At 26.8% G+C, this 125,710-nt stretch overlaps 5 protein-coding genes and 2 long non-coding RNA genes across 10 annotated transcripts; 5 read left to right on the top strand and 2 right to left on the bottom strand.

Moving 5' to 3' along the window:
• Positions 1 to 5,265: 5,265 nt before the first annotated feature.
• LOC126833733 (uncharacterized) lies at positions 5,266 to 8,114 on the top strand. Its single transcript, XM_050565237.1, has 5 exons — positions 5,266 to 5,427; positions 6,222 to 6,251; positions 6,589 to 6,642; positions 7,390 to 7,464; positions 7,886 to 8,114. The coding sequence occupies exons 1-5, from the start codon at positions 5,343 to 5,345 to the stop codon at positions 7,891 to 7,893; spliced, it is 252 nt and encodes an 83-aa protein (XP_050421194.1). The 5' UTR covers positions 5,266 to 5,342; the 3' UTR covers positions 7,894 to 8,114.
• Positions 8,115 to 15,967: 7,853 nt separating this feature from the next.
• Positions 15,968 to 72,990, top strand: LOC126833333 (uncharacterized). 4 transcript variants are annotated; one of them, XM_050564600.1, is made up of 9 exons: positions 15,968 to 16,109; positions 16,578 to 16,604; positions 17,127 to 17,156; positions 17,766 to 17,801; positions 42,446 to 42,472; positions 42,994 to 43,023; positions 43,453 to 43,488; positions 43,643 to 43,669; positions 72,962 to 72,990. In XM_050564600.1, exons 1-9 carry the CDS (start codon positions 16,028 to 16,030, stop codon positions 72,967 to 72,969), a joined length of 303 nt encoding a protein of 100 aa, XP_050420557.1. In that variant the 5' UTR covers positions 15,968 to 16,027; the 3' UTR covers positions 72,970 to 72,990. The 4 variants fall into 4 exon arrangements, 3 of the variants coding, with proteins under 3 accessions (XP_050420557.1, XP_050420556.1, XP_050420559.1); XM_050564599.1 differs by lacking the exon at positions 72,962 to 72,990 and adding an exon at positions 44,005 to 44,253; XM_050564602.1 differs by lacking the exons at positions 43,453 to 43,488; positions 43,643 to 43,669 and adding an exon at positions 72,405 to 72,440 and having other exon boundaries at positions 72,962 to 72,986.
• On the bottom strand, positions 22,031 to 24,916 carry LOC126833334 (uncharacterized). The gene is made up of 5 exons (XM_050564603.1): positions 24,766 to 24,916; positions 23,834 to 23,863; positions 23,393 to 23,446; positions 22,664 to 22,711; positions 22,031 to 22,244 (listed from the first exon to the last, which is right to left on the bottom strand). The coding sequence occupies exons 1-5, from the start codon at positions 24,848 to 24,850 to the stop codon at positions 22,237 to 22,239; spliced, it is 225 nt and encodes a 74-aa protein (XP_050420560.1). The 5' UTR covers positions 24,851 to 24,916; the 3' UTR covers positions 22,031 to 22,236.
• LOC126833335 (uncharacterized) lies at positions 29,311 to 31,182 on the top strand. The gene is made up of 5 exons (XR_007684935.1): positions 29,311 to 29,452; positions 29,783 to 29,800; positions 30,271 to 30,294; positions 30,623 to 30,787; positions 30,948 to 31,182. It is a non-coding gene; the product is annotated as an uncharacterized LOC126833335 (long non-coding RNA).
• On the bottom strand, positions 68,414 to 70,826 carry LOC126833336 (uncharacterized). The gene is made up of 6 exons (XR_007684936.1): positions 70,673 to 70,826; positions 70,170 to 70,196; positions 69,634 to 69,663; positions 69,151 to 69,186; positions 68,969 to 68,995; positions 68,414 to 68,633 (listed from the first exon to the last, which is right to left on the bottom strand). It is a non-coding gene; the product is annotated as an uncharacterized LOC126833336 (long non-coding RNA).
• Positions 72,991 to 88,742: 15,752 nt separating the features above from the next.
• On the top strand, positions 88,743 to 91,200 carry LOC126833741 (uncharacterized). The gene is made up of 6 exons (XM_050565249.1): positions 88,743 to 88,865; positions 89,008 to 89,058; positions 89,849 to 89,878; positions 89,936 to 89,965; positions 90,586 to 90,610; positions 90,967 to 91,200. The coding sequence occupies exons 1-6, from the start codon at positions 88,799 to 88,801 to the stop codon at positions 91,115 to 91,117; spliced, it is 354 nt and encodes a 117-aa protein (XP_050421206.1). The 5' UTR covers positions 88,743 to 88,798; the 3' UTR covers positions 91,118 to 91,200.
• A 4,627-nt stretch (positions 91,201 to 95,827) lies between these two features.
• LOC126833748 (uncharacterized) lies at positions 95,828 to 97,645 on the top strand. The gene is made up of 6 exons (XM_050565256.1): positions 95,828 to 95,953; positions 96,081 to 96,185; positions 96,546 to 96,575; positions 96,636 to 96,662; positions 96,925 to 96,949; positions 97,441 to 97,645. Exons 1-6 carry the CDS (start codon positions 95,890 to 95,892, stop codon positions 97,586 to 97,588), a joined length of 399 nt encoding a protein of 132 aa, XP_050421213.1. The 5' UTR covers positions 95,828 to 95,889; the 3' UTR covers positions 97,589 to 97,645.
• Positions 97,646 to 125,710: the final 28,065 nt, after the last annotated feature.

Genomic DNA, 125,710 nt, shown 5'->3' with positions numbered 1-125,710 from the left:
TTTACGTTTAGCCAACTATTTTCCATATTATTTTTTTTTCGTTTACTTATTTCCAGTACGATTTCTTAGCTGAGTGGCTATTGGTTTTATTAGGATGTGAGCTTTTTTTGTGTCGGTTCACTGTAGCTTTTTAAATACTGGACCAAGCACAAATTTTAAGTGATACTTTGGGAGAGGAAAAGTTTATTAAATAATTAGTTAATCTGTTTTATTCATTATGTTTATATAATTTACTCAATTATTTGCCATACTTTTTTTTTCAGAAGTAAAAATTTTAAGTTATTAAATTTTTTCTCGTCCTTTGGTATAGAACTATATTGCTAGGTTATGGTTGTCTATGTCGATATAAAAACAGATTATAAATCTCAATTTTGGATTTTTGTAAATCATTGAAATTATTAAATTCGACACATGTGTCAATGATAAAACAAAATATACTTTGAATATTATAAGATTTTTTGTATTCTATAAAAACAATTTTTATGGTTTTATTATTATTTTTTTTATCGAAAACTAGCTGTTTTTCTTAACATATTTTGTTTTGCAGTTGTTTTTGTATTTAAATGTTTGATCTATTTTATTTCTTGCACGGTAGCATTTTGATGTTTTAATAATTATAAATATATATATATTATTTTTAAAGATTTGAATATTAGAATAGTTGTATAATACTCACAGAATAAGTAAAGTTATATTTTATTATCTCATCTACTCAAACTATTTGCTTTTATTCCTTTATTTTGTTTTATTTCTTTATTATAAAATATCTATGGAGATGCGTTAAGTCGAATCAATTATTTCAATTTATTTGTTATAACAAATTTACAAATGTAAACTTATCATTCATTTTGATTATTACTCCATAGAAAATATTGCTATTGCGTCATTTCATGCCTAATCACCTAAAGTGTGTGCGAGTGGACTTTCTAAATTCATACATTGCATGTGGAGTTAAAATATGATTATTTGAAGTTCGTTGTATGCTGGTTTTATTTTATACACTAATATTTTAACAGTTCTTTCTATGCACTACACGGACTTCTACATTTTTTTTTGTCTGTTAGTTTAAACTTTGACATCGAGTTTGTAAACATTTTGTACTATTAATTATATTAAAACCCATTATAGATCACAGTAATTGGAACTATTTATTTATTTTAAAAGTCAGTTAGTGTGTCTGCTATGTCTAAACATTTTAGCCTATAATTTTCGATAGTAATATAATAAAGATATTATCTACAAAAAGTATAGTCATGTTTTTCTTGTAACGCTATTGCGGTTTATAATAATATAAAAGTTGACAATATTTACAATAACCCACGTATGTTAATGTAATTTTTATTATATATGTTTTTTTTAAAGTATTATCATCTACTCAGTTCAAGAACAAAATACGAAACAAAAACCATGATAAAACGCATATACTACCTACAAAAGCTATGCATGGTAGTTTCGAGAAAAAACATGTTTTAAAAATGTATATTACAATTGACCAAATTTAAAAGGAAAAACATATAGTTTTGAATTTGCCTGTTAAATTCATATTTACTAACTTTACCAATAATTATATTTTGTAAATTCAACATTAAGTCCTGTCTTCATTTCATAAAATAAATTGAGGAAATGAATAAGCTTTAAGAATATTGAGTAGAATAGAAAAATGTGTTTGCCAAATTTCAACCAATAACCTTTGATGCTGCAATTATTAATAGTAATTTAAAACTAATAGCTGTTGCGAGACGCGAAGCTGAATTGAAACTTCTTTCGGATTTGTTGGGATTTGATGGAATATAACGTTTTTCAGGAGGAATACAAATACACACGAATATATGTATATATATTTAAATAATACTTCCCATCTTGCATACGAATTAATTAAGTTTTATTCACCAATAACAATAAATATTGAAACATATGGGTTTTTTATCTTCCCTAAAACATTATCATAATATTACTCTACCTCAATAGATCAAGGATATAACATTGATGGTACAATAATTGTAGCAAACACCCACATAATATGTAAAACTTAACAGTGTTATCAATTATTAAAACAAAATGTTGTTTAAAAATTGTATACATCTATGATGTATTATATAAACAATACATAGTGTAATACATCAATTATAGCAGTAAATTATATAATATGTGTTGACCCTGTTTACGAATAAACTCTTCATAACAGACGATCATCCCTAACTGAATTCCCTAATACTAAAAGTACAAGTTTAAGTTGTTTAATTACGTCATCACCTTTACAATGTGCTTTTATCGATGTTTAATATTTTTACGATCTACTAATTGGCATTGATAGTCTTTTTTGTTATAGTGTTCTTATCACTTTCAGTATACATTTGTACTCCCATTTCATTTTATATTAGATATTAATAATATATTAGCTGATAGATAGATTTTATTTGTATTTTTTGTTTATTCAAGGTGCTTAGGAATCTGTATTAGTTGGGTATAATAACTAATAAGTATTGGATAATTTTTTATACATTAAATTTTTTTATCTATAATTGTTGTAAAATCAGGGTTCTACAACGCAAGAAAATAAATAGCTCTAACATTTTAAGTACACAAATAATAAACGCAATACTTTCAAAAACAACTTGTTTTCGAAAAAAACAATAGTAGCTTTTGTAATGTGGATCATTAAAACATAAAAATGTATGATATCTTCAGTTCTTGATCATTGATTTACATGGCAACAGTTGTTGTGAAAAACAACTTGATTTTGATAAGAAAAATATGAAACTATTCAAATATATGTAAAATACTGTATATTATAATGTAAGAAAATTAAATCTATAGCTTTTGTGTAAACATAAGATAGAAATCAAATTTAAAATGTAAGATGAATGCATAAAATATTAATGATTAAATAGATAAAGGCACTATAGGTATAAAACTAAATTTGTTATGTCGCATAAGTTTTATATAAATATGTCATGTGATTATATTATAGCTATATAAAAATCATTTTAATAAAAACTTGTTTTCGACCAAAACCAAAGTATACATTTATTTTTTTGTAAAATATGGCATTGTTCAATGTGGTAAATTTTAAAGATTTTTCATTTTTTTTACAGTGATTTTAGAAAAATAAACGCCTAAGTACACAAACGACGAAACAAAATATGAAAACAACTGGTTTTTTTCAAAGAGCAATAATAAAGTTGAATCTTTATGATACCAACAGACATTTGTCATTTGTTTACATTACAACAAACGTTGTGAAATATTCGGATACATACAGTTTTGTTTCACTCTAAGAAGCTCTTTATGTAGCAAAATCTATTAAGAGGGGAAACAAATTACATTGTAATAATATTTTAAAAATTTAAAAATAATTGTAAAAATATAAACTTAGTTAGAGGTTAAATGATACAAATGGTTTTAGAATTTTTCTTTTAACGTATTAGACTTGTTCTAAAAATTAATTTACAAAATAATGCTTGAATTTGTACTATATTTTTCTAATAATTTAGCGAATATAACTTTTGTATAAAAACCAATAACAATAGTTACAAAAATATTTTGTTACTTAAAACTTGTTTTTTGGGAAATACATTTTTTTTGTTGTGTTCAAATTGTAATAGTAAATTTGTCGTTAGCTTTTGTGTAAACAAAAGATTCAACTATCTATCTTTTAGAAGGATTTCTATGGCTATATACTGAATCTGGGGTGCACAAATTTCTGGCTACGTTACTTGATACGACTTACGTGTTATGGATAGTAACAATTGTTTATATTTTCCTATAAATCCTATAGTACATATGTATCGTCTGTACCATATATCGTAATTAACTAGTGAATGAATAAAACATTTTTCAAATATATGCGTTATACAGCTACAGTAAAGTACCTTATCTTTATAGATCCCACATCATCATGCCACGACTCCACAACAGTAGCCTTAAATGTTAATTATATTTATAACTCACCCTCTTCCCACCATCACGGGTGATGAATTTTTTTGTTTTATAGATGTTATTGTAAGACCTTATAGTTGTAAATATCGAGCGCGTGTTTTGTTAAAATAATAACACGTTTTCATATTAAACTTAAAAAAAATATGTGTTATACTCGTGTACAAATACATACATAGGTTTGAAAAAACAGATGTGTAACGTTCTGATGATTTAGGCTTAACTAATTTTAATATTACAAAAAAAAACTCAATTAAAAACATGTCAAAATTAAGTTATAACTATTTAAAATATCGAGCTGTTTATATAGCTCCAAAAGGCCTAAGTTAACTTCAACATGTTCTACTAAATTTGTTTCCACAAGCTCAAACTGGAAGCATTTAGTTTTGTCGTATATGTACATGAGTGTTTGAACTATTTATTTTCTTGTAACATAGAACTCTGATTTTACAATAATATAATTACAGTCATAGGAAATGAACAGATGGATGTAAATTTAAAATTCAAACGTTCATATACTTAAAAAAACGACGTCCATACTTGTATACATAAAACAAGATTGACTTATGAATGCATTAAAACTTTCGTGGATTGATATATCAACTGAGTGAGTTTCGGATATATCCTTGTCGAATGTTTGACGTGGATAAATCCGAAACTCACACAGTTGAATATTGACTTTTTTTTAAAATAGCAAAAATTTTTAAAATTCTACAAAAACTACTAATAAAAATATATTATTGTTTTTTTTTTGGAAAACCAGTTGTTTTTTTAAATATTGCATTTTATTATTTGTGTTCTTAATATGTTAGATCTATTTATTTTCTTGCATAGTAGAACCCTGATTTTACAATAATTATTGTTGAATTTTTAAATAGTTTTATCCAATACTTATTATACATAACGAACCCAACTAATACATTTTAGGTTAAAGTTTCAACTAAAAGACAAATAAAAATATTTAAATGTCCTTGTAATGGCATATCGTGTATTTGTACATGAGTATCCTACATTTTTTTTAGTTTGATATTAAACCATGTTATTATTTGAACAATACACGCGCACGATATTTTCAACTTTAAGGTCTTAAACTTACAAAAAAATGTCATCACCCGTGATGGGGAGAGGAGGGTGAAGAAAAAGTATTATTACTCATGTTATTCGATGCAAAACTTAAATAAATAAGAAGCTAAAACAAAAAAAAAACATAATTCTGCTAAACGTATTTAACAAACAATGAGCTCATAAACAATAACAATACATAAATAATTACAAATTGTTCACTCCCTTCGCCTACAAAATAAGACAAACATATATCTCTATATAATGTAAGCAGCAAACGTACCGTTGATCTAGTATAGTATTCAACATCCTTGGTGTTTAGTTATATTAACTACTTGAAAAAAATGAACTTAAAAAGCATAATTTGTATTTTAACCACCATATTTTTTATAATGATGTCGGGTGTATCAGCTTTGGACGATCCAGAAGGTATAAAACACTTTATTAGTAGTATATCATTTTTTATAATTTTTTTTTTATTGTATCTTTGACTAACAAAATTATATCAAATATTTCGAATTCTGTAATAGTTTTTACCCGTTTTTTCGACTTTTCTATGAACTTTTACTTCTATTTTACCTTTTTTATACCTTATTTCATTTTGTCTTTAAGCGTTTTTACGGACATCCCAATTTGAAAATATGCACACATTATATAATATTTCCTCAGCTTTCTGAATAAAATTAAAAGAATAATTCTCAATTTTCAGGCAATACGAAACCTAACCTAACCTACCTAACCTAACCTAACTTTTTAGCTAATAAACTCAATTTAAAGGACATTCTATTAAAAATAAATATTTTTTTTAGAAAACTGATATTATTTAAGGCCAAAATAATCCAAACAAATTGGAGAACAATTTTTTTTTAAAATTTAATAATTGACATTGTGTATATACCTACCATATTTTGGTCATACATTAGTTTCTAGAAAAATGTCAATTTTTGATTCATTTTAACTTTCTAATTTATTGCTTATGCAAATGTATAACAATTAGACCACGTTCGAAAACAAACAAAAATTAACAATTTTCTGTATTATTTTGTAGTTGAATTGACGAGTTTTTTGCAATATTTATTTTATTCATGTAGAAAAATATCTATCAAATAACCCATTTAAAACGAATACATATTAAAACAATTGTGTACGTATCCCTAGAATAATGAGCCATATAATGCATTGGGATAAATAAAATATTTTAGTAATTCTTTTTGAAATTTCAGCTGATCGTTTACGTGTACAACCTAATGGCCGTAAGTTTTTAAAACTGCTATAACTTATATAAATTACAAAAGTGTAATTGAATATACATTTTAATTATTCGTTATTCAAATAACTGTAAAAAGTTTGATGATAATACCAGTCTTTGTCCTTTGCAAAAATACTATTAATGCATTGTTGATGATAAAAATAAGTTTATCATGTCCATAAGCATTTATTATATACAATTGTGTGTCTAGCGAAGAAATTATAATTAGTGGCTAACACTAATTTAAACGCTTTAGATAAGCAACTAAAAACTATTACACCAGTATAGATTCTTGAAAATTAAAAATTAAGTTGGAATCGGTTATTGTGTCGGTGTTTCAGCACGACCAGGAGGTTTACCACCACAAATACCAGGACAAGATGATCTACCGGGTGGTAAGTTTTTGAGACTTATTTACTAAAACTTATATAGCTTAATTCAAATAAAATAATTAAAATTAAGGGCTTAAATTGTTTTAAAAAAATATATATAACCCTGGTGCATAATGATAACATAGGTTTGCATTGTTTACTGTGTGTACAGTGTTTACTGTGTTAAAAAAAACACTGCAATATCAGTAAATTGAATTATTTCGGACAATGAAAAGTCTTTGTTAGTAATTACTAGTGCTTTATAATAATTAATTAACTGTAGGTTTTGAGTTTAACTTTTTCAGCGTAACCACTAATGTAAAAAATATTACTCGTATAGATATATGTTATTCACTTTGATGCAAAACTTAAATAAATAAGTTGCTAAAACAACAAAATAAGTTTGTTTAAAAAATACAATTTGCGGCTAACATATTTAAACGCTTTAAATCAACAACTTAAAATTGTTATACCAATATAGGTACTTGCGAATTAAAAATTAAATTGGAAAAACGATATTTAAAATAGTTTTTCGGTGCAGCACATATCTCTCTAAATAACATAAGCAGCAAACGTACTGTTGCTCTAGTATAGTAGATATTCTACTTCCTCGGTGACTTTACTTAAACTTTAAATCCGATAATTCATATTTTATTTAGCGTTTTAAATTTTGTATTTTGAGTATACTATTAAATAATTTTTACTTTTAAAATTAATTTTAATACCATATATTAGATTTTAACCACATTGATTTACATTATTATATATTAGCGTTTGCAGTAGTACGACCACTACTACCACCACAACCACCACAACCAGCACCACCGCCACCACCACCACCGGCGAGTAAGTTTTTAAGACTTAAATAAAACGTATATAGGTTATAAAAAAGTAATTCATTATGCAATTTCATCTTTCTTTTTCAAAACCACTGTAAGTTGAAAGATTGTATAAGTTTTTGTGAGTTGCAAAGATACTAGCAGTTTTAAAACTATTTTCAATAAAACTGAAAATTGTTAAATTATTATAGTACCTTTTTTTTTAAAAACGAATTTTTTATACATGTCTTATATTTTAAATTAACATTTATTCCGAAATTCAAAGAATGGATACTAGTAAATCCTAAGATTTAACTTAAAATGAAACCACCTTGTACTTAATACATTTATAAAGAAGCCTATCTTAATTTGAATTAAAATCCAAGTGTTTGCTAATTATAGTTAAACGATTTTTTTACATAATATTTTAATATATTTATTTTTTTTAGATCCATGAAGTATCCATCATCTGTTTCACATTCCGAAAATATATATGCTTACTAATACGTGTATATTGTAAAACGTTCATCTTTGTTTATCATAATTTATTGTGTTTCAACCTTCCGATTTTTCCAATAACAATGTATTCCAAATTCCATATTTTGTTGCCAATCATATTAAATATCTATTACATATACCTGTCTACCAATAAAAATAATATTCACCCGTTTAAGTAAATTTGTATTTTATTAATAAAGAGAGTGATTATCACCTTTTTCCTCGTCCCAGAATGTATTGCATTTAAATAGTTGTTCCATTTTAAAACTCACATTTAAAAATGTATTTTTATTTAGTTAACATAACAGAATATGTTAATAAAAAGTAATTTGTTTTCGGGGAACAACAAATTATATCGGTACCAACTAAACTGTGATATCCATGATTCGAGCCTAATTCTGAAAATAAATATGATTACTTATTTGTGTATACTTGGATGTATATTGGAAAATGTTCATCTTTGCTTATCATAATTGGTTTTTAACCTTCAGATTATTCTAATAACAATCCATTCCAAATTACACATTTTGTAACCTATCAAATACGGGGTAATTTTTTTTATCATGGGCCAGGCAATATCCCATTATGTTTAATTAGGTAATAATTAAAATTTTTTTTTTCATAATGTTCTATTATAATATGATCTCAATTTCACCCAATTTTTGTTTGTTTTACACCCTTTACAAACTAGTTTTTTTGACAGCAACGTTACAAAAACTTGTTTAATGTAACCAAATAAAATCCACCTTGACCAGATGTCTATTTATTTTCTATTGACAACCACTGTCTTTTATTTTACCGTACTCTGAACGCGTAAAACTATAATAGCTTTGATAACTGGTATCCATTTTTCAATAATTATTTGATTTATTTTTCGTAGTACATTTATAATTGAAGTTTTAAATTTTTGTACGAGAAAATCTTTGTAAGAAAATTTGTTTTAAAAATATAAGTTTTTGAATTTGGTATTATAAAACCTTAAAATATAGTTGATAAGGTGGATATCGATAGAAAATGCACAGGCGTGGAGGCCTTTAGTCAAGGTGGATTTTGTTTGGTTACATTAAACAAGTTAAGTGTAGTAATTCTCGTAACATAAGAACTCAAAGTAAATTAAAAATAGACTTTAGAGAAACAAAATAAAAAAACAAGTGTCATCTTTATTCTTTCCCTTAAAGATAATATACTGCAACATGATAATATCTTGTGACCTTCCTCTTTACGAAGCTAAACTATCAGCAGACGTTTGTCTAAATTGTTTGTTTAGTTATTCGGATAGTTTTTTGTTGTTCCAAATAATTTGACTTTAATTATTATATTTTCTGGTCAGGTGGCACTACTGAGAGCCTTCCTATTCACACATTATGTCATTGCATAGTTGTCATCAGACTTGCTGATTATACATATTTTGTATAGATTGTAAATAAAGAAAATATATTTTTAATAAAAAAAAAAAATTATTACTATTGTTTTTTTGAAGAGCTTTTTATTTTTTTAAATTATTAGCATATAAACGGTTACAAAAATACATGGAGTTTTTGTTAGTTGTTAAAAATAATTGTAAAAATATAAACTAAGTTAGAGGTTAAATGGTAGAAATGGTTTTAGAATTTTTCTTTTAACGTATTAGACTTGTTCTATAAATTAATTTACAAAATAATGTTTGAATTTGTACTATATTTTTCTAAGAATATAGCGAATATAAATTTTGTATAAAAACCAATAACAATACTTACAAAAATATTTTGTTACGTATAACTTGTTTTTTGGGAAACACATTTTTTTTGTTGTGTTCAAATTGTAAACATAAATTTGTCGTTAGCTTTTGTGTAAACAAAAGATTTAACTATCTATCTTTTAGAAGGATTTCTATAGGTATATACTGAATCTGGTGTGCACAAATTTCTGGCTACGTTACTCGATACGACTTACTTGTTATGGATAGTAACAATTGTTTATATTTTCCTATAAATCCTATAGTACATAAAAAATATTTTTCAAACTATATGCGTTATAGCTATAGTAAACCTTATCTCTATAGATCCCACATCATCATGCCACGACTCCACAACAGTAGCCTTAAATGTTAATTATATTTATACCTCACCCTCTTCCCACCATCACGGGTGATGATATATTTTTTTTTATAGATGTAATTTTACCTTTTAGTTGAAAATATCGTGCGCGTGTATTGTTCAAATAATAACATGTTTTTATATTAAACTAAAAAAATATGTGTTATACTCATGTACAAATACATACATAGGTTTGAAAAAAAAAGATATGTGTAACGTTCTGATGATTTAGGCTTAACTAATTTTGATATTGCAAAATAAAACTCAATTAAAAAATCCACAAGCTCAAACTGGAAGCATTTAGTTTCGATATGTACTTGAGTGTTGGAACTATTTATTTTCTTGTAACATAGAACTCTGGTTTTACAATAATATAATTACAGTCATAAAATTCAAACGTTTATATACTTAAAAAAACTGGACGTCGTTTTTTGGACGTCCATACTTGTATACATAAAACAAGATTGACCTATGAATGCGTTAAAACTTTCGTGGATTGATATATCAACTGAGTGAGTTTCGGATGTATCCATGTCGAATGTTTGACGTGGATAAATCCGAAACTCACTCAGTTGAAGATTGACCATTTTTTTAAAATAGCAAAAAATGTTTTAAAATTCTACAAAAACTACTAATAAAAATATATTATTGTTTTTTTTTTTTGGAAAACCAGTTGTTTTTTTAAATATTGTATTTGATTATTTGTGTTCTTAATATGTTAGATCTATTTATTTTCTTGCATAGTAGAACCCTGATTTTACAATAATTATTGTTGAATTTTTAAATAGTATTATCCAATACTTATTATACGTCATACCGAACTCAACTAATACATTTAAGGTCAAAGTTTCAACTAACAGACAAATAAAAATATTTAAATGTCCTTGTAATGCATAGGAATTCCTCCTATCTAAAGATTAGTTAATTAAGCCAGCCTACAACGAAGTTCAAATAATCATATTTTAACGCCGCATACAATGTATGAATTTAGAAAATCCACTAGCACACACTTTAAGGATGATTAGGCATAAAATGACACGATAACATTATTTTCTAAGGACTATAATCTACAATCGACAGATGTCAAAAAAAATTTTAATATAAAAAAAAATGTCATTAATTAATTTCATATACAGCGGTGAAATGACAGTGTTGCCATAGCACTACATCTGTCTTAACTTTAGTTTTCAGTTTTCGTACATTAAGTTAAACTGTGCATAAAAAACGTAATGGGTAAAAAGGGTTAATGGTAATTTCTGGGTTCAAGACTGTGTACATCTGTATTAAGAACTGTTTTAATTATTTTTCACAACATTATTGCACGCTGTACTCAAAATTTGTACATTTTTTAATCTTAGGAACATCTTATCTATAGGGGTATAAAAAACTAAAAAAAAAAGAAAATGCGTGCTTAAATTGTTTTAAAAATGTATGAGAAATCCTAACTTTACATTTTAGTTTTCACACCACTAGTATGAAAAATATTACTCATATGTTATTTAATTATTGCTGCAAAACTTAAATAAGTAATAAGTTGAAAACGATCAGATATGAGTAACATTCTGATGATTTAGGCTTAACTAGTTTTAACATTGCAAAATAAAACAGTATGGTCACGGAATTTGAACAGTCGAGACCACTATTGCCCTGAAGATGGACTCTGCATAGAATCCAAAACGCTGGCACACAACATTCGACGTGGATATATCCGAAACTTACTCAGTTGAGTTAAAATAAAACTCAATTAAAAACATGTCAAAGTTAAGTTATGTCTATATAAAATAATATTGTTCCTAGACCGAGCTGTTTTTATAGTCCCAAAAGGCCTAACTTAACTTCAACATGTTCTTAATAAATTTGTTTTCACAAGCTCAAACTCAGTTAGGCCATCACAATATCACATATAATTTTTCGTTTTAATCAACAATTTTTGTAGTTATAAGAAATAATGTACATTTTAGCTTCGTAACGTTTTCAATACCTGACTAAAAATAAAAAAATAATGTTTTTTCAACCAAAATCCAAAATTACACTTATTTTGTGGTTGAATTATAGTTTTACCTTTAACATATTAGTAGTTTTTAAAAAAAATATTTGTATTTTTACTTCTTTTTTTCGTAACAAGTTCTATACAGGAATTAAGTTAATATTTTTACAATTATAATAGCTTAATATTATTACTTAATATTACTATAGTTCCCCCCTGAATAAATTCAGCTACATAAGGCTATTATTTAGAGCTTATTAGACTTAAATTAAAATATTATGCATTCCGCTATTTCACAACGGCTGTTGTAATGTAAATAATGATAAATGTCTGTTGGTATCTAAAAATTCAAATTTATATTGCTCTGTATCAAAAGCAAATTGTTTTCATATTTGGTTTTTTAGCACTAAACACAATGTAAACAAATAAAAATATTTTAAAACAACCTTTATTATACTTTTGCTGTTGCTCTTTATGAAATAATTCACTATAGTTTATAGCTATTCTTTATAGTATACACTATTATTTATGTAACAATTGAGTACTATCACACAAGCACATATTTTAGGCATTTTGGAAACACAAATAATATGTGCCAAAGCATACTTGAACATCAATTATGTAATAAAAAAACAATTACAATTGAATAGAAAAATATAACATGTGTTGCAATTTTAATAAACGCAAGAGAATAGTTTAAACATTGTTTGCTAAAATTTATGTAACAAGTTGTATTAATATACTATACTTCAAATAATAATAATTAAACTCAAGGACCTTATTATCCTTATCTTTTTATCGTAAGTGGTAAAATAAGTAATTCAAATTTTCTGTTATATCTTCTGTTTACACAATTGCTGACAATACATTTATTATTACAATATGAACACCTTAAAAAAAATGTGGTAACTAGAAAACATGATATACGTAGGTAACAAAACACTTTTTGAGGTATTATTATTGGTTTAAATACAACATTTGTATTCACTATATTTTTGGAAAAATATGGTATAAATTCAAACGTTCAGAAACAAAAATAATAAACAATGATTTCTTGTTAAATCGTTTACAAAATCACATTATTTTGTAAATTAAATTAATTTATAGAACACCTTTAATAAGTTAAAAGAGAAACCATGAACTATTACTACTATTTATCCTCAAACTAAGTTTATATTTTTACAATTTTTATAATATTATTACAAAGTAATTTTGTTTCCCCCCTTATAATTGTTTTATTGGAAAACCAGTTGTTTTTTTAATTATTGCGTTTGATCATATGTGTACTTATAATATTAGAACTATTTATTTTATTGCATAGTAAAACCCTGATTTTACAATAGTTATAGATGAATTTTTAAATGGTATTATCCAATACTTATTATACATATCTAACCCAACTAATACATTTTAGGTAAAAGTTTCAACTAACAGACAAATTAAAATATTTAAATGTCCTTGTAATGGATAGGAATTCCTCCTATCTAAAGATTAGTTAATTAAGCCAGCTTATAATAAGTTCAAATAATTATATTTTAACCCCGCATACAATGTATGAATTTAGAAAATCCACTAGCACACACTTTAGGGGTAATTAGGCATAAAACGACACGATAACATTATTTCCTATGGACTATAATCTACAGTCGACAGATGTCTAAAACAATGTAATATAAAAAAAAAAATGTAATTAATTAATATTATATAAGGCGGTGAAAGAACAGTGTTGCCATATCACTAGATCTATCTTAATTTTAGTTTTTAATTTTTATACATTAAGTTATATGCACAACTGTGCATAAAAAACGTAATGGGTAATAAGGGTTAATGGTCATTTCTGGGTTCAAGACTGTGTACATCTGTATTATTAGCAGTTTTATTTATTCTTCACAACATTATTGCACGCTGTATTCAAAATTTCTAAAATTTGTAATCTTAGAAAGTTATATAGGGGTATACCAAACTAAAAAAAAAGAAAATGCGAGCTTAAATTGTTTTAAAAATGTATATGAAATCCTAACCTTTATATTTTAGTTTTCCTACCACTAGTATGAAAAATATTACTCATATGTTATTCAATTATTGCTGCAAAACTTAAATAAATAAGTTGCTAATACAATAAAAGAAGTTTGGCTGTATTAAACTAGGTTCTAAAATCAAAAACAATAATTTTTGTGTGTTGTTTACACGTTTTATTCGTAACAATAGTACATGAAATGTACTTCATTCGGCCAAACATATTTAACAAACAATGAACACATACACAATAACAAACATAAACAATGAACAAATAAGAATTTAAAAACTTAAAAGTCCCATTTAAATTAAAGAAGTCAAAATTTTTATTTCCATTGAACAAAAAAATAATATAGGTACTTATTATTTTATTAACATAAATACTTATATATTTAATAGTTTCAACATGAGGCTGCATGTAATTTTGTTATATGTAAAGCATATCAGATCAGATATCTTAGCTGATTGGTACTTTATTTATTTTTTGTTTATTCAAGTTGTTTAGGAAAATGTATTGGTTGGGTATTATAACTAATAAGTATTGGATAATTAAATTAAAGATTTCATCATAATTATTGTAAAATCAGGGTTCTATATTGCAAGAAAATAAATAGTTCGAACATTTTAAGTACGCAAATAATAAACGGAATACTTTCAAAAACAACTTGTTTTTGAAAAAAACAATAGTAGTTTTTTTAATGTATATTGTTAAAACTTAAAAATGTATGATATCTCCAGTTCTTGGTCGTTAATTTACATGGCAACAGATGTTGTGAAAAACAACTTGTTTTCGATAAGAAAAATATAAAACTATTCAAATAGTTGTAAAATACTGTATATTATAATGTAAGAAAATAAATCTATAGCTTTTGTGTAAACATAAGGTAGAAATCAAATTTAAAATGCATAGTTGAATGCATAAAATATTAATGATTAAATATATAAAGGCACTATAGTTGTATGACTTAAGGTGTAAAGTAGCATAGGTACATTGTATTAGTATGTTTTTTTTGTTAATATTATATCTATATAAAAATAATTTTAATGAAAACTGGGTTTCGACCAAAATCAAAATTACATTTTTTTTGTAAAATATAATATTGTTTAACGTATTAAACTTTAAAGATTTTTCTTTTTCTTTACATTACTACAGTAATTTCAGAAAAATGGCTCAAACACTTAAATACACAAACGACAAAACCAAATATGAAAACAACTGATTTTTGCTAAAAAACAATTGCAAAAATGTATAGTCCGTCTTTAGGTGTGAAAAATCCAACGGCACAAAAAAAATATGTATTTGTATAGACCAAGTACAAGTGTTTGACGCAACCTTTAAATCAATATAAGATTCTAAAACAATAAGAAAATGTATAGTTTCGTTGTATTGAACTAGATTTTTGAACCAAAAACAATTGTGTGCTGTTTACACGTTTTATTCGTAATAATAGTACATGATTTGTACTTCATTCGACCAAACATATTTAAAAAACAATTAACTTATACACAATAACAAACATAAACAATGAACAATGTACACTCCCCTCAAACCTACCAAACGATACAAACATTTTAGAATTATTTGCAACACATATCGTGTATTTGTACATGAGTATCCTACATTTTTTTTAGTTTAATATTAAAACATGTTATTATTTGAACAATACACGCGCACGATATTTTCAACTATAAGGTCTTAAACTTACAAAAAAATGCCATCACCCGTGATGGGGAGGGTAGGGTGAGGAAAAAGTATTATTACTCATGTTATTCGATGCAAAACTTAAATAAATAAGATGCTAAAACAATAAAAAAACATAATTCTGCTAAACGTATTTAACAAACAATGAACTCATAAACAATAACAATACATAAATATTTACAAATTGTTCATTCCCTTCGCCTACAAAATAAGTCAAACATATCTCTATATATAATGTAAGCAATAAACGTACTGTTGCTCTAGTAAAGTATTCTACATTCTTGGTGTTTAGTAATATTAACTACTTGAAAAAATGAATTTGAAAAGTATAATTTTTATTGTAGCCACCATATTTTTTATAATGATGTCGGGTGTTACAGCTCCAGCTCCAATAGGTATAAAAACATTTTTAGTATATAATTTTAAAAATTTTTTTTTTAATAGTATCTTAAGCCAACAAAATTATTTCAAATTCTATGGTCGTTTTTACCAGTTTTTTCGACTTGTTTATGAAATTTTATCGCATAATTTACCTTTTTATACCTCATTTAAATTTTTTTCTAAGAATTTTTATGGAGATTCCAATTTGAAACTATGTACACACTATGTAAAATTTCGTCAGCTTTCTGTTTAAAATAGTAGAAACATTTTTAGATAATAAACTCAATTTTAATTGCTTTTGTGTTACGCGAAAAAAAAATTCATATTTTTTTCAGAAAGCTGATATAATTTTACGTAAATATCTAACTTGTAATAACTTAATTTTTATGTACGAAGATACTATAAATAATAATAATAAAAAAAAAATTTTTCCATTCATATAATGCATTGGGATAAATTAAAATTTTTTTTCGATATTTCAGCTCCTGACACGAAGGACCATGTTCCCCGTAAGTTTTTTAAACTGCTATAGCTTATATAAATTTCAAAAGTGAAATTGATTATCCATTTTTATTATTCGTTATTCAAATGACTGTAAATTGGATAATAATATCAGTTTTTGTGTGCTTTACAAAGATACTAGTAGTTTTACAATTTATTTTCGAAAAGCTGAAAATAAGTATAAATTGTTATTAAACATTGTTGATAAATTAATGACGATTATTATGTCCATAAACATATTATTATAAAAAACTGTATGTATAGTAGAAAAATTGTTTCAAAAATGCAGTTTGTGAAAATACAAGTTTTCAAATAAATAACTAAATTTTAATGACTTTTTGTCACGCAAAAAATTAATCAAAATTTTTTGCCAGATTAATATTTATTTTTTGAATGTAGAAAAATATCTACCTAAAAATCCTTTCAAAACGAATAAATATTAAAACAACTGTGTACTAGCCCTATAACAATGAGCCACATGATGCATTGGGATAAATCAAATGTTTAAGTAATTTTTTTCGATATTTCAGCTCTTATTGATGTTGGAAACACTCTACCCAGTAAGTTTTTGACACTGCTATAACTTATATAAATATCAAAAGGGATGTAAGTTTGTTGTATGTATGTTTATTATGTCCATAAACATATTATTTTATAAAACGGTATGTCTAATTGAAAAATTGTTTGAAAAATATAATTTGTAAAAACACAACTTTTTAGACAATAAACACAATTGTAATGACTTTCTGTTACGCGAAAAAAAATTAATATTTTTTCAGAAAGCTGATATTATTTTACATACAAATTGGATTTGTAAAATTTTTTTTTTTTGGTGTACGATGATACTATAATAATCCAAAAAAAAAATTATTTTCATCTTAACAGACATGCTTAAAATCATACTTTGTTTCTAAAAAAAATGTCAATTTCTGATTTATTATATAACCTTTGGATTTTTATGAAAATTTATATCAGTTAGATCCTGCACGAAAGCAAAAAAATATTTATTTTATGAATGTAGAAAAATACCTATGAAAACAATCCATTAAAAACGAATATATATATATGTATTGAAAGTTGAAACAACTGTGTACTTAGCCCTAGAACAATAAGCCGTATGATTCCTTGGAATAAATTAAATATTTAAGTAATTTTTTTCGATATTTCAGCTGTTCTAAATCCAGTTGCACCCCATGTCCCTGAAAGTAAGTCTTTTTTGACGCTGCTATAACTTATATAAATTTCAAAAGTAAAATTAAATACACTATAAATAATAATCCAAAAAAAAAAAAAATTATTTCCATTCATATAATGCATTGGGATAAATTAAAAATATTTAAGCAATTTTTTTCGATATTTCAGCTCCTGACACGAAGGACCATGTACCCCGTAAGTTTTTTAAACTGCTATAGCTTATATAAATTTCAAAAGTGAAAATGATTATCCATTTTTATTATTTGTTTTTCAAATGATTGTAAGTTGGAAGAAAATATCAGTTTTTGTGCTTTGCATAATACTAGGAGTTTTTTAATTATTTTCAAAAAGCTGCAAAAATTGTATAAAATTTAAAAAAAAAGTATCAGAAAAAAACTAAAGATACTTTAACGACCAAGACCAAAATAATGTACTTTATACATTTTTATAGAAGCCTAACTTAATTTGAATTCAAATCAATGTGTAAGCTATAAATAAACAATTTTTTTCCACAATATTTGTTTTTTTAGCTAAATAACGGTAGTTCAATTTACCAACAAAGTTGCAGTATCCAAGATCAGTTTCACATTTTGAAAATACATATGTTTATTAATACGTGTATTTTGTAAAATCATCATCTTTGTTTATCATAATTATTATGTTTCATCCTTCAGATTTTTCTAATAACAATGTATTCTAAAAAACATATTCTGTTACCTATCATATAAATTATATCATGTCTTATACCATTTACCAATAAAAACAATATTCACCGAATAAGTAAATTTGTATTTTATTACCTAGTCTAATTTAACTATATTTTTTTACTAAAATTAGTACATTTTTCGACAGTAATATAATACAAATATTATAATTTTATAACTTTTTAAGTTATAACAAATATAAATGTACAATACATTTTGATTATTTACTATCTATAATCTTTATGCTCTTGATTTAACCTTGAACCTTTTTAATACTTAAACAAGCATAATTTTCGATAGTAATAATTTTATTACTATCGATAATATTTATATTTACAAATATTATCTACAAAAAGTTTAGTCATGTTTTTCTTGTAGCGCTACTGCGGTGTATAATAATATAGAAGTAAACAACATTTATAATAACCTACGTATGGTATTTTTTAGTGTGTATGTTTTTTAAAAGTATTATTATCATCTACTCAGTTCAGGAACAAAAAATAACTACCTACAAAAGCTATGTATATTGTTGGCTACAAGAAAAAATATGTTTTAAAACCGTACTGAGATATTGACTGGCCCAAGATAAAAAAAATCATCCTGTATATAATATTACCATTTCATGCTTTTACTTCTGATTCATCCTTTTTATTTTATTTATTTTAAAATGTCTATTGGTATATTGTTATATATGAAACAACTATTTAAATTCATTTTATATAATAAATTTACAAGTATAAACATTTAGTGAATTTTGATTATTAACTATCTATACTCCATAGAAAATATTGTTATTGTGTCATTTCATGCCTAATCACTTAACGTGTGTGCGAGTAGATTTTCTAAATTCATACATTGTATGCGGATTGAAGGTATGATTATTTGAAGTTCGTTGTAAGCTGGCTTTATACAATAATCTTTTAACAGTCCCTCCTATGCATTACATGGAGATTTAAATATTTTAAAATCAACAATAAGAAATGTATACATGGCTTTGTGCATTTAAATTCTATTAAATGGTATAACTTGTTGGGGTGGCACAAATAGAACAGAAATTGCTTCAATACACACTGCCCAAAAATATTTTTAAAAAGGTAGCGTACTCCTTTCCGCTAACACATCCTTCAGCGGAATTATTTAATTGTACAAATACATTATCAGTTTATAAATTATATATTAGACAAGTTTTAATAAAATCTATACAGTGGCATAGATTAAACGATAAAGAACGTCTAGACAGGAGAACAGGAAAATTGACAAAAACACCATTTGCATCCCTTTCTAGCTCAATAAGCTCCTCCGAGTACATGTGTAAAATGATATTTAATAATTTAGATAATGATGTAAAGAGTCTAATGAAAATGTGCTAACTTTTTACTGGTTAAAATATTAAACATGCTACTCTGTGTTGTAGCCTCCGAACACAGTGCAATACTCGAAATAAAAACTTGAAATACAAAGCTAAAAAATCATACTCTTTAGTTATACTATACAAATCAGTATGATTCATATTTTGTACATTACTTGATATCTTATATTACAATATTCTAGTTAATACATTTATCGTCATTGTGTTTATTGTTACGGACCCACCCTTTTCAGGGCTAATAGATACATACATATATATATATATTACACTGTACAACTTATCAGGACTAACATATACATATATCTATATATTATATTATATAACTTCTCATTGTTAAATATTGCTAAATATGAATGCACCACACGTGCCGATTTCACATCAGACCCAAAAGGTCATTACAGCATCTTGCGAAAGCAGACAACTTGTAATTCTGTTCACAGTTGACCTCAACAACGAGGCCAACCACTAAAAGGAACTTAACGTTTTGGCAACTACCGTGCGAATCTCACCTCGAAGCTAGCCAATTTCGACCATGCGAAGGCTGCACTCTCATGCCTCTACCCTTCCTCCACCGTTGACATAAGCGGATGTCATGGACGAGCGAGGTCATCCACGCGCGGACTTTTGATAATTGCGAGGATTCCCACGGCCATTCAACGAGCGGACCAGCATAAAAGGGAGAACTTGAGTCATAGCAGAGCAGATGTGCTGGGACCACGACACACTACACTTGAAGTTTCTACCTATCATCTTCTTTTGAAGTCTTAAGCGGCTTATAATTGTTTTAAACATCATATTTATGAAGCATACTGAACTTATGCTATTAACTGTTTGTCGTTGTACTTGTTTTATAAGTATATTAAATTAAATGTTTGTGATTTACTCTGAAGTTATTCTATTAAATATCTAAAAACCTACTACCACGATTGTGACAAGGCTCAAACAGCCTGCAATACATACGTACACGGCTACAGGGTTGTTACAGTACTCTGAAATGCGTAAAACTTCAATAGCTTTGTTAACTGTTATCGACTTTTCAATAATTATTTGATTTATTTTTCACAATACATTTTACGGCTCTATTTCATTGCGATTTTTATTAATACCTAATAACAAACTTACGCACCTTTGTAATCTAAAAGCTAATTATTATTTGAATACAAAATGTATACATTAAAATTAGCTTTAAAAATACTGCAACGAGAAAATCTTTGTAAGAAAATTTGTTTTAAAAATAAATGTTTTTTGAATTTGGTATTATAGAACCTTAAAATATAAAACCTTATAGTTGATAAGCCGAATTTTGATAGAAAATGCACAGGCGTGGAGACCTCTAGTCAAGGTAGATTTTATTTGTTTACATTAAACAAGTTATGTGTAGTAATGTCTCATAACTTAAGAACTCAAAGTAAATTTGAAATGGACTTTAAAGAAACAAAATAAAAAAACCAGTGTCATCTTTATTCTTTTCCTTAAAGATAATATACTGCAACATGATAATATCTTGCGACCTTTCTCTTTTTGAAGCTTAACTATCAGGAGACGTTTGTCCAAATTGTTTGTTTAAATATTCGGATAGGTTTTTGTTGTTCTGTTTTTTTTTCTAATGTTGCTATCAAAAAAACTAGTTTGTAAAGGGGGTAAAAACAAAAAAAAATTAAGAGAAATTGAGATCACATTATATAACAACATTATGAAAAAAAAAATTCAGTTATTAATTAAACTTAGTGAGATATTGACTGGCCCATGATGAAAAAAATTACCCTTTATTTGATAGGTAACAAAAAATGTTATTTGGAATGGGTTGATATTAGAGTAATCTGAAGGTTGAAAAACTATTATGATGAGCAAAGATGAACATTTTACAATATACATCCAAATATACACAAATAAGTAATCATATTTATTTTCAGGATGAGGCTCGAATCATTGATATCGCAGTTTAGTTGGTACCGATATAATTTGTTGTTTACCGAAGACAAATAATTTTTTTTTAACATATTCTGTTATGTTAACAAAATAAAAAAAAAATACTTTTTTAAACGTGACTTGTAAAATGGAACTACTATTTAAATGCAATACATTCTGGGACATGGAAGAAGGATAATCACTCTCTTTAATAGAAAAATATCTTTGTTAATAAAATACAAATTTACTTAAACGGGTGAATATTGTTTTTATTGGTAGACAGGTATGTGTAATAGATATAATATTTATTATGACTGGCAACAAAACATGGTATTTAAAATACATTCTTATTAATAAAAATCGGAAGGTTGAACACAATTATGATAAATAAAGATGAACATTTTACATTATACACATATTAGTAAGTATACATATTTTCAGAATTTGAAACAAATGTTGAATACTTCATGGACCTAAAAAAATAAATATATATTTAAATATGATGTAAAACATCGTTTAATGATAAATAGCAAACACATGGATTTTAATTCAAATTAAGACAGGCTTCTTTATAAATGTATTAAGTATAGGTGGTTTCATTTTAAGTTAAATCTTAGGATTTACTAGTATCCGTTGTTTGAATTTCGGAATAAATGTTAATTTAAAATATCGGACTTGTAAAAAACATTCGTTTATACAAAAAATAAAATATAATAATTTTACAATTTTCAGCTTTATTGAAAATAATTTTAAAACTGCTAGTATCTTTGCAACTCACAAAAACTTATACAATCTTTCAACTTACAGTGATTTGGAAAACGAACGATAAAATTGCATAATGAATTACATTTTTATAACCTATATAATTTTTATTTAAGTCTCAAAATCTTACTCGGTGGTGGTGATGGTTGTGCTACTGGTGGTGCTGGTGGTACATAAACTGATATATAATAATGCAAATCAAAGTGGTTAAAATCAATTATATGGTATTAAAATTAATTTTCAAAGTTTAACTTAGTAAATAGTATATTAAAAATATAAAATTTAAAACGCTAAATTAAATATAAATTATCGGATTTACAGTTTAAGTAAAGTTACCGAGGAAGCAGAACGCCTACTATACTAGAGCAACAGTACGTTTGCTGCTTATGTTATTTAGGGAGATATGTGCTGCACCGAAAAACTATTTCAAATACATGTTTTTCCAATTTAATTGATATAATAATTTTAAGTTGTTGATTTAAAGCGTTTAAATTTGTTAGCCGCATTTTTTAAACAAACTTCTTTTGTTGTTTTAGCAACTTATTTATTTAAGTTTTGCATCAAAGTGAATCAAATATGAGTAATACTTTTTACATTAGTGGTTACACTGAAAAAGTTAAATTCAAAACCTACAGTTAAATAATTATTATAAAGCACTAGTAATTACTACCAATGACTTTTCATTGTCCGAAATAATTCAATTTACTGATATTCCAATGTTTTTTTAACACAGTGTTTATTAATGCAAACATATGTTATCCAGAATTACATATATATTTTAAAAAAATTGTAGTCCTTAAGTTTATTTATTTTATTCGAATAAAGCTATATAAGTTTTATTAAAGTCTCAAAAACTTACAACCCGGTGGATCGTCTTGTCCTGGTCTTCGTATTGGTAAATCTCCTGGTCGTGCTGAAACACCAAAAAAAAAAAAACTCAAATACTTGTTTTTCCAATTTAATATTTAAGAATCTATACTGGAGTAATAGTTTTTAGTTGCGTATCTAAAGCGTTTAAATTAGTGTTAGCCACTTATTATAATTTCTTCACTAGACATACAATTGTATATAATAATATGCTTATGGATTTTTATTATCAATAATGTAATGCATTAGTAACATTTTATACACATATTCAGCTTTTTTGAAAATAAGTTTAAAATTGCTAGTATCTTTGCAAAGGACAAATACTGATATTATCATCCAATTTTTTACAGTCATTTGAATAACAAATAATTAAAATGTATATTCAATTACACTTTTGTAATTTATATAGGTTATAGCAGTTTTAAAAACTTACGGGTATCAGGTTGTACAGGTGAAGGAAAAGCTGAAATTTCGAAAAAAATTACTTTAGTATTTTATTTATCCCAATGTATTATATGGCTCATTGTTCTAGGGCTACGTACACAATTGTTTTAATATGTATTCGTTTTAAATGGATTATTAGGTAGATATTTTTCTACTTTAATAATATAAATATTGCAAAAAGACACGTCCATTCAATTACAAAATAATACAGAAAATTGTCAATTTTTGTTTGTTTTCGAACGTGATCTAATTGATATACATTTTCATAAGAAATAAGCCCGAAGGTTATAATGAATCAAAAACTGACATTTTTCTATAATCAAATGTATGACCAAAATATGGTAGGTATATACACAATATGAATTTATGCTACTTATGTATTTAAAAAAAATATTGTTCTCTAATTTGTTTAAATTATTTTGGCCTTGGTCGTTAAATTATTTTTTAGTTTTTAGTTTTTTTTTTGACGCTTTATTTTTATAATTTAGTATCAGTAGTTATCAAAAAAAAATGTATTACAAATCGGAATTTTATGTAAAAAAGTAACATGTTTCTGTAAATATTAATTTTTTTTCGCGTAACTGAAAGTCAAAAAATTTGGGTTTGAAATCTAAAAAGTTGTATTTTTCGTAATGCCTAAAAATTGAGAATTATTCTTTTAATTTTATTCAGAAAGCTGAAGAAATATTACATAATTTGTGCATAGTTTCAAATTGGGATCTCCATAAAAACGCTTAGAAAACAAAATGAAATGAGGTATAAAAAAGGATAAAATAGAAGTAAAAGTTCATAGAAAAGTCGAAAGACGGGTAAAAACGACTACAGTATTCGAAATATTTGATATCATTAGGTTTAACGAAGATACAATAAAAAAAAAAAAATTATAAAAAAATGATATACTACTAAAAAAGTTGTTTGTACCTTCTGGATCGTCGATAGCTGATACACCCGACATCATTATTAATAATATGGTGGCTACAATATAAATTATACTTTTTAAATTCATTTTATTGAAGTAGTTAATATTACTTAACACCAAGGATGTTGTATACTATACTAGAGCAACGGTACGTTTGCTGCTTACATTATATAGAGCGATATGTTTGTCTTATTTCGTAGGCGAAGGGAGTGAACAATTTGTAATTATTTATGTATTGTTATTGCGCATGAGTTCATTGTTTGTTAAATACGTTTAGCAGAATGATGTTTTTTTATTGTTTTAGCATCTTATTTATTTAAGTTTTGCATCGAATAACATGAGTAATAATACTTTTTCCTCATCCTACCCTCCCGATCACGGGTGATGACATTTTTTTGTAAATTTAAGACCTTATAGTTGAAAATATCATGCGCGTGTATTGTTCAAATAATAACATGTTTTAATATTAAGCTAAAAAAATTGTAGGATACTCATGTACAAATACACGATATGTGCTGCACAAAATTCTAAAATGTTTGTCTTATTTTGTAGACGAAGGGAGTGAACAATTTGTAATTATTTATGTATTGTTATTGCGCATGAGTTCATTGTTTGTTAAATACGTTTAGCAGAATGATGTTTTTTTATTGTTTTAGCATCTTAATTATTTAAGTTTTGCGTCGAAGTAAATAACATGAGTCATAATACTTTTTCCTCACCCACCCCTCACCATCACAGGTGATGACATTTTTTTATTAGTTTAAGTCCTTATAGTTGAAAATATCGTGCGCGTGTATTGTTCAAATAATAACATGTTTTAATATGAAACTAAAAAAATTGTAGAACACTCATGTACAAATACATGATATGTGCTGCACAAAATTTGAAAATGTTTGTTTTATTTTGTACGTGAGTGTACACATATTTTAATGGTTTATGTATTGTTATTGTGTATGTGTTCATTGTTTGTTAAATATGTTTGGCCGAATGAAGTACATTTCATGTGCTATGGTTACGAATAAAACGTGTAAACAACACACAAAATTATTGTTTTTGGATTTAGAACCTGGTTTAATACAGTCATACTTTTTTTATTGTTTTAGCAACTTATTTATTTAAGTTTTGCAGCAATAATTGAATAACATATGAGTAATATTTTTCATACTGGTGGTAGGAAAACTAAAATGTGTAGGTTAGGATTTCATATACATTTTTAAAACAATTTAAGCTCGCATTTTCTTTCTTTTAGTTTGTTATACCCCTATATAACTTTCTAAGATTACAAATTTTACAAGTTTTTAATACAGCGTGCAATAATGTTGTCGATAATAATTAAAACAGTTCTTAATACAGATATACACAGTCTTGAACCCAGAAATTACCATTCGCCTTTTTTACCCATTACATATTTACTTAATGTATGAAAATTGAAAACTAAAGTTAGATAGATGTAGTGCTATGGCAACACTGTATTTCACCGCTGTATAGGAAATTAATTTATTACATTTTTTTTTTATATTACAATTTTTTTAGACATCTGTCGATTGTAGATTATAGTCCATAGAAAATATTGTTATCGTGTCATTTTATGCCTAATCATCCCTAAAGTGTGTGCTAGTGGATTTTCTAAATTCATACATTGTATGCGGGGTTAAAATATAATTATTTGAACTTATTATAAGCTGGCTTAATTAACTAATCTTTAGATAGGAGGAACACCTATTCATTACAAGGAGATTTAAATATTTTTATTTGTCTGTTAGTTGAAACTTTAACCTAAAATGTATTAGTTGGGTTAGATATGTATAATAAGTATTGGATAATACCATTTAAAAATTCGTCTATAATTATTGTAAAATCAGGGTTCTACTATGCAAGAAAATAAATAGTTCTAACATTTTAAGTACACAAATAATCAAACGCAGTACTTTAAAAAATAACTGGTTTTCCTAAAAAACAATAATATATTTTTATTAGTAGTTTTTGTGGGATTTAAAAATATTTGTTGCTATTTGAAAAAACTAGATCGATCATGTTTTACGTATACAAGTATGGACGTCGTTTTTTAAAGTATAATAACGTTTGAATTTTAAATTTACATCCATCACCGTTTATTTCCTACAAATTTGTAATTATATTATTGTAAAATCAGAGTTCATTGTTTCAAGAAAATAAATAGTTCAAACATTCAAGTACATATAAAACAAAACTAAATTGAGTTTGAGCTTGTGGAAACAAATTTATTAGAACTTGTTGAAGTTAGGTTAGGCCTTTTGGAGCTATATAAACAGCTCGATATTTTATATAGTCATAACTTAACTTTGACATGTTATTAATTGAGTTTTATTTTGAAATATCAAAATTAGTTAAGCCTAAATCATCAGGACGTTATTCATATCTGTTTTTTTCAAACATATGTGTGTATTTGTACATGAGTATAACACATATTTTTTTAGTTTAATATGAAAACATGTTATTATTTGAACAATACACGCGCACGATATTTTCAACTATAAGGTCTTAAAATTACATCTATATAAAAAAAAAATATCATCACCCGTGATGGTGGGAAGAGGGTGAGGTATAAATGTAATTAAAATTTAGGGCTACTGTTGTGAAGTCGTGGCATGATGATGTGGGATCTATAGAGATATAAGGTTTACTGTAGCTATATAACGCATATAATTTGAAAAGTATTTTTTTCATTCACTAGTTAATTACGATAAATGGTACAAACGATACATATTATGTATTTTAGGATTTATAGGAAAATATAAACAATTGTTACTATCCATAACACGTAAGTCGTATCAAGTAACGTAGCTAGAAATTTGTGCACCCCAGATTCAGTATATAGCTATGGAAATCCTTCTAAAAGATAGGCAGTTAAATCTTTTGTTTACACAAAAGCTAACGACAAATTGACTATTACAATTTGAACACAAAAAAAAAAAATGTGTTTCCTAGAAAACAAGTTGTACGTAGGTAACAAAATATTTGTGTAAGTATTGTTATTGGTGTTTATACAAAATTTATATTCGCTATATTTTTAGAAAAATATATTACAAATTGAAACATTATTTTGTAAATTAATTTATAGAATAAGTTTAATACGTTAAAAGAAATATTCTAAAACTATTACTACCAATTAACCTCGACTTAGATTATATTTTTACAATTATTTTTTAATTTTTATAATATTATTACAATGTAATTTGTTTCCCGTCTGAGTAGATTTAGCTACATAAAGAGCTTCTTAGAGTTAAACAAAATTATATGTATTCGATTAGTGCACAACAACTGGTGTAATGTAAACAAATGACGAATGTCTGTTGGTATCATAAAGATTCAACTTTATTATTGCTCTTTGGAAAAAACCAGTTGTTTTCATATTTTGTTTTGTCGTTTGTGTACTTAGGTATTTAAACCAGTTTTTAAACAACATTTTGCTGTAATAACCGATAACACTTTTAAGTTTTACATATATGGGTGTGTGCTATAATTATTGTAACATCAAGGTTATCAATGTTGTATCCTTGATCTATTGTGGTAGAGTAATACTATGATAATGTCTTAGGGAAGATAAAAAAACCTATATGTTTCAATATTTTTCGTTATTGGTGAATAAAACCTAATTAATTCGTATGCAAGATAGGAAGTATTATTTAAATATATATACATATATTCGTGTGTATTTGTATTCCTCCTGAAAAGCCTTATATTCCATCAAATCCAAACAAATCCTAAAGAAGTTTCAATTCAGCTTCGCGTCTCGCAACAGCTATTAGTTTTAAATTACTATTAATAATTTGGCAAACATATTTTTCTATTCTACTCAATATTCATAAAGCTTATTCATTTCCTCAATTTATTTTATGAAATGAAGATAGGAATTAATGTTGAATTTACAAAATATAATTATTGGTAAAGTTAGTAAATATGAATTTAACAGGCAAATTCAAAACTATATGTTTTTCTTTTTAAATTTGGTCAAATGTAATATACATTTTTAAAACATTGAAGGTACATTTCGAGTAAAATAACGAGGGAAATGATACTATGACCAAAATAAAGTTAAGTTAAGTCAACAGGTGTCTTAAAAATGTTTAATATGAAAAAAATGTAATTAATTAATTTCAAATACGGCCGTGAAATAACAGTGTTGCCATTACACTTGATTTATCTTCACTAAAACGTTGTAGTGATGTATAGGCGAAGAAGAAGTGTTTGGTCGATATCAAACTAAAACAAATAAAATGCCGGGCTTAAGACTTTTTTAAAAAAAAAGGTATAGTTTGGCTGTATTAAACTAGGTTTTACAACCAACCTAACCTAACTTTGTGGTTTTTTTATTTGTAACAATAGCACACAACATGTACTTTTTTGGCCAAACATTTTAGCAAAATATGAACAAATACTGTATACACAATTACAATACCTACATAAACAATAAACAATGTACACTCCCTCCACCTACCAAACGAGACAAATATTTTAAAATTTTGTGCGGTACATATCTCTCTATATAATGTAAGCAGCAAACTTTCTGTTGCTTTAGTATAGTATTCTACATCCTTGGTGTTTAGTTATATTAACTACTTGAAAAAATGAATTTGAAAAGCATAATTTGTATTTTAGCCACCATATTTTGTATAATGATGTCGGGTGTAACAGCTCCATATCCAACAGGTATAAAAAACATTTTTAGTATATATATTTTTTTTAGTATCTTCAGCCAACAAAATGATTTCGAACACTGTGGTCGTTTTTACCAGTTTTTTCGACTTATGTATGAAATTTTACCTTTTTAATACCTCATTTTCATTTTTTTAAGTTATATGATTATTAGTAATACATTATATAGCTTTGTTTATTCAGTATCACAATTATTTTACACATATATCTTATACGTGAAACATATACATGGCTATAATAAAACTAATCGCTTTTGGATTAAAATAAAAAAATATAATTTATACACAAGGATAAAAACAAGTAATTATTTTTTCATTATTTCAGGTGACCCGAAAGTTGAACGTAAGTAAATGGATAATATTAGTTTATGTGCTTTACAAATATAATAGCAGTTTTAAAATTATTTTTAATAAAGCTTAAAATGTGTAAAAAATGCTATAATTATTCGCCCTTCTTGTTGGTTTACTTTAATTTTATTCCTAAAATTTATATTTTATTTAGCATTTTAATAACTACATATTTAAGATACTATTTAAGAATATGAATTTTAAAAGCGTAATTCTAATTATTATAACAACCGTGTTATGCATTATCATATCTATGTCTAAAGGTAGGTACATAAAAAACATTTGATATACAAATGTAACAATAATGAAGCTTTGTTAAAATAAAACGCTTTTCCATATGAGTAAAATATTTTTAGTATGACATATTATGATTTTTTTAGAAAAATAAATTCAAAACTTTACTTATACTCATTAGGTTATTTATATTATACAAATCCTTCAATCGATTTTTTTTCACTATTTCAGGTGACCCGGGTCAACCTCCTATACGTAAGTTATTTGATAATATCTGTTTATATGCTTTACAAATAAACTAGCAGTTTTTTATATTGTTTTCAATAAAGCTTAAAATGTGTATAAAATGCTACAAATGTCTTAAATTATCGAAAATAAGAATACGTTTGCCATGTTCATAAACATATTGTATAAGTTTGCATATCCAGTTATAATATTATTTTATGAATATTACATGTAGCTATAATAAAATTAAATGGTTTTGGATCAAAAGAATAATTATATATTTATTAATATATATATAATTTTGACTTGATGTATTAGGGGGAAAAAAAATGTAAGTAATTTGTTTTCGATTTTGCAGCGGATACCCCACCCTCCGGACCAGTAGGAATAATACCACTACCACTACCACCAACACCACCACAAGTACCACAACCACCAACAACATAAAAGCCACTACAACCATGACCAAGACTATAAATGTGTAATTCAATATGCATTTGTATCATTTGTTTTTCAAATAACTGTAAGTTGGTTAATTTTATAAGTCATTGTGCTGTACTTAGTAATATAAAGGAGTCTAACTTAATTTGAACTAAAATTCACGTGCAAGCTAATTTTAAATAAACGATTTTTTCCACAATATTTTAATACAACATTTTTTTTAACTAAAAAATTAATCCCAGATAACAATTCAATTTACAAACAAAACTGCAGTATCCAAGATCCGTGTCAAATCCTGAAAATTCGTATGCTGACCAATATGTGTATATTGTAAAATGTTCATTATTGTTTATCATAATTGTGTTTCAACCTTTTTTTCTAATTACAATGTATTTCAAAAAACATTATATTTGTTACCTGTCGTATAAATGACATTATGTCTATTACATATAAACCTACCTACCAATAAAAATAATATTCACCGAATAAGTAAATTTGTGTTTTATTGTCTAATCAATTCCAACGATTTTTACTTCTACTCTACCTCTTATTTTGAATTTTTTATTATAAAATGTCTACGGAAATGCGGTAAATAGTGTCAATTGTTTAACTTTATAAGTTATAACAAATACAAGTATACCATAAATAATTAATTTTGATTATTTACCATTTATACTCTTTATGCACTTGATTGAACCTTGATAATAATAATAAATCTTAACATTTATTTCAATATTCCTACCATTGCTGAAATGTTCTGTTATATAAATACATTTTAAGAAAAACAGTTTTAAAAGTTTATCATTTATACAAAAGGTTTCGTACAAATTTCAAACAAATCAAAACTATTATCACATTTTTTGGGTTTTTTGTGTTGTATCTGATAATTATTATTAAAATAATTAAGCTTTCTTTATTGGTGACTTTATTATTAAATATCACTTCATTCGTTCCTCAAAAGAAATCGATTGTTTAATTGTTGTGTAGGTTAGGCTGCCTCTCCTTTTTTTCAGACGCTCCATAATAATTCTGAACTTTGTATCCATTTTGTTTTATCATTTACGATTTGTATCGTTTGATAATGTAAACAAATGACAAAAATGTGTTGGCAACACATTTTTTATATTTTCAAGTAAAGAGGACTCTACACTTGCGATTTTTTGGTCAAAAACACCAATTTTACTTTTTCATACAATTTTTAAGGCATCGATCGTGGCATTATATTAAAATTATTTTCAGATATTTCTCTGTAAAATACTGCGGTTTTTAACTTTTTTTAACTGAAATAATTATTAACAAAAACAAATTTCAAAATTGTCCCACGATCGATACCTTAAAAATGAATGATAAAGGCTTCAAATGTTTTTTCAAAACTTAAATCAAAGCATTCTTAGTAACATTACGCTTGAAGTAGAAACACAGGTTTTTCTCTCATGATAGTGCCATATTGTTCCAAAAATATAGCGAATACAAATTTGTTATAAAAACCAATAACAAAACTTACTTTAAAATATTATTTTAGTGAACTTATATTTTCCATGATTAAAGTTACTATAAACATTAAGCAACTACACGTAAACTACACAATTACTCGCAAATAGTTTAATTAGTTGGCTTTAAGCCAAAGGTTTGAAAAATAAGACTGGAGGTACATTAAGAGTAAGACTAAAATCTACGATTATTGTAGGAAATCCAATATAGTGGGGGCACATTTTTAAAACATATTTTTTCTTGTAGCTAACATGCATAGCTTTTGTAGGTAGTACATGCGTTTTATCATGTAAAAGTTGAAAAAGTTATTATATTTATTTTATTGGACTGCACTGGACCGATCTAGCCCAATAAAATAAATATAATAACATTCTTCTACATCGATAAAAGTAAGAATTACAATCTTATTCAAAATGTATATTATTCTACGACTATTCGAATACTCAAATCTTTAAAAATAATATATATATATATATATATAATTATTGAAGTATCAAGATGCTTTCGTGCAAGAAATAAAATAGGTCAAACATATAAATACAAAAACAACTGCAAAACAAAATATATTAAGAAAAACACCTCGTTTTGAATAAAAAAAATAAAAAATAAAACCATACAAATTGTTTTTGTAAAATACGAAGATTCTTATAATATTCACAGTTTGTGATACCTATAGGAACTTACTATTTGTTTACATTACAACAGTCGCTGTAAAATCAACTTGGTTTTGATAAAAAAAAAACAATAATACAATAATGGATTACAATTTACACGATAAATGATTTTACAAAAGCTCCTTGTAATTATAAAACATACTTGATTTAGGAACGCAATACATTGACTGTATGTAAGTATAAAAAAATAGGTACTCGCCACAGTTATTATAACAATAACGTTTTACTATGCATTCAAACACAAGCATCGGAAATAAGTTTGTTACAAAAAAAGGCTCGTTTTTTTCATTCGTTTACACTGCCTCAATCGAAGCAGATAACAATTTACCTTCAACTAAAAAAAACTACTAAAATGTCTTTGTTTAACATGTTATGGATACATGTGAGCTCTAACAACTGACAAATTTTCAACTTAAACGTCCTGAAATTACGGCTTAAAAACCAAAAATATATAAAAAACTTGCCCATCCCCCCCTAGGGGGCTAAAGAAAAGGTTTTAAAAATAAGACTGAAGTTTTAGCTCACCGTAAATTTTAAGTTTAATAGTTTTCGATTTTGAAATGAGAAAGGGGTGAAATGTTTACATTTTTGACCTAACAAAGTTTTTTTCAAGTAAGATCTGATTTCTAAACATTCTACATGAAAAAATCAGATTAGCGGACTAACCGCCAAGAAAAAAAAACCAGTACAGTGGGGTCGGGGCATAGTGGGGATGGGAAGGTCCCAGGTTTACTGGAATTTTTAAATCTGAAAGTGATAAAATCACTTTCGAAAAAACGCTTCGATGCAAATCGGTAGTTAGTATTTTCAAGCCAGTACAGTCCAAACCAAGTACAGTATTAACCATCAAAGTCAGAAAGTTTTAAATTGAGGTTCTGTATTTACAAATAAGCGTCAAAGCGTTTATTTGAAAGTGATTTCATTCAATTTTATCACTTTTATTTATAATAATTCCTGTAGACCTGTGACCTCTCCGTCTCCACGTTGCTTTGATTCCGTCATGCCTATACTCTACTATACTAGTCCTCTCGGATAAAATCACAATGATAGAGGAATCCTATTATACAAGACTGGATAAAAATCCAATTCAAAAACTTTCACGCAAATCTCAATACATCCGATGGCGCACGTTTCTACAACCTGGGAAACAAAATGAAAAATCGGCGTTTAAAACCACGTCTACCGCAAGATCTTCTTCTAAGTAAAGATTGGATCTAAAGTATTTCTCTTACGTACTTAAATTGGGTAAAATAAAAGTATATTTTTATGAATATATATTTTTTATTATAATATATTCGTATATGTATTGTTTCGACAATGTGAACATTTACTATGTAGCTTTTGCTTATCATGTATATTTAAAGTGATTTTTTTTCCTAGTCCTCTTTATTCATATCTACCTCTGCCTGCATGTAATTATATGTCTTAAGTGGTGCGAAATACATTATTTAATAAAGATATTTTAATTAAAAATACAAGTTAAATTTATAAGATATTAACGATTAGACATTTATGGGTTAATATTTTCCCTTATTGGTGAATTTATAAAATAAAACTATTGATAAAGTTACCAAGTATGAATTTAACAGGAAAATTCAACACGTTATGTTATTCCTTTTAAATCAGGTTAATTGTAATACAATTTTGAAACAAATTTTTGAATGATTAAAATATTATTCAGATAAACGATGAATGTAGATTTATTCATACATAGCGACTTGGAAATTTAATTAGTTTTATCCGAGAGGACTAGTACAGTAGAGTATTGGCATAATGTAATCAAAGCAATGAGGAAACGGAGAGGTCACAGGACTACAAGAATTATTATAAATAAAAGTGATAAAATTGAATAAAATCGCTTTCAAATAAACGCTTTGATGCTCATTTGTAAATACAAAACCTTCATTTAAAACTTTCTAACTTTGCTGGTTTATACTGTGCCTGGTTTGGACTGTACTGGCTTGAAAATACTAACTACCGATTTGCATCGAAGCGTTTTTTCGAAAGTGATTTTATCACTTTCAGAAACAAAAATTCCTGTAAACCTGTGACCTCCCCGCCACCACTATGCCCTGACCCAACTAAGCTCCGTCCCCACTATGCCCCGACCCTACTGTACTGGTTTTTTTTTTACCTTAAATACGCTCAAAAAAGTTATATACAGAGCTTTTGAATCGCCAGACACATTTCTTCGAGTAACATATCTCTATAGATCACACATCATCATGCAGTGCCCCCACAACAGTAGCGTCAATTTTTAATAATACTTTTCCCTCAACCTACCCTGCCCATCACGGTTGATGACATTTTTTTTTGATAGATGTAGTTTTAAGATCTTATAGTTGAAAATATCGTGCGCGTGTATTGTTCAAATAATAACATGTTTTCATATTAAACTAAAAAAAAATATGTAGGATACACATGTACAAATACATAGGTTTGAAAAAAAAAACAGATATGTGTAACGTTCTGATGACTAAAGCTTAACTAAATTTGATATCAAAATGTTCTTACTTCTTAGTAAATTTGATTCCACAAGCTCAAAATCAAAGTGTTTAGTTTTGTCTTTTATCTACTAAAATGTTAGAACTATTTATTTTCTTGTATTATAGAACCCTGATTTTACAATAATATAATTACAAAGAATGTACATTTAAAATTCAAACGTTATTATACTTTAAAGTTAATTGTCTACACGTTTATAGAATTAAACCGTATGTTCCCATTTTTAAAAAAACACGTCCATACTTATGTAAAACAAGATCGACCTGGTTTTTCAGATCGCAACTGATATTTTTAAATGCTACAAAAACTACTAATAAAAAACTATTATTTTTTTTTCTCGAAATGAGTTGTTTTTTAAAGTATTGCGTTTTATTATTTGTGTACTTAAATGTTAGACTATTTATTTTCTTGCATAGTAGAACCCTTGATTTTACAATAATTATAGGTGAATTTTTAAATGGTATTATCCAATATTTATAATGCATTACAAACCCAACTTATACATTTTCCTAAGCATATTATATAAACAAAAAATACAAATAAAATCTACCTATCAGATAATATATTATAACTGTCTGCTATAAAATGAAATAAAATGTGATAAAGACACTATCTGGAAAAAGGCTTTTGATGCGTATCAGTAGATGGTATAAATATTAAACATCGTTAACACACGTGCATATAATAACCAAAGAGGAAAACCCCAACTGTAAACCTTGCCTAGTTCCTCTCACAATCAAACACATAATCGATAATTGCAAGGAATACGATTAAAAGCGCAACCGGTATGAAATTCGAAACAAGGTCGAAGAAGCAATAGCTGACAATATTCAGAACAAAAACAAAATAATACAATTTATACAGAACACTAATTTAATAAAAACACTGTAAAAAACATAGTATACATCATTATTGAAAATATCTTAAAATCATGTAAACATATGCAAACGGCTAATGAAGCCAAATCATTAATAATAAAATATAATATATATTTAAATGTCCATGTAATGGATAGGAGGGACTTTTAAATGATTAGTGTATAAAGCCAGCTTACAACGAACTTGAAATAATCATATTTTAACTCCACATGCAATGTATGAATTTAGAAAATTCACTCGCACACAATTTAGGTAGTGAAATGACACAATAACAATATTTTCTATAGAGTATAGATAGTAAAAAATTAAAATGAATGAAATGTTTATATTTGTAAATTTGTTATATCAAACAAATTTAAATAATTTTCTCGATTTCATAGACATTTAAAAAAAAATTTAAAACATAAGAGGAGGAATCAGAAGTAAAAGGATGCAATGGACATACTGATAGGTAACAAAATGTGTTGTTTGGAATAGATTGTTATTAGAAAAATCTGAAGGTTGAAAAACAATTATGATAAACAAAGATGTACATTTTATAATATACATCCAAATATACACAAATTAGTAAGCACATTCATAACTTTTAGATGGATTTCTAGAACTGTATAATGGATCTGAGTCCTACAATGTTCCGGCTACGTTTAGATAATTATTTTCATTTGCACGTATTACTCTACCGCACTCCCTCTCCCATCCTATCCTTTAACCCATATCCAATATACATTAGGATTCCTATTTCATCTTATAACATACAATAATTATATATTATCTGATAAATAGATTTGTTTGTATTTTTGTTTTGTTTATTATTTCAAGATGTCCAAGAAAATGTGTCAATTGGCTTCGTTATTCATAATATGTATTAGCTTAACCAGGTCGATCTTTAAAACGTAAGAAACCTATAGTTCTTTGTCATTAATTTAAATGGCTACAGATTTTGTGAAAAACCACATGTTTTCGATAGGAATAAATTTAAACTATACCAATTGTTAAAAAATACTGTATATTCTAATGTAAGAAAAAATATCGTTGGCTTTTGAGTAAATATAAGATTAAAAAAAAAATTAAAACGCAGGTTAATTGTATAAAATATTAATTATTAGTTGTATAGAGGCACTGCGTGTAGTTAGGTATATGACTGAAGTGGTAAATTAGCATAAATATATTAGTATGTGATTTCATATATATTTATTATATATATATATATATATATATATCTTATATATCTTATGATACCAACAGACAACAGACATATATCATTTGTTTACATTGCAACAGTCGTTGTGAAATAGTGGAGTACATAAAATTATAATTAAACTCTTATAAGCTCTTTATGTAGCTAAATTTATCCAGGGGCAAACAATATTGATATGTAATAATATTAAGCTAATTTAAAATAAATGTCAATATATAAACTTAGTTACTGTTATGAATTTGTGGGCAAAAAAATAGTAAAATTACATATCATTTTTATTAAACAACTACCTAATATATTAAAGATTTAATAATTCAACCATAAAATAAGTATCCTTATAAACAACAAATATTTTATTTTCTGCTACAACTACATTTAATTATTATTTATTCTTAAAAAAACGTGTATTTAGTTAATTCATAGTTTACTTTTTGTAAAACAACATATAATTATACAAGTTGTTTAAAAAGTAAAGAAGCACTTGACATTTGAAGCTGCTATTTGATTTTTTTTAAAAAAATTATCTTTTGACTTCAAAATGAAACTAAGTAGTACGTAGTAAAGTAGTTTCACATCTTAATGTAAAAGTAATTAAAAATTACAATATTATGAACAGAAGTTTTGTGTTTGTGCTGCATATTTAAAAGAGCCCCAAAACCCACAAAACTATTATCCTGTTATAACTGATCCTGGGTCGTGCATATTATATTGAATATAGCAAGAAGATTTTAACTATTTCATTATTCAATGCTGTTAGTTATTTTCCAACGAAATTGCTGAACTAGCTTCCAATCCATAGACATAGTAGGATACTGAATACGTGTCATTGTGTAATGTTATTGATATTAATTTTCATAATAAAAATACAAGGGTTATAAATCAGAAGTTGACAATTTTTTCGAAACAAACTTATAATTTTAAGCTCAAGTCAATAACACCTAGTATATTTTTTTTAGCTGCTTCAGAAGTATTACATTTTTAGATATTTGTACAACGTCAAAAAAATGTAGGGATGTAAACAACACGGATTTTTGTTACTTATGTATTCAAAAAAAATATCTCTATGGCGTTTTAGTATATGAGTACATACAAAAACAAAAAAACACAATTCGATAATATTGGGAATACATAACACATAATACATAATATTGGGAACAAAAAAACAGCTTATTGAGGCGCAGTAAAGGTGCAAACTATTGCGAAGAAAATGTTTATTAAAATTATTAGACCTTTCAAGGTGGTAGACTTAATTACTTCCTTTGCGACAGGAAAGATACTTAAGTTTTTATACATTAAGTTTTAAAAATGTGCCAAATAAATATAATGGATAAAAATAGTTAATGGAATTTTCTGGGCTCAAGACAGATATATGAGACAAATTTAAATATTTTGAGTTTGAGCTTGTAAAAACAAATTTATTAAGAACAAGTTGAAGTTAACTTAGGTTTTTTGGGTCTACATAAACTTTTTCGGTCCAGGAACAATATAACTTTAAATAGACATAACGTAACTTTGGTATGTTATTAATTGAGTTTTATTTGGCAATATCAAAATTAGTTGAGCCTTAGTCATCAGAACGTTACACATATCTGTTTTTTTCAATGCGGTGTACTTGTACATGGGTAACATACATATGTTTCTAGTTTAATACGAAAACACGTCATTATTTGAACAATACACGTGCAAGATATTTTTCTGCTAATGTACTAAAACTTAAAATGTTCTTAGACTAAAAGGACTATTGCCCTTCGGAATTTTAAATCTCAATTCACCCCAAACTTGTTCCATCAATACGCCGAATTTGAAATTTTATAAAGATTTGAATTCCTGACGAGTCTCTTACCGACCGATCTCTCCATTTTATAGTGACTTTTATTTACAACTAACAAAAACTGCATGCATTTTTGTAACCGTTTATAAGCTAATAATTTGTAAAAATAAGAAGCTCTACAAAAAGACTATAGTAATAATTAAAGATAATTTTTTTGAAACAACAAAAACCTATCCGAATAACTAAACAAACAATTTGGATAAACGTCTCCTGGTAGTTTAGCTTCGAGAAGAGGAAAATTTGGCATTTGAAATACAATTTTAGATTAGATTTTATTTGTAATTTTTGTTTATTCAAGATCCTTGAGATAGAGGATGTAGCTAATAAGGAAGTCTTCTATTAACTGTTGAAAATGTTTATGGAGCCCTTTGTTTAAGTTTAAATGTTTTTCTTTATTTAGTTTGTATTTCTCGATTTTAATGAGTGCTTATAGTACTTATAGTGGTAACTTTTCCACTTTTAACATAGTATAATACTTTTGGAGAACTTTTAACTTAATATTATACATTAGCAGGCATAAAATAAATTTCTATTAGTTGTCTCATAAGGTAATCTTAATGAGAAAACGAATATAAAATTGTAATAATTTTCCAGTTTTTTGGTTATCTTCAGAATTTTATTGGTCGTCAAAGAATACCAGTTGTAATATTTCCTTAGAATATTAACACTTTGTACGGCTTATTAATAAATCTTTTGATTATGAAAAATGATAAAATAAAAATTAAAAAACTTAAAACTTCCATTTAAATTAAACGAGTCAAAATTTTTATTTTCATTGAACAAAAAAATAATATAGGTACTTATTATTTTATTAATATAAATACTTATATATTTAATAGTTTCAACATAAGGCTGCATGTAATTTTGTTATATGTAAAGCATATCAGATCAGATATCTTAGCTGAGTGGTACTTTATTGGGCCAAAAGTTCTGGGTTGAACTATTATATAAAACTAATTAGGTATCTAGCATAAATATAATGGAAAAAATAATATTAAAATACTCTAGTTCAATATTATTTGTGTTTGAAGTACATCTTAACACTGATATATATATTTAATAGATCTGATAGATATATTTTTTGTTTATTCAAGTTTTTTAGGAAAATGTATTGGTTGGGTATTATAACTAATAAGTCTTGGATAATTAAATTAAAGATTTCATCTATAATTATTGTAAAATCAGGGTTCTATATTGCAAGAAAATAAATAGTTCAAACATTTTAAGTACGCAAATAATTAACGGAATACTTTCAAAAACAAGTTGTTTTCGAAAAAAACGATAGTAGTTTTTTTAATGTATAATGTTAAAACTTGAAAATGTATGATATCTTCAGTTCTTGGTCGTTAATTTCCATAACAACAGATGTTGTGAAAAACAACTTGTTTTCGATAAGAAAAATATAAAACTATTCAAATAGTTATAAAATACTGTATATTATAATGTAAGAAAATAAATCTATAGCTTTTGTGTAAACATAAGATAGAAATCAAATTTAAAATGTAAGTTGAATGCACAAAATATTAATGATTAAATATATAAAGGCACTATAGTTGTATGACTTAAGGTGTAAAGTAGCATGGGTACATTGTATTAGTATGTTTTTTTTGTTAATATTATATCTATATAAAAATAATTTTAATGAAAACTGGGTTTCGTTAAAAATCAAATGTATATTTTTTTTGTAAAATATAATATTGTTAAACGTATTAAACTTTAAAGATTTTTCATTTTTTTACATTGCTACAGTAATTTCAGGAAATTGGTTCAAACACTTAAATACACAAACGACAAAACCAAATATGAAAACAACTGATTTTTGCAAAAAAACAAACGCAAAAATTTATAGTCAGTCTTTAGGTGTGAAAAATCCAACGGCACAAAAAACATATATATTTGTATAAACCAAGTTTGACGCAACCCTTAAATCAATATAAGATTCTAAAACAATAAGAAAATGTATAGAACTAGTTTCGTTGTATTAAACTAGATTTTTGAACCAAAAACAATTGTGTGTTGTTTACACGTTTTATTCGTAACAATAGTACATGGAATGTACTTTATTCGGCCAAACATGTTTAACAAACAATGAACTCATACACAATAGCAATACATAAACCATTTAAATATTTACACTCCCTTCGCCTACAAAATAAGACAAACATTTTAGAATTTTGTGCAGCACATATCGTGTATTTGTACATGAGTATCCTACAATATTTTTAGCTTAATATTAAAACATGTTATTATTTGAACAATACACGCGCACGATATTTTCAACTATAAGGTCTTAAACTAAAATGTCATCACCCGTGATGGGGAGGGTAGGATGAGGAAAAAGTATTATTACTCATGTTATTCGATGCAAAACTTAAATAAATAAGATGCTAAAACAAAAAAAAAAGCATAATTCTGCTAAACGTATTTAACAAACAATGAACTCATGCGCAATAACAATACATAAATAATTACAAATTGTTCACTCCCTTCGCCTACAAAATAAGACAAACATATCTCTCTATATAATGTAAGCATCAAACGTACGGTTGCTCTAGTAAAGTATTCTAGATTCTTGGTGTTTAATTAAAATAACTACTTCACAAAAATGAATTTAAAAAGTATTATTTATATTGTAGCCACCATATTATTAATAATGATGTCGGGTGTATCAGCTCCAGCTCCAATAGGTAAAAAAAACATTTTTAGAATATAATTTTTTATATTTTTTTGCATATAGTATCTTCAGCCAACAAAATTATTTCGAATTCTGTGGTCGTTTTTACCAGTTTTTTCGACTTGTTTATGAAATTTTATCGCATAATTTACCTTTTTATACCTCATTTAAATTTTTTTTTTAGAGTTTTTATGGAGTTTCCAATTTGAAACTATGTACACACTATGTAAAATTTCCTCAGCTTTCTGTTTAAAATAGTAGAAACATTTTTAGATAATAATCAATTTTAATGACTTTCTGTTACGCGAAAAAAAAATTAATATTTTTTTCAGAAAGCTGATATAATTTTACGTAAATATCTGATTTGTAATAACTTAATTTTGATATACGAAGATACTATAAATAATAATCAAAAAAAAAAAATTATTTCCTTCTATGTAATGCATTGGGATAAATTAAATATTTAAGCAATTTTTTTCGATATTTCAGCTCCTGACACGAAGGACCATGTTCCCCGTAAGTTTTTTAAACTGCTATAGCTTATATAAATTTCAAAAATGAAAATGATTATCCATTTTTATTATTCGTTATTCAAATGACTGTAAGTTGGATAATAATATTAGTTTTTGTGTGCTTTACAAAGATACTAGTAGTTTTACAATTTATTTTCAAAAAGCTAAAAATAAGTATAAATTGTTATTAAACATTGTTGATAAATTAATGAAGATTATTATATCCATAAACGTATTATTATAAAAAATTGTATGTATAGTAGAAAAATTGTTTCAAAAATGCAGTTTTTGAAAATACAACTTTTCAAATAAATAACTAAATTTTAATGACTTTTTGTCACGCAAAAAATTAATAAGCATTTTTTGCCAGATTAATATTTATTTTTTGAATGTAGAAAAATATCTACCTAAAAATCCTTTCAAAACGAATAAATATTAAAACAACTGTGTACTAGCCCTATAACAATGAGCCACATGATGCATTGGGATAAATCAAATGTTTAGTAATTTTTTTCGATATTTCAGCTCTTGTTGATGTTGGAAACACTTTACCCAGTAAGTTTTTGAGACTGCTATAACTTATATAAATTTCAAAAGGGACGTAAGTTTGTTGAATGTATGTTTATTATGTCAATAAACATATTATTTTATAAAACGGTATGTCTAATTGAAAAATTAATTGAAAAATATAATTTGTAAAAATACAACTTTTTAGACAATAAACACAATTTTAATGACTTTCTGTTACGCGAAAAAAAATTAATATTTTTTCAGAAAGCTGATATTATTTTACATACATATTATATTTATTATATAACCTTCAGATTTGTATGAAAATTTATATCAGTTAGATCCTGCAAGAAAGCAAAAAAATATTTATTTTATGAATGTAGAAAAATACCTATGAAAACAATCCATTTAAAACGAAACACATGATTCATTGGAATAAATTAGATATTTAAGTAATTTTTTTCGATATTTCAGCTATTCCAAATCCAGTTGCGCCCCTTGTCCCTGAAAGTAAGTCTTTTTTGAGACTGCTATAACTTATATAAATTTCAAAAGTAAAATTAAATACACTATAAATAATAATCCAAAAAAAAACATTATTTCCATTTATATAATGCATTGGGATAAATTAAAAATATTTAAGCAATTTTTTTCGATATTTCAGCTCTTGACACGAAGGACCATGTTCCCCGTAAGTTTTTTAAACTGCTATAGCTTATATAAATTTCAAAAGTGAAAATGTTTATCCATTTTTATTATTTGTTTTTCAAATGATCGTAAGTTGGAAGAAAATATCAGTTTTTGTGCTTTGCAATAATACTAGGAGTTTTTTAAATATTTTCAAAAAGCTGAAAAATTGTATAAAATATTAAAAAAAAGTGTCAGAAAAAAACTAAAAACACATTAACGACCAAGACCAAAATAATGTACTTTATACATTTATATAGAAGCCTAATTTAATTTGAATTCAAAACCATGTGTAAGCTATAAATAAACCATGTTTTTACACAATATTTGTTTTTTTAGCTAAATAACGGTAGTTCAATTTACCAACAAAGCTGCAGTATCCAAGATCAGTTTCACATTTTGAAAATACATATGCTTATTAATACATTTTTTTTGTAAAATCATCATCTTTATTTATCATAATTATTATGTTTCAACCTTTAGATTTTTCAAATAACAATGTATTCTAAAAACATATTCTGTTTTCTATCATATAAATTATATCATGTCTTATACCATATATTAATAAAAACAATATTCGTCGAATAAGTATATTTGTATTTATTACCTTGTCTAATTTAACTATATGTTTTTACTATAATTAGTACAATTGTCGATAGTAATATAATAAAAATATTATAATTGCTTAACTTTTTAAATTATAACAAATATAAATATACAATACATTTTGATTATTTACTATCTATAATCTTTATGCTCTTGATTTAACCTGGAACCTTTTTAATACTTGAACAAGTATAATTTTCGATAGTAATAAAATATAAATATTATCTACAAAAAGTTTAGTCATGTTTTCTTGTAACGCTATTGCGGTGTATAATAATATAGGAGTAAACAACATTTATAATAACCTACATATGTTAAGGTATTTTTTAGTATGTATGTTTTTTAAAAGTATTATTATCATGTACTAAGTTCAGGAACAAATAATAACTACCTACAAAAGCTATGCATATTGTTAGCTACAAAAAAAAATATGTATTAAAAACATACTCCTATTATACAGTGTGATTTTTTTATCATAAGCCGCTCAATATCTCAGTTTTTCACAATTTTTTTTGTTTTTATCCTCCTCCCAACTTAGATTTTTTTAAAGGAATTTTTGAATCTTAAATGGTAACGTATATATTTCATTAAATTTTTAAACTGAGAATTATGTACTAAAAATGTTGACTGGTTGATAACCAGTTTTGGATTATTATTTTTAAAGTTATAAGAGTTTAAAAGTTATTACAGGAGGGGAAGTGCAGTGTAGTACTATTCCACCTACCCTAAACTTGAAACTTCAATAACTTCAAAAATAGTTATCCAAATTTATTTGTCGACTAGTCAACATTTTTAGTAGAATATTCTTTATTTAAAAAACTTAAAACGTTTCCATTTAATTTTCAAAAAATGCTTTTAAAAAAACTAGTTTGGGGGGTCAGGTAGAAACATAATAGTTTGTGGAAAATCGAGATCACATTATATAAAAACACTATGAATAAAAAAAGATCCAAGTAGGTATTAATTAAACTCAGTGAGATATTGACTGGCCCAAGATAAAAAAAATCACCCTGTAAATAATATGACCATTACATGCTTTTACTTCTGATTCATCCTTTTAATTTTTTTTATTTTAAAATGTCTATTGGTATATTGTTATATATGAAACAACTATTTAAATTCATTTTATATAATACATTTACAAGTATAAACATTTAGTGAATTTTGATTATTAACTATCTATACTCCATAGAAAATATTGTTATTGTGTCATTTCATGCCTAATCACTTAACGTGTGTGCGAGTAGATTTTCTAAATTCATACATTGTACGCGGATTGAAGGTATGATTATTTGAAGTTCGTTGTAAGCTGGCTTTATACACTAATCTTTTAACAGTCCCTCCTATGCATTACATGGAGATTTAAATATTTTAAAATCAACAATAAGAAATGTATACATGGCTTTGTGCAGTTAAATTCTATTATATGGTATAACTTGTTGGGGTGGCACAAATAGAACAGAAATTGCTTCAATACACGCTGCCTAAAAATATTTTTAAAAAGGTATCGTACTCCTTTCCGTTAACACATCCTTCAGCGGAATTATTTAATTGTACAAATACATTATCTGTTTATAAGTTATATATTAGACAAGTTTTAATAAAATCTATACAGTGGCATAGATTAAACGATAAAGAACGTCTAGACAGGAGAACAGAAAAATTTACAAAAACACCATTTGCATCCCTTTCTAGCTCACTTTTCATAATTATAATAATATTTTGCTAAAAATCTGTAAAATTTGATACTTTTTCAAACAAGCAATCGATCTTGAGCCACACCGTAAATGGCGAAATAAATACCTGCAAATGTATTGTACATGAAAAGATTCATGATATTTAGTTAAAACTATTAATGCTATAAGTGTTAATTTTTTTAAAATGTATAGCGTGCCGCAATCCGGAATATGTCTGTAATAGGCAGATACCACCTCGACATAGAAATTAAATTATGAGTTGGTTATTATTCGCCATTAGTTGTATTATTTATGTGGGAAAATGAAAGAAAAAAAACCTTTTCAGTTGCACATCTAGCATGATCGTAGAAAATACATGTATTATCAAGAGAGGGCGGCTAAAAAAAATTCTGGGGCAGGCTATAGCCCCTTTGGCAGTGTTGGACAAAATTGTTATATAAATAAATAGCGGCTCTTGTATCATTACAATGATTTATTGAGTCGTGTTTTTCGATTAGAAGGCTATCTGCTAAATAACAAGGCAAATTTCGAGAGGCAGAGGCCTCTCAGTCTAAGACCTCAGTACAATCTAAGTTGTAACACACGAGCAGAATAATATTGTACACTTGCGTTGTTCAAATAATAACATGTTTTCGTGTTATTAACTAAAAATATATGAAGGTTACCCGTGTACGAATTTTATCGGTTTGAAGAAAACAACAGGTAGTATGTAACCAGGACAAATTTTATAAAAGCGATACCGAATCATCCGATTTAATATACTATACATAGTATTATGCTTCTTGATGGGGTACTGTCATATAAACTTGTTTTTACTTAACACCAAAAATTATATTTCAACCCCCAGAACACAGATGTGTATAATATTCTGATAGCTAAGGCTTGACTACTTTTGTTCTTGTAAAATAAAACTCAATTAAATACATGACAAAGTTAAGTTACGCTCATATAATCAGGAACGGACAGTTTAAAACGCCTCGAAAGGCATATCTTACAACTTCGACATGTTTTCAATAATTTTTTTTTTACTTTGAGAAACAGACGGGAACCCATCCTGATTTTGGAGTATTTATATCTTTACAATAAGATTTCAAATTGTGGCTATTCCCTTCCCGAAACTAACGATATTCACTTACTACTACTACTACTACTACTACTACTACTACTACTACTACTACTACTACTACTACTACTACTACTACTACTACTACTACTACTACTACTACTACTACTACTACTACTACTACTACTACTACTACTACTACTACTACTACTACTACTACTACTACTACTTACAACTACTTGGACTGTACTGGTTTGAATCTACTGTCCATCTATTAAATACCACTGTGAACTATCAAAAAAACTAAGTTGTGGGGGGGGGGGGGGGGGGTAAAAAACAGTTTTTTTTGGAAAATTGAGATCACATTATATAAAAAACAATATGTAAAAAAAAAATTTAATTTCTTATTAAACCCTATGAGATATTGAGTGGTTCATCATAATGATATCATACTGTAATTATGTGTGTGTGTGTAAAAAAAAAGGTAAAACATCCATAATTCCCCAGAAAAATTAAAATCTCCAAAAAAAGGAAAAATCCCCAAACTTGGCAACACAGTAATTCTAAGAGTGGTTTACCCTATGGGAACGATGGAAGGAACTAGTTCATTTCTTCAAGCTTGGAACGGGAAAGGACTAGTTTCTTTTTCGAAGGAAATTTTCAAGCACTGATACAGTGCAACCACATCTTAGAATAAGACAGTCTCGCATTCACTACTACTACTACTACTACTACTACTACTACTACTACTACTACTACTACTACTACTACTACTACTACTACTACTACTACTACTACTACTACTACTACTACTACTACTACTACTACTACTACTACTACTACTACTACTACTACTACTACTACTACTACTACTACTACTACTACTACTACTACTACTACTACTACTACTACTACTACTACTACTACTACTACTACTACTACTACTTACAACTACTTGGACTGTACTGGTTTGAATCTACTGTCCATCTATTAAATACCACTGTGAACTATCAAAAAAACTAAGTTGTGGGGGGGGGGGGGGGGGTAAAAACAGTTTTTTTTGGAAAATTGAGATCACATTATATAAAAACAATATGTAAAAAAAAAATTTAATTTCTTATTAAACCCTATGAGATATTGAGTGGTTCATCATAATGATATCATACTGTAATTATGTGTGTGTGTGTAAAAAAAAAGGTAAAACATCCATAATTCCCCAGAAAAATTAAAATCTCCAAAAAAAGGAAAAATCCCCAAACTTGGCAACACAGTAATTCTAAGAGTGGTTTACCCTATGGGAACGATGGAAGGAACTAGTTCATTTCTTCAAGCTTGGAACGGGAAAGGACTAGTTTCTTTTTCGAAGGAAATTTTCAAGCACTGATACAGTGCAACCACATCTTAGAATAAGACAGTCTCGCATTCACTTGAAGAACTGTAAAAAGCCATAAACCTAACTTTTCGGTTGAAAAGTGTTCAGAAATATTTGAAAATGTCTAATGCTTTTAAGTACATAAGTTGTTAGCTTCACATGCGTCGTTAAAGAACCCTATATCCTAATATCTCAGTTTTAAACTTCGAATAGACTTTTCACAAAACTATAAATTTTTAGCCGTGGCGGTCATGTTCTAAGGGTGCGTTAAGTACTAACAGCATGTATTTTGAATAATTATAATTTCTAAAATAAGAGTAGGTGATCAGATTATGATTCGTTAGTGTCATTTTTATATTATCTACATAATGTACCACAATTATTAGCATGTGACTGCAGAGAAGTGGAACAGTCTATGAACCACATTGTGGGTATGCCCAAGAGTCTATTTGAACAAGGGATTATAGGAAATCACCGGGTTACCAAAGAGGCAATAGAATGCTTAAGTGAGCTTGACTTGGACTTATAAATGACTAATATTATTTTATTATACGTTGATTTATTTTACACTAAAAACAATGTATGTAAAATGATTATGATCTGTTTTATTATTTGTTACAGTTTGAAATGTAATAGTGTATTATGTGTTTGTTGTTCATGCCATGCGAAATAAATAAATAATAATTCCTGTAGCCCTGTGGGGAGGGCTACAGGAATTATTATTCCTCCCCACTATGCCACGACCTAACTGTACTGGCTTTGTTTTTTTGGAAAAAAATTTAACGAGTAGACCGATTATTTTCTGACGTGTACGGATTTCTTTCTAAACCAGAGGCCCAAATTTGGATTTCCTAACTATAATGTGTAAGGTTTTATTTTATGCTCTGAATTTTCGTTGTATGAAATGGGCTAGCGTGTTACAAAAAAAACGATAAAGCGCGTAAACAACGACGGTTAGTAATATTTGGTTTGGGCTTATTTACCTTAAATTCGTAATGGTATGCAAAAACATTGAGTAATACACTTGGAAAATCGTCATGGTGGTAGATTTGCACAAATTGTTCGTACTATTAAATGCGTTAGTATGTAAAAGACCCTAAGTTTTATTATGTTAAACATATTCGATATAGACACAAATGTGTTGTATACCTTTAGGCAGAAGATACAGAAATGAGAAAATGATTTTTTTTGTATCTAGACCAAATTTTACGAGTAGAACGATTATTTTTTTCGACGTGTAGAGAATTCTTTAACCAGAGGCCCAAATTTAGGTTTCCAAATGATAATGTGTTAGATTTTATTTAATTCATTGAACTTTTGTTGTATGAAATACTCAGATTTTTTGTACTCTTTAATGTATTAGATATAAAAGATGTTAAAGTTATTGTGTGCAAAAACACAATACATTTTTATTTTTCATTGTTTTTAGTGTCTTATTTTTTTAGTTTCGTGTCAATAAGAATAACAAAACATGAGTAATTTACCTCAAAAAACACTTCTCTAAATAAATACACACCCACATTATACTCCATTTAGGTTATGTTATCTCTAACATCAAATCTCTACAAAACCATTAAGATGAATGATCTATTAGAAATATAAACTATGAACCCCTAACCCAAACTTGCACAGTCATTTAATTATGGTAGAACAATTAGGAATGAACTTAAAAGAAAAAATAAATAGAATAGATTAGATAAAAAAAAAAACAACTTTATGAATTCGGTAATTATTTATTATATTGGTAGTCATGTCATAAAACAGAAATAAACATGTAATATTATGAACTAACAAAAAAATGTATAATGTGGAATATGTTATTAAAAAAATCCACCGACGGTTCTTTCCCCGTCAGCTTAATGTATAATATTTTACAATGTTCAGATGTTCTAATGAATATAAAGGTATTAATAAGATAAATAATAATTTATTATGTAATGAACATAATACAGATGGCACTGTTTTTTTCAGAACATTATGTTACATTATAGGTGGAGTTTGCGGATGTCTACGTCTTATTAGTTGCTTGAGGAATTGGACATTATCTGTCCTGCATCCCATTTGGGCATAATTTTTATCCGTTAAGATGCATGAACAGTCAATGTCAACTTTTTTTATGTATGATGCTGGAGATTGTGTACTATGGTATAATGCTAGCAAACGACACTTGAGTAATAAAGAGGCACCATCATCTCTATCCTGCTATACTATTACAATATCCATGAAATCTAAATTCTGTAACAAACAAATCAATCATCAAATCATCAATTATCTTATATCACATAATATACGTTCAAAAGCACTTGTTTTCTTAAAAAGCCATATTGCTCGTTTTATGTAAAAACTTAAGCTGTATAATACCAACATGTATTTGTCATTGTTTACATTGCAACAGTCATTGTCTAAATTATGGTATTTTATGTACGGAAACGTATCCTTGGGTTTTGTACACATAAATAATAGTGTATTCAAAATTAAAATTCAATTATATTTAAAATATTAGAGACACGGGCCCTCATGGGATCTAAACCTTGATCTATTATGATAGCGTAAAATTGTGATAATATTTTAGGGAAGATCAAAACCCATATATTCTGAATTATGTTATTATGGTTTTATACTTGGTTTTGTATCAATATTCATAAATCAATTAAAAATTAGAAAAAAAAACCGTTATTTTTTTATATTTTTCCTTAATGGTGAATTTATAAAATATTATATTGATGCAGTAATTAGTAAGTATGATTTTAACAGGCAAATCCAACACGATATTTTATTCCTTTTAATTAGGTCAATTGTATTATACATTTTTAAACCATATTTTTTCTTGTAGCTAACATGTAAAGTTTTTGTAGGTTGTACAAATGTGCGTTTTATTGCGTTTTTTTGGTTCATTATTTGTTCTTGAACTGAGTAGATGATAATAATACTTCAACAAAACATACCTTAACATACGTAGGCTATTGTAAATTATGTCAACTTCTATATTAATACATACCACAATAGAGTTACAAGAAAAACACGACTAAACTTCTTGTAGATAATATATATTGTATTGTATTATTACCGAAAACAAGTTGTTTTTTTAAACGTATTCTGTGTTGTAAACAAAATAAAAATACTTAATACATTTTGCATGTGAGTTGTAAAATTAAACAACCATTTAAAATCAATAGATCTTGGAACGAGGGAAGGGTGATAGTCACTCTCTGTCATGGTCAAAATTATAACCTATCTCTTAAAAGGATTTTAATTACTACATACTGGGTCTATAGACCACACATTTCTGACTACGTTACTTGATACGACTTATGTGTTATGGATAGTAACAATTGTTTATATTTTATGCAACAATACGTCCTATAATAAATATGTATCGTCTGTTCCATTTATCAAAATCAACTAGTAAATGACTACCTTAAAGTCTAATTTTTTGACCTTAAGTTTCTATATACGCACAAAAAAGTTATACACAGAGCTTTTGAATCGCCAGACAAAATTTTTTGAGTAACATGTCTCAATAGATCACACATTATAATGTAATTATATAACTTTTTAGTTAAAAATTTGTCAGAAGGTAGGGCTCATGTTTATCTATATCGTATTGAACATTGGAAAAAATCAGCACTACAAATTTTTTTTAATTGCCAAAAAAATGTGTTTTTGGCAGAATTTGGGAATTTTAATACCAGCACGTTATAGATTCGAAAAAAATTAATATTTTAATAGATACTTGACATTTGAAAGTGCTATATAGATTTTTTAAAAAAATTATCTTTTGACTTCAAAATGGAACTAAGTAGTACGTAGTAAAGTAGTTTCACATCTTAATGTAAAAGTAATTAAAAATTACAATACTATGAACAGAAGTTTTGTGTTTGTGCTGCATATTTAAAAGAGCCCCAAAACCCACAAAACTATTATCCTGTTATAACTGATCCTGGGTCGTGCATATTATATTGAATATAACAAGAAGATTTTAACTATTTCATTATTCAATGCTGTTAGTTATTTTCCAACGAAAATGATGAACTAGCTTCCAATCCATAGACATAGTAGGATACTGAATACGTGTCATTGTGTAATGTTATTGATATGAATTTTCATAATAAAAATACAAAGGTTATAAATCAGAAGTTGACAATTTTTTCGAAACAAACTTATAATTTTAAGCTCAAGTCAATAACCTAGTATATTTTTTTTAGCTGCTACAGAAGTATTTCATTTTTAGATATTTGTACAACGTCAAAAAAATGTCGGGATATAAAGAACACGGATTTTTGTTACTTATGTATTCGAAAAAAATATCTCTATGGCGTTTTAGTATATGAGTACATACAAAAACAAAAAAACACAATTCGATAATATTGGGAATACATAATACATAATATTGGGAACAAAAAAACAGCTTATTGAGGCGCAGTAAAAGTGCAAACTATTGCGAAGAAAATGTTTATTAAAATTATTAATTCGTATAAATTATCAGATAATTATGACGTATAACTATTTTGACCATGGTCGTAAAAAATATTTTAAGTATTTTTGCTTGACAGCTTTTTTTTATCATTTTTTTTTATAGAATCGTCAATCATGAAAGTTAGACCTTTCAAGGTGGTAGACTTAATTACTTCCTTTGCGACAGGAAAGATACTTTAAATAGACATAACTTAACTTTGGTATGTTATTAATTGAGTTTTATTTGGCAATATCAAAATTAGTTGAGCCTTAGTCATCAGAACGTTACACATATCTGTTTTTTTCAATGCAGTGTACTTGTACATGGGTAACATACATATGTTTCTAGTTTAATACGAAAACACGTCATTATTTGAACAATACACGTGCAAGATATTTTTCTGCTAATGTACTAAAACTTAAAATGTACTTGAACTAAAAGGACTATTGCCCCTCGGAATTTTAAATCTCAATTCACCCCAAACTTGTTCCAACAATACGCCGAATTTGAAATTTTATAAAGATTTGAATTCCTGACGAGTCTCTTACCGACCGATCTCTCCATTTTATATTGACTTTTATTTACAACTAACAAAAACTGCATGCATTTTTGTAACCGTTTATAAGCCAATAATTTGTAAAAATAAGAAGCTCTACAAAAAGACTATAGTATTAATTACAGATAATTTTTTGAAACAACAAAAACCTATCCGAATAACTAAACAAGCAATTTGGATAAACGTCTCATGATAGTTTAGGTTCGAGAAGAGGAAAATTTGGCATTTGAAATACAATTTTAGATTAGATTTTATTTGTAATTTTTGTTTATTCAAGATCCTTGAGATAGAGGATGTAGCTAATAAGGAAGTCTTCTATTAACTGTTGAAAATGTTTATGGAGCCCTTTGTTTAAGTTTAAATGTTTTTCTTTATTTAGTTTGTATTTCTCGATTTTAATGAGTGCTTATAGTACTTATAGTGGTAACTTTTCCACTTTTAACATAGTATAATACTTTTGGAGAACTTTTAACTTAATATTATACATTAGCAGGCATAAAATAAATTTCTATTAGTTGTCTCATAAGGTAATCTTAATGAGAAAACGAATATAAAATTGTAATAATTTTCCAGTTTTTTGGTTATCTTCAGAATTTTATTGGTCGTCAAAGAATACCAGTTGTAATATTTCCTTAGAATATTAACACTTTGTACGGCTTATTAATAAATCTTTTGATTATGAAAAATGATAAAATAAAAATTAAAAAACTTAAAACTTCCATTTAAATTAAACGAGTCAAAATTTTTATTTTCATTGAACAAAAAAATAATATAGGTACTTATTATTTTATTAATATAAATACTTATATATTTAATAGTTTCAACATGAGGCTGCATGTAATTTTGTTATATGTAAAGCATATCAGATCAGATATCTTAGCTGAGTGGTACTTTATTGGGCCAAAAGTTCTGGGTTGAACTATTATATAAAACTAATTAGGTATCTAGCTTAAATATAATGGAAAAAATAATATTAAAATACTCTAGTTCAATATTATTTGTGTTTGAAGTACATCTAAACACTGATATATATATTTAATAGATCTGATAGATATATTTTTTGTTTATTCAAGTTTTTTAGGAAAATGTATTGGTTGGGTATTATAACTAATAAGTCTTGGATAATTAAATTAAAGATTTCATCTATAATTATTGTAAAATCAGGGTTCTATATTGCAAGAAAATAAATAGTTCAAACATTTTAAGTACGCAAATAATTAACGGAATACTTTCAAAAACAAGTTGTTTTCGAAAAAAAACGATAGTAGTTTTTTTAATGTATAATGTTAAAACTTGAAAATGTATGATATCTTCAGTTCTTGGTCGTTAATTTCCAGAACAACAGATGTTTGTCAGAACTTGTTTTCGATAAGAAAAATATAAAACTATTCAAATAGTTATAAAATACTGTATATTTTAATGTAAGAAAATAAATCTATGGCTTTTGTGTAAACATAAGATAGAAATCAAATTTAAAATGTAAGTTGAATGCACAAAATATTAATGATTAAATATATAAAGGCACTATAGTTGTATGACTTAAGGTGTAAAGTAGCATAGGTACATTGTATTAGTATGTTTTTTTGTTAATATTATATCTATATAAAAATAATTTTAATGAAAACTGGGTTTCGATCAAAATCAATATTACATTTTTTTTGTAAAATATAATATTGTTAAACGTATTAAACTTTAAAGATTTTTCATTTTTTTACATTGCTACAGTAATTTCAGGAAATTGGTTCAAACACTTAAATACACAAACGACAAAACCAAATATGCAAACAACTGATTTTTGCTAAAAAACAATTGCAAAAATTTATAGTCAGTCTTTAGGTGTGAAAAATCCAACGGCACAAAAAAAATATGTATTTGTATAGACCAAGTTTGTCGCAACCCTTAAATCAATATAAGATTCTAAAACAATAAGAAAATGTATAGAACTAGTTTCGTTGTATTAAACTAGAATTTTGAACCAAAAACAATTGTGTGTTGTTTACACGTTTTATTCGTAACAATAGTACATGAAATGTGCTTCATTCGGCCAAACATGTTTAACAAACAAAGAACTCATACACAATAGCAATACATAAACCATTTAAATATTTACACTCCCTATAATGTAAGCATCAAACGTACGGTTGCTCTAGTAAAGTATTCTACATCCTTGATGTTTAGTAATATTAACTACTTGAAAAAATGAAATTGAAAACCATAATTTGTATTTTAGCCACCATAATTTGTATAATGATGTCGGGTGTTACAGCTCCAATAGGTAAAAAAAAACATTTTTAGAATATAATTTTTTATATATTTTTTTCTTATAGTATCTTCAGCCAACAAAATTATTTCGAATTCTGTGGTCGTTTTTACCAATTTTTTCGACTTGTTTATGAAATTTTATCGCATAATTTGCCTTTTTATACCTCATTAACATTTTTTTTTTAGAGTTTTTACGGAGTTTCCAATTTGAAACTATGTACACACTATGTAAAATTTCACATAATTTCACATGATTTTACAGTGTACACGTATTAATAAGCATATGTATTTTCAAAATGTGAAACTGATCTTGTATACTGCAGCTTTGTTGGTGAATTGAACTACCGTTATTTAGCTAAAAAAACAAATATTGTGTAAAAAAATGGTTTATTTATAGCTTACACATGGATTTGAATTCAAATTAAGTTAGGCTTCTATAAAAATGTATAAAGTACATTATTTTGGCCTTGGTCGATAAAGTATTTTTAGTTTTTTTCTGATACTTTTTTTTTAATTTTATACAATTTTTGCAGCTTTTTGAAAATAATTAAAAAACTCATAGTATTATTGCAAAGCACAAAAACTGATATTTTCTTTCAACTTACAATCATTTGAAAAACAAATAATAAAAATGGATAATTATTTTCACTTTTCAAATTTATATAAGCTATAGCAGTTTAAAAAACTTACGAGGAACATGGACCTTCGTGTCAAGAGCTGAAATATCGAAAAAAATTGCTTAAATATTTTCAATTTATCCCAATGCATCATGTGGCTCATTGTTATAGGGATAATACACAGTTGTTTTAATATTTATTCGTTTTGAAAGGATTTTTAACTAGATATTTTTCTACATTCAAAAAATAAATATTAATCTGGCAAAAAATGCTGATTAATTTTTTGCGTGACAAAAAGTCATTAAAATTTAGTTATTTATTTGAAAAGTGGTATTTTCACAAACTGCATTTTTGAAACAATTTGTCTACTATACATACAGTTTTTTATAATAATATGTTTATGGACATAATAATCTTCATTAATTTATCAACAATGTTTAATAACAATTTATACTTATTTTCAGCTTTTCGAAAATAAATTGTAAAACTACTAGTATCTTTGTAAAGCACACATAAACTGAAATTATTATCCAACTTACAGTCATTTGAATAACGAATAATAAAAATGGATAATCATTTTCACTTTTGAAATTTATATAAGCTATAGCAGTTTAAAAAACTTACGAGGAACATGGACCTTCGTGTCAGGAGCTGAAATATCGAAAAAAATTGCTTAAATATTTAATTTATCCCAATGCATTATATAGATAGAAATAATTTTTTTTTTGGATTATTATTTATAGTATCTTCGTACATCAAAATTAAGTTATTACAAGTTAGATATTTACGTAAAATTATATCAGCTTTCTGAAAAAAATATTAATTTTTTTTTCGCGTAACAGAAAGTCATTAAAATTGATTATTATCTAAAAATGTTTCTACTATTTTAAACAGAAAGCTGAGGAAAATTTACATAGTGTGTACATAGTTTCAAATTGGAAACTCCATAAAAACTCTAAGAAAAAAATTTAAATGAGGTATAAAAAGGTAAATTATGCGATAAATTTTCATAGATAAGTCGAAAAAACTGGTAAAAACGACCACAGAATTCGAAATAATTTTGTTTCTAAAAATGTTTTTTTTACCTATTGGAGCTGTAACACCCAACATCATTATACAAAATATGGTGGCTAAAATTCAAATTATGCTTTTCAAGTTTATTTTTTCAAGTAATTAATATTACTAAACACGATAGATGTAGAATACTATACTAGAGCAACCGTACGTTTGATGCTTACATTATATAGAGAGATATGTTTGTCTTATTTTGTAGGCGAAGGGAACAATTTGTAATTATTTATGTATTGTTATTGTTTATGAGTTCATTGTTTGTTAAATACGTTTAGCAGAATTATGTTTTTTTTTTGTTTTAGCATCTTATTTATTTAAGTTTTGCATCGAATAACATGAGTAATAATACTTTTTTCTTATCCTACCCTTCCCATCACGGGTGATGACATTTTTTTGTAAGTTTAAGACCTTATAGTTGAAAATATCGTGCGCGTGTATTGTTCAAATAATAACATGTTTTAATATTAAGCTAAAAAAATTGTAGGATACTCATGTACAAATACACGATATGTGCTGCACAAAATTCTAAAATGTTTGTCTTATTTTGTAGGCGAAGGGAGTCTAAATATTTAAATGGTTTATGTATTGCTATTGTGTATGAGTTCATTGTTTGTTAAACATGATTGGCCGAATAATGTACATTTCATGTACTATTGTTACGAATAAAACGTGTAAACAACACACAATTGTTTTTGGTTTAAAAATCTAGTTTAATACAACGAAACTAGTTCTATACATTTTCTTATAACAATTTTATATTCGTTTTCTCATTAAGATTACCTTAATGAGACAACTAATAGAAATTTATTTTATGCCTGTTAATGTATAATATTAAGTTAAAAGTTCTCCAAAAGTATTATACTATGTTAAAAGTGGAAAAGTTACCACTATAAGTACTATAAGCACTCATTAAAATCGAGAAATACAAACTAAATAAAGAAAAACATTTAAACTTAAACAAAGGGCTCCATAAACATTTTCAACAGTTAATAGAAGACTTCCTTATTAGCTACATCCTCTATCTCAAGGATCTTGAATAAACAAAAATTACAAATAAAATCTAATCTAAAATTGTATTTCAAATGCCAAATTTTCCTCTTCTCGAAGCTAAACTATCAGGAGACGTTTATCCAAATTGCTTGTTTAGTTATTCGGATAGGTTTTTGTTGTTTCAAAAAAATTATCTGTAATTATTACTATAGTCTTTTTGTAGAGCTTCTTATTTTTACAAATTATTAGCTTATAAACGGTTACAAAAATGCATGCTGTTTTTGTTAGTTGTAAATAAAAGTCAATATAAAATGGAGAGATCGGTCGGTAAGAGACTCGTCAGGAATTCAAATCTTTATAAAATTTCAAATTCGGCGTATTGATGGAACAAGTTTGGGGTGAATTGAGATTTAAAATTCCGAAGGGCAATAGTCCTTTTAGTCTAAGTACATTTTAAGTTTTAGTACATTAGCAGAAAAATATCTTGCACGTGTATTGTTCAAATAATGACGTGTTTTCGTATTAAACTAGAAACATATGTATGTTACCCATGTACAAGTACACCGCATTGAAAAAAACAGATATGTGTAACGTTCTGATGACTAAGGCTCAACTAATTTTGATATTGCCAAATAAAACTCAATTAATAACATACCAAAGTTACGTTATGTCTATTTAAAGTATCTTTCCTGTCGCAAAGGAAGTAATTAAGTCTACCACCTTGAAAGGTCTAACTTTCATGATTGACGATTCTATAAAAAAAAATGATAAAAAAAAGCTGTCAAGCAAAAATACTTAAAATATTTTTTACGACCATGGTCAAAATAGTTATACATCATAATTATCTGATAATTTATACAAATTAATAATTTTAATAAACATTTTCTTCGCAATAGTTTGCACTTTTACTGCGCCTCAATAAGCTGTTTTTTTGTTCCCAATATTATGTATTATGTATTCCCAATATTATCGAATTGTGTTTTTTTTGTTTTTGTATGTACTCATATACTAAAACGCCATAGAGATATTTTTTTTGAATACATTAGTAACAAAAATCCGTGTTGTTTATATTCCTACATTTTTTTGACGTTGTACAAATATCTAAAAATGAAATACTTCTGTAGCAGCTAAAAAAAATATACTAGGTTATTGACTTGAGCTTAAAATTATAAGTTTGTTTCGAAAAAATTGTCAACTTCTGATTTATAACCTTTGTATTTTTATTATGAAAATTTATATCATTAATATTACACAATGACACGTATTCAGTATCCTACTATGTCTATGGATTGGAAGCTAGTTCATCATTTTCGTTGGAAAATAACTAACAGCATTGAATAATGAAATAGTTAAAATCTTTTTGCTATATTCAATATAATATGCATGACCCAGGATCAGTTATAACAGGATAATAGTTTTGTGGGTTTTGGGGCTCTTTTAAATATGCAGCACAAACACAAAACTTCTGTTCATAATATTGTAATTTTTAATTACTTTTACATTAAGATGTGAAACTACTTTACTACGTACTAAAAAAAAAATATCCATCAGCCATGATGGGGGGGGGGAAAGCATAATTAACAATTCAAGGCTACTGTCGTGGGGGCATGGCATTATGATGTGTGATCTATTGAGACATGTTACTCAAATAAATTTTGTCTGGCGATTCAAAAGCTCTGTGTATAACTTTTTTGTGCGTATATAGAAACTTAAGGTCAGAAAATTAGACTTTAAGGTAGTCATTTACTAGTTGATTTTGATAAATGGAACAGACGATACATATTTATTATAGGACGTATTGTTGCATAAAATATAAACAATTGTTACTATCCATAACACATAAGTCGTATCAAGTAACGTAGTCAGAAATGTGTGGTCTATAGACCCAGTATGTAGTAATTAAAATCCTTCTAAGAGATAGGTTATAATTTTGACCATGACAGAGAGTGATTATCACCCTTCCCCTCGTTCCAAGATCTATTGATTTTAAATGGTTGTTTAATTTTATAGCTCACATGCAAAATGTATTAAGTATTTTTATTTTGTTTACAACATAGAATACGTTTAAAAAAACAACTTGTTTTCGGTAATAATACAATATAATATAATACAATATATATTATCTACAAGAAGTTTAGTCGTGTTTTTCTTGTAACTCTATTGTGGTATGTATTAATATAGAAGTTGACATAATTTACAATAGCCTACGTATATTAAGGTATGTTTTTTTGAAGTATTATTATCATCTACTCAGTTCAAGAACAAATAATGAACCAAAAAAACTCAATAAAACGCACATTTGTACAACCTACAAAAACTTTACATGTTAGCTACAAGAAAAAATATGGTTTAAAAATGTATAATACAATTGACCTAATTTAAAAGGAATAAAATATCGTGTTGGATTTGCCTGATAAAATCATACTTACTAATTACTGCATCAATATAATATTTTATAAATTAACCATTAAGGAAAAATATAAAAAAATAACGGTTTTTTTTTAATTTTTAATTGATTTATGAATATTGATACAAAACCAAGTATAAAACCATAATAACATAATCCAGAATATATGGGTTTTTATCTTCCCTAAAATAATATCACAATTTTACGCTATCATAATAGATCAAGGTTTAGATCCCATGAGGGCCCGTGTCTCTAATATTTTAAATATAATTGAATTTTAATTTTGAATACACTATTATTTATGGTGTACAAAACCCAAGGATACGTTTACGTACATAAAATACCATAATTTAGACAATGACTGTTGCAATGTAAACAATGACAAATACATGTTGGTATTATACAGCTTAAGTTTTTACATAAAACGAGCAATATTGCTTTTTAAGAAAACAAGTGCTTTTGAACGTATATTATGTGATATAAGATAATTGATGATTTGATGATTGATATGTTTGTTACAGAATTTAGATTTCATGGATATTGTAATAGTAATTAGGAATTTTTTAACAGTCGTATATAGCCTTAAAAGCTTGTTAGAGTTGAAATTTGCTTAATATTATTTATTTAATGTTTATGTCAATAAATTGTTTTAATAAACTTAACTTTTTGTTGAGGAAAGAGTGAGAGGGAGTGTTACTACAGTGTTATTGTGTAATAAATTCTTTGGAAGTATAACTAACTTTCATTCACAATTAATGGAAATTTATTGCAATAATTATATATAAAGAGGGACTAATATAATATTTATTTTTATTGTTTCTTCGCAACACTGTCATTTAATAACTATTTACATAGCTATGGCACCAATAACAAACTTTGCAGACAAGAACAGAGAATATGTTACTTGGGCTTTAAAACATATAATCGGACGTCGTATAATAGGTACATATTGATTCATAATATATACATTTAATGTGAACAAGGATACAGCTAAATTATATTGTTAACAATTAACCATAAAAATTATAACTACTAACACATACTTCCATATAATACAAATAGCATGTCTGTGCAATACGTATTAACAAATAAAACAGTCGTGTCCTATACCTTAAAGAAAAGTAGTAACTAGTAAGCTAATATAAGCAAATTAAAAAAATAAATTTTCAATTTTTTTAATAGAAACTGTGCAGGATGGATGGTGCCTCTTTATTACTCAAGTGTCGTTTGCTAGCATTATACCATAGTACACAATCTCCAGCATCATACATAAAAAAAGTTGACATTGACTTAACTAACCGTTCATGCATCTTAACGGATAAAAATGATGCCCAAATGGGATGCAGGACAGATAATGTCCAATTCCTCAAGCAACTAATACGACGTGCACATCCGCAAGCTCCACCTATAATGTAACATAATGTTCTGAAAAAAACAGAGCCATCTGTATTATGTTCATTACATAATAAATTATTATTTATCTTATTAATACCTTTATATTCATTAGTACATCTGAACATTGTAAAATATTATACATTAAGCTGACGGGGAAAGAACCGTCGGTGGATTTTTTTAATAACATATTCCACATTATACATTTTTTTGTTAGTTCATAATATTACATGTTTATTTCTGTTTTATGACATGTCTACCAATATAATAAATAATTACCGAATTCATAAAGTTGTTTTTTTTTTATCTAATCTATTCTATTTATTTTTTCTTTTAAGTTCATTCCTAATTGTTCTACCATAATTAAATGACTGTGCAAGTTTGGGTTAGGGGTTCATAGTTTATATTTCTAATAGATCATTCATCTTAATGGTTTTGTAGAGATTTGATGTTAGAGATAACATAACCTAAATGGAGTATAATGTGGGTGTGTATTTATTTAGAGAAGTGTTTTTTGTGGTAAATTACTCATGTTTTGTTATTCTTATTGACACGAAACTAAAAAAATAAGACACTAAAAACAATGAAAAATAAAAATGTATTGTGTTTTTGCACACAATAACTTTAACATCTTTTATATCTAATACATTAAAGAGTACAAAAAATCTGAGTATTTCATACAACAAAAGTTCAATGAATTAAATAAAATCTAACACATTATCATTTGGAAACCTAAATTTGGGCCTCTGGTTAAAGAATTCTCTACACGTCGAAAAAAATAATCGTTCTACTCGTAAAATTTGGTCTAGATACAAAAAAAATCATTTTCTCATTTCTGTATCTTCTGCCTAAAGGTATACAACACATTTGTGTCTATATCGAATATGTTTAACATAATAAAACTTAAGGTCTTTTACATACTAACGCATTTAATAGTACGAACAATTTGTGCAAATCTACCACCATGACGATTTTCCAAGTGTATTACTCAATGTTTTTGCATACCATTACGAATTTAAGGTGAATAAGCCCAAACCAAATATTACTAACCGTCGTTGTTTACGCGCTTTATCGTTTTTTTTGTAATACGCTAGCGCATTTCATACAACAAAAATTCAGAGCATAAAATAAAACCTTACACATTATAGTTTGGAAATCCAAATTTGGGCCTCTGGTTTAGAAAGAAATCCGTACACGTCAGAAAATAATCGGTCTACTCGTTAAATTTTTTTCCAAAAAAACAAAGCCAGTACAGATAGGTCGTGGCATAGTGGGGAGGAATAATAATTCCTGTAGCCCTCCCCACGGGGCTACAGGAATTATTATTTATTTATTTCGCATGGCATGAACAACAAACACATAATACACTATTACATTTCAAACTGTAACAAATAATAAAACAGATCATAATCATTTTACATACATTGTTTTTAGTGTAAAGTAAATCAACGTATAATAAAATAATATTAGTCATTTATAAGTCCAAGTCAAGCTCACTTAAGCATTCTATTGCCTCTTTGGTAACTCGGTGGTTTCCTATAATCCCTGGTTCAAATAGACTCTTGGGCATACCCACAATGTGGTTCATAGACTGTTCCACTTCTCTGCAGTCACATGCTAATAATTGTGGTACATTATGTAGATAATATAAAAATGACACTAACGAATCATAAACTGATCACCTACTCTTATTTTAGAAATTATAATTATTCAAAATACATGCTGTTAGTACTTAACGCACCCTTAGAACATGACCGCCACGACTAAAAATTTATAGTTTTGTGAAAAGTCTATCCGAAGTTTAAAATTGAGATATTAGGATATAGGGTTCTTTAACGACGCATGTGAAACTAACAACTTATGTACTTACAAGCATAAGACATTTTCAAATATTTCTGAACACTTTTCAACCGAAAAGTTAGGTTTATGGCTTTTTACAGTTCTTCAAGTGAATGCGAGACTGTCTTATTCTAAGATGTGGTTGCACTGTATCAGTGCTTGAAAAATTCCTTCGAAAAAGAAACTAGTCCTTTCCCGTTCCAAGCTTGAAGAAATGAACTAGTTCCTTTTATCGTTCCCATAGGGTAAACCACTCTTAGAATTACTGAGTTGCCAAGTTTGGGGATTTTTCCTTTTTTTGGAGATTTTAATTTTTCTGGGGAATTATGGATGTTTTACCTTTTTTTTTACACACAAACACACACACACATAATTACAGGATGATATCATTATGATTAATCACTCAATATCTCATAGGGTTTAATAAGAAATTAAATTTTTTTTTTCATATTGTTTTTATATAATGTGATCTCAATTTTCCAAAAAAACTGTTTTTACCCCCCCCCCCCCACAACTTAGTTTTTTTGATAGTTCACAGTGGTATTTGTTATAGCTGAAGTTTTGAAATAAATGCTTCGATGGATCTGTGGACAGTAGATTCAAACCAGTACAGTCCAAACCAATCAGAGTATAAATCAGCACACTAAGAAAGTTTTATATATAAGTGAAAAGTAGTTGTAAGTAGTAGTAGTAGTAGTAAGTGAATATCGTTAGTTTCGGGAAGGGAATAGCCACAATTTGAAATCTTATTGTAAAGATATAAATACTCCAAAATCAGGATGGGTTCCCGTCTGTTTCTCATGTATTCTACCCTTTGGAATGTTTATATTGTTTAGATTGTGAGAGGGGAGGGGTAATATTGTTTGTGAATTAACCTTAAAAGTGAAAAGTAAAAAAAAAATTATTGAAAACATGTCGAAGTTGTAAGATATGCCTTTCGAGGCGTTTTAAACTGTCCGTTCCTGATTATATGAGCGTAACTTAACTTTGTCATGTATTTAATTGAGTTTTATTTTACAAGAACAAAAGTAGTCAAGCCTTAGCTATCAGAATATTATACACATCTGGGTTCTGGGGGTTGAAATATAATTTGTGGTGTTAAGTAAAAACAAGTTTATATGACAGTACCCCATCAAGAAGCATAATACTATGTATAGTATATTAAATCGGATGATTCGGTATCGCTTTTCTAAAATTTGTCCTGGTTACATACTATCTGTTGTTTTCTTCAAACCGATAAAATTCGTACACGGGTAACCTTCATATATTTTTAGTTAATAACACGAAAACATGTTATTATTTGAACAACGCAAGTGTACAATATTATTCTGCTCGTGTGTTACAACTTAGATTGTACTGAGGTCTTAGACTGAGAGGCCTCTGCCTCTCGAAATTTGCCTTGTTATTTAGCAGATAGCCTTCTAATCGAAAAACACGACTCAATAAATCATTGTAATGATACAAGAGCCGCTATTTATTTATATAACAATTTTGTCCAACACTGCCAAAGGGGCTATAGCCTGCCCCAGAATTTTTTTTAGCCGCCCTCTCTTGATAATACATGTATTTTCTACGATCATGCTAGATGTGCAACTGAAAAGGTTTTTTTCCTTTCATTATCCCACATAAATAATACAACTAATGGCGAATAATAACCAACTAATAATTTAATTTCTATGTCGAGGTGGTATCTGCCTATTGCAGACATATTCCGAATTGCGGCACGCTATACATTTTAAAAAAATTAACACTTATAGCATTAATAGTTTTAACTAAATATCATGAATCTTTTCATGTACAATACATTTGCAGGTATTTATTTCGCCATATACGGTGTGGCTCAAGATCGATTGCTTGTTTGAAAAAGGATCAGATTTTACAGATTTTTAGCAAAATATTATTATTATTATGAAAAGTACTGTGATCGGTTAACATTGACCTTGAGAATTTCTTTCGTATTTCATTTTTTTTTTATGTATACAGTTGATCGAATAAGATACCTACGTCGTATTTTGTTGTTAGTTTTTTTCCCTAAGCAGAACAAGTGTAAATATTTGGCCGTTGTGTACACTGCACGGGAGAGCTGAGTCTCAAAATGAAAAACAACAGCTAACTTAACACGGAACCAAACTTGGCAGTGAATATTATTCGACATGAATTTACGTTTTAGCAAAAAAAAAAAATATTTTAAACTCAATTTTCTTATACTTTCGACAGACATCATCAGATACAATACCAGAATACGAAAACACGTCATTATTTGAACAATACACGTGCAAGATATTTTTCAGTCATTTTAAGAAAACAAGTGCTTTTGAACGTACATTATGGGATATAAGATAACACGGGAATATAACCGTATAAACACAATGACGATAAATGTATTAACTAGAATATTGTAATATAAGATATCAAGTAATGTACAAAATATGAATCATAATGATTTGTATAGTATAACTAAAGAGTATGTTATTTTAGCTTTGTATTTCAAGTTTTTATTTCAAGTATTGCACTGTGTTCGGTGGCTACAACACAGAGTAGCATGTTTAATATTTTAACTAGTAAAAAGTTAGCACATTTTCATTAGACTCTTTACATCATTATCCAAATTATTAAATATCGTTTTACACATGTAACCGGAGAAGCTTATTGAGCTAGAAAGGGATGCAAATGGTGTTTTTGTAAATTTTCCTGTTCTCCTGTCTAGACGTTCTTTATCGTTTAATCTATGCCACTGTATAGATTTTATTAAAACTTGTCTAATATATAACTTATAAACAGATAATGTATTTGTACAATTAAATAATTCCGCTGAAGGATGTGTTAACGGAAAGGAGTACGATACCTTTTTAAAAATATTTTTGGGCAGTGTGTATTGAAGCAATTTCTGTTCTATTTGTGGCACCCCAACAAGTTATACCATATAATAGAATTTAACTGCACAAAGCCATGTATACATCTCTTATTGTTGATTTTTAAATATTTAAATCTCCGTGTAATGCATAGGAGGGGCTGTTAAAAGATTAGTGTATAAAGCCAGCTTACAACGAACTTCAAATAATCATACCTTCAATCCGCATACAATGTATGAATTTAGAAAATCTACTCGCACACACGTTAAGTGATTAGGCATGAAATGACACAATAACAATATTTTCTATGGAGTATAGATAGTTAATAATCAAAATTCACTAAATGTTTATACTTGTAAATTTATTATACAAAATGAATTTAAATAGTTGTTTCATATATAACAATATACCAATAGACATTTTAAAATAAAAAAAATTAAAAGGATGAATCAGAAGTAAAAGCATGTAATGGTCATATTATATACAGGGTGATTTTTTTTATCTTGGGCCAGTCAATATCTCACTGAGTTTAATTAATACCTACTTGGATCTTTTTTTATTCATAGTGTTTTTATATAATGTGATCTCAATTTTCCACAAACTATTATGTTTCTACCTGACCCCCCAAACTAGTTTTTTTAATAGCATTTTTTAAAAATTAAAGGGAAACGTTTTAAGTTTTTTAAATAAAGAATATTCTACTAAAAATATTGACTAGTCGACAAATAAATTTGGATAACTATTTTTGAAGTTATTGAAGTTTCAAGTTTAGGGTAGGTGGAATAGTACTACACTGCACTTCCCCTCCTGTAATAACTTTTAAACTCTTATAACTTTAAAAATAATAATCCAAAACTGGTTATCAACCAGTCAAAATTTTTAGTACATAATTCTCAGTTTAAAAATTTAGTGAAATATATACGTTACCATTAAAGATTCAAAAGTTGCTTTAAAAAAATCTAAGTTGGGAGGAGGATAAAAACAAAAAAAAATGTGAAAAACTGAGATATTGAGCGGCTTATGATAAAAAAATCACACTGTATAATGGGAGTACGTTTTTAAAACATATTTTTTCTTGTAGCTAACAATATGCATAGCTTTTGTAGGTAGTTATTATTTGTTCCTGAACTGAGTACATGATAATAATACTTTTAAAAAACATACACACTAAGAAATACCATAACGTAGGTTATTATAAATGTTGTTTACTTCTATATTATTATACACCGCAATAGCGTTACAAGAAAACATGACTAAACTTTTTGTAGATAATATTTGTAAATATAAATATTATCGATAGTAATAAAATTATTACTATCGAAAATTATGCTTGTTTAAGTATTAAAAAGGTTTAAGGTTAAATCAAGAGCATAAAGATTATAGATAGTAAATAATCAAAATGTATTGTACATTTATATTTGTTATAATTTAAAAAGTTAAGCAATTATAATATTTTTATTATATTACTATCGACAATTGTACTAATTATAGTAAAAACATATAGTTAAATTAGACTAGGTAATAAAATACAAATTTACTTATTCGGTGAATATTGTTTTTATTGGTAAATGGTATAAGACATGACATAATTTATGTGATAGGTAACAGAATATGTTTTTTAGAATACATTGTTATTAGAAAAATCTGAAGGATGAAACATAATAATTATGATAAACAAAGATGATAATTTTACAAAATACACGTATTAATAAGCATATGTATTTTCAAAATGTGAAACTGATCTTGGATACTGCAGCTTTGTTGGTAAATTGAACTACCGTTATTTAGCTAAAAAAACAAATATTGTGTAAAAAAATGGTTTATTTATAGCTTACACATGGATTTGAATTCAAATTAAGTTAGGCTTCTATAAAAATGTATAAAGTAAATTATTTCGGTCTTGGTCGATAAAGTATTTTTAGTTTTTTTCTGATACTTTTTTTTTTTTTTTATACAATTTTTGCAGCTTTTTGAAAATAATTAAAAAACTCCTAGTATTATTGCAAAGCACAAAAACTGATATTTTCTTTCAACTTACAATCATTTGAAAAACAAATAATAAAAATGGATAATCATTTTCACTTTTTAAATTTATATAAGCTATAGCAGTTTAAAAAACTTACGGGGAACATGGTCCTTCGTGTCAAGAGCTGAAATATCGAAAAAAATTGCTTAAATATTTTTAATTTATCCCAATGCATTATATAAATGGAAAAAATGTTTTTTTTTTGGATTATTATTTATAGTGTATTTAATTTTACTTTTGAAATTTATATAAGTTATAGCAGTCTCAAAAAAGACTTACTTTCAGGGACATGGGGTGCAACTGGATTTGGAATAGCTGAAATATCGAAAAAAATTACTTAAATATTTAATTTATTCCAATGACACAGTTGTTTCAACTTTCAATATATATATATATATATATTCGTTTTAAATGGATTATTTTCATAGGTATTTTTCTACATTCATAAATAAATATTTTTTTGCTCTCTTGCAGGATCTAACTGATATAAATTTTCATACAAATCTGAAGGTTATATAATAAATATAATATGTATGTAAAATAATATCAGCTTTCTGAAAAAATATTAATTTTTTTTCGCGTAACAGAATGTCATTAAAATTGTGTTTATTGTCTAAAAAGTTGTGTTTTTACAAATTATATTTTTTCAATTAGACATACCGTTTTATAAAATAATATGTTTATGGACATAATAAACATACATTCAACAAACTTACGTCCCTTTTGAAATTTATATAAGTTATAGCAGTCTCAAAAACTTACTGGGTAAAGTGTTTCCAACATCAATAAGAGCTGAAATATCGAAAAAAATTACTTAAACATTTGATTTATCCCAATGCATCATGTGGCTCATTGTTATAGGGATAATACACAGTTGTTTTAATATTTATTCGTTTTGAAAGGATTTTTAACTAGATATTTTTCTACATCCAAAAAATAAATATTAATCTGGCAAAAATTGCTGATTAATTTTTTGCGTGACAAAAAGTCATTAAAATTTAGTTATTTATTTGAAAAGTTGTATTTTCACAAACTGCATTTTTGAAACAATTTGTCTACTATACATACAGTTTTTTATAATAATATGTTTATGGACATAATAATCTTCATTAATTTATCAACAATGTTTAATAACAATTTATACTTATTTTCAGCTTTTCGAAAATAAATTGTAAAACTACTAGTATCATTGTAGAATTATTATCCAACTTACAGTCATTTGAATAACAAATAATAAAAATGGATAATCATTTTTACTTTTGAAATTTATATAAGCTATAGCAGTTTAAAAAACTTACGAGGAACATAGTCCTTCGTGTCAGGAGCTGAAATATCGAAAAAAATTGCTTAAATATTTAATTTATCCCAATGCATTATATAGATAGAAATAATTTTTTTTTTTTGGATTATTATTTATAGTATCTTCGTACATCAAAATTAAGTTATTACAAATCAGATATTTACGTAAAATTATATCAGCTTTCTGAAAAAAATATTAATTTTTTTTTCGCGTAACAGAAAGTCATTAAAATTGATTATTATCTAAAAATGTTTCTACTATTTTTAACAGAAAGCTGAGGATAATTTACATAGTGTGTACATAGTTTCAAATTGGAAACTCCATAAAAACTCTAAGAAAAAAATTTTAATGAGGTATAAAAAGGTAAATTATGCGATAAAATTTCATAAACAAGTCGAAAAAACTGGTAAAAACGACCACAGAATTCGAAATAATTTTGTTGGCTGAAGATACTATAAGAAAAAAAATATAAAAAATTATATACTAAAAATGTTTTTTTACCTATTGGAGCTGGAGCTGATACACCCGACATCATTATTAATAATATGGTGGCTACAATATAAATTATACTTTTAAAATTCATTTTATTGAAGTAGTTATTATAATTAAACACCAAGAATCTAGAATACTTTACTAGAGCAACCGTACGTTTGATGCTTACATTATATAGAGAGATATGTTTGTCCTATTTTGTAGGCGAAGGGAGTGAACAATTTGTAATTATTTATGTATTGTTATTGTTTATGAGTTCATTGTTTGTTAAATACGTTTAGCAGAATTATGTTTTTTTTTTTGTTTTAGCATCTTATTTATTTAAGTTTTGCATCGAATAACATGAGTAATAATACTTTTTCCTCATACTACCCTCCCCATCACGGGTGATGACATTTTTTTGTAAGTTTAAGACCTTATAGTTGAAAATATCGTGCGCGTGAATTGTTCAAATAATAACATGTTTTAATATTAAGCTAAAAAAATTGTAGGATACTCATGTACAAATACACGATATGTGCTGCACAAAATTCTAAAATGTTTGTCTTATTTTGTAGGCGAAGGGAGTGTAAATATTTAAATGGTTTATGTATTGCTATTGTGTATGAGTTCATTGTTTGTTAAACATGTTTGGCCGAATAAAGTACATTCCATGTACTATTGTTACGAATAAAACGTGTAAACAACACACAATTTAATTTATCCCAATGTATTATATAGATAGAAATAATTTTTTTTTTTGGATTATTATTTATAGTATCTTCGTACATCAAAATTAAGTTATTACAATATTACAGAAATTTTATATAATATCAGTTTTTGTGTGCTTTACAAAGATACTAGTAGTTTTACAATTTATTTTCGAAAAGCTGAAAATAAGTATAAATTGTTATTAAACATTGTTGATAAATTAATGAAGATTATTATGTCCATAAACATATTATTATAAAAAACTGTATGTATAGTAGACAAATTGTTTCAAAAATGCAGTTTGTGAAAATACAACTTTTCAAATAAATAACTAAATTGTAGTGACTTTTTGTTACGCAAAAAATTAATCAGCATTTTTTGCCAGATTAATATTTATTTTTTGGATGTAGAAAAATATCTAGTTAAAAATCCTTTCAAAACGAATAAATATTAAAACAACTGTGTACTAGCCCTATAACAATGAGCCACATGATGCATTGGGATAAATCAAATGTTTAAGTAATTTTTTTCGATATTTCAGCTCTTATTGATGTTGGAAACACTTTACCCAGTAAGTTTTTGAGACTGCTATAACTTATATAAATTTCAAAAGGGACGTAAGTTTGTTGAATGTATGTTTATTATGTCCATAAACATATTATTTTATAAAACGGTATGTCTAATTGAAAAATTGTTTGAAAAACATAATTTGTAAAAACACAACTTTTTAGACAATAAACACAATTTTAATGACTTTCTGTTACGCGAAAAAAAATTAATATTTTTTCAGAAAGCTGATATTATTTTACATACATATTATATTTATTATATAACCTTCAGATTTGTATGAAAATTTATATCAGTTAGATCCTGCAAGAGAGCAAAAAAATATTTATTTATGAATGTAGAAAAATACCTATGAAAATAATCCATTTAAAACGAATATATATATATATATATATATATATATATATATATATATATTGAAAGTTGAAACAACTGTGTCATTGGAATAAATTAAATATTTAAGTAATTTTTTTCGATATTTCAGCTATTCCAAATCCAGTTGCACCCCATGTCCCTGAAAGTAAGTCTTTTTTGAGACTGCTATAACTTATATAAATTTCAAAAGTAAAATTAAATACACTATAAATAATATTCCAAAAAAAAAACATTATTTCCATTTATATAATGCATTGGGATAAATTAAAAATATTTAAGCAATTTTTTTCGATATTTCAGCTCCTGACACGAAGGTCCATGTTCCTCGTAAGTTTTTTAAACTGCTATAGCTTATATAAATTTGAAAAGTGAAAATGATTATCCATTTTTATTATTTGTTTTTCAAATGATCGTAAGTTGGAAGAAAATATCAGTTTTTGTGCTTTGCAATAATACTAGGAGTTTTTTAAATATTTTCAAAAAGCTGAAAAATTGTATAAAATGTTAAAAAAAAGTGTCAGAAAAAAACTAAAAACACATTAACGACCAAGACCAAAATAATGTACTTTATACATTTATATAGAAGCCTAACTTAATTTGAATTCAAATCCATGTGTAAGCTAATTATAAATAAACCATGTTTTTACACAATATTTGTTTTTTTAGCTAAATAACGGTAGTTCAATTTACCAACAAAAAACACTTCTCTAAATAAATACACACCCACATTATACAGGTTATGTTATCTCTAACACCAAATCTCTACATAACCATTAAGATGAATTATCTATTAGAAATATAAACTATGGACCCCTAACCCAAACTTGCACAGTCATTTAATTATGGTAGAACAATTAGGAATGAACTTAAAAGAAAAAATAAATAGAATAGATTAGATAAAAAAAAAACAACTTTATGAATTCGGTAATTATTTATTATATTGGTAGACATGTCATAAAACAGAAATAAACATGTAATATTATGAACTAACAAAAAAATGTATAATGTGGAATATGTTATTAAAAAAATCCACCGACGGTTCTTTCCCCGTCAGCTTAATGTATAATATTTTACAATGTACAGATGTTCTAATGAATGTAAAGGTATTAATAAGATAAATAATAATTTATTATGTAATGAAGATAAGACAATACAACATAATAATCAAACTCTAACAAGCTTTTAAGGCTATATACGACTGTTAAAAAATTCGTAATTACTATTACAATATCCATGAAATCTAAATTCTGTAACAAACAAATCAATTATCATATATCACATAATATACGTTCAAAAGCACTTGTTTTCTTAAAAAGCCATATTGCTCGTTTTATGTAAAAACTTAAGCTGTATAATACCAACATGTATTTGTCATTGCTTACATTGCAACAGTCATTGTCTAAATTATGGTATTTTATGTACGGAAACGTATCCTTGGGTTTTGTACAACATAAAAAATAGTGTATTCAAAATTAAAATTCAATTATATTTAAAATATTAGAGACACGGGCCCTCATGGGATCTAAACCTTGATCTATTATGATAGCGTAAAATTGTGATAATATTTTAGGGAAGATCAAAACCCATATATTGTAAATTATGTCAACTTCTATATTAGTACATACCACAATAGAGTTACAAGAAAAACACGACTAAACTTTTTGTAGATAATATATATTGTATTATATTATATTGTATTATTACCGAAAACAAGTTGTTTTTTTAAACGTATTCTGTGTTGTAAACAAAATAAAAATACTTAATACATTTTGCATGTGAGCTGTAAAATTAAACAACCATTTAAAATCAATAGATCTTGGAACGAGGGCAAGGATGATAGTCACTCTCTGTCATGGTCAAAATTATAACCTATCTCTTAGAAGGATTTTAATTACTACATACTGGGTCTATAGACCACACATTTTTGACTACGTTACTTGATACGACTTATGTGTTATGGATAGTAACAATTGTTTATATTTTTTGCAACAATACGTCCTATAATAAATATGTATCGCCTGTTTCATTTATCAAAATCAACTAGTAAATGACTACCTTAAAATCTAATTTTCTGACCTTAAGTTTCTATATACGCACAAAAAAGTTATACACAGAGCTTTTGAATCGCCAGACAAAATTTATTTGAGTAACATGTCTCAATAGATCACACATCATAATGCCATGCCCCCACGACAGTAGCCTTGAATTGTTAATTATGCTTTCCCCCCCCCCATCATGGCTGATGGATATTTTTTTTTATAGATGTAATTTTATGACCTTTTAGTTAAAAATTTGTCAGAAGGTAGGGCTCATGTTTATCTATATCGTATTGAACATTGGAAAAAATCAGCACTACAAATTTTTTTTAATTGCCAAAAAAATGTGTTTTTGGCAGAATTTGGGAATTTTAATACCAGCACGTTATAGATTCGAAAAAAATTATCGATTTAAGTTAATATTTTTATAGATACCTATTTCAAGTGATCTTATTTAGTTTTTTCAATTTTAATTTATTTTTATAAACATTTTTTTAGTGGCCGGGTAATCTGATTTTTTAATTTAGAAAGTATAGAATAAAATTGAATTGCATTGTTAAAAAATATGTTAAAACAACACGGCGATATCAAGAAATTGAATTATTTCGGTCAATGAATAGTCTTTGTTAATAATTTCTTGTCCTTTATGATGCTAAATTAACCGTAGGTTTTGAATTTAACTGTTTCAGTGTAACCTATATATTTTAGTTTTCACACCACTAGTATGAAAAATATTACTCATATGTTATTCTTTTTGCTGCAAAACTTAAATAAATAAGTTGCTAAAACAATAAAAAAGTTTGGCTGTATTAAACTAGGTTCTAAAACCAAAAACAATTGTGTGTTGCTTACACGTTTTATTCATAACAATGGTACATGCAATGTGTTTATCAAACAATGAACACAATAACACTCCCCTCACCTACCAAATAAGAAAAACATTTTCAAATTTTTCCACCAACCAAGCTGTTTTTCACAGCGATTGTTGTAATGTAAACAAATGATAAGTTCCTGTAGGTATCAAAAACTTTGAATATTATAAGATTCTTCGTATTTTACAAAAACAATTTGAATGGTTTTATTATTTATTTTTTCGTCGAAAACGATGTGTTTTTCTCAACATATTTTGTTTTGCAGTTGTTTTTGTATTTAAACGTTTGACCTGTTTTATTTCTTGCACGGTAGCATCTTGATGTTTCAATAATTATATAGATATTATTTATAAAAATATCTTTGTATATAATGTAAGCAAATGTACTGGTGCTCTAGTATAGTATTTAACTTCTTTGGAGTTTGGCTTTAGCTTAAAATCCAAAAGTTCATATTTAATTTTGCATTTCAAAATTCATACATTTTAAGATACTATTAGAGTATAATTAAAAAAAAAAAAATGAATTTAAAAAATATTATTTTGATTTTAATATCCATATTTCTCATCATAATGTCAACGTATACAGGTACATAAAAAAACAATAAGTATACAAATGTAAAAAAAAGGTTATACAAATCTATTTTTCATGTTTTAGGTGTTGATGGAGGTAAGTTTAAAATTAAATTGCTCTATTTTTATTTATTAATCTGATATCAATTATTATTTTTTGTTTTACGATAAAGTGTAATAGCAGTTTCAAATGACTTAACTTACTTTTAAAACAATATTTAAGTTGACCATATTACCGAAATAGGAAATTGAAAACGGCAAGTTTAGTCATGTTTGTTAGGTACTGTTAATAAATAAATAAATACAAAACTATTTTTTGTGTTTTCGCTGATAAACATGATTACAGTCGTATATGAAGTTATATCAATAGCAATACTATATAATTTTGTTTATCCAGTAATAAAATTATTTTACATATTATATGACGTAAAATATATATATATATATATATGGCTATAATAAAACTAATCGCTTTTGGAATAAATTCCAATTTTTAAATGTATGAATGATAATTTATATACAAGGATAAAAACAAGTAATTATTTTTTCAATATTTCAGTTGACCCGAAAGGTGAACGTAAGTAAATGGATAACATAAGTTTATGTGCTTTACAAAATATAATAGCAGTTTTAAAATTATTTTTAATAAAGCTTAAAATGTGTATAAAATGCTACAATTATTCGCCTTTCTTGTTGATTTACTTTAATTGTATTCCTAAAATGTATATTTCATTTAGAATTAAATAATACGCTTTTGGATTAAAATTAAAATACAGATATATAATTTATACATGATAGTTTATACACAAGGATAAAAAAAGTATTTAAGTGTTTTTTTTTTCAATATTTCAGATGACCCGGGTCAACGTAAGTTATTTGATAATATCAGTTTATATACTTTACAAATTTACTTGCAGTTTTAAAATGATTTTCATTAAGGATTAAAATGTGTATTAAATGCTGAGAATGCATTCAATTGTCGAAAATAAGAATGCGTTTGCCATGTTCATAAACATATTATATAATTTTGCATATCCAGTTATTATATTATTTTAAGAATATTACGTGTAGCTATAATTAAATTAAATGTTTTTGGATCAAAATAAATAAATATAATTTAATACTCAAGTAATTTACTTTTTATTTTTCAGCACCCGTAGATGTTCCAGATACCACAACAGATGATCGAGGAATAGTGGTAGTAATACCAATACACCCTGAATAAAACTAAAAAAGTGTAATTCAATATGCAATTTTATCATTTTGGTTGATAATATAAGTTGTTATGCTTCACAAACATACTAGCAGTTTTAAAATTATTTTAAATAATACTAAAAATGTTAAATTATTATATTAAAAATGTTTTATAACCGATTATTTTACACATAATAGTTTGATATTTTAAAATCACAATTATTTTGAAATTAAAACAACGGATACTAGTAAATCCTAAGATTTTATTTAAAATGGAAACGCCTTGTGCTTAGTAATTTAAAAGGAACCTAACTTAATTTGAATTAAAATTCATGTGTAAGCTGATTTAAAAAAAACGATTTTTTTAACACAATATTTTAACATATATTTTTTTTTAGCTGAAAACTAATGACCGTTAAACTTACCAACAATACTGCAGTATCCAAGATCCGTGTCACATTCTGAAAATTCATATGCTTACTAATATGTGTGTATTGTAAAATGTTCATCTTTGTTTATTAAAATTGTGTTTTAACCTTCAGATTTTTCTAATAACAGTGTATTCCAAATAACATATTTTGCTGCCTTTCATATAAATTATATTATGTCTATTACATATACCTATCTACCAATAAAATGTCTATGGAAATGTGGTATATAATGTCAATTGTTAACTTTATAAGTTATAATAAATATAGATATACAATATATAATTAATTTTGATTATTTACTATTTATACTCTAATATTCCTACCATTGCTGAAATTTTCTGTTATATAAATGCATTAAAAAAAAAAAAACAAAAGTTTTATGTTTCAACTCGCTAAAAAAAAAACAGTTACAACAGCCTACATATGTTAAGGTGTTTTTAAGTATGTATGTTTTGCCAAAGTACTATTATCTGCTCAACTGTCACGTAGAAATAAATAAATACGGTTAAACGCATATAGTATCTACAAAAGCTATACATGTGAGCTGCATGTGGCAAATAACGGTTTGCATTACACATTTTTTAAGATTTCAAGTTAAGGGACTCCTGCTTAATTTTGGTCGAAAACAACTTATTTTATTTTTAAAGTACTGTTCCTAAGAATACTCCGATTTAAGTTTCGAAAAAGTATTTGAGTTTTTTATTGCACAATTTTTAAACTATTTTCAGATAATTTATTATTTTAATGTAAAAAATTGTGCCACGATCGGTGCCTTGAATATGTTATAAAAACTTCACATGTTTTTTCAAAACTTTAATTAAAGTATTTCTAGGAATAGTACGTTTGAAGTAGAAACACATGTTTTTCTACAAAAAAAGATACTATACATGCGATATTAATATGAAATATCAAAATAGATCCTTCTTTTTTAATAAATAATTTTAGCTTAATGTTAAGTTTTAGTGAAAAATTAGTTATTTAACGAGCCTTGATAAGTGCTAGTGTAGAGGCCCCTTGAAAGATCTATTGTGTTTTACAAATACAATTTTTATTATTTTTTTTTTTTTTAGGAAGAACCAGTTGTATTTCGACAAATCTAGTTTTATTATTTGTGTTTCTTATTGTTTGAATTTGTACCATATTTTTCCAAAAATATAACGAGTACAACGTTTGTATAAAAAACAATAACAATACTTAAAAAAATATTTTTGTACCTACGTATATCTTGTTTTCTAGTTCACACATATTTTTAATGTGTTTATAATGTAATAATAAATGTAGCGATAGCTTTTGCACAGACAGAAGATTTAACTAAAATTGAAAGAATCCAAATGTCTATTTAAACAGTGAAAAAATAAGTAATTGCAAACGTACACATAATTATATAATTATATGTACTTTTTGTACATCGTCACATTGTGAATAAATAATTTTATAAAAATTTGCTTTTAAAACCATATTTGGACTATGGTTTTTTTTTTACACATGTTATGGTTTGTAGGTATATTTGACATATTATCTTCACACTAATTTCCAGCTCCTGAAATTACGCCTGAAATATATAAAACAAACCGGTCAAATTACTTATTTCACTCTTTAAGACAAAAAGATAAGGACGCAGGTCCTTGAGTTTAATTATCACTATTTTAAGTACAGTATATTAATACAGCTTGTATTATACATTTTAGCTGAAATGTTTGTGTTGTACAAATCCCACGTTACATTTCCTTGCATTAAATACATTATTCACAACATGAAAAATACCGCTTAGAATCGTCCTCTTTCACCTTTACAATTTTTCATATTTGTCAAAAAACAAAATGTCCATAGTTTTATACTACATTTATTTGGATTAAAGTTACTATAGAGTGCCTACGCGTAAAATCTATACATAAAATACCATATTATATGATTTTTGTTTTTTAGAGATTTTTTGAAACATCGACAACATGGGTCATTAGTTAAACATTAATTACAATTATTATTTACATTAATTACACTTTTTTTTTACAATTTTTTGTACAGATCAGATGTTTTTAAGAATTTAAGATATTTTTTACTCGGGTCCCAATGATTCGTATTTTTATGTTCTGCAACGAAAACGGTCTTTAATTAAAATATGCGTTTTTGTTAATTAAAAGTTTTTTCGGAACGTTCTACATACTATTATTATACTGAATTACAGTTATATAATAATAACTGTAATTATACTGAACCCCGATGTTACAATAATTAAAAATATATTTTTAAATTTTTATTTAATACTACCACTTTTTCTTAAAAATCTTTAAACAATACACAAAAAAATACAAATACAATGTTTACTGATTTAAAAAATATGTTTTTCCTCAAACAGTGATTTAAATTTAGAAGGACCCGTTTATTATATTCTGTGCTGTATTTACTAATCTCAGTAATGTAGTCCATAAAAATCAAAGCGACAAATATAACAACTCCCAGTTGTATTTTAAAATCATTTATAATTTATATTTTGTCCATTATTGGTTATAAGCTATAACTATATAAGTGATGGGAATTGTTCGAATTTCAATAATTATTAATTAAAAATGCAAGTATAGTGGGACATAGTGGTGATGGAGAATGGAGGGGTAGGAGCATAGTGCAGACGGGGAGGTCACAGATTTACAGGAATTACTACATCTGAAAGTGATAAAATCTGAAAAATATTTTAATCATACACTAGTTGATTACTATAAATGGTGCAGACGATACATATTTATTATAGGACATATTGCTAAATACATAAGTCGTATCCAGTAACGTAGCCTGACATTTTTGGGACCCAGTTCCAGTATATAAGTTATAGAGATCCTTCTAAAAAATAGCTTATAATTTTTATTTTGACGCCGAGTGATTTATTGATTTTAAATGATTATTCCATTTTACAACTCGCATTTAAAAACGAATTTAGTATTTTGTTTTGTTAACAAAACAGAATACGTTTCAAAATACAACTTGTTTTCGTAAACAACAAATCAGATAATATGGTATTTTTTATGTAGATTTTGCGCGTAGGTACTCCATAGTGACTTTAATCCAAAACAATTTAATGTACAACTATAGAAATTTATTTTTTGTCAATTAGGACCATTATAATGGTATTTGTCATATTGTATTTATTTTATTTTTTATTTTAATTTATGTATTTAATGTAAGGAAATGTAACGTTGGCTTTTTACAACACAAACATTTCAGCTAAAATGTATAATACAAGTTGTATTAATATACTATACTTAAAATAGTAATAATTAAACTCAAGGACCTGCGTTTACCTTTTTGTTGTAAGGGTTGAAATATGTAATTCACAATAGACATTTGGATTCTTTTAATTTTAGTAAAATCTTAAATTTAAAAAATTGTCATCGCTAAATTCTTGATCAGAAATGCATATAATAAAACAAGATTTGCCGAAATACATCTTGTTCTTCATAAAAAAAAAATAATAATAATTCAGAAGCTGACAATTTTTCGAAACAAACTTAAGCTAAAGTCAACAACACCTTGTATATTTTTTTTCAGCTGCTAAAGAAGTATTACGTTTTTAGATATTTGTACATACGATTTTTACAACGCCAAAAAAAATGTAGGGATATACACAACACGGTGTTTTGTTACTTATGTATTGGAAAAAAAAATATTTTTTGGCGTTTTTAGTTATATTAAACTATAGCGTTCGCATTTCGTTTTTAAGGTTTTTGCATCAATACACCTTGTTATTGTGAAAATTCAAAGGTTTAATAAATAAGCCATAGGTTGATAATTACTTGGAAACAGGAATACTATTAATATTGGATTTGTACACACAGATGTTGAATTTTTTTACAACTCCTGCTTTTATTATTTCATAAAAAGAACATTGTTCCTAATGACAATAATGTGCTTGAAAACATAAATTTTCATCAAAGCTACAATCTATCCATGAACCGCTCATTAAGAAGAGCTCGGATAAAGTATGAACTTAAGGGGTGAGAACTCGGACCCGAACTCCTCAAGTTAAACGAAGAAAATACTTTAAAACGTAAAATACACACCACTAAATAGGTCTTAAACAGGGTTTCTTGTGTTTATCATTAAGGATATAAAAACATTTTAGTTATAGTAAACTGGTAATTACATTTTACTGCTATTTATAAAACGGCGTTTTGTATAGGCAACTTTACGTACGTTCGTGTATTTGTGCTTTATTACAGTGTCTTAAGACAATTGATTATAAAATGCGTATACTAGTTAAATAACATAAGAAAATTATTACACAAACAGCTTATTCGTTTAATATTATTCCACATATGAAATCTTAAGAAAAAAACAATCGTTTTCTATTAAATTTCACATTATAATACCTATATATTTTTTACTTAAACGAATCATGTTTTTTTTTTGCTCACAAACATAATATGTTGTATTATTGTTAAATGTAGCTTCTACGTTTCATTATTTGTTTGTAGGTTTTGGGCATTGGCTAAAAAAATATAATTATAATGTCTTAATAATAGTTATAGTAATAATGTAAAAAGAGTTACAGTTTTTGGTCATCACACACGTTTAGGTAATAATTTGCTTAGCGACGTAGAAATCAAAATCATTACTTTTATTTTTACATAAAATCGAACAATTTTACTCTCAACAAAATTCAGTGATTTCTTCACACATTTTTTATAAATTTTTGTGTACTAAAATTTTTTTTAACCATAAAATTCTTATAAATATATATATAAGGTATTTAGTTAAAAGTAGGATACAAACCCCTTTCGCCTTTATCTTTTTATATCCAAAAATGCAATGATTAAATGTTTATTATTTATATTATGTATACAAATTAAGATTCAGCTTCTGGCTATTATCAACCTAAGACACTCCGCTTCCTCTTCACTCAACAAAAAGCATTGGTAATATGACTTAATGTTAACTACATGGGGTCGGTCATTTTTAGAGAATGATTTTAAATGGAATTAAATAAAATCGGTCAAAAACGAAAATGTTTAATAACGTCACTACATTACCCAAATAGTATGTAATATAGAAATGTAGTACCCATGGATGCGTTACAAAGTTTCTGGTTGTTAGATGAATAGTTTGTTTTAACAATAGTTATATTTATTTATTATTCATTATTATCTAACAACGATACGGCATGTTTTTTTTTGTTGTTAATTGTTTTATTTGTTTCAAATGAATTAAACCGGACAGTTTTAACAAGAACCAAACCAAAGTTAGACGCGTTGGTATTTTGTGAGAAAAACGTTTAAACTCAAATAAAGATGTACATACATTCCATGAAAAATGTAATTTCCTGTAGAAAAACGCGGAGTTAGCTTCTACGAATCTTAAGAAAACCTAAGGCAAGAACGAACATTTATACTATTTACATACCACATTATTTTTATAACTTTATTATTATTACCTACCATATTATTTGACTATTTAAAATTTGACATTGAACTTTATAACACCGTCTAAACATTTGATACACATTTCGAACAACAGTGGTAAATTTTGGAAAGGTAATTTTTTTTAAATTAAAAAAATAAAACTTTTATCCATGTATATCTAATTTCATAATTCGTTTGTGCACTAGTTAAATGAATGTACGGTGTTACACGAATAGTATGTAATAATATATTTTAACATTTCAAATTGTTTGCACTGCATACGATTTGAAATGTTACATTCGTTACCTATTGGTTTGATTTTTAATTTATAGTAACAACACTTATTGTACTCATCCTATATATATTTTTGTTTAAGAAAATATATGATGTTATCGTTAAGTTATTTATTATAGCTAAATTATACTTGTGTTTATGTATTATGTACCCGTCTTGGTAACAATATATTTTGTTTGTCATGCTTATAAATAAGTTTCGTACCAACGGATAAAAGTAACAATCGTCTAAGTAATAAATAAACAATAAGCTTAGTTTAATTTTTCATCAACTGAAACAATTTTCCTGCCGACAAAATTCAGTGATTTCTTAAGGAATTTCTTTTGTTTTAGCTTCGACGGGACGCAGCGATGATACTGGTTTTATAATAATGTGAGCTTTTTTGTATCTGCATTCACTGTAACCATTTTAATATTGGACCAAAACTTTCGAATAGGAACCTATGAATGTAAAATTTTATCTAGCCAATACTTAGGGGGGGGGGGGGTAGCCATAAATTTGTAGGCCTCAGATTCATTATATAGTTATAGAAATCCTTCTAAAATGTATGCTTTAATTTTATTTTGACGCACAGTGATTATCACCCTTCCCAGAATGTATGTCCCTATCGGTACCAACTAAACCGCATTATCCATGATTTTTATCATTAAAAAGTGGATCACATTTTTTTAATTATTACTATTCATTTCAATTTAATTTTCCTATAAAACTATTGTTTTTTTTCCGTTTGTTATTTTGTTTACTAAACTTTTAAATTTTAGTAATCATTTTTTGATTTTCATATATTTTCATGTATGATCTCAAACGATCAGAAACATAAATAATAAAACAAGACTTGTCGTAGTACAATTTGTTCTTTATAACAAAAAAAAAAAAATAACAATAATAAATTTATAAATCTGTTAATTAAAAAAGGTTAATGGTATTTTCTGGGTTCAAGACTGTGTACTGTATTTAGAACTGTTTTAATTATTTTTCTCAACATTATTGCAGCTTGTATTCAAAATTTGTAAAATTGTTGTTCTTAAAATGTTGTGGTAATATATAGACTAAGAAGTAGTGTTTGGGGTATCGATAGCTAATTAAAAAAAAAAGAAAATGCTGGGCTTAAATTATTTAAAAATGTATATGAAACTCTTGTGCATAATGATAAGACTTACTTGCATTGTTAAAATAACACGGAAATATCAATAAACTGAATTATTTCGTACATTGAATAGTTTTTGTTAATAGTTTCTAGTCTTTTATGATACGAAATTAACTGTGTAACCTATTCGTTTAACACTACTAGTGTTAACAATCAATGAACACATACACAATAACAATACCTACATAAATAATTTAGAATTGTACACTTCCTTCACCTACTAAATAAGACAAATATTTTCAAATTTTGAGCCACACATATTATAATGTAAGCAGCAAACGTACTGTTGCTCTAGTATAGTATTCTATAATTCCTTGATTGAAATGCATTTTAAAAGCACTTTTATGATTCTAACTATCTTGGCTTACTTTATGATGTCTGCGTATTCGGGTAAAACAGCATATTGTAATTACACCAGATCTGGTGTAAATATGCACTAATTCTTTCACACAAACAATTTAACAAATGGCTCTTCCAATAAAAAACAAAATAGGACTAAGGCAAAACCCTGGACTCACCAGAAAAGAAAAAACAGTGATTAACCGTCTTCGAATAGGTCACACCCAACTAACACACAGTTATTTGATGAACAAGGAAGAACCACCAACATGCGATGCATGTGGCGTACCTCTGTCATTCTCCCACATACTCACAGAATGCCAAAAATATGAAAATTACCGCAACCAATTCGACATCTCTGAGCAATTAAATCAGGCCTTAGGACCAAACACTCAAGATATCACGAACTTGATATGTTTTCTTAAAAAAACTGAACTGTATGTATAGTTTAATATAAAATGTTCATGTATTTCTAATTGTAACCTAATGTATACTAATAGCCTTAGCTGCTGATATAAATAATGATCAAAAAAAAAAAAGATTGTGTTTAAATTACTAGGTACTCTTTCTGTATAAAATTATTCGGAGTGATTTCATCATTTTGAACTTTTCAAATTGTGTGCCTATAATAGTAGTTTTATAGGTTTTTTTAATAATTAGAAACATTATTGTTGAAATTTGTTTTTTTTTCTATACACTAACATACTCGAATAAAATAATTTTGTACCAAACTATTTTTGTAACAACATACTTTTAACATTACAAGGTCCTTAATATGTTGTACATGGATAGCACGTGAAAGTACTCTTATTAAGATTATATAAAGAGGTTTAAATTTTTTAGTATAATTCATTTCAGTATATTTTATTCGATAATTTAAAAATTTTATTTTTCTAGAAGTACCAAGTTTAAATATTGAAAATTTGCCCTATGCCTTTGTGAGTTAAAGTTTTCTATATGCTTATATGAAAAACCGACTATAAAATGGAATTTTAACTTTTATTACATTTCATTAAATCGTTGAAATCATTAAATCCACACAATTATACATTAACACGGTATATATGAATGAACTATATATATAAATTATGTACTGGTTTTATGTCTATAAGAAGAAAAATATTATTAACTTTTAATACATATACTTTAATACCTAGTTTCAATATAACTAACTTACCTCTTATGACACTTGATTTAAGTTTGATTTTACACTTATCAGCGAGCTGTTGATCATTTTGTTTCATTTCGTTACATTCGTCGATAACTTTACAAGCCAATAAGTGATAAATGATAATAATTCAAATGCACGCCGTAAGCGCAGCCCGTCGATGGAGAAATAATTTTCATTCTGGCTACTGTTTCTGTACTCTTACTTGTAGCCCATAGTTTACTCATAAACACAAATTTACCTTCATTGATGGCTGTTGCAATGAGTGAACCACATATCTTGCCAATGACCTTGTTTTTTAACTTGTTTGAGAATGTTCATTTGTTCTAATGTCACTCTTGCACACACTGTATTTCCATCGTGTAAATATGACAAAACTTACGGAATTACAAACTTTACGAATGCCTTATTTTCCATCTTTAATCTTGTAGATTTGAACAGTTTTACTTGATGGAACAGTATGACCTACGTGGAAAAATCCGTTTTTTCATAAAGACCACACGAAGCTTCATGTTTTCGTTTTGTGTAAATTGTAAATAACAGCAACGCTCATTGTTTGCCTAGTGACTGTGTAAATTCATTACATTAACCTATAAATTACTAAAATGCCATACTTTATAGGTACACGAATAATTTAATAAAACATATAATTAGTACATAAGATTTGAAATATTATATACATATTTCAATGGTTTTAATAATATGAATTTATTTGTATTATAATAAATCAGTTTTGACTAGAAATTCCATAATATTGCACTTATGTTGTTATTAGTAAAGACATTTTTTCAGAGAAACTATCTCTAAAAATTAATACAATTTTATAGTTTTTCTTTTTGAAAACATTTTTATTTATGTTGTTGCACATTAATTATTGTATATTGTTATTATTATTATGTAATGAATTTACCTTTTGTTGTATTTTCCGGAGCGCTATCAACTTTTGAAATTTAAACGGGAACGTGTATATTTAGTTAAATTTAGATAAAATAAAGTTACTGCATTCTCAATGACCTAAAATTAAGATGAGTGACTATACTTATAGAGTATTATTTATGTAGTACAAAATTTGGATAAGGTGTTTCCCATTGCATTGCAGTAGGTACACCGACTTTTTTTCTGAAGCTGTTTATTTTTTTCTATTGATTGAAATTTGAATCTAATGTTTCTTTTTAAAATCCAAATCAAACATGAACATAATATCATACAAATATTTTAATACTAATTAGAATTGTAGTCTTATGGTAATCGCATAATAATTAATTAATTTGATAATGTTTATTTTTTATTCCAGAAAAGGGCGCTATCGTGTTTGTAAAAGAAGGGAAAAATCTAAGACAATAATCAATTTAATTATTATAATATACTTATACACATATAAACAATTACAAGCTAATGAACAGTTTTCTATTAGTTGTACTTAAAATTCTTCTAAACATCCAATTTTAATTATACTCGTGTTAAAAAAAGGTCGAACGAGTATAAAATACCATTCAACATTTTTTTTTTTTTGTATGACAATCAGTATTTACATATTATTATTTTTAATTAACACTTCACCTCTGCTGTATAATTCTATGATATGCAAAATAATTTATTTTTCACTTCAGTCATCACATTGAATTAATTTATTTTAGTGAAAAAACGCATTTTATTTTTTAAGAAATAAGACAGAAACAATGTAAAAACAAATCTGAACGATAAAGCTGCTACTCGAGTAAACCGACCCTCCAAAAAATCCACAAATAGTTTTGTAAAACAAATACATTTTTAGCTTTCCATATAGATCTTGTCAAAAGTGCTCAAATGAAAATTGTACATTCATTTATAACTTAGTCTAATAGTTATATTTTAGAAATATTTCTTCTACCACAGATGAACATCAAGTAGATTATTTTAAGCTTTTACTTGTATATACATATTACATAGTTTGTAATCGAAACGAAGGCCAAAAAATAAAATAAATAATATTAAAACTAATTTTTACTTAAAGGATTTAATAATCAAAAAGTAATATTATAAGTTAATACCATAGCATGATTTCAGAGTAACATTATTAAAAGCAGTATTTAAACAAAACCGTTTGATGTCTCTTCTGCCTTTGCAACCAGATGCCATCTTTGTGTAATATTTTTTACAATAAAGTTCTCCCAAAGTATTAACAAACACAAATAAATCATAACACCTAAATAGGTACAACCAATTAGAGTTACTACTGAGCTGGAGCTTATAAAGGACTTTTTCTGCTCGTGTTCTAACATTTTGTGTCCCCTAACTTTACACAAAAGTACATACACAGTTTGTTATCAAAATTAGTAAGTTATTTTGAAACCAATTTTAATTGACAAGTGAATAAAATATGATTTTTGAGTAACAGCATTAAAATAAATAATATGATCACAAAATGTACCATGTTACATTATCATTGGATTGGAGAGGGTTCAAAGTTTGTAATATATTTTAATTTTTTTTTTACCTTAAAAGTTATTATCTATATTTGTGTAATTCAGAACACACAATTTTTTTTAAGTAAGTTACATCAGTACTCGTCGGGGGCGTTGATTTATTACCTTGTTTTTTTTTTATGTTTAGTTAATACTTGTTAACAATATTTGTTTACGGAATACGTTTGAAATTAAAATCTACTTTAATGTAGGTCGCACAATGATTTATTACCTTGTTTTCTTTTTTGTTTCCTTATGAATTTTTGGTACACAGCTATACTATAATTATTATAGTTTATTTAGTGAGCAATATTTATTTAATTTAACTGCTTTACTATTACGGTTTATGGTTCTTCTTGCCTCCTTTCTGCAAATAAAATACCGAGGGCCCCGCAAACCGTTTGCACATATTACGTTTGTGTTGGTCTATTATGAAAATATACCTATTGTTTATAAATCATTATTGTTTTTTCTGTATGATCAGGTGAAATTTATCATTTTTTTTACAGGCTCGGCGTAGGTATTTTAGTGGATAATTTCATTCGTTTAATTCAATCATAATTCTACAGTTGTTCTCAACGTTTAACCTTTACCGCAGTATAATCTTATTCGCATTACAATGGCAAATATCAGTTATTTCTTTATTATTTTATCGGTCTGTGTTGCCTGTACATTTCAATATGGTGGTATGTATAATGTTGGACCAGAGTCCACAGATTAAATATATATATATATATATATATATATATAATACTATGTATACTAACTCAATCTATGATTTATCTAACCAGCTATAATATTTTCGCAATACTTTATTTTTCTTTTTAGGTCCAGATATATACAAAAGAGATAACATAATTATTTATCAAGAAAATTTAAGTAATTATAATTACGTTTACCTTAGGTATACTCATAATATTATGTTAATGACATATTGTAATAATAATGATAAGTGAACTTTCGTTCTGTATAATATAGTACACTACCGAACCAATTTTAAAGAAAAACGTTTTGTTATACAATTTACCATTTTCTAGATACATTTTTGCCAATTATTGGCTAGCTATCCTTTGCCCTTTAGTAAATAACGTTTTCTGTTCCCTTTAATAATACATTTCATGCCAATTTAAAATAGTCATAATAGGCATCATTTTTAAAAAAATTGAATCCGCTAGAATAAAAAATATTTTTGAAATTAAAAAATTATTCTTAAAAAACATTTCTATTTATTTGCTGAATAATATAAACAAACATTAGCAAAGAAAATTTCGGAGTTAATATAATTTAAAAATTATCACTTGTTTCTCAATTTAGCTTGCACTATTATATTTTACAATGCAGTTTCTTTTTTTAATGTCCTGTTTTTAACACTAGAATTGATATAATAAAAAAACTGAATAAAAGTCAAAATAAAGTTACCAAATTCTCATTAACATAAAATTGAGAACTTTTCACAAAATTTGACTAAGGTTTTCCCCATCGCATTTCAGTAAAACTGTTTATTTTTTTTTTATTAGTTGAAATTTGAATCTAATGTTTTTTATTGTAAACGAACTCGAATATAATATTTTATACGAATATTTTTTAATTAATTTGTATTTTAGTCGGTTGATAACCGCATAAATAATTCATTTGTTAAACGTATAATAATCACTTTTTTTTATTCCAGGAACGGGCTTTTTCAAGTTTGTAGAAGAAGGTAAAAGTATAATTATATAGATTTTCAGATAAAATTTTAATTGTATTTTCTTTGCAGATGGCGTAAATCCGTATGACAGAGGCTTAGGTAATATAAAATTGTTTAATGTGGATTTAAATATTATATAATAAGATCAACACTAGGTATAGCAGTTTATTTACAAGATAATAAAAAATAGTTTCTATGCGAAATAAATATTTAGATTTAGACCAATTACATAATATAATAACTTCTAATAGTTATTTAAATTAAATGACGAAAAAACTAGTAATTTCGCTTTAAAGGTAGTCTTTTTTTTTCTGTATATAATTTTATATGTTTAATTGCACGCAAGTAGGATTATTAGTCGTACGACTGAGGAGGTCTTTGCACAAAAAATAATATTTACAATATTACAAATATCTATATCAATTCATTATATTATTTAAAAAAACAATTGATTCGAAAGAATGTAATTTTTTGATATGTTTAGTTAATAACTTTTTACTACCTATATATTATTTTTATTTTTTATAAATTTAAGTAAAAATATAATTTAAGGAAGTGATGTCCACTTTTTACCAACCTATGGAAAAATATTAAAACTCAGACATTTTACTATTGTTAAGTAAAACCATTGAGTCTATATTGTATGATATCAGATATATACTGAATGGTAAAACATATAATATGTATACTATATTATACAAAATATTTCTGCTTTACAGATGTGGCGTTTATTATGGTACCAAAGTGAGTATTGTTATTCATATAAACTTTTTTGCTAGAAAACAATTTTCAACTTGATTTTTATTCATTTTTATATTACAAGTTCAAAATCAGTTCACCTATCATATTACCATTTATTATCATTTTAATCAACGTTTGAGGGGTTTTATATAATAATGTAAATTTTAGCTAGGTAACTTTTTCAATCGTGGTTTTTTAGTATTTTTTTTTTTTTTATATTTTAGGGAAAGAGGTAAATTGTTGCCATTATAAAATAACTTTGGTAATCGATTCCTGTCTATATATTGACAATGTAGAGCAGCATACATCTCCTATAAAGAAATTAAGTTAACTTTATTTTAATTACCTATTGATTTCAGTTCACCTGGCTACAGAAAACTTGTCCAAACCATTAACGATTTAGGAATATATGACGAAGATATATACAAAACCGAATTCACCTTTCAACCAAGTTTTCTGGAATTTGATAATATATTTATACCAGGAGGACGCAAAAATTCTAGAAATTAATCGTATTTTATAGATTTTGAAACATTATGATTATATTTTTATATTACTATCATTTAAGTTTTGTTTCTTTTTAATTCCAAGAAGTATCCAGTTCTTGGAATTAAAAAAAAAAATAAAAACTTATTTTTAAAATGATGAATGTAACTAACGAAAATAATCATAAGACAACATTTCATATTTATTTAATATTTAAAAAAAAATTATTATTTCGACAAAATTATGATTATAAATTATATGATTTCTAATAAAATAAAATTATGCGTTTTTTCGCTGTAATTTTATCCGTCATTATCCAATAAATGAACTGCTATTAATTGACCTTGGAACTTCTTTATTATCTTTGCAACCTATAACATAAATACTCGACCAATTTGGTTCTTCTAATTTTATTTATAAGAGTTTTTTTTTATTAGGTGCTGTGCGTTGAAAAAATTCAATATTATTACCCATTTAAGTGTTTTTTATTAGTACCTATAAAATAATGTGAATATGATAATAAAAGAGGCAAACAATTTGAAGGGAGGAGAAAAGTTTTCTTCAATATATTTTGCATGAAATACAAGGTTATAATAACACGAATATATTTTGGGCTGATTTTTGCACAAATTTCTATAAATGCAATTGATTATATCTAATGAATGAATGGTCGCAGCAACTTGATTTTTCTCTAATTATTTAGTGTAGAAAAAGTACTATTAGTATGATATATTATTTATTTATGATTTGTTGTATGTTGTTGAATTGAAACAGTTGATAAAATGTTGTTTTTTTTTTAATAGATCTTTTGATCTCTGTGGTTACTCATAGTTACTGTTGCCAACTGCACACGCCATACAAAAAAAAAATATTTTCACTTAACTTTTGGTTTTTTTATAGAAAGTTGTAGCATTGAGAATGCCGCAAGCTCTACATACAGCTATAAAGATATGTTAAGTATTTTAAAAGAAAATAAATACTGAATAGTATATTTAATGGTTGTAATTAAAACTATTTATATTAAAATTAATTGGAACTCTAAATTTTGAGAAAATATTATGGCTACCTAATCTAATAAATATATTGATGATTTATCCTTGTTTTTTTCCGCAAAAATATTATTTTTAAACGCATAAATATTATAATTATTATGTTATTAGTTTAAGTACATGATTATCATTTACATGCTTTATTTTAAAATAAACGGTTTGAAAAAATATAAAAAATAATTTTTGTACCTACTAATTTTGGACTACTAAATACAGTTTTTATATTTTATAAAATTATATACTGGGTTCCTTAAGATATTTTCAAGTTTATTGTGATTTAATGCACATTTTTAATCTAGAATAATAATAAATTGTAGTAATTTATAACCACATTCACACAATAAAGGGCGAAAAGCCTTACAAATGTGCAATGTGATAAGTCCTTTACTCAAATCTCACGTCTTAGATTAAACCTTTGTTTAAGGTGTGTGCTAAAAATATTTTTCTCAAAAGTCCGACATTGGACAGTAGTTTTTCAGTTGCTCTAACAATATATTTTGATGTGAATTGATTTTTTCTTTTGACTATTTAATTGTAAACGTTAATTATAATTTTATGTAACGATATGTCAATAAGATTATTGCAAGAAATATATATAGACCGATGTACAAATGTACAATGACAACCTAGGAATATATGAAAAAAGACACAATGAAGAGCGCCATGGCCTTTATGAAAAATCCAATATACTCACACATATAATATGTAAACGCCTAGAGTGGCTGGGACATGTGTGGAGATGTATTAAAGAATGTTCTGATTGGAAAACTAAATAAGAAACGTTCACTTGGAAGACCAAGAACAAGGTGGGAATACACCGTAGAAAAGGATATGAGGCTGATAGATGGGAATGCATCGTTAGATTGGACTATGGACAGAGAAAAATGGAGAGGGTTACTAGTAGCAGCGCAGGTCCTTAATGGACCGTTAAGCTGTTGAAGAAGAAATGATTTTAACCACTTGATGTTTAAGCGCTGTATTTGACCTTTTAAAAAATGTTTCCTAGATTAAGATACGTTCTAAGCACACCACACACATTGAAGATGTGAATGTGATGGATCAGTATGACGTGGTGGTCGTGAAAAAACGGAAAAGCTTCATGTTTTCGATTTGTGTTAAATTGTAAGCAACAGCAACACTCATTGTTTGCTTAGTGATTGTGTAAATTCATTACATTGACCTATAAATTACTAATATGCCATACTAATATGTTTATACACGAATACATTAATAAAATACATAATAAGTACACAAGGTATAAAATATAAGTTACATATTTTAATGGGTTTAATAATATGTATTTATTTATATTATAATAAATCAATTTCGACTAGAAATTCCACAATATTACTCTTATGTTGTTATTAGTTAGGACATTTTGCTTAGAGAGATTCTCTCTGAAAATGTTGCCAGTAACTAGTAAGTAAGGTAATGAAGATGACCATCGCCTTACAGGGTGTACGACATTATCCAATAATCTTTCTTTATATTATTACATTACACCTAGTCCTTAAATTCTCGCTCATCCCGTTTCGGATCTTCCCACTCGCGACTACTAAATACTGGATTTTGCTGGTTTATATATTCATTATATTACATACATAGAATCCCTAATGATATTTTCAAATTTATTGTGATTTGTTTTGAATTTAGAATAATAATTTTAATAGCAATTGTAGTAATTTTATAACCACATTCACACAAGTATTAGATTATTTCGAATTTTAGGATAATAATTAATTTAATTATTGTAATATATATAATAAAAAAGCCAGTACAGTGGGGTCGGGGCATAGTGGGGACGGAGAGGTCATAGGTCTACAGATTTAACTATAACTGAAAGTGATAAAAATCACTTTTAAATAAACGCTTCGATGCGAATCTGTGGATCGTATGTTCAAACCAGTTGTAGCGGTTTAGAAGATATCGTGGAACTAGCAATAATGTACTTGAAATGTAATATTTAGTCTTGTGCAGGGTGGATACGATAAGGGTTGATCATCTGTCTATAAAAACGTACTGTAATAGTTACCCATATATCGTAATTAACAATATAATGAAAATCATTTCATCACCTGTTGACTGTTGATTCACTCACACATAGCAACCTAGAAACTGACTACAGCCAAAGTGTAAATTTACCCTATTTTTGGGGTTTTTCCTTAATAAAAAAAAAATTTGACTACAGATTTTTGAGAAAATTGTATATGTTATGGTTATATAATATGTACAATTTTAATACATGTTATATATTATAATTTTATTTGAAATCGTATTAAAAAGGTTAGCCGAGTATTAAAGTACAAATTAAACAGTTACCTAACAATCATTTATTGATTTTATGTTGCGATAATTTACCTATCCGTACATAATAAAACATCACAATATGGCTTTTATTATTTATTTACTATATGACACCGTAGTTGTGTCATTATTTATTTATATGGTAATCATTTGCATAACTCAGAGTTTTCAAACACCATTAAGTATGTGTATTATTACTCTAGAAAACTGAAAAATATTCAATAGGTACATCATTGGTTTCTTCGTGATAATAACAATTTACTTATTATTATATTCAATGAACAATCCTTGTCTCATTCTCTGCTAAAGTTCTATGATACACATATTATTTTATTTTTTACTATATTTTAGGGAAATAACTAATTTAGTTTATCGATATGATAATTTAAGAATTAAACAAACCATGTATCGATCAGTGAACCCAAACGAGCTTGTACTTGACTTTATTTTATACTCTCCAAATAAACTATAAGTATAAATTGTATTAAAAACATTGCCTTTATCCTATAGTTTTATTCCTAATAACATTTTTATAACATAATTACAAATTAAGATTTCGGCATCAGTTATGATTCACTTGGAAGCCAGATGACAGATCTGCACACATATCATTTACTATAATAATTGTACCCTCAAAGCTCAAAACTAAGTAGAACAAATTAGATGTACTACTCAGCTAGAGCTAACCAAGGACATTTTCTCCTCGTGTTCTACACACCTATTGCAACCCCTAACGTTTCATAAATTGTATGTACATGGTTTGTAATCAAGTTATTTTAAAACCAATCTTAATTTGTAAGAATGTGTAAAATATTTTATGTGAACACCATATGATTTCAGATTAACAGCGTTATTATAAATAATATGATCACAAAATGTACCATGCGACATGCTATATATTATTAGGGGGGGGAGGGTTCAAAGTTAATAACACATTATAAAGTTTTACACAAAAAAAAAACGTTGTGATAATATTTGTTTACAGAATACGTTTGAAATTAAAATCTACTTTAAAATAGGTCGCACAATGATTTATTACCTTGTTTTCTTTTTGTTACCTTATGGATTTTTTGTACACAACTATACTACAACGATAATAGTTTATTTAATGACTAAACCATCGTTGAACAACATTTATTTAATTTAACTGCTTTGCCATATGATTTATTAGTCTTTCTGGCCTCCTCTCTGCAAATTTAAATACCTCGTAAATCGTTAATACATATTACTACAATTTTGTGTTTGTATATTTTTAAATGTACCTATTGTTTTCAAATCATTTTTGTCCTTTCTGTATGAACAGGTGACATTTCTCATTTATTTTTATCGGGTCAGCATAGGTATATATAACTGGATAATTTCATTCGTGAAATTCAATCACAACTCTTCAGTTGCTCTCATCGTTTAACTGTTACCGCAATATACTCTAATAATCGCATTATTATGGCAACTATCAGTTATTACTTTATTGCTTTATTAGTCTGTGCTGTTTGTACGTATACAAATGGTATGTATAATGTATTTATTGTTTAACCAGAATCCACAGACTAAAATATAGACTTAATCTATGATTTGTCTAACCAACTATAATATGTTCGCAAACGTTTACCGCTTAATTTTGTTTTTGTTTTCAGGTAAAGCTAATCGTCAAAGTAGTACTCCTTCAGGTAGACCTAATCGTCAGAGTAGTACTTCAGATTTTCAACAAGATGACTTAATTATATACGGAGAGACCTATAGTAATTATATTTATGTTTGCCTTAAATATACTCATATTATAATAATAATCATAGGCGAAATAATTACTTAAAAGTTCATATTTGGTGGTGTCTATAAATACTACAAGTATCCTCACCGCTCTGCAGTAAAGTATATCAATGCTTTATCTGAAACTGTATATATATATATATATATATATTTTTTTTTTTTTAATTGGTTCAAAAGTGAGTTATGTTTTTTTTTTTTAAATCAAACACAATTATAATATTATACAAATATTTTAATATTAATTAGAATAGTAGTCGGTTGGTCATCAGTAATTACATAATTTATTAATTTGTTTAACGTTTAATAATGTTTTATAACGTTTTATATTCCAGAGATGGGCTTAATCGCATTTGTAGAGGAAGGTAAAAATATAGTAATAATATGAGTTCTCAGATAAAATTTGATTAATATTTTCTTTGCAGATGGTGTAAATCCGATTCCAGAAAAAGGTAATATAAAATGGTTTATTCTGGTAAAATTGTATTTATATTTTCCTTGCAGATACAAATCTGAATCATGTTATTTTTAACATGATTCGGATTCGATAACGCCTTTTTGAGGTATTATGACATTTTTTAATTTAGATTTCTTTAATGTATAATAATATCAATACTAGATATAGCATTTTATTTACAAAGATATTGAAAAATGTTTGTATGCGAATTAAAAATAATAATACATATATAATAAAAAAACCTTTCTGCTTTACAGATCCGATTTGGATTGTATACCAAAAGTGAGTATTAATATATATTTATATCAACGCTTTTGTTAGAAAAAACATTTTCATCTTGTTTTTTATGCATTTTTTTTTACGAGTTCATTATCAGTTAAGCTATCATACTACCAATAATTTTAATTAAACTTTAGGGTGGTTATAACAAATAAGGTATACGGTATCCGGGTAACGTTTTCAATCGCTGATTTTTAGAATTTTAGCCTTAGGCAAGTATCGCATCGAAATCGTTTTTTTAATTTGTTGCCAATTGCCATAATAAAATACCTATGGTGATCGATTTCTGATTTATAGATTGGCTTCAATGAACTAATTGGTGCATACACAAAAACACGATTATAAGGAAATTAAGATTTTTAGACATATTTCAATACAATTTAATGTAATTAAAGGGCCACTTGCGTTTGTTAGAAAATACCCATGCTATTGCATTGGATTTTTAGAAAATAATGCCATATAACTTTATTTTAATTATTACCTATTGATTTCAGTGAACCAGCCTACTATGATGTTCTCGGAAAGCTTGCCCGAAACGGATTATATGGTGATGATATATACAATAAGGAATATACTTTCGCAACAGGTGATCTGGAATTTGACGAGCTCTCGACATATGAACAGTCCTCAAATAAATATTAATCTTGATTTATAGATTTTATTATACATTATTATGATTATACTATTATGTTCATTTAATAAATCAACCGTTATTAATTAACCTTGTTACTTTTTTGTTATCTTTGAAACTATAAAACCAATGCACGACCGATTTCGTCCTTATAATTGTATTTATAAGTTTTATCTAGAACAATTTTCGTCGAATCAGCCAAAATCGCTTGTTTGCATTAGTCCTAGACCCACACAAATAGCAATTAAATCTATATGTTTTGTTTAAAAAAAAATGGTGGTGGAAATTTGCAATGTCTTATGTATGTTTATGGAGCAGCTTAGATGGTGCTGTCCGTTCAAAAAAATGCAGTATTATTACCCAATTAAGTAGTTCCTAGTAGCATTTAGTAATATGAATATAATAATAAAAGGGGAAAACATTTTGGAGAAGGGGGGAATTAAATTGTGAACATGATATTTAAAAGAAAGTTTAGAGTAAAAAATATCACCTAAGTCATTAATTATATTTTTTCGAGATAGGTTTAAATTATTCAGGCAGTAGTTAAAAAGTAATGTATTTTTCTTTAAAGAAAATGAAATAGTAGCACATTTATAGCACAATATTCAATATCATATCATTATCAGCACACCACTTATACAAATTATTAAGATCTTCTTGGAGTTCTTTAGCATCACCTAAACATTTAATTTTTTTATATAGTTTAGTATCATCTGCCAATAATAAACAGTTAGAATATTTTATGGTTTTAGTTATATCATTAATAAACAAATTAACAATGGTGACAAATGGTCACCTCGTGGAACGCCAGAGGATACATTAATAAAATCAGATAAATGGTTCTCATATTTCACAATTTGAATTCGATTTGTCAAAAAAAGAGTTAAACCAGGATAAAAGAGGACCACTAAAACCATAAGCTTTTAGTTTAGAGATTAAAAGAGAATAGTTGACTCTATCAAAATACTTTTCAAAGTCTGTGTATAATAACCTCAACAATATTTAATTAATTATACTTTGAAGTTTTCTACTGTAGGTAGGTATTTATTTAAAAGAACTATAACAACATTATAATTGTAAAATCTATTTGTATATCTAATAGTTTAATACTTGTCAGTTTGCCAGTTGTTAAACTGTGTTATCGGCGATTGTTTATTTAAATTTTTGCTGGCTTAAATAATTTCAACTCTTTTTAATAAATAAACGACCGAAACAAACTATCTTTTTATTTTATATAATATAATTCATTCGTTAAAATTATTGACTAAATTATTGTTCTACTTTATTGTTTAATTTATTTCATTTAACATTCTCAATATCTATGTAACTTTTAATATTTGTGTTAACTAAACTTGTGCTCTATTGTTTTTTTTATACGACTCTCTTAAATTAAAAGTATTAATAGTGTATACCTACCGCTAGAACTTGATTTTGTAATTATTTGTTGAAAAAAGCAAATCACTTGTAATGAAAAACATGGTCAACAGCCCCAGAGGCCTGAATGGATCTACCTTGAGTAACTACGAGTCTTATTTGAAATACATTTGTATTTAGTTTACAAATATTTTTTGTTAATAGAATGAAAAACGGTCGGTCTCAAATTGTTTTGTATTGGCAATATTTATGAAAAAGTGGTTTTATTAGTTTCGACCATGGCAATTTAATATTACAGGTTAATTTGTAAAAGCTCCAGGGAATTGTTTTTAATTAATACATTTTTTCTAAGAGTAAAAGCCATTTTAGTGGTTGAAATGCTTTCACTCTGACAAAATTGTGAGACCGACTATTACATATCTAAAAATAAGTTATACTTATTCGCGTTTTCTCTTACTTTTTTTTTATTTAACTTAACTTAAAAAAAAACATGTATAGCGTACCATGTAAAAAGTTTAAAAACACTTACACTTTTGCCGAGTTTTTCTGTATTTTAAAGTGGAAAAGGTAAACATATTTTAATTTGTCTACAAAATTAACATTCAATAATTTTTATAGTAAAAATTTAAAAATCAATCCAAACGGAAGTTCGGAAAACATTTTAAATAAGACAAAAATATTTATTTAAAAATAAAATTCCATCAACCGACGAAATGTTTAATCCTATGTCACTGACTTTTCAAGTTGAGAAAAATCTACTGACAATTGGGACTGATCGATTGGGACAACTGTAATATTGTACAAGCAATTTTTTTTTTATAAAAAAAGACATATGTTAAAAAAAAAATGTAATGACAATAAATGTTTTTGTTATTTTCAAGTACAGAAGTTGAAATTATTTTACGGAAATCTAATATTTTTATTGTTAGATTGATAACTTTTTGTTTTTTTCTAATTAATGCACTTAAAATTGCGCCTCAATGTAAATCGAATACACTCGAATGGATATTGTTCTTAGCCAAAAAGAAAGCTCGACCCTATTAGGGTTTTCAACTATTAAACCCAATCTATTATACCTTTTGCATCTAAGATTCGAATTGAAAGTTTTCTATGCATTTTTAAAATAGATTTTCTCGATACATCTTATGTCATAGTCGCTTATTGTGCTTTGCTGATGACATGAAAATCTTTACGCGTGTGAATAATTATTAAGACTACTGTCATAAGCTTCAAAACGATTTAAATAATTCTGTTTTCTTCTTTAATACTTTAGGTCTATCTCTAAATATTTCTAAGTGTAAAATTATGACTTTCAATAGGATTCGACCCCCAATAATATACTCCTATCATCTCTTGGATTCTGAACTTCTGAACCCCACTTTTCTTTATTAATATTTATGTTCATTTTTTCTTACCTTTTTGCTATAATTAATTACTGTATATACCTATTGTAATCATAGGACTAAGCCCGTAAATAAAATAAATAAATAAATATCTGTAAAGTGGTTTTAACAGTTTTATTATTCTGGATAGAATACATACAAACTTAAATATGATATTACAATAACTCAAATATTATAAATAAATACAATTACAATTGGAAAGAATAATTAAATAACAAGTAACCTTATAAGTAAGTTTCATTACACAATAAAATAATAAACAACAATGACTAATAAAATATTTTATTTGATATTAAATACACAACTGATAATGTACATTTATACAAATCGATAAGAGGTAGGAGGTACATGCTACACCTAGAGGGCGCTAAGGTTATAATTTACATATCTTTTTATGCATTTTAAATTTAAAACATGCACAACTTTTCAAATACTTAAAAGTATGTTACTCTGAAAATATTTTCACAAATTCTAACTACTTTTTGGTGCTTTAAAGACATCGATATCGTCATATGTTTATCATTTATGTACAACGAATATACTTGTGTAGGTGCCTGTTTTTATACTTGTGCAAATATGGAATTTAAATAATAATTCCACATCTAAAAAAATTACTAGCAATTTTATTTGTGAGCAATCTTTTGTGCTCGTATCATTTTATTTTTTATCAATTCTATATTCAAAATCATTCTTTTTATCGCACAGTTTAACTTTAGTTTAGAGTTCATAAAAAAATACAATGTACTGTAAGCTTTCTATTTTATTACTGTCTATCATCTTTGCAGCTAATACTGCTCCGGAAAAAACAGAAGACGAAGTAATATTCTTTTAGAACTATTAAAAAACTATAATAAATAATATTTTATAATAATAATTTTTTTTAAATATTACTTAAATAGTTTGTATGCGCTTTTTTCAAGTAATTTTTTTATTATTTCATATAAATCTAAAATATTATTCTACTTTTAGAAAATATATAAAACGAGAAAATATAGGAAGATAACTATTTTTTCTCGAATAATTGTTTATTACTACAAAATTATTAAAGATTGTAACTATTAATTACTACGTAGTATGTACATTAATTAACGCGGGAGACAATTAGTATGCACCCATTTATATAGCTAAAGAACCTATTCGAATGTTATTATCGCTTGCCAATGTTGTAAGTTACAATCCTAATTAGCTTATATAAGATTATGTGTATTTTCAATAAGCTTAGCAGTATGTAGCATAAATAATATAAGTTATACACTTATACCCTAAACAATCAAGTGCTATTATAATGGTATATGTTGTTATAGCCTTCAACGCCCAAGAAACATTATATTTGTATGTCTTCTATCTTAAATACAATTCATATTAAATAATGGTTAATTTCATACACTTCTGATAGGAATTAAAAAAATATGTTTACCGGAACCACTATTTATACAATTTATTTAAGTCTTTAAATGTGCATAATGACCTAACCTAACCTAATACCCTAATTGTGAACAACAATTAAATTAGTCATGACCTAAACTTAATTTTAGGTTAATAGTTAGCTATGAAAAATCCTTAACTGCATAATTTTAAAATGGTGAATTATGCAATGAAGTATATTGATATTTATGAAAAAATATTTCAGATTCTAAGAGATTCGTACGCAAATTTTAGAATATGGTTACAAAAATCTCCAAGTGACCCTATTTCAATGCGTGAATTTTGTTACTATATGGAAATAAACGAAAGCGACAATAATAGAATAGTAGTGTACTTAACTAAAAATCTAGATGTAGGTAAACATTATCTATACTTTATATTTTATCATTTAATAACTATTACTTTTATCACGTTTATAATAATAATATATGTATATTAGACATGTATCTTTTGCTATATTTTATTTAACGCCACAGATTATTAATATTTGGTTAGGTCTGGTTCAGAATGTACTTGGTTTGAATTGTGGAGGATTCTTATTATCCAAAGATAGTTCAAACACAAATTAAGAAAAAGAAATACACATCATAGTAAAAACAATACAGCTCCACATCTAACAAGATAAAATTAACTGTTTCATTAATAACTAAGGTGGCCAATGAGCTACACCAAATATTTTTGTTTCTCCGTTTTAGGTATGGATTTAAAACATTTTAGTAGAATTTTTAAATACATATGCAGCGAACGTGGCGTTACTGTAAGTTACTTAGCTGAATATACTACAACTAAAACGGCAACAAGGACATTAGAAGAGACTGCATTGTTACGTCGGGACCAAACTGAAGATAATGAAAATAATGCTACTACTGCTTATGATGCTTATACTGCTTACACTGTGACGGAAGAACAAAATGAGAAAGAAGTAACTTTTAAAATTCTTTTAGGCTACAATTTTAAAACTTAATTTTTTGTCAACGTCATTTCTGTTATAAACTAAAAAATATATATTTACCGAATCCACTACTTCTACAAATTAAGTATTTAAATGTGCATAATGATGTATACGATTATTCAACACCTTGATTATGAACAACGGTTAAATTAGTCGTGACCCTGAAGTTAATTATATGTTAATAAGTAGTTTAGTAATGATTGAAAAATTAATCACGGATATTACTTATGACTGTACAATTTTGTATGGAATTTTAAGATAATAATTAATTGTTATTGGTATATTGATATTAATAAAAACATTTCAGATTCTAAAAGATTCGTTCGATGATTGTAGAAGATGGTTGGGCGAATCTCTAAATAATAATATTGGAATGGGAGGGTTTTGTTTGTATATGGGAAACAAATGCGATGAAGGACTAAGTGATTACTTCATTAACAATCAAGATGCCTATTTAAGAATGTCAGATTACTACGTTAACAATTCAAATGTAACTCAAGGTAAACCCAATCTATGCTTTATTTGCCGTTTAATCATATTCTATGATGTCGTCGATGCTAAACTGTGGAGCAGTTTGTTTGAAGGGAGTATTCTCATTCGAAGTGATCAAAATAAAAAAAGCTAAAATACATTTTTGTTATTTCCTTCTGAACACACAAATTATTAACACTTTGATGTTTTCAAACAGTACTTGCATATTAATAACAATTCAATCTTATACTAGCTTAACTTAGCTAGCCGCGCAACTTCCGTGTTGCGGAATTTATTTTTAAATTAATTAATTTTGTTGTTTTGTTTTAGGTCCTATAGATTTAAAACTATATGGTGAACTATTTAAATACATATGCAGCAATATTGACGTTTCTGTGAAACAATGGGCAGAACATAGGAAAAGTAAAGCGGCAGCAAAAACATTAAGTGAGGTTATGTTGTTACCTCGGGAGGACCAGGATTAGCTTGTTAAAAATAAAGGTTACAAGAAAATAAACAGAACATTTGTCTAATAATAATATGGTAAAAAAGTTAGAAAAATAATACACCAAAACGAATTATAATATGTCACCAAAATCATTATTTCTATAAATAATCACTGATTATTCGCAATTTTTGCATTGTTAATTTTAACTATATGAAAAAATATAAAATGACTATAAATTATTTGGTAATTAAAAAAAGAGCAAATTTGATCTACTCTTCTATATGGCATTATTAAATACACATAACATGCAAAAAAATATAAAAACATTGTAACCTGAACTTAATGGTGCTTTCCCCCCCCCCCATTTTTTGTCCATCATTTTCCAATAACGCCCTCCCAAATTACAATTTTGTACAAATACTAAGCTGTGGAAAATAATAGAAAAGTTGAATATTTAATAATTTTAGATTACTGTAAAATAACAAAAAGTGAAGTGTTTCCAATTTTAAGTAATACAAAAAATTGATTATTTTAAAAGAAAATAAGAGTTCTGTCAATTCAATGTATTTAATGTATTTTGATTTATCAAAATAATTAAAATAACAGGGTTTAGTAATAAATTTGAAGATACACATGTATTAATATAAGGTGTTTTTTTTACGTCGATTTATTATTTTGTTTTGTTTATCGATTCGCAAAAAGAAGTCAAAGGAACGAATATAGCAAAATAACGACTGAAAACCCATAGTACTTTTTCTAAAGGGTCTATAGAGTCACTTGAAGGTCAACTTTTAAACTTAAATGGTAATATATACAAATGATATGATGAATAACTGTTTTATTAAAGACTATTTTGCCTAAAATTTGGAGAAATTTCTAACAGTTGATATTTTGGTTATTTTTTGATACTGATTACTGTTAACAATACTTTTGGAAAATAGTGAAATTTTTATAACCGCAGTCGAACAATCGGTGACGTTAGTCGACACAGCTGTGAAGGTTGACAATGTACACTTACAAAATTTTGCATGTTCGATGGAAATATATGTAATGGGCAAATTGTGAAATTTAGTACTTACTTTTTTTTTTTATGCAACTGAAAAAATTGTTACAGTTAATCGTTTCAACATTTTCTCTATTGTAATTTATATATATGGAAAAAAAGGAAAGAAAAAAAGTAAAAAATTCCAAAACGATAGAAAAACAACAAAATTTTTTTTTCAAAATAACCATTAGCGGTTCTCTTGTTTTGAAATTTTCATAAAAAGGTATAATTTGATCGTCTCCAGAAAATATTTATGACACTTTTAAAATGATATTATTAACGCAGAACATGGATGAGTCGATTTATTTTTATGAAAATAATAACAGAATAAAATATAGAAACAGAAAATAAATGTAAAACCGGAAAAGTATTGAAAGATTGTTTTTAGATAATATATGATAGATATATTGTATTCAAATATTAAGAAAAAAGTTTTCAGCTTAGTCTGCAACCACGAAAGAGCATTTTCATGTCTCGTTGAAGTACCGAATAAATTTAGATTAGTTGTGGAATTAAAATTAAAAAAAATAATAATAACATGGAGTTTCCAGTTACAGCATAAGGCCAAGGAGATTAAAAAAATATGTACAATCAAGTTTCTGGCTAAAATTGTAGTATTTATTATCTGGCCAAAAGTAACTTAACATAGAGAATTAAACTATTTTGAATTTATTATTTAGTTCTAATTTGAACGTTGAACGTACAACATACCTCTTATCTCATATCAGATAACAGCGTATAAGATTAACATTCGAAATGGATCCGAAATGGTCGAAATTGCGGCGCGTAACAGCGTAACGCTTTTTTTGGTAACACATTTTTTCGGTTATATAACGGCTAATTTTTACCCCCAACCCCAACCCCATTCCCACCCCCAACCTCATCTTCAACCCCATTTCTTTTTTGACATTTCCATGTCTTAGCTCTGGCACATAACCGAAAATATTGTAACGAAAAATGCGTTACAAATTATTTTCTATCCGGTTTGTCCGACGGGAGGGATGGAAGCGTTATTAAAGTTTTTCAGCCGAGTCTGCAACCACGAGAGATCATGTCCCGTTGAAGTACCGAACAAATATAGATTAGTTGTGGAATTATAATTAAAAAAAAAAAAATTACATGGAGCTTCCAGTTACAATGTTGATGATGATTATTTTTAAAGTTACACTTATAAGAGTTTAAAAGTTAGAACGGGAGGGGATTAGATCCATAAAAATCGATGTCTATTGATACGTTTTTAGTTATGAATAAATTAGTTTTTAAATAATATCGTTACATAACTCTTGGAATAAAAAAATAATATTTCTTTTTTTTAACAAAAGCGTTAGTCAGAGATAATAATATTTTAATTTAAAAAAGGCGTTTAAGGGGGGATGTTCGACCAAAAATGTTACAACTAAATATTACTTAATTTAATTTTACATATTTATGTATACATTTATTGTAAACTGTTATTCCAGCTATTTATTATAACTCTTAGAAGAAGTAGAAAATGTTTTCTTTATTTTGATAATATTTCTAGTACAGAAGTGCCAGAACTGACGTGTGAAAATAAATATTAAAAGAACAACTGACGTGACCCTGTTACAATAACAAGCTGTTCAGAAAACAATTTTTTGCCTAAGTATCATGAAAAAATCCAATACTGGTTAGGTTAGTTAGTTACGGCTCTGCAGGAATTATTATAACTAAATAAAATTACTTGCAAATAAACGGTTTTATGCTAACCTGTGTATAGTAGGTGCAAACCAGTAAAAAAAAATCACCGTTGTAAACATCAGTGCTTAAAAAAATGTACAATAGTGCAAAAAAAAAAACATGGTTTGTATTTGTCTAGCAAATGTATCACAGTGTTTTTGAGTACATTATCCAAGAACCTAACAAAATGTGTTTGTTTTTTTTTTGCAATTGGGTCGACGCAACACCAAAACTACGAAGAAAATAATTATTTTACTGTTCATTTGTCGTTTGACTTCGGTGACAATAGTCTTAGAGCTATAATATTACAAGTACTCGATTGAATTCTTATTATTGTTTTAAAAAACTAATAAAACTATGCATTTCAAGAGCGCCCTTATCGTCTGCGCGGTGTGTTTCCTGACTTCGGCGTATGTAAGAGTATGATACCTATTATAATATTTTAATTGTTCATCTCGGATAGTGTAAACTACAAAATTTAAATACATACCGATTATTTATGATACAGAATATATGTGTGTAAAACTGCCACGTCATTGGCAATAGGTTCACATAGTAACTACGTTTACCAACACAATTGATAGTCGTAATACTTTATTTCAGAGCATCGGACTGAACAGTGACCAATTAAAACGATTAAATGAACTGTTAAAAGATCACAACAATTTTACCAATGGAATTAACGAGAAGGACATCGTACATATCGTAGAAAAAACATTTGTTATGGAATGGGATAAAATTAATTTTAAATACAATTCAAGTAATATTTTAATAAACAATTATATTATGTACCTATCTTTCGGACAGTATTTGTTGAACTTAATGGCTAATACCGGGTGATTCACAAAGCCCTACACTACCTTACACTAAAAAATAATTGCAATTTTGTAGTGGTGTGTTTTAAAAAAATGTTTGTTTATGTTTTAGCACAATATAAGAAAATATTAAAATTTTTATCTCTTTAGTACTTGCTAGTGGATTTAAAACTTAACTGGATAGGAAGCTACCCCAAATAACTCTAGAGACTCTTATTAAATGTATATAACCACCTGAAGAGTAATAGGCCAATCGTAACTTAATATTAATTAACTAAACTCTTAAATTGCAACGTACAATATTGTTTAATATAATGGCTCAACGCTGAGTAAAAATTAAGTTTATAATTAAAATATTAAAATGAATGATAAGCTATACCGAATGATTCTTTTAACGCCCTATACTAGTTTACTCTTAAAATAATTACAATTTTAGCTTCGGTGCGGAGCTGAGAAGGTATTGTTTTTACAATGATGTATTTTTATATAATTTTTTTCCCTTATCGTATCCACCCTGCACAAGACTAAATATTAAATTTTAAATACATTATTGCTGGTCTCATGATATCTTCTAAACCGCTATAACTGGTTTGAACATACTATCCACAAATTCGCATCGAAGCGTTTATTTAAAAGTGATTTTATCACTTTCAGTTGTAATAAAATCTGTAGACCTGTGACCTCTCCGTCCCCATTATGCCCGACCCTACTGTACTGGCTTTTTTAAAAAATTGTATTTTTGTGTCTGGACCCACGATATCTCGTAAACCGCTGAACCGATTTCTTCGTGTAGCAACTTCATAGATCAGAAATCATACCTGGAAGGTACTTTAATTGGCCAAAAATTTAAAAAAGTTACTTCTTCCACGTCAAAATAAAAAAAAACACCCAAAAAATTATCAACTTAAAAATACGATGCTCTATAACTTTTTAAAAAATAGTCGAAAATGTTCCAAATTTATATGAATTATTCTTCAAACATAGTATTATCGATAAACATTAACAAACCAAAAAAATATCATAAACCCTTTCTCCTAGAAGGGATAGAATTTTTTTTTATTTCACTTTTTCGAACAAAGTATTGATTTAGATCTAAAAATTAGACCGAAGGTAGATCTAAAATGGAACTATTACATAAACATTTTTCTCAAAAATCTGTAGTAAAATTTTTTTTTTATTAAGGAAAAACCCCAAAAATAGGGTAAATTTACACTTTGGCCGTAGTCAGTTTCTAGGTTGCTATGTGTGAGTGAATCAACAGTCAATAGGTAATGAAATAATATTCATCCGATCAACCCTTTTTTAGAGTTTCTATTTCAAAACATTTTATTTATGTTATAGACATTATTAGACAATATGTAATTTTTTACCTTGTTATTATTTACTTTAGTCAACCTTGAGCTTTATCAACCTTTAAAACTTAAAGGGTAACATATATCTTTAATATGTCTAGAAAATACTAAAAATGATAAAATTTTGAGTATTGTCTAATATTGTAATATAGCATAAACAAAAATGTTTGCTAACAGAAAAACTAAAAAATATACGTATATTATTATCGTATATTATTTTAAAAGAAAACTGGTGTAGGGTGTTAAATGAATCACTTGGTATGTATAAAAATAAAGATTTTATACCTTTTACCAGGGTCCGTGGTAATTCAGCGATAGAATAGCCTGAGTGATACGCTATAAAATATAAAAAGAGCCGAATAACTAGTTAGTTCTTAAATAAGATATTAGCGGGTAAATGGTAAGATGTCAACCAATTAGTATGTAGTTGGATGCGAATGCTTTCCATCGGTACGAGACGTGTCACTCTCTCTCCTCCAATTATTATAATACTTTATTTATAATGCGTGTCCAGACTTCATAGGTTTGGTTTGGCAGTAACGAAAGCCATCAACCATACACAGTATTATTATAGCTCATAACATGTCAGGCAAAAAGCCATCGTTACAACTGATTTATTAAAAATGAATGACTTAATTAACAACTAATCAATTTGGTTACAGAATACCTCTATAGTAAAAATTTACGCTGTTTATTGAATGTGTTGGCGAAAACAAACAAAAGCTCCGACAAACCCGAGGTATTTAAGATCTCAAATAAACTAGTTAAAATTTGAAATGAAATATAAACCAACTATTGGCAAATATCGAAATCGTAATTTGATTTGCGTTGGTTCCGAAGTATTTTTTAGTTATTTTTTCATACTATTATTATACTTATAAGTTAGCCAAAGTTTAGGATAAGATACTATTTTTTATTTAGAAAAAACACTGTGAATTAAGAATTTGATGGGAACATGAGTGATGGGGTTTTTTTGTTACTGAAAACGGAGTTTATAAAAATTGAGCGAAATGTTAACTATAAAAAAAACTGTTTACTATTTAAAATAGTTCAAGAAACTTTGTAATACAGGTTCTGTATGTATATATTGTTTTCAGGTTAAAACACTCCAGCCTTTTGAAGTAAAATTTTACCTGAACGAGATGACAGCACACTTCAAATCTCATAAGCAACCGGGATTCCTTACTCTTCAACAGCTACCAGAAGTGTTTAGTTATTGGAGAACGATAAATAAGTCATTGAACCAAAAATCAAAAGACCTGGAAACCGAAAAAGGCGGTAATGCACATAAGCCGAGGTGGCGGTTAACTTGATGTAGACAATTTTTAATTTTTAATTCAATTTTAGAAGACTATGTAATATACTCGGTGGACTTCTTGTTGATCATGTTGGAAATCAAACCAACAGTAAGTGCAATACTTGTGCAAATAAAATGGGGGAAATGAAATCTTTAGATACATTAAATAAAAAACTTCTAAAAAAAAACAGGTGATACTGTTATTTATAAATAAAATTTGTTAACAATTTACAACTAAAGTATAGGACATTTTTCGCAAAATCTTAATTTACAGTTTTATAAAATTTTTTACATACTGGTTGTTTTTTCGAAAAACACAAAATTACTATTGAAAGCGCGATTAAACCATGAAGGTTGAATTAATATTCATTTCATATATTGTAGGGCTGTGGTCTGACCCAAGCACAAATAGAAAAGTTTGGCATTTTGTACGAAACCCATAAAACATCAGGTAGCATTGATCCTAAGGAAAGTGAAAAAGTGTTCAAAGAGCTTGGTATAACCGTAAACGATGAATTGAAACTGCTATTTAAATCGGACAGTAAGAATAAACAATTTTTTTTAATAATATTTGATATTATGCTATGTAATTGGAGAACTCTTAATTATTAAAACTCGCACAGGATGCCCTGGAAAAATGTTGATGGATTTAATCATGGCTGCTGCAGAACGCAATGAGGTGTTTCAAAAAAATGTAATAACCCCAAAATTTTTATTTTTTTTATAAATTTTTAAATTCTTTGCTGTTGTGTTCGTAGTATTATATCAGCTACTCATGAATAATTATTATACACTTTTAAAATACCAATTTCTTAGGGATTGAGAGTGTATAGTCCAAGTGAGGTCGCATTTGTCATAAACGAATTCGAAGAGTTCGACGTTGGTAATAATGGTGCCCTGCCCACTGAGAAGTATGCTGGTTTTGATCATCAATTTAACCATATTTCGAGATCAAAGAAATTGACGGAAGGTACTATGGAAGAAGCGCAACATTTTATTTTGGATAAATTTGATGGTGAAGTTAAATTAAACAGTGTTAAAATGATTTAATTAACGACAATTGTTGGTCATCTTGAAATAAAAAAATTATTTTTTCTTTTTTAGGTATTAAAACAACAAGCTTTGTGAATTTCATGGAAACGATTATGTTCTTCGAAAAAAATAATATCGTATACGATAGTGATGACTCACAATCTTAAACAATATAATTTCATATTGTTTAATAACCATAATGATAATAATATCATTTGAAATATTTTTATGTAATTATGAATTAAAATATTATGGTTTCTAATAAAAAAAAAATTATCTGATATCTATTAGTTATTCATTACAAACGAAAAAAGACTCGGTGCAATGAGGTCGAGATATAAAAACAAACCAAGCACAATAATAAAGTAGTAGTAGTAGGTTAAAATTTTTAGTATTAGAGTTGAAATGATTAGGTTTGATCGTCCGTCTCTAAAAATGTATTGCCATAAGGATACCATAAATGTCCAGAAAACGCTTTAACCGCCTCGGCCATTATACACTTTTAATATTGCTGTATTGTCTTAATTGTACTGATAGATTTAGATAATTTTTAGGTGCTTTATTAGCACATGATCTAGTAAACCAATATTTAATATAAACTCTTAAAATAAACAAATTGAACTGCTGAATACCTTTCAATTCAGGAGCTGTCAATTTAAATTGTTTTTGAAACATACATTTTTAAGCAATAAATAATTTTTTATATTGTGTTATATATAATTAAAAGTATATAAATTAAATAAATTGTAATAAAATATAACAGCTAAACTTCATAACGATAATTATTTTATTATTTGACACATAATACACATTTTTCAGTAAAACGTTAATTTTAGTGCACGAAAAAATGACAAAAAAAGGTATGATTTAACATTAGTGAAAAAAAAATTGTTCACTAGAAACATACAAAACGTTCAACAAAATTAGGTATAAAAAATTTAAAAAAAAAATTTGTTTAGTTACTTTAAGCTTAATTAAAAATTGACCTTTTAATTACGATTTTTTGTAAATTACGTAATTAATTTTTTTACTTAGGATTTTGAAATTCAAACAGTTGTACTCAACGCAAAAAATACTACAATTTAGATGTGCTAATGATGGTTTTTGACTAAAAATGTTATAATTTAAGTCATTTTTTGGTTTTTTGAGAATTTTTGGCCAATTTACTTAAAACGCGTTGATCGACCAGTAAAAATTTTTTTTTTTTTTCTTAAATTTTCACCAAGTCTCTTTTATATGTATAGAACAATTTTAAATGCTAGCCCATTAACATTTCGAAGATAGATTTTTTTTGCGCCACCCTACTGTAGACCTGTGACTTCTCCGTCCCCACTATGCTCCGACCCCAATGTACTGGCTGTTTTATATATATTTTTTATTTTATTTATTTATTTTAATTTTTATTTTAATAGATTTTACGGACTGGGCCCTTTTGAATATAACAATGGAGATAACACATTATACATAATATAATATAAATTGAAATATATATACAATATAGTTTTTGCAAAATTAAATTAATAATAAATCATTAAAGGAGGGATCCGCGTTGGCAGCCGACATTAGACGTCTTAAAGGTTTATTAGCCATATAATTTGAGGTGGCATGGGGGACATAGAATTGGGCGGATGAACGAGGTGGAACTCTAAAACAGATTAGAGAGATACGACGAGTGAATTGATGTTATGATTTAATAACCCTGCGAGGAATTTAAGGCCAGCAAAACGACGGCGCTCAGCTAGGGTAGAAAGTCCAAGGTGGGTAGCAATTGGCGTATAATTATGAGGCGAGCAAGGTATATTAAAAAGAAAGCTAGCAAAGCGTAAGAATCTACGTTGTACACGCTCAAGCTGTCTTGAATTATCGGCAGTATAAGGATCCCAGACTACAGCTCCATATTCTAAAATAGGGCGCACAAGTGCACAGAAAAGAGCTTTTAGTGACACTTCAAGTCGAAAGTCCTTAGCCAAACGCATGACTAGACCAAGAGTTTTGAAAGCCTTGCAACATACATATTCAATGTGAGCACAATGTCAGCGTGTTCATGATCATTGAGTTGATGCCCAGTTTGTTGACGAACAGCTGTCTGTTTTTCAACGATTCGTACCGCGCCCCGTACGTGGTTTCTGTGGTGTTCGCTTTTAACAGTACGTCCAGCTGTTGGCAGTTGAATTTTATCTCCGTTCGGATATCCTGCCACGCGCCCCTTATTTCATACGAGTCAAACTGGTCGTTGGGTCGACAATTGGCAGCCGTCATTTCCGCTTGCATTCTGCCCGCCACATAATCGTGATTGACCATCAGTCTGTAAACGGCCGCCGTGCGTTCCTCTTCCTTTGCTTCTTTGAAGATATGCTTTTTGTAGTAAGGCTTCACCGTGTTCGCGTACAATAGTAGCAGCCACAATCAGCCGATTTCCACGTCGGCCACGTCGTACAGGGTGCATATCACCGCCCGGATGTCGTAAATGCCCATGAGACCGACCGTTTTGGTAGGAATGTTTTGGTCTGCCAGCATGAGTTGCACTAACCGCATGTGAGTGAGTCCTAAAAAAAGATACGTGCATTTTAAATCGTTGTACTGGGCTGTCGTCGACGGATTTTCATTCGTGCCATATCTGTAACCGGTATCCAGCGACAGTACCGGTGTGCTCAAAGAGGCCATGAGGCTCAACAAGGACACTAGGCTCAAGTTGATCGTCGTTGGTGGTAATTTCGAGAGCGTCATTTCGTCGACAATTCGCATCTGGTTTTGACACTGAATTGTTACTAAACTGCAATGGTTTTTTTGGATTCAAACCTCAGGCGTCAAATATAATTTACACAATTCATGTTTTGTCAATAACCCCATGTTGGCTTACAGCACACATACACGCTTGGCATTATATGTAGTATCATTGAGTATATATTATGAGTATATACTCAATGGTAGTATGTTTAGACATCTTTTTTTTTGACATGAATATTTCTTATGGTTGGAGGTCTGCCAAAAGTTTGAGTGACGATCCCCGCCTAACCTTACCCACTGCACCGCCACCATCACTGCCGCTGCCGACCAAACTTGTTCCATGCACAGCACCCCCCCCCCCCCCGTGCTCTAGGGGGCACAAAGGATCCGGGTCGCTTAATATGTTTAGCTATATTTTATTATGAACACCGATTGAATGCCTTTTAATAGGTAAAACTTAATAGGTAACCACTTAAAACGTCGAAAACATTCATATTCAAAATTGTAATTCGTATTTCACCTATGACAAGCCGCTACTTAGTATTTCTCTGGTTTGTTTGTAAAAAAACGTTAAAACTAATAATGTGAATGTGAATATATAATATGTATTATTTTAACATCCTATTGTTTTATATGTATAATGTATAGATTTTAAATATTATCTTAAATAAAAAAAAATATATTTAAAAAAAGAATTGGTTCAAAGATGATATGGGTCATAAGAACATAACTTGAATTTTATAAAAGCAAAATATTTGTTTATAGTTGTTAATTTTTTAACCTCAAAAAAACTTTTTGAAAAATAAAAATACAATTTTAATATCATTACTGGTGTTAAAATAATTTCTTCACCATCAAACTTTTACCAATGGTTCTACTCATAAGTAAGTCCTGGATGCATTTGGAAAAAATTTCGTTTAGTCACATTTTTGTTGTGGGTCATTACAGTAGGTAGTTTTCAGCAAAATACCCATTTTTAAAGCCGTAAATTAATAGCAAAAAAATACTTAATTGGTTCAAAGATGATATGGATCATAAGAACATAACTTAACTAATTTAATTTTTAACTTTTTGACCTCAAAAAGTTTTTAAAATTCCCAGGGTAAAAAAATAAATTTTTTTTTTTTGTAATATGGTTCAAGTACATTTAATTACAATTTTAACTATGCAGGTTTCATGTCTATACCACTATCAGCGTTTAAATTACAGAGTCGGGAACATAAGGTGTTTTTGGATAATTTTTTTTAAAAATCGAACTACCTAAGTCCAAAAAAAAGTTAATTATACTATAAGTAACTCAAATTTTTTTTTGAATTTTTTTTTATTAAGGACCTATAAAGAATGTATGATAAAATTTTCAAACATTTTTTAAGTATAGGCGCACACCCATTAGGTGATTTCACGATGTAAATTTAATATAGTTAATTGATAGTTTAATTGTGAGTTATGTGTGTTGGAGACACCTTTGGTGTTCCAAGGTTATTCTTGCTATGTCAAAATATTTGTGCAATATCCACTTATTTATCATCTGACCGACAACCTGAGATATTTGTGTATCTTTTAAGCCGCTGTACAGCCCTAATAATGTGGTATTTTTAGGAAAATGCATATTTTGTTGTGAAATTGTTGAGCCAGAAGTCCCGGAAGTCAAAAACTATTTTGAACTGAAGCCTTTGCTTGAAAATCAAAGTTAGTTTATTTATATATATATATATTTAAAAAATGTGCTGTTTATTAACTTTTAATTGGGTTTCATGTATAGATTGTTGTTTAACTGTTATTAAAAAACTCAAGTATGTTATGTTTTTAATACTATAACCTTCCCCCTCACCCTAAAAAAAACTATACAATTATTATTATTTCCAAAAATTATGTGTCTTAAGTTAAATTAATATCCCTGTAACTTAACAAAAATCACAATAAATAAAAATCAACAAGGGATCATATTCATTTTTATAATAATTATTGTATTTTTAATTTTAGATTGTTAGGTTTATTACCTTAGGTTAGGTTAGGTTTTAGACCTAACCTAACTATTAGATTTTCGAAAAATTCGTTTTAGGGCAACACTGTCTACTTTTCAGACCCTAAATTATAATAACTGCAACTTAAAAAGCAGTAAAAAAAAATAGTTTCTACCTTTTCTAGGATTCCATTACCCTCTCATTAAGGATATTTTCTCAATTATTCTCTGAAAATCGGATACTTTATGGTTAAAGAATATTTCACACAAGTTTAGAACAAATAAAACTATTTTACTTACAAGTTATGGCGTAGTGTAGTTTTATGTTGAAAAATGTGTAAATAGGCATTTTAAAACCAATGTTTTCTCAGTTCTGCAACAAAGCTAAAATAAAAATCTTATGTTATTTTTTCACGTATTAATAATCATTTAAACTACTTGAATAATTAATAAAAATACAAATTTAATTTAATAACTACTAATTTTGTATAAATAAAAACAACAATTTATTTATATACATTTTATAATCAAAAAGTTTTGTTCAAATAAAGAATAATAAAAAATCATACTATTCTATGACAAATGAATAGTTTACATATACATTTATATATTAACTAAGTAGTGTATATTACTAATATCAATGAAAAAAGTATTCAAATCTGTTCCGGAGTAAATAAAATTTAATCGTTTTAAAATTAAACCACAGATTAGAATAAACAGATAGATGTATAATATGTGGTTCAACTTTAATAAAGCCAATTCGATTGTAATTTATTGACATCTATTTTCTCCGGGACAAATAACCCTAAAAGGTAAAATAGATGAACAGTCAATCACTGTCTGTCAATTTACATTAATTTTTTTTTTTGCATAGTTAAAATCAGTGGCACTTAAAATTAGTTATTTGTACAGTGATTATATAGTTATATTTTATTGAAAAGGCAGATGTTTTTTTTTGTATATTTGCATAATTATTTAATTTTACTTATATTGTTACAACTAGTAGACTGTAGGAGGGACTAAATGTCCCTAATTATTCTACCTTTAATTTGTAAATCATAATTTTTTAGACAATTAGGCTGTAGGTAAGTTGACATACTCGATACAGTTCTTTTTTCACTAATGGCACGATTTGTAACTTATCATCATCGTCGGCCAACTGTGAAATAGACATGGTTAAAAAAACTTAGTAAGTTGAGAGATGTTTCATAACATTGTGAAAAAAGCCTAACCATGAGTCGAAGTGATAACAACTTACAAGTAGGCGTGGTTTCCCTTGTCATAAAAAATGGAATGGGGTGTAAAATAAATAGCACATTTATTTGTAATATTTGACATTTAATGTATTTGCTAAGTATTGGAGAAATGAGAAATCGGAATACTGTGCAATGTGTACTATCATTTTACACAGCGGTTGTCTTGAGTGCCCCAAATAATGAAATCCACGTTAGGTAAAAACTGATTGAGACTTTTCAAGTCATTTAAAGTAAGTATGTATCAAAAGTAAGTAGGTATATAAATTTATAAGTACGTATGTAACAAAGATACATACAAAAAAAAACCTTGATATGGCAAGATTAACAGAATTTTCAAAGAGTAATTTACTTTAAGTGGAAAAATGTGTGATCAATATGCTTTAGAAAAATATTATAGTAATTAGTTATATATCAAACATATAACATTTCGTTTTTGAAATAAAACAAAATATGCAGTCGAAAACCAGTTTTAAATTATAGGATGTGTTACGGAACAATGCGGTGAGTGGATCACACCGGGACAGGAAGCTACCCTGTATCTGCCCTAAAATATCCTTAGAGACTCTTTGTAAATTTATATAACCGCCCAAAAGAGCAAAAAGGCCGGTCGTGCCTTTAAGTAAATAAACCAAACTCTCAAGTAGCAACGTACAATATTATATATTTAAAAAGCTTTACGCCGGTCAATAATTTAATTATCAATTCACAAAAAGCTTAGTCATGTTTTTCATGTAACTCTATTGTGGTTTATGATAACAAAGAAGTTGACACCATTTACAATAGCCTACGTATGTAAAGGTGTTTTTAAATATGTATATTTTACCAAAGTATTATTAACTATTATATACTCTATTGTCAAGAACAAATAAAGAAATAAAAAAAACACTGTTACGCATATACTACCTACAAAATCTATGCATGTGAGCTACAAGAAAAAATATATTTTAAAACTGTATTACAATTGAACATAGGTTTTTTTAATCTTTCATATTTTTAATTGATTTATGATTATTGGTATAAAACTAAAATATAAAACCATACTTAATCCATAATCAATATTTTTAATAACTAACACGGTAATTGGATTTTCTCCAAATTTCGTCCTGTTTCCATGTCATAAAATAAGACGAGATAATGAATAAGCTTTATGAATATTGAATAGTATAGAACAATTTGTTTGCTTAATTCATCCAATAGCCTTAATTTTAAAATAAAAGCTGAAGTGAAACTTTTTTGGATTTGGTAGAGTTTAAGGCTTTTCTGGAGGAATAAGAACACACACAAATATATATTGAATTTATACTTCCTAACTTACATACGGAATAATTATACCTTGATGTTACAATTATTATAGCAAACACTTATAAATGTTTAATCATTAATATATCATATATTCAATTGTATTTTTGGTTAAAATATCTTTATCAATTATTGTGGTTTCACCACTTAAGACTTATAGTAACATGCAGGCAGAGGTAGAAGTGAAAAATAGAGGGCTAGAAAAAAAAATCACTTCAAATATATATGATAAGCAATAGCCATATAGTTAAAGTTTACATTTTCAAAACAATACGTAGGCGATTATATTATTTTTAAAAAAATGTATTCATAAAATTACAGTTTTATTTTACACAATTTAAGTACGTAAGAGAAGTGTTTTAGATCCCATAACCCTCCCCCCCCCTGTCTTTAATCATTTACATACAATTAAGTTGAATTTTAAATTTTTGGTAAATTAATATTTGTGTTGTACAAAACCCATCTTTACGTTATCGTACATAAAATACCATAATTTTCGCAATGACTTGCAATGTAAACAAATGACAAATACAATTTGGTGTTATACAGCATAAGTTTTATTTTTTTAATGTATTTAAATAACAGACAAGTTTAGCAATAGTAGAAATATTAAGATAAATGTAAAGATATATTATATTTAATATTAATTTTGTTACTGGAATCATGTTTTTTTAAAGCTAAAATACATTTGCCGTACTGCCCATTACATATATGTTTAACCTAACCTAACCAGACAAAGCATCAACATTAAATCAAGTGCATAAAGAGTATAAATAGTAAATATTCAAAATTAATTATAAATTGTATATTTATAATTGTTATAACTTATTAAGTTCCACAATTGACACTATTTACCGCACTTCCATAGAAATTGTATTATAAAGACTAAAAATAAGATGAGGAATCAGAAGTAAAAACAAATTGTAGGAAAAGATTTGACAATAAAACACAAATTTACTTATTCGATGAATATTCTTTTTATTAGTAGATATATATATATATATATACATATATATAATATACATAGTATAAGTTATATGATAGGTAACAAAATATATGTTATTTGGGATACATTGTTATTAGTAAAAATCTGAAGGTTGAAACACAATTATGATAAACAAAGATAAACATTTTACAATATACACATATATAAGTAAGCATATGAATTTTGAGAATATGACACGGATCTTGGATACTGCAGTTTTGTTTGTAAATTTAGCGGGGGTTAGTTTTTAGCTAAAAAAAAATATATATATATATTAAAATATTGTGTAAAAAAATCGTTTATTTAAAATTAGTTTACACACGAATTTTAATTCAAATTAAGTTATGTTTCTTTATAAATTATTAAGTACAAGGCGTTTCCATTTAAATAAAATCTTAAGATTTACTAGTATCCATTGTTTTAATTTTGAAATAATTGTGATTTTAAAATATCAACCTATTTTGTGTAAAATAATCGGTTATATAAAAAATAAACATTTTCAGCATTAATTCAGTCATTTGAAAAACAAATGATAAAATTACATATTGAATTACACTTTTATGGTGGTGGTGCTGGTCGTACTCCTGGTCGTGGTACTGGTATTTGTGCTGGTCGTGGTACTGGTCGTTGTGCTGGTTGTGGTTGTGGTGCTGGTAGTGGTTGTTGTGGTGGTTGTGCATTTTCTTCTTCCTCCCGTGGTCCAGATATTATTCTTTGTGTCTTCACTGAAAAATCAAAAAAAAAATTATTTAAATATTTTATTTTATCCTAGTGCATCACGTCTAAATTATTTATATTTATTTTGATCCAAAACCATTTAATTTTCTTATAGCCATATGTAATATTCTTAAAATAATATTATAATTGGATATGAAAAATTATACAATATGTTAATGAACATGGCAAACGTATTCTTATTTTCCACAATTTAAGGCATTTGTAGCATTTTATTTATTCTTCAAGCTTTATTAAAAATAATTTTAAAACTGCTAGTAAATTTGTAAAGCTTATAAACCGAAATTATCAATTAACTTACCATTAACCCGGCAATCTGAAATATCGAAAAAAAATTACTTAAATATTTCTTTTTATTCTTATGAATTATATATTTTAATATTAATAAAAACCTTTTATTATTATAGCCACATGTAATATTATAACTGGATATAAAAAATTATATAATATGTTTATGAGCTTGGCAAACGTATTCTTATTTCGACAATTTAAGGCATTTGTAGCATTTTATACATATTTTAAGCTTTATTGAAAACAATTATAAAACTGCTAGAATATTTGTAAAGCACATAAACTGATAATATCTATTAACTTACCCAATGGCATCGGTTGAACTAAAAAATTGAAAAAAAAAATTACTTGAATATTTTTTTTATCCTTATGTATAATTTATATATTTTAAATTTTAATCCAAAAGCGTATAGTTTTATTATAGCCATATACATGTTTCACGTATAAGTAATACATAAAATATTTTTTTAGTCGATAAAGAAAATGATATAGTTATAATAATTATATCATATAAATATATAATTATAATTTATATATATATATATATATATATATATCAAAGATTTGTATTTATTTATTTATTTATTAACAGTACCTAACAAACATTCCTAAATTTTTGGTTTTCAATTTCCTATTTAATATGGGTTAACAATTGTTTACTTAAATATTATTATAAAGGTATATGAAGTTTTTTAAAACTGCTATTATACATTATGAAAAAAAAAAGTTATATCAGTCATTGAAATCAGATCAGCGTAAAACAATAGAACGATTTTTTTTTTAAATATTCCATTAACAATTGAAACATTAAAAAAGGATTATTATAATATGAATAACTTAATGACTATATATATAAGAATACACTTTTTTTTTTGCTACAAAGATAGAGTACATTTTTTTTTGCGTTTGTATACTAAGTGTTTTTTTATGTACCTGTATACGTTGACATTTTAATGAAAAATACGGTTATTACAATCAAAATAATAAATTTAAAATTCATTTTGTTTAAGAAATTATACTCTAATAGTATCTTAAAATATATGAACTTTGAAATGCAAAATAAAAATTGAACTTTTGGATTTTAAGTTAAAGTCAAACTCCAAAGAAGGTAAATACTATACTAGAGCAACAGTACAATCGCTTACCTTATATACAAAGATATGCGTTGCACAAAACTATTTGTCTCATTTGGTAAGTGGAGGGAGTGTACATTGTTCATTGTTAATGTATTATTGTTGTGTATGCAGTATGTGTTCATTGTTTGCGAAAATAGTTGGCCAAAAAAAATTTACTTTGTGTACAATTGTTGCAAATAAAAAACGGGTAAAAAAACCACAAAATTATTGTTTATGGTTCTAGAACCTAGTTTAATACAGCTAAACTATACCTTTTTTTAAGCAACTTATTTATTTAAGTGTCCCATCAAAATTAATAACATATTATGAGTCATGTTAAGTTTTTCACACAAGTGGTGTAAAGTTTACAGTTTACTCTGTTACCGTTAGATTCAAAACATGTAATTAAATCATTATTATAAGAACTAGGAATAATTAACAAAGACTAGATAATGTCTAAACTTTAATTTATTTTAGTTTGATATCGTTCGACGAAAAAATATATGATTCAATCAGTATTATAAAGGGCTTGGAATGATTATTAAAGACTAGTCAATTGCGTGTTATTTTATCATATTGTTTAATAATGTAATAATGTAATAACTTTTTACGGTGAATGTAAAATTTACAATAAAAATAAAATATATTATTTTATTAAAGTAAAATAGTTTGTTATAACATTTTTGTATCTAAATGTTTATACCATTTATTTTCTCGCATTTCAGAACCCTGATGTTATAATAATTAAAAATATATTTTTAAATTTGCATATAATACTACCACTTTTTCTTAAAAATCTTTAAACAATACGTAATATGTTTGAGGAAATACATATTTCCTAAATCAGTAAAGATTTTATTTGTATTTTTAGTGTATTGCTTAAAGATTTTTAAGAAAAAGTGGTAGTATTATATGCAAATTTAAAAATATATTTTTAATTATTGTAACAACAGGGTTCTAAAATCCGAGAAATTAAATAGTATAAACATTTAGATACAAAAATGTTATAACAAACTATTTTACTTTAATAAAATAATATTTTTTATTTTTATTGTAAATTTTACATTTACTGTAAAAGTCTATTACATTATTAAACAATATGTTAAAATAACACGCAATTGACTAGTCTTTAATAATCATTCCTAGCCCTTTATAATACTGATTGAATCGTATATTTTTTCGTCGAACGATATCAAACTAAAATAAATTAAATTTTAGACATTTACTAGTCTTTGTTAATCATTCCTAGTTCTTGGAATAATGATTAATTTACATGTTTTGAATCTAACGGTAACAGAGTAAACTGTAAACTTTACACCACTTGTGTGAAAAACTTAACATGACTCATAATATGTTATTAATTTTGATGGGACACTTGAATAAATAAGTTGCTTTAAAAAAGGTATAGTTTAGCTGTATTAAACTAGGTTCTAGAACCATAAACAATAATTTTGTGGTTTTTTTACTCGTTTTTTATTTACAACATTAATACACAAAATATATTTTTTTATTATTGTTTATATTTTTATTTTATTTGTATTATTGTTTATCAAACCAAAGCTGTTTTTCACAGCGACTGTTGTAATGTAAACAAATGGTAAGTTCCTATAGGTATCACAAACTTTGAATATTATAAGAATCTTCGTATTCTATAAAAATAATTTGTATGGGGTTTTTTTTTATCGAAAACGAGGTGTTTTTCTTAACATATTTTGTTTTGCAGTTGTTTTAACATTTAAATGTTTGACCTATTTTATTTCTTACACGGTAGCATCTTGATGTTTCAATAATTATATAAATATATTATTTTTAAAGATTTGCGTATTCGAATTGTTGTATAATAATATACATTTCGAATTAGATTGAAATTCCTACTTTTATCGATGTAGAAGAATGTTAAGTTAGTATTTAAAAATATTTTCAGTCCAATTCTACCCAGCCCGCACCGATCTAGCTCAATAAATAAATGCAACTTTTTTTACCTTTACCCCCCCCCCCCTCTGGAAAAAAACCAATAGCATCTCTGCTCCACATCGAAGCTAAACAATTTGTCTGGATTTTTGTGTAAAAAATTTCAAGAGTGGTCAAATTATATGTTTAAGTTTTAGTATCAAAACTTAATAGTATCATCCTGAATAGATATACATAAAAATGTCATAATGGTTTGATAACAGTTTTTTATGAATTTAGGGGTTTCTGTTAAATTATACGAAATCTGAGAAAAACATAGTTTTCCGGCAACTAAAGAAAAACTGTAGTCCCAAATTTTTTCTTCGTTTAATTTGTTAAGGATACATTTGAGTTCAAACAACTGACAAATTTTCAACTTCACTTTCCTACAATTAAAGCTAAAAATAAAAAAAACCAGTACAGTGGGGTCGGTGCATAGTGGGGACGGAGCATAGTTGGGTCGAGGCATAGTGGTGACGGGGAGGTCACAGGTTTACAGGAATTTTTAAATCTGAAAGTGATAAAATCACTTTCGAAAAAACGCTTCGATGCAAATCGGTAGTTAGTATTTTCAAGCCAGTACAGTCCAAACCAAGCACAGTATAAACCAGCAAAGTTAGAAAGTTTTAAATGAAGGTTCTGTATTTACAAATGAGCATCAAAGCGTTTATTTGAAAGTGATTTTAACCGAGAGGACTAGTACAGTAGAGTATTGGCATAATGTAATCAAAGCAATGAGGAAACGGAGAGGTCACAGGTCTACAAGAATTATTATAAGTAAAAGTGATAAAATTGAATAAAATCGCTTTCAAATAAACGCTTTGATGCTCATTTGTAAATACAGAACCTTCATTTAAAACTTTCTAACTTTGCTGGTTTATACTGTGCTTGGTTTGGACTGTACTGGCTTGAAAATACTAACTACCGATTTGCATCGAAGCGTTTTTTCGAAAGTGATTTTATCACTTTCAGATTTAAAAATTCCTGTAAACCTGTGACCTCCCCGTCACCACTATGCCTCGACCCAACTATGCTCCGTCCCCACTATGCACCGACCCCACTGTACTGGTTTTTTTTTTTTTTGCAAAAACTTAGTGGACCAAATAACACAAATACAATGTCTTGTTATATTTTGTTGGAATGGTCGACGATTCATGTTTCAATCGTTTGTACTCCATAGTTTAAATTATAATCGCTTATTCTCAATAAAATTAATATTTATGTATTATATACTTCCATTATAGCAATCTCACACAAACTATTTATACTTCACAGATTATATTATTTCAAAGCTATATTATACTTCTATTTTACTAGATTGACAATGTACAAAATAAAATGCAACTAAAAAAACCTTTTCATAGATCCTTAAAATGTAAAGGGTGGGTTAGTGAAACGGGTTTTACCATTTAAATACATTAGAAAATCGCCGTTTTACTGCCTCATCCTGTATATTAATTTCTTGTTATTTTCTAAAGAAAAATCGATTTTCTTACATTTAAATTAAAATAAATCGTATACTGGTACTGTGATGGAGAAAACAATAAATTTTACCTACATTTATTACTTATTAGTTAAATATTACTAACGTGTATAGCCACTAGCAGTCGGCTGTTGCCTGTTATTTAACAATAACCTTTAATGGAGATTTTAAAAATTGTGTTTTTTTAATGATAGCATAGGAGCAGTATCATGATGTTAAATGTTTACAAGATTTGATCTAGTCATAAAATAAAGTATTATCATTTATGACTTAATTATTATTAAAATTTATCCTAATAGTAATAGTACATAGTAATAAAAAAATGAAATATTTTTTACAAAATTAGAGCTACAAGTTGATAAACTAAAAAAATAAAATTAGCACGAAGCAGATTATCTAATATTAGACAATTTAAACAATCAAGCGTGAATCTCTTTAAATGAATAACAGTATAACAATATACAAAACATTAGTTTTCCTTTAAAAAAATTGTGTAATAAAAAAAACATTTTGAGTCGGTATACTGCATAAAAACCAACACTTAATCTGAATCCAAAAAACAACACTCCTCTTCATTATTTGCAGGTAGTTAGACATTAAATACTCATAGTTAACCTTCGGTAAGGTTATATAACGCAGGCTATAAAATAACGAGATAACGACAGTGGTTTTGTCGTATCAGAATCATTAAGTGTCTTAATAAGTACACGACCAGGTTTTTTTCACAATAAATCGAGTGCTACTATAATCAGTTACACGATTTAGTCGCCTGTGATATCATGTAATAAACACAATATTATGATACCGATCATTGGGCCCTAAACTAATCTAACACGGATAGACGTTACCAACTGATAGTTTTTAGTGTCTGTTCGTTTCTCACATCTGGTACACTGGGTTTTTAGTTAAAAAAAAAAAAAAAAAATTGAATTTGTGTAAACTTTAAGTCAAAAGTGGTACTTGAGCACAAAACCTAATAGTATCATTCTGCATAGATATAAATAAAATTGTTTTAAT

The sequence above is a fragment of the Adelges cooleyi genome, unplaced genomic scaffold (genome assembly GCF_023614345.1).
Source record: "Adelges cooleyi isolate 19-005CV unplaced genomic scaffold, UGA_ACOO_1.1 ACOO_flye_CR_arks_rails_tigmint_CR_PRNA_2, whole genome shotgun sequence".
NCBI classification, from domain to species: Eukaryota; Metazoa; Arthropoda; class Insecta; order Hemiptera; family Adelgidae; genus Adelges; species Adelges cooleyi.
The sequence above is the reverse complement of the archived record's forward strand: the minus strand, read 5'-3'. Positions and strand labels throughout refer to the sequence as shown.

Excerpts from the sequence above, each read along its gene's own strand:
- LOC126833733 (XM_050565237.1), top strand. The coding sequence starts at position 5,343 with ATGAACTTAAAAAGCATAATTTGTATTTTAACCACCATATTTTTTATA. Across the intron at positions 5,428-6,221 it reads AGCTTTGGACGATCCAGAAG|CTGATCGTTTACGTGTACAA; the intron begins GTATAAAACACT and ends TTGAAATTTCAG. Across the intron at positions 6,643-7,389 it reads ACAAGATGATCTACCGGGTG|CGTTTGCAGTAGTACGACCA; the intron begins GTAAGTTTTTGA and ends ATTATATATTAG.
- LOC126833333 (XM_050564600.1), top strand. The coding sequence starts at position 16,028 with ATGAATTTGAAAAGTATAATTTTTATTGTAGCCACCATATTTTTTATA. Across the intron at positions 16,605-17,126 it reads CACGAAGGACCATGTTCCCC|CTCTTATTGATGTTGGAAAC; the intron begins GTAAGTTTTTTA and ends TCGATATTTCAG. Across the intron at positions 43,024-43,452 it reads TGTTGGAAACACTTTACCCA|CTATTCCAAATCCAGTTGCG; the intron begins GTAAGTTTTTGA and ends TCGATATTTCAG.
- LOC126833334 (XM_050564603.1), bottom strand. The coding sequence starts at position 24,850 with ATGAATTTAAAAAGTATAATTTATATTGTAGCCACCATATTATTAATA. Across the intron at positions 23,864-24,765 it reads AGCTATCGACGATCCAGAAG|CTTTTCCTTCACCTGTACAA; the intron begins GTACAAACAACT and ends TCGAAATTTCAG. Across the intron at positions 22,712-23,392 it reads ACAAGACGATCCACCGGGTT|TTTATGTACCACCAGCACCA; the intron begins GTAAGTTTTTGA and ends ATTATATATCAG.
- LOC126833741 (XM_050565249.1), top strand. The coding sequence starts at position 88,799 with ATGGCAAATATCAGTTATTTCTTTATTATTTTATCGGTCTGTGTTGCC. Across the intron at positions 89,879-89,935 it reads TTTCAAGTTTGTAGAAGAAG|ATGGCGTAAATCCGTATGAC; the intron begins GTAAAAGTATAA and ends TTTTCTTTGCAG. Across the intron at positions 90,611-90,966 it reads GCGTTTATTATGGTACCAAA|TTCACCTGGCTACAGAAAAC; the intron begins GTGAGTATTGTT and ends TATTGATTTCAG.
- LOC126833748 (XM_050565256.1), top strand. The coding sequence starts at position 95,890 with ATGGCAACTATCAGTTATTACTTTATTGCTTTATTAGTCTGTGCTGTT. Across the intron at positions 95,954-96,080 it reads TGTTTGTACGTATACAAATG|GTAAAGCTAATCGTCAAAGT; the intron begins GTATGTATAATG and ends TTTTGTTTTCAG. Across the intron at positions 96,186-96,545 it reads TATATACGGAGAGACCTATA|AGATGGGCTTAATCGCATTT; the intron begins GTAATTATATTT and ends TTTATATTCCAG.